This window comes from Aphelocoma coerulescens, chromosome 31 (genome assembly GCF_041296385.1).
Source record: "Aphelocoma coerulescens isolate FSJ_1873_10779 chromosome 31, UR_Acoe_1.0, whole genome shotgun sequence".
Classification (NCBI taxonomy): Eukaryota; Metazoa; Chordata; class Aves; order Passeriformes; family Corvidae; genus Aphelocoma; species Aphelocoma coerulescens.
In genome coordinates this window covers 1339432-1458270 of record NC_091044.1, presented here as the reverse complement: position 1 = coordinate 1458270, position 118839 = coordinate 1339432, and the positions used below count along the sequence as shown (strand labels likewise).

General features: G+C 63.7%; 7 protein-coding genes across 7 annotated transcripts in view; 4 read left to right on the top strand and 3 right to left on the bottom strand.

Moving 5' to 3' along the window:
* Positions 1-8887, bottom strand: part of LOC138100310 (RNA-binding protein 10-like) — a 10539-nt gene extending 1652 nt beyond the window's left edge. Inside the window, exons 1-5 of the mRNA XM_068998122.1 lie at positions 8826-8887; positions 8265-8349; positions 7443-7599; positions 6875-7075; positions 3644-3713 (exon numbers count right to left, since the gene is read on the bottom strand). Coding sequence (XP_068854223.1) covers positions 3644-3713; positions 6875-7075; positions 7443-7599; positions 8265-8281 — 445 coding nt within the window. The 5' untranslated portion in view covers positions 8282-8349; positions 8826-8887. The remainder of the gene's footprint in view (positions 1-3643; positions 3714-6874; positions 7076-7442; positions 7600-8264; positions 8350-8825) is intronic.
* A 281-nt stretch (positions 8888-9168) lies between these two features.
* Positions 9169-13780, top strand: NDUFB11 (NADH:ubiquinone oxidoreductase subunit B11). Its single transcript, XM_068998153.1, has 3 exons — positions 9169-9364; positions 11008-11138; positions 12832-13780. Exons 1-3 carry the CDS (start codon positions 9182-9184, stop codon positions 12953-12955), a joined length of 438 nt encoding a protein of 145 aa, XP_068854254.1. The 5' UTR covers positions 9169-9181; the 3' UTR covers positions 12956-13780.
* Positions 13781-14762: 982 nt separating this feature from the next.
* On the top strand, positions 14763-93524 carry UBA1 (ubiquitin like modifier activating enzyme 1). The gene is made up of 26 exons (XM_068998264.1): positions 14763-14847; positions 17577-17687; positions 24370-24428; positions 29514-29682; positions 36407-36541; positions 39444-39550; positions 41693-41783; positions 45809-45941; positions 51069-51166; positions 55410-55556; positions 57135-57290; positions 58661-58771; positions 60263-60343; positions 62329-62484; positions 64429-64594; positions 68115-68311; positions 72671-72735; positions 76817-77012; positions 79695-79769; positions 80387-80576; positions 82570-82658; positions 84495-84587; positions 88387-88578; positions 89413-89514; positions 89642-89742; positions 93365-93524. The coding sequence occupies exons 2-26, from the start codon at positions 17577-17579 to the stop codon at positions 93498-93500; spliced, it is 3156 nt and encodes a 1051-aa protein (XP_068854365.1). The 5' UTR covers positions 14763-14847; the 3' UTR covers positions 93501-93524.
* A 184-nt stretch (positions 93525-93708) lies between these two features.
* Positions 93709-98944, bottom strand: CCDC115 (coiled-coil domain containing 115). Its single transcript, XM_068998267.1, has 6 exons — positions 98794-98944; positions 97900-98000; positions 95777-95880; positions 94647-94738; positions 94287-94433; positions 93709-94080 (listed from the first exon to the last, which is right to left on the bottom strand). The coding sequence occupies exons 1-6, from the start codon at positions 98942-98944 to the stop codon at positions 93926-93928; spliced, it is 750 nt and encodes a 249-aa protein (XP_068854368.1). The 3' UTR covers positions 93709-93925.
* An 83-nt stretch (positions 98945-99027) lies between these two features.
* IMP4 (IMP U3 small nucleolar ribonucleoprotein 4) lies at positions 99028-105579 on the top strand. The gene is made up of 9 exons (XM_068998266.1): positions 99028-99085; positions 101226-101334; positions 102075-102158; positions 102663-102772; positions 103785-103917; positions 104107-104261; positions 104947-105041; positions 105130-105200; positions 105281-105579. Exons 1-9 carry the CDS (start codon positions 99083-99085, stop codon positions 105391-105393), a joined length of 873 nt encoding a protein of 290 aa, XP_068854367.1. The 5' UTR covers positions 99028-99082; the 3' UTR covers positions 105394-105579.
* On the bottom strand, positions 105532-106755 carry LOC138100425 (tyrosine-protein phosphatase non-receptor type 18-like). The gene is made up of 5 exons (XM_068998268.1): positions 106663-106755; positions 106326-106381; positions 106031-106242; positions 105854-105940; positions 105532-105736 (listed from the first exon to the last, which is right to left on the bottom strand). The coding sequence occupies exons 1-5, from the start codon at positions 106711-106713 to the stop codon at positions 105669-105671; spliced, it is 474 nt and encodes a 157-aa protein (XP_068854369.1). The 5' UTR covers positions 106714-106755; the 3' UTR covers positions 105532-105668.
* An 831-nt stretch (positions 106756-107586) lies between these two features.
* MON1B (MON1 homolog B, secretory trafficking associated) lies at positions 107587-117034 on the top strand. Its single transcript, XM_068998265.1, has 6 exons — positions 107587-107618; positions 108110-109261; positions 109669-110491; positions 110603-110750; positions 113625-113880; positions 116812-117034. The coding sequence occupies exons 2-5, from the start codon at positions 108229-108231 to the stop codon at positions 113805-113807; spliced, it is 2187 nt and encodes a 728-aa protein (XP_068854366.1). The 5' UTR covers positions 107587-107618; positions 108110-108228; the 3' UTR covers positions 113808-113880; positions 116812-117034.
* Positions 117035-118839: the final 1805 nt, after the last annotated feature.

Below are 118839 nucleotides of genomic sequence, written 5' to 3'. Positions count from 1 at the left end.
CCTAGAAATAGGATCAGCACCCCTGGGTGCTCCTGGGGAAGGGTTGGGTACCCCTGGGTGCTCCTGGGGAGAGATCTGGCACCCCTGGGTGCTCCTAGAAATGGGATCAGCACCCCTGGGTGCTCCTGGGGAGAGATCTGGAACCCCTGGGTGCCCCCGAGCCTGGCGCAGCACCCCTGGGTGCCCCTGAGGAAGGATCTGGCACCCCTGGATGCTCCTGCGGTGGGGTCTGGCACCCCTGGGTGCCCCCTAAGTCTGACACAGCACCCCTGGGTGCTCCTGGGGAAGGGATCAGCACCCCTGGGTGCTCCTAAGAAAGGGTCTGGCACCTCTGGATGCCCCTGGGGAGAAGATGAGCACCCCTGGGTGCTCCTAGAAATGGGATCAGCACCCCTGGGTGCTCCTAGGGAGAGGACAGACACCCCTGGGTGCCCCCTGAATCTGGTGCAGCACCTCTGGGTGCTCCTAGGAATGGGATCAGCACCCCTGGGTGCTCCTGGGGAGCGGTCTGGCACCCCTGGGTGCCCCTAGGGAGGGGATCAGCACCCCTGGGTGCTCCTAGAAATGGGATCAGCACCCCTGGGTGTCCCCCGAGTCTGGCACAGCACCCCTGGGTGCTCCTAGGGAGAAGGCAGACACCTCTGGGTGCCCCTGGGGAAGGGTGTGGCACCCCTGGGTGCCCTTGGCTTTGGCTCTGGCATCCCCGGATGCCCCCAGAGAAGACACGGGCACCCCTGGGTGCCCCCCGAGTCTGGTGCAGCACCCCTGGGTGCCCCTAGGGAGGAGATGAGCACCCCTGGGTGCCCCTGGTGAACAGGACCAGCACCCCTGGGTGCCCCTGAGAACGGGACCAGCACCCCTGGGTGCCCCGGGGGATGGGAGCAGCACCCCTGGGTGCTCCTGAGAATAGGACCAGCACCTCTGGGTGCTCCTGAGAACGGGACCAGCACCCCTGGGTGCCCCGGGGGATGGGAGCAGCACCCCTGGGTGCTCCTGAGAACAGGACCAGCACCCCTGGGTGCTCCTGAGAACGGGACCAGCACCTCTGGGTGCTCCTGAGAACAGGACCAGCACCCCTGGGTGCCCCTAGGGAGGAGATGAGCACCCCTGGGTGCCCCGGGGGACGGGATCAGCACCTCTGGGTGCTCCTGAGAACGGGACCAGCACCTCTGGGTGCCCCTGAGAATGGGACCAGCACCTCTGGGTGCTCCTAGAAATGACACCAGCACCTCTGGGTGCCCCTGGCAAACAAGACCAGCACCCCTGGGTGCTCCTGAGAACAGGACCAGCACCCCTGGGTGCTCCTTAAGGACCAGACCGACCCCTGTGAGGAAAGGATCAGCACCCCTGGGTGCCCCCCAATTGCAGCACAGCACCCCTGGGTGCTCTCGAGGAGATGACACACACCCCTGGGTGGTCCTGGAGAAGGGACAGACACCCCTGGGTGCCCCTAAAGATTAGACCAGCACCCCTGGGTGCTCCTGGGGATGGGACCAGCACCTCTGGGTGCCCCTAAGGAGAGAACAAGCACCTCTGGGTGCCCCCTGAGTGTGGCACAGCACCCCTGGGTGCTCCTGACAAGGAGACAGCACCCCTGGGTGCTCCTAGAGATGACCTCAGCACCCCTGGGTGCTCCTAGAGATGGGATCAGCACCTCTGGGTGCCCTTAAGGGAAGGATAAGCACCCCTGGGTGCTCCTAAAGATTGCCACAGCACCCCTGGGTGCTCTTGATGAGAGGACAAGCAACCCTGGGTGCCCCTAGAGATGTGATCAGCACCCCTGGGTGCCCCTAAGGGAAGAACAAACAGCTCTGGGTGCCCCTAAAGATTGCCACAGCACCCCTGGGTGCCCCTAGAGATGGGATCAGCACCCCTGGGTGCCCCTAGGGACAGGATCAGCACCCCTGGGTGCTCCTGACAAGGAGACAGCACCCCTGGGTGCTCCTAGAGATGACCTCAGCACCCCTGGGTGCCCCTAAGGGAAAGACAAACACCTCTGGGTGCCTCCTAAGTGTGGCACAGCACCTCTGGGTGCTCCTAGAGATGAGATCAGCACCTCTGGGTGCCCTTAAGGGAAGGATAAGCACCCCTGGGTGCTCCTAAAGATTGCCACAGCACCCCTGGGTGCTCTTGATGAGAAGACAAGCACCCCTGGGTGCCCCTAGAGATGTGATCAGCACCCCTGGGTGCCCCTAAGGGAAGAACAAACAGCTCTGGGTGCCCCTAAAGATTGCCACAGCACCCCTGGGTGCCCCTAGAGATGGGATCAGCACCCCTGGGTGCCCCTAAGGGAAGAACAAACAGCTCTGCATGCCCCTAAAGATTGCCACAGCACCCCTGGGTGCCCCTAGAGACGGGATCAGCACCCCTGGGTGCCCCTAAGGGAAGAACAAACAGCTCTGGGTGCTCCTAAAGATTGCCACAGCACCCCTGGGTGCCCCTAGAGACAGGATCAGCACCCCTGGGTGTCCCTAGGGACAGGATCAGCACCCCTGGGTGCCCCTAAGGGAAGGACAGACACCTCTGGGTGCCCCTAGGGACAGGCTCAGCACCCCTGGGTGCCCCTAAGGAGAGGACAAGCACCCTGGGGTGCCCCTAGAGATGGGACCAGCACCTCTGGGTGCCCCTAAGGGAAGGACAAGCACCCCTGGGTGCCCCTAAAGATGAGATCAGCACCCCTGGGTGCCCCTAAAGATTGCCACAGCACCCCTGGGTGCCCCCTGAGTGTGGCTCAGCACCCCTGGGTGCCCCGGGGAACGGGCAGGGCAGGGACCCACCCCCTGCAAGTGACCCAGGTGTGCCCGGGTGCCCCCCACCCTAAAGGGAACCCAGGTGAGCACGGAGGGGCCCAGGGGTGCCCAGCGGTGCCCAGGGGTGCCCAGGTGAGCAAAGAGGTGCCCAGGGGTGCCCAGGTGAGCAGGGAGGTGCCCAGCGGTGCCCAGGTGAGCAGAGAGAGGCCCAGCAGTGCCCAGGGGTGCCCAGCGGTGCCCAGGTACCCCGGGAGGTGCCCAGGTGAGCAGGGAGGAGCCCAAGGGTGCCCAGGGATGCCCAGGTGAGCAGGGAGGTGCCCAGGTAAGCAGGGAGATGCCCAGGGGTGCCCAGGGAGGGGCCCAGGTGAGCAGGGAGGTGCCCAGGGGTGCCCAGGGGTGCCCAGGTGAGCAGGGAGGTGCCCAGGGATGCCCAAGGGTGCCCAGGTAAGCAGGGAGGTGCCCAGGGGTGCCCAGGGAGGGGCCCAGGTGAGCAGGGAGGTGCCCAGCGGTGCCCAGGGGTGCCCAGGTGAGCAGGGAGGTGCCCAGGTAAGCAGGGAGGTGCCCAGGGGTGCCCAGGGAGGTGCCCAGGTGAGCAGGGAGGTGCCCAGGGGTGCCCAAGGGTGCCCAGGTGAGCAGGGAGGTGCCCAGGTGAGCAGGGAGGTGCCCAGCGGTGCCCAGGGGTGCCCAGGTGAGCAGGGAGGTGCCCAGGTGAGCAGGGAGGTGCCCAGCGGTGCCCAGGGAGGTGCCCAGGTGAGCAGGGAGGTGCCCAGGTGAGCAGGGAAGGGCCCAGCGGTGCCCAGGGGTGCCCAGGGGTGCCCAGGGAGGTGCCCAGGTGAGCAGGGAGGTACCCAGTGGTGCCCAGGTGCCCGGGAAGGTGCCCAGGTGAGACTCACCTGAGGATTTGTTGCGCATCAGCCGCACCTCGCGGGGCTGCACCCCCTGCGCCTGCAGCTGCGCCCGGATCTGGGGGGGACACGGGCCCAGCGGCCACCTCAGCGCCCGGGGGGCACCCAGGGGGCACCCAGGGGGCACCCAGGGGGCACCGGGGGCTGGGCACCGCCCAAACCCCGCCCGGGCCACACCTGGGAGCCCCCAAAAGATCTCCGGGGGGAAGGGGAGGGCGCAGGTGTGGGGGAGGGGTCTCCAGGGGGGCAGGGGGCGTGGCCTAAGGGGCAGGGTGGGCACGGGGGGCGGGGCAACCACGGAGGGGGCGGGGCCACTGGGGAAAGGGGCGGGGCCACCCCAGATTGGGCACGGCCATCCTAAGTGGGGCGTGGGCAACCTAAGTGGGGCATGGGCAACCTAAGTGGGGCGTGGGCAACCTAAATGAGGCGTGGGCAACCTAAATGGGGTGTGGGCAACCTAAATGGGGCGTGGGCAACCTAAATGGGGCGTGGGCAACCTAAATGGGGTGTTGGCAACCTAAATGAGGCGTAGGCATCCTAAATAAGGTGTGGGCAACCTAAATGGGGCGTGGCCATCCTAAATGGGGCGTGGGCAACCTAAATGGGGCGGGGCCATTCTGAAAAGGGGCGGGGCAACCTAAATGGGGCGTGGGCAACCTAAATGGGGCGTGGGCAACCTAAATGGGGTGGGGCCATTGTGAAAAGGGGCGGGGCAACCTAAATGGGGCGTGGGCAACCTAACTAGCGCAGGGCCAACCTAATTAGGGCGTGGGCAACCTAAATGAGGCGGGGCCATTCTGAAAAGGAGCAGGGCAACCTAAATGGGGTGTGGGCAACCTAAATGGGGCGTGGGCAACCTAAATGGGGCGGGGCCATTCTGAAAAGGAGCAGGGCAACCTAAATGGGGCGTGGGCAACCTAAATGGGGCGTGGGCAACCTAAATGGGGTGGGGCTCATGTCGTTCTCGGTGGCCGCCTCCAGAAAAGAGCGTGGCCATCCCAGATTAGATGTGGCCATCCAAAATGGGGCGTGGCCACCCCAGATTGGGCGTGGCCATCCCAAATGGGGGCGTGGCCATCCCAAATGGGGCGTGGCCACCCCAAATTGGGCCTGGCCATCCAAAATGGGGTGTGGCCACCCCAGATCGAGCCTGGCTATCTGAATTAGGGCGTGGCAAACATAAATGGAGCAGAACCATCTTAAATGGGGCGGGGCCATCCCGGGAGGGGGCGGGGCAGTCCCAAATGGGGCGTGGCCATCCGAAATGGGGGCGTGGCCATCCGAAATGGGGCGTGGCCATCCCAGATTGGGTGTGGCCATCCGAAATGGGGCGGGGCCATCCCAAATGGGACCTGACTATCCTAAATGGGGCATGGCCATCAAAAATGGGGTGGGACCACCCTAAATGGGGCGTGGGCAATCTAAATGGGGGCGTGGCCATCCCAGATTAGGTGTGGCCATCTTAAAAGGGGTGGGGCCATTGTGAAAAGGGGTGTGGTCATCCTAAATGGGGCGTGGCCACTCTAAATGGGGCAGGGCCATCCCAGATTGGGCAGGGCCAACCTAAATGGGGTGTGGCTATCCCAGATTGGGCGTGGCAATCCTAAATGGGGGCGTGATCAACCTAAAAGGGGCGTGGTCATTCTGAATAGGGCGGGGCTAACCTAAACAGGGCGGGGGCAACCTAAACGGGGCGTGGGCAACCTAAATGGGGTGTGGGCCATCCTAACTGGGGCGGGGCCATCAAAAATGGGGCGTGGCCATCCCAGATTAAATGTGGCCACCCTAAATGCAGCATGACCAACATAAAAGGGCGGGACCATTGCAAAAAGGGGCGTGGCCATCCAAAATGGGACGTGGCCAGCCAAGATTGGGCAGGGCCATCCTAAATGGGGCGGGGCCACCCGAAATGGGGCGTGGCCATCCCGGATTAGGTGTGGCCATCCTAAATGAAGCGTGGCCATCGAAAATGGGGGGGGGGCCATCCCAAATGGGGCGTGGCCATCCTAACTAGAGCATGGCCAACATAAATGGGGCAGGGCCATCCCGGGAGGGGGCGGGGCTATCCAAGGAGGGGATGGCCATCCCGGGAGGGGGCGTGGCCATCCCGGGAGAGGGCGTGGCTATCCCAGGAGGGGGCGTGGTCATCCAGGGAGTGTGCGTGGGTATTCCAGGAGGGGGCGTGGCCATCCCGGGAGGGGGCGTGGCCATCCCGGGAGGGGGCGTGGCCATCCCGGGAGGGGGTGTGGCTATCCCAGGAGGAGGTGTGGCCATCCCAGGAGGGGGCGTAGCTATCCCAGGAGGAGGCGTGGCTATCCAAGGAGGGGGGCGTGGCTATCCCAGGAGGAGGCGTGGCCATCCCAGGAGGGGGCGTGGCCATCCCGGGAGGGGGCGTGGCCATCCCAGGAGGGGGCGTGGTCATTCAGGGAGTGGGCGTGGCCATCCCGGGAGTGGGCGTGGCCACCCCGGGAGGGGGCGTGGCCATCCCAGGAGAGGGCGTGGCCACCCCGGGAGGGGGTGTGGCTATCCCGGGAGGAGGCGTGGCCATCCCGGGAGGGGGCGTGGCTATCCCAGGAGGGGGCGTGGTCATCCAGGGAGTGGGCGTGGGTATCCCAGGAGGGGGCGTGGCCATCCCGGGAGGGGGCGTGGCCATGCCGGGAGGGGGCGTGGCCATCCCAGGAGAGGGCGTGGCCACCCTGGGAGGGGGTGTGGCTATCCCAGGAGGAGGCATGGCTATCCCAGGAGGGGGCGTGGCCATCCCAGGAGGAGGCGTGGCCATCCCAGGAGAGGGCGTGGCTATCCCAGGAGGAGGCGTGGCCATCCCAGGAGGGGATGGCCATCCCGGGAGGGGGCGTGGCCATCCCGGGAGTGGGCGTGGCCGTCCCAGGAGGGGGCGTGGCTATCCCAGGAGGAGGTGTAGCCATCCCAGGAGAGGGCGTGGCCACCCCGGGAGTGGGCGTGGCCACCCCGGGAGGGGGCGTGGCCATCCCGGGAGGGGGCGTGGCTATCCCAGGAGGGGGCGTGGCTATCCCAGGAGGAGGCGTGGCCATCCCGGGAGGGGGCGTGGCCATCCCGGGAGGGGGCGTGGCTCTTCCGGGAGGGGGCGTGGTCATCCCGGGAGGGGGCGTGGCTATCCCGGGAGGGGGCGTGGCCATCCCAGGAGGGGGCGTGGCCATCCCGGGAGGGGGCGTGGCTATCCCGGGAGGGGGCGTGGCTCACGTCGTTCTCGGTGGCCGCCTGCGGCAGCATGCGCAGCATGACGATGGTGCTGGCCCGCGGCTCCTCCTCGGTGCCCTCCCGGTAGTCCTGGTCCCGGTAATCGCCGTCGGCACCGAACGGCAGCGCCGGGGCCACCGGGGGGTCCCGAGGGGGGTCCCGGGGGGGCTCCCGCTTCCGGGGGGGCTCCGAATTCTCATAGGTCTGGGAGGGGGGGAGGGGGCTCCGATCGCTCCAAATCTCCCCGAAAAAACCCCAAATTCCCCTCAAAACTCCCCAAAATCCTCCCAAAAGCCCCCCAGAAATCCCCAAAACCCCCCCAAATCTCCCCAAAACCCTCCCAAACCTCCCCAAAACCCCCCAAAACCCCCCCAAAACCCCCCCAAACCTCCCCAAAACCACCCCAAAACCCCCCCAAACCTCCCCAAAACCCCCCCAAAACCCCCCCAAATCTCCCCAAAACCACCCCAAATCTCCCCAAAACCCCCCAACATCTCCCCAAAATCTCCCCGAATCTCCCCAAAACCTCCCCCAAACCCCCCCAAATCTCCCCCAAAGCCCCAGCACCCACCTGGGGGGGGGTCCCAGCAGCGGGGGGGCCCTCGGGAGGCCCCCCGTAGCCACGGTAGTCCATGTCACGATAGTCGTGGTCACGCTGGGGGCGGGAGCCCTCCTCGGGTGGGGGTGGGGCACCCCCGTAACGCCCGGTGCGGTCGCCACGGCCACCCCTGGGGGGGGATGGGGGTCAGGGGTGCCCCCAAAACCTCGAGGGGACCCCAAATCTGCCCCTCAGTGACCCCAAAAGGCTCCAACGTGAGGATGGGGGTCAGGGGTGGCCCCCAAAGCCTTGAGGGACCCCCAAATCTGCCCCTCAGTGACCCCAAAATGCCCCAGAGAGGGGCTGGGGGTCAGGGGTGGCCCCCAAATCCTTTAGGGCCCCCCAAAGCCTTGAGGTGACCCCAAATCTCCCCTCAGTGACCCCAAAAAGGCTCCAAAGAGGGGCTGGGGGTCCGGGGTGCCCCCCAAAGCCTTCAGGGCCCCCCAAATCTCCCGTCAGTGACCCCAAAAGGCCCCAAAGAGGGGCTGGGGGTCAGGGGTGTCCCCCAAAGCCTTGAGGGCCCCCCAAATCTGCCCCTCAGTGACCCCAAAAGGCCCCGACCACCCTCAGGGGTCCCCAAAAACGCCCTCAGTGCCGTCCACTCTTTTGGGATACCCCAAATGCCCCCTGAGGTGCCCCCAAATGTGCCCCTCCCTCCCCAAAGTCCCCCCCACCCTCTTGGGGACCCCCAGAATTTCAAGTTTTCCTCCGTGGGGGTCCCGGAATGTCCCCCAAGAGCTGCCCTCAGTCCTGAATTTGGGGGGTCCCCAGGTGCCCCCCCCCCCCGCCCCGTACCTGCGCTCGTAGTCCATGGTGGCAGCGCCTGTGAGGGCAGCAACTGGTCAGACTGGGAGGCAACTGGGAGGCAACTGGGAGGCAACTGGGAAGGACGGAATTTAAGGGAAAAAACCGTAAATTAACTGGAGTTGTACTGGAACGAACTGGGAGAAATTACTTAAGGTTTTGGGACAAACCGGGTTGCTCAAAGGGATAAATGGAAGGAAATTAAGCTGGAACTGGGATGAACTGGGGCCACTGGGAGCTGTGGAGGAGGAGGAGGAACAGACCCCCCCCACCCTCGTACCACGCCCCTAATTAGCATGCTAACCACGCCCCTAATTAGCATGCAACCCCACGCCTCCTAATTAGCATGTAAATGTTATCTCCGCGTCCCGCTCTCGCAGCACCTCCCTCACAAATCGCACCGGGAGTTCCGCTCAGTCCCGCCCTAGCCCGGTCAGCTCCTCCCATCCCGGTCAGTCCCGCCCTATTGCGGTCACCCTCAGGCCGTCCCCACAGACCCCGCCCCATCCCGGGCAGGCCCGTCCCGCCCAACCCCCCCCCACACGTTCCGACCTTCCCGGGCTCCGCCGCCGCCGCCGCCGAACGCCAAAATGGCGGCACCGCTCCCGCCTCAGCCAGGCCCGGCCCGAGCGCCCGCCCCCGCCGCGCTCCCATTGGTCCGCGCTCCCGCCAATCCGCGCATCCCGCTTTCTTATTGGTTAACACCGCAAAGGAGGCGGTGCAGCGCTACGGCGCGCTATGATTGGCTGCGGTGCAACAGCAGGCGCGGCCATCACGAGGGAGTGGGCGGGGCAAAAGCAGAACCGGGCTGTGATTGGCTGAGCGGAGCGGGGGCGGGACGCGGCGCCGCTGAGGGGTCGCCATTGGTCCGACCGAGCGGAAGAGGCGGGGCCGAGCGGCCGGGCAAGATGGCGGCGCGGGCGCTGAGGGCGATGCGGGCGCTGAGGGCGATGCCGGCGCTGAGGGCGATGCCTGCGATGGCCGGCGGGGCCCGGGGCAGCTCCGCGGGGCCGTCCGGGGCCGTGGCGCTGCAGCGGCCGCTCGGAGCCGACGCGCACGACGAGGAGCCGATGCTGGTGGCGCAGAGAAAGGTGCGCGGGTGGCCAAGGGCGAGCGGGACGGGGCGGGAGGCGATGGCGGGGTGGGCGTGGTCTGGGTCGGGGGGCGTGGTTTCGGCGGGGTGGGCGTGGTTTCGGGGTTGTGGGCGGGGCTTTGGGATTTATGAATGGCTCGGGACGGGTGGGAGGGGCTGGGGGCGGGGCCTGGGCTGGATTGGGGGAGGGGGACACACCTGGGGGTCCCTGGGTGGGGCCAAGAAGGGGCGTGGCCTCGGCTGGATTGGGGGAGGGGTCCCTGGGCGGGGCTCAAGAAGGGGCGTGACCTCTGCTCGATTGGGGGAGGGGGACACACCTGGGGGTCCCTGGGTGGGGCCAAGAAGGGGCGTGGCCTGTGCCCAATTGGGGGAGGGGTCCCTGGGCGTGGCTGGGGGAGGGGCGTGGCTTGTGCCCAATTGGGGGAGGGGGTCCAATCCTAGGGGTCTCTGGGCGTGGCCAAGAAGGGGCGTGGCTTGTGCTCAATTGGGGGAGGGGGACACAGCTGGGGGTCCTTGGGTGTGGCCAAAGAGGGGCGTGGCCTGTGCCCAATTGGGGGAGGGGTCCCTGGGCGGGGCTCAAGAAGGGGCGTGGCCTGTGCTGGAGTGGGGGAGGGGTCCCTGGGTGTGGCCAAGAAGGGGCGTGGCCTGTGCCTAATCGGGGGAGGGGTCCCTGGGTGGGGCTGGGGGAGGGGCTTGGCCTGTGCCCAATTGGGGGAGGGGTCCCTGAGCGTGGCTGGGGGAGGGGCGTGGCTTGTGCCCAATTGGGGGAGGGGTTCCTGGGTGGGGCCAAGAAGGGGCGTGGCCTGTGTCCAATTGGGGGAGGGGGTCCAATCCTGGGGGTCCCTGGGTGTGGCCAAAGAGGGGCGTGGCCTGTGCCCAATTGGGGGAGGGGTCCCTGGGCGTGGCTGGGGGAGGGGCGTGGCCTGTGCCCAATTGGGGGAGGGGTCCCTGGGCGTGGCTGGGGGAGGGGCGTGGCCTGTGCCCAATTGGGGGAGGGGTCCCTGGGTGGGGCTGGGGGAGGGGCGTGGCTTGTGCCCAATTGGGGGAGGGGTCCCTTGGTGTGGCCAAGAAGGGGCGTGGCCTGTGCCCAATTGGGGGAGGGTGGCCACACCTGAGGGTCTCTGGGCGTGGCCAAGGAGGGGCGTGGCCTGTGCCCAATTGGGGGAGGGGGTCCCTGGGCGTGGCCAAGAAGGGGCGGGGCCTGTGCTGGATTGGGGGAGGGGGTCCCTGGGCGGGGCCAAAGAGGGGCGTGGCTTGTGCCCAATTAGGGGAGGGGTCCCTGGGTGGGGCTGGGGGAGGGGCGTGGCTTGTGCTGGATTGGGGGAAGGGGCCACACCTGGGGGTCCCTGGGTGGGGCTCAAGAAGGGGCGTGGCTTGTGCCCAATTAGGGGACGGGTCCCTGGGCGTGGCTGGGGGAGGGGCGTGGCTTGTCCCCAATTGGGGGAGGGGTTCCTGGGTGTGGCCAAGAAGGGGCGTGGCCTGTGCCCAATTGGGGGAGGGGGTCCAATGCTGGGGTCCCTGGGCGTGGCCAAGAAGGGGCGTGGCCTGTGCCGGATTGGGGGAGGGTGGCCACACCTGAGGGTCCCTGGGCGTGGCTGGGGGGGCTCAGCAGGACCCTCCCCCTCCTCCCCCCCCGAGCAGAACCCCGATTTCCACGGCTTCTCCGCCGACCCCGCCGCCGACGCGCTCAACATGCGCGCCGTGTTCCTGGCCGGCGTCTCGGTCGCCGTCGTCCTGGGCTCCGTCTTCCTGCACTACCTGCCCGACTACGGGTCCGTCCCACCCCAAAAAAACCCCCAAAAACCCCCAAAAAAACCCCCAAAACCCCAAAAAAAACCCCAAAAACCTCCCCAGGGTGATGGGGATGGGCGGGAGCCCCGAGGGAGCTGGTGGGGAGTTTATGGGGGAGGGGTTTTCAGTGATGGTTTTGGGGGGTTGGGGGGGGTGGGGGGTTTCTAAGGGGGCTGTGGGGGGTTTCTAAGGGGGCTGTGGGGGCTGAGGGGGTTTCTAAGGGGGCTGTGGGGGACTCTAAGGGGGCTGAGGGGGTTTCTAAGGGGGCGGTGGGGGGTTTCTGAGGGGGCTGGGGGGGTTTCTGAGGGGGCTGTGGGGGTTTCTAGGGGGGCTGTGGGTGCTGGGGGGGTTTCTAAGGGGGCTGTGGGGGACTCTAAGGGGGCTGGGGGGTGTAGGGGGTTTCTAGGGGTGCTGAGGGGATTTCTAAGGGGGCTGAGGGTGCTGTGGGGGGTTTCTAAGGGGGCTGTGGGGGTTTCTAAGGGGGCTGGGGGGTGTGGGGGGTTTCTAAGGGGGCTGGGGGGGTTTCTAAGGGGGCTGTGGGGGACTCTAAGGGGGCTGTGGGTGCTAGGGGGGTTCCTAAGGGGGTTGTGGGGTGTAGGGGGTTTCTAAGGGGGCTGTGGGTGCTGTGGGGGTTTCTGAGGGGGCTGTGGGGGGGTTTCTAAGGGGGCTGTGGGGTGTAGGGGGTTTCTGAGGGGGCTGTGGGGGTTTCTAAGGGGGCTGCGGGTGCTGTGGGGGTTTCTAAGGGGGCTGTGGGTGCTCGGGGGGGTTTCTAAGGGGGCTGTGGGGGTTTCTAAGGGGGCTATGGGTGCTGTGGGGGTTTCTAAGGGGGCTGTGGGTGCTGGGGGGGTTTCTAAGGGGGCTGTGGGGGTTTCTAAGGGGGCTGTGGGTGCTGTGGGGTTTCTAAGGGGGCTGAGGGTGCTGTGGGGGGTTTCTAAGGGGGCTGCGGGGGGTTTCTAAGGGGGCTGTGGGGTGTGGGGGGTTTCTAGGGGGGCTGAGGAGGTTTCTAAGGGGGCTGTGGGTGCTGAGGGGGTTTCTGAGGGGGCTGAGGGTGCTGGGGGGGTTTCTAGAGGGGCTGTGGGTGCTGTGGGGGGTTTCTGAGGGGGTTGTGGGTGCTGGGGGGTTTCTAAGGGGGCTGTGGGAGGTTTCTAAGGGGGCTGTGGGGGGTTTCTGAGGGAGCTGTGGGTGCTGTGGGGAGTTTCTAAGGGGGCTGTGGGTGCCGTGGGGGGTTTTAAGGGGGCTGTGGGTGCCGTGGGGGTTTGCTGAGAGCTTTTTGGGATCATCTGGGGGAATTTGGGGGCCAACAGGAGCCTCTCTGGAGCCTTCGGGGTCTGGAGGCTCCTCAGAAGCTCTGGGGGGGTTCCACAGGAGCCCGTGGGGGGCTGGGGGAGAAGATTTGGGGCACCTATGAGAGGATTTAGGGCGCTCCAGAGCCCCGTAGGGGTTTTGGGGGGGCTGTAGGTGCTGGGGGGGGCTTAGGGTGGGCTCTGGGGGGGGTGCACAGGGACCTATAGGGACCCTTGGGTGCTTGAGGGGGGGGGGGGGAGGAGGGAATTGGATGCCTGGTGGGGAGGTTGGGGTCTCCCCGTGGATCCCCAAGGTTTTGGGGGGGTCTGAGGGGGGGTCGGGGGGGTTCACCTGCCCCTCCTCACCCCCTCCCCGCCCCCCTCCCCCCAGGCTGCAGCAGTGGGCGCGGCGCGAGGCCGAGATCCGGGTGCGGGAACGGGAGCGCCGGGGGCTGCCCCTGCTCACCTCCAACTACTACGACCCCGAGCGCCTCTCCCTGCCCCCCCAGGAGTGACCGGGGACCCCCAAATCCCACCCAGGAGGGACCGGGGACCCCCAAATCCCACGCGGGAGGGACCCCAGAGCCCCAAATCCCACCCAGGAATGACCCCGGAGCCCCAAATCCCCCCCGGGAGTGACCCCAGAACCCCAAGTGCCTCTCGGGAGTGACCCTGGAGCCCCAAATTGTGCCTGGGAGTGACCCTGGAGCCCCAAATCCCCCCCGGGAGCGACCGGGGACCCCCAAATCCCACCCAGGAATGACCCTGGAGCCCCAAATCCGCCCCGGGAGTGACCCCGGAGCCCCAAATTCTGCCCGGGAGTGACCTTGGACCCCCAAATCCCCCCCGGGAGCGACCCTGGAGCCCCAAATCCCCCCCAGGAGCGACCCCGGAACCCCAAATCCCCCCCGGGAGCGACCCCGGAGCCCCAAATCCCCCCTGGGGGTGACCCCAGAGCCCCAAATCCCTTCCGGGAGTGACCCCGGAGCCCCAAATCCCCCCCAGGAGTGACCCTGGACCCCCAAATCCCCCCCCGGAGTGACTGGGGACCCCCAAATCCCCCCCGGGAGTGACCCTGGAGCCCCAAATCCCCCCCGGGAATGACCCCGGAGCCCCAAGTCCCCCCCAGGAGTGACTGGGGACCCCCAAATCCCCCCCAGGATTGAGCCAGGACCCCCAAATCCCCCCCGGGAGTGAGCCCGGACCCCCAAATCCCCCCCGGGAGTGAGCCCGGACCCCCAAATCCCCCCCGGGAGTGAGCCCGGACCCCCAAGTGCCCCCCAGGAGTCTCGCAGGCTGGGGAGGGTCCCTTTGGGATTAAAGTTCTGCGTCCCCTCCGACTCCTGGACCTTTTATTTTGGGGGGGGGGCGGGGGAGGGGGGAGAGAACAGAAGACTACATCTCCCAGCGGCCCTTGCGGCTCCGTGACGTCACCAGGCGGCGACACCGCGCGGAAATGGCGCCCTCGTTCCCACGGCCCCTCCCGCGTGGCCCGGTAGCCCCTCATGGCTTCCTCCAGCCCCCTCTGGGAGCCCTCGCAGCCCCACAGAACCTGCCAGTGGGTCCCTATAGGGCCCTAAAGGCCCTGCTCGGCCCTTGTAGCCCCCGCTCGGCCCCTGTAGCCCCCTCAGCTCCTCCGCACTCCCCTGGTTGTCCGCCCTGGAGCACCCCCACAGCCCCCTGCGGCTCTGCGGGCCCCCTATAGACTTCTGTAAGCTCCCGTATAATTCAGAAAAACCTCATAAGTGCTGTCACAAACTTCCAAAATCTTTTCTATTTTTTTCCCGTGTTTTTGCGGATTTATGTGATCCGGCGTGACGCTACGTAAAATCTCCGGTGGCTTTCCCCGCGCTCTTCAAAAGCTCCTACGAGCCTCTCACGGGCCTCTAGAGCCCCACACAACCCCCCCCTTAAATTCCTACAGCCCCCCACGGGCTCCTACACCTCCCTTACCCTCCCCCCCCCCCCCCCCCCGGACCCACCCATAGCCCGCCGCCCCGTGCTCCGCCCTTCCCAGCCCCGTGTCCCCTCTCGGCCGCCGTCGGGGCGGCGCGCGCCGCGCCGAGTCACGAGGCCGCGCTCGGCTCATTCCGTATGCACGCAGGGGGGGGCGGGGCCTTCCTCATCCGGGCCCTGCGGCGGGAAAGGGGCGTGGCCAGCCGGGGCGCGCCCGCCCAATCGCCGCGTCGGGTGAGGCGGGGAAGGGAGGGGGCGGGCGGTGGCGGGAGGCGGCGGCCAATAGGAGCGGAGCGCCGGGCGGCGCCGACCAATGGGAGAGCGCGGGGGGCGTGGCCGGCCGCGAGCAGGGAGGGGGCGGCGGGTGGCAGCGGCCGCGGCCGCCATCTTGTCGCGGAGGAGCCGAGCGGAGCGGGCGGGACCCGGCGGCGGGGCCTGGACAGCGACATTGGTGCGGGGCCGGGGCGGGTCCCGGGGGGTCCTCGGGGGATGCCCTGGGCTGGGGGGACGCGGGGGAGCGGCCCCGGGGCGGGCGAGTCCGGCCCCGCGCTGAGAGACCCGGCGCCGGGCCTGAGGGGGGCGGGGGGAGCCGTGAGGGGGAACCGGGTTCCTGGCGGGAGCCCTCAGGAGGAGGAACCCGGGCCGGGACTGCGACTCCCCCTCAGGGACTCCCGGGGCTGGGAAAGCGCCTCCCGGGGATGGGGAACCCCCTAGTGGGACCACCGGGACTGGGACCCCCCCCCCCGGTTAATGGGGAGTCCCCGCGAAGGGCGGCCCCGAGAGCGGGCTTGGCCCCGGGGACGGGGGTGGCCCCGCGGGCCCTCGGTGCTGGGAGCCCCTTGCGGTGTGGGGCTGCTGCGGCTGCTGGCGTGGTCCGGTGGCCCCCATTGCTCCTCAGTGCCACCCTCCCCGTGTCCCCAAGTGTCGCCTCGCAGCGCTCGGTGCCATCCTCTGTCGCCCTCCGTGTCCCCCAGTGTCACCCCGGCCCTCCTTGGTAGCCCTCGGGCGGGCCCGAGCGGTGGCACAGAGCGGCTGTGGCACCTGGTGGCCCCGCCCGTGGCCCCGTTCCCCTGGTGTCACCCTCTCTGTCCGCGGTGTCCCTCGGTGTCACCCTGCAGCATCCCCCTGTCCATCCCCGGTGCCACCTCCAGCGGCACCCGCCGCCCTCCGTGCCACCCCGTGCCACCCCCTGGCCCCGTCCCCGCGGCCACCCCGGGCTCCGTTGTCACCCCGTGGGTCACCGTGTCCTCCTCAGTGCCACCCACGCCGGGGGTCACCGGACCTCGTGGCACCACAGGTGGCACCTCCTGCCCCCCCCGTGTCTCTCCCGGTGTCCCCGTGGGACCCTGGCTGTGCTCTGGGCCCAGCTCAGCCCTGCCCGTCCCCTGTGCCCCAATGTCCAGGTCCCCTCTGCCCCCAGGTGTCCCCTGACATCTCCTGACCTGTTCTTGTCCCCAGCTGTCCCCAAACATCCCCTGACCTGTCTTTGTCCCAGGGTGTCCCCAGACATCCCCCTGACCTGTTCTTGTCCCCAGATGTCCCTGAGTGTCCCCTGACCTGTCCCCAGCTGTCCCTGAGTGTCGCCTGACCCTGTCCTTGTCCCCAGGCATCCCCTTGACCCTGTCCTTGCCCGCAGATGTCCCTAAGTGTCCCCTAACCCTGCCCTTGCCCACAGATGTCCCTGAGTGTCCCCTGTCCTTGTCCCTACCTGTCCCTTGACCCTGTCCTTGTCCCCAGATGTTCCTGAGTGTCCCCTGACCTGTCCCCAGCTGTCCCCTGACCTGTCCTTGCCTGTAGATGTCCATGGGTGTCCCTGAGTGTCCCCTAACCCTGTCCTTGCCCGCAGATGTCCCTGAGTGTCCCCTGACCTGTCCTTGTCCCCAGACATCCCCCTGACCCTGTCCTTGTCCCCAGCTGTCCCCTAACCCCGTCCTTGCCCGCAGATGTCCCTAAGTGTCCCCTGACCTGTCGTTACCCCAGATGTCCCCAAACATCATCCCCTGCCCTTGTCTCCAGCTGTCCCTGGGTGTCCCCGACCCATCCTTGTCCCCAGATGTTCATGGGTGTCCCCTGACCCTGTTCTTGTCCCCAGCTGTCCCTGGGTGTCCCCTGACCCTGTTCTTGTCCCCAGATGTCCATGGGTGTTCCTGAGTGTCCCCTGACCCTGTCCTTGCCCGCAGATGTCCCTGAGTGTCCCCTGACCTGTCCCCAGCTGTCCCCTGACCTGTCCTTATCCCCAGCTGTCCCTGAGTGTCCCCTGACCCTGTCCTTGTCTCCAGCTGTCCCCTAACCCCGTCCTTGCCCGCAGATGTCCCTGAGTGTCCCCTGACCCTGTCCTTGCCCACAGGTGTCCCCAGCTGTCCCCTGACCCTGTCCTTGCCCGCAGATGTCCCCTGACCCTGTCCTTGTCCCCAGCTGTCCCCTGACCTGTCCTTGCCTGCAGATGTCCCTGAGTGTCCCCTGTCCTTGCCCCCAGCTGTCCCCTGACCCTGTTCTTGTCCCCAGATGTCCCTGGGTGTCCCCTGACCCATCCTTGTCCCCAGATGTTCATGGGTGTCCCCTGACGTGTCCTTGTCCCCAGCTGTCCCCTGACCCTGTCCTTATCCCCAGATGTCCGTGGGTGTCCCCTGACCTGTCCCCAGCTGTCCCGACCTGTCCTTATCCCCAGCTGTCCCTGAGTGTCCCCTGACCCTGTTCTTGTCCCCAGCTGTCCCCAGATGTCCCCTAACCTGTCTTTGTCCACAGATGTTCCAAGCTGTCCCTGAGTGTCCCCTGACCCTGTCCTTGCCCACAGATGTCACTGAGTGTCCCCTGACCCTGTCCTTGTCCCCAAACATCCCCTGACCCTGTCCTTGCCCACAGCTGTCCCTGAGTGTCCCCTAACCCTGTCCTTGCCCACAGATGTCCCTGAGTGTCCCCTGACCTGTCCCCAAACATCCCCTGACCCTGTCCTTGCCCGCAGATGCCCCCAAACATCCCCTGACCCTGTCCTTGCCCGCAGATGTCCCTGAGTGTCCCCTGACCCTGTCCCCAAACATCCCCTGACCCTGTCCTTGCCCGCAGATGTCCCTCAGTGTCCCCTGACCCTGTCCTTGCCCACAGATGCCCCCAAACATCCCCTGACCCTGTCCTTGCCCGCAGATGCCCCCAAACATCCCCTGACCCTGTCCTTGCCCGCAGATGTCCAGCTCCCCGCTGTCGAAGAAGCGCCGCGTCTCTGGGTCTGAGCCACCGACGGGCTCCAGCCGTGCCCCTGCCCCCGCCGTGTCCCCCAGCGTCACCCCCACCAACGTGAGTGCCACCCCCGCGGGGCCGGGGCACCTCCTGCTGCCGCCTGTCACCCTCTGGGTGTCACCAGGGGGGTTTGGGGGTCACTTGTGTGCCTTGATGTCTCCTCGCCATGGGTGCTGTCACCTTCTGGGTGTCACCGGGGGGTTTTGGGGTGACTTCTGTGCCTTGATGTCTCCTCGCTATGGGTGCTGTCACCCACAGGGTGTCACCAGGGGGGTTTGGGGGTCACTTGTGTGCCTTCATGTCCCCTCACCGTGGGTGCTGTCACCCTCTGGGTGTCACCGGGGGGGTTCTGGAGATGACTTGTGACACCCCTCACTTGTGTGCCTTGATGTCCACTTACTATGGGTGCTGTCACCCACAGGGTGTCACCGGGGCAGTTTGGGGGTCACTTGTGTGCCTTGATGTTCCCTCACCATGGGTGCTGTCACCCACAGGGTGTCACTGGGAGGTTTTGGGGGTCACTCGTGTCCCTTGATGTCCCCTCCCCATGGGTGCTGTCACCCACAGGGTGTCACCGGGGGGTTTTTTGGGGTCACTCGCGTCCCTTGATGTCCCCTCACCATGGGTGCTGTCACCCTCTGGGTGTCACTGGGGGGTTTTGGGGGTCACACGTGTCCCTCAGTGTCCCTTCGCCATGGGCGCTGTCACCCACAGGGTGTCACCGGGGCAGTTTGGGGGTCACTCGTGTCCCTCGATGTCCCCTCACCATGGGTGCTGTCACCCACGGGGTGTCACCTGCAGCTCTTGGGGGTCACTCATGTCCCTCCACATCCCCAATGTCCCCTCACCATGGGTGCTGTCACCCACAGGGTGTCACTGGGGGGCTTTTCGGGGTCACTCGTGTCCCTTGATGTCCCCTCACCATGGGTGCTGTCACCCACAGGGTGTCACCTGCTGCTCTTGGGGGTCACACGTGTCTCCCAGGTCCCCAATGTCCCCTCACCATGGGTGGGCTCACCCACAGGGTGTCTTTGGGGGTGACTCGTGTCCCTCGATGTCCCCTCACCATGGGCAGTGTCACCCGCAGGGTGTCACTGGGAGGTTTTGGGGGTGACTTATGTCCCCCTATGTCCCCTCACCATGGGTGCTGTCACCCACAGGGTGTCACTGGGAGGTTTTGGGGGTCACTCGTGTCCCTCAATGTCCCCTCCCCATGGGTGCTGTCACCCACAGGGTGTCACTGGGAGGTTTTGGGGGTCACTCGTGTCCCTCAGTGTCCCCTCACCATGGGCAGTGTCACCCGCAGGGTGTCACTGGGAGGTTTTGGGGGTGACTTATGTCCCTCTATGTCCCCTCACCATGGGCGCTGTCACCCTCTGGGTGTCACCAGGGGCTTTTGGGGGTCACTTGTGTCCCTCAATGTCCCCTCACTATGGGTGCTGACACCCACAGGGTGTCACTGGGAGGTTTTGGGGGTCACTCGTGTCCCCCCATGTCCCTTCACCACAGGTGCTGTCACCCACAGGGTGTCACCGGGGCAGTTTGGGGGTCACTTGTGTGCCTCGATGTCCCGTCACCGTGGGTGCTGTCACCCACGGGGTGTCACTGGGAGGTTTTGGGGGTGACTTGTGTCCTCCTATGTCCCTTCACCGTGGGTGCTGTCACCCACAGGGTGTCACCGGGGGGTTTTTCGGGGTCACTCGCGTCCCTTGATGTCCCCTCACCATGGATGCTGTCACCCTCTGGGTGTCACCAGGGGCTTTTGGGGGTCACTTGTGTCCCTCAATGTCCCCTCACTATGGGTGCTGACACCCACAGGGTGTCACTGGGAGGTTTTGGGGGTCACTCGTGTCCCCCCATGTCCCTTCACCATGGGCGCTGTCACCCACAGGGTGTCAAGGGGGGTTTTGGGGTGAGACTTATGTCCCTTGATGTTCCTTCACCATGGGTGCTGTCACCCACAGGGTGTCACCGGGGGGTTTTTTGGGGTCACTCGCGTCCCTTGATGTCCCCTCACCATGGGTGCTGTCACCCACAGGGTGTCACTGGGAGGTTTTGGGGGTCACTTGTGTCCCTCAATGTCCCTTCACCATGGGTGCTGTCACCCTCTGGGTGTCACCAGGGGGTTTTGGGGTGACTTGTGTCCTTCCATGTCCCCTCCCCACGGGTGCTGTCACCCTCTGGGTGTCACCAGGGGCTCTTGGGGGGGTCACACGTGTCCCTTGGGTCCCCAGTGTCCCCTCCCCATGGGCAGTGTCACCCTCAGGGTGTCACTGGGAGGTTTTGGGGGTCACTCGTGTCCCTCAATGTCCCCTCCCCATGGGTGCTGTCACCCTCTGGGTGTCACCAGGGACTCTTGGGGGTCACTCATGTCCCTCGATGTCCCCTCCCCATGGGTGCTGTCACCCTCTGGGTGTCACTGGGAGGTTTTGGGGGTCACTCGTGTCCCTCAGTGTCCCCTCCCCATGGGTGCTGTCACCCACAGGGTGTCACTGGGAGGTTTTGGGGGTCACTCGCGTCCCTTGATGTCCCCTCACCATGGATGCTGTCACCCTCTGGGTGTCACCAGGGGCTTTTGGGGGTCACTTGTGTCCCTCAATGTCCCCTCACTATGGGTGCTGACACCCACAGGGTGTCACTGGGAGGTTTTGGGGGTCACTCGTGTCCCCCCATGTCCCTTCACCATGGGCGCTGTCACCCACAGGGTGTCAAGGGGGGTTTTGGGGTGAGACTTATGTCCCTTGATGTTCCTTCACCATGGGTGCTGTCACCCACAGGGTGTCACCGGGGGGTTTTTTGGGGTCACTCGCGTCCCTTGATGTCCCCTCACCATGGGTGCTGTCACCCACAGGGTGTCACTGGGAGGTTTTGGGGGTCACTTGTGTCCCTCAATGTCCCTTCACCATGGGTGCTGTCACCCTCTGGGTGTCACCAGGGGGTTTTGGGGTGACTTGTGTCCTTCCATGTCCCCTCCCCACGGGTGCTGTCACCCTCTGGGTGTCACCAGGGGCTCTTGGGGGGGTCACACGTGTCCCTTGGGTCCCCAGTGTCCCCTCCCCATGGGCAGTGTCACCCTCAGGGTGTCACTGGGAGGTTTTGGGGGTCACTCGTGTCCCTCAATGTCCCCTCCCCATGGGTGCTGTCACCCTCTGGGTGTCACCAGGGACTCTTGGGGGTCACTCATGTCCCTCGATGTCCCCTCCCCATGGGTGCTGTCACCCTCTGGGTGTCACTGGGAGGTTTTGGGGGTCACTCGCGTCCCTTGATGTCCCCTCACCATGGGTGCTGTCACCCACAGGGTGTCACCGGGGCAGTTTGGGGGTCACTTGCGTTCCTCGATGTCCCGTCACCGTGGGTGCTGTCACACTCTGGGTGTCACCGGGGGCTCTTGGGGGGTCACTCATGTCCCTCAATGTCCCCTCCCCATGGGTGCTGTCACCCTCTGGGTGTCACCAGGGACTCTTGGGGGTCACTCATGTCCCTCGATGTCCCCTCCCCATGGGTGCTGTCACCCTCAGGGTGTCACTGGGAGGTTTTGGGGGTCACTCGTGTCCCTCAATGTCCCCTCACTATGGGTGCTGTCACCCACAGGGTGTCACTGGGAGGTTTTGGGGGTCACTCGTGTCCTTCAATGTCCCCTCACTATGGGTGCTGTCACCCTCTGGGTGTCACTGGGAGGTTTTGGGGGTCACTCGTGTCCCTCAGTGTCCCCTCACCATGGGCAGTGTCACCCGCAGGGTGTCACTGGGAGGTTTTGGGGGTGACTTATGTCCCTCTATGTCCCCTCACCATGGGCGCTGTCACCCTCTGGGTGTCACCAGGGGCTTTTGGGGGTCACTTGTGTCCCTCAATGTCCCCTCACTATGGGTGCTGACACCCACAGGGTGTCACTGGGAGGTTTTGGGGGTCACTCGTGTCCCCCCATGTCCCTTCACCACAGGTGCTGTCACCCACAGGGTGTCACCGGGGCAGTTTGGGGGTCACTTGTGTGCCTCGATGTCCCGTCACCGTGGGTGCTGTCACCCACGGGGTGTCACTGGGAGGTTTTGGGGGTGACTTGTGTCCTCCTATGTCCCTTCACCGTGGGTGCTGTCACCCACAGGGTGTCACCGGGGGGTTTTTCGGGGTCACTCGCGTCCCTTGATGTCCCCTCACCATGGATGCTGTCACCCTCTGGGTGTCACCAGGGGCTTTTGGGGGTCACTTGTGTCCCTCAATGTCCCCTCACTATGGGTGCTGACACCCACAGGGTGTCACTGGGAGGTTTTGGGGGTCACTCGTGTCCCCCCATGTCCCTTCACCATGGGCGCTGTCACCCACAGGGTGTCAAGGGGGGTTTTGGGGTGAGACTTATGTCCCTTGATGTTCCTTCACCATGGGTGCTGTCACCCACAGGGTGTCACCGGGGGGTTTTTTGGGGTCACTCGCGTCCCTTGATGTCCCCTCACCATGGGTGCTGTCACCCACAGGGTGTCACTGGGAGGTTTTGGGGGTCACTTGTGTCCCTCAATGTCCCTTCACCATGGGTGCTGTCACCCTCTGGGTGTCACCAGGGGGTTTTGGGGTGACTTGTGTCCTTCCATGTCCCCTCCCCACGGGTGCTGTCACCCTCTGGGTGTCACCAGGGGCTCTTGGGGGGGTCACACGTGTCCCTTGGGTCCCCAGTGTCCCCTCCCCATGGGCAGTGTCACCCTCAGGGTGTCACTGGGAGGTTTTGGGGGTCACTCGTGTCCCTCAATGTCCCCTCCCCATGGGTGCTGTCACCCTCTGGGTGTCACCAGGGACTCTTGGGGGTCACTCATGTCCCTCGATGTCCCCTCCCCATGGGTGCTGTCACCCTCTGGGTGTCACTGGGAGGTTTTGGGGGTCACTCGTGTCCCTCAGTGTCCCCTCCCCATGGGTGCTGTCACCCACAGGGTGTCACTGGGAGGTTTTGGGGGTCACTCGCGTCCCTTGATGTCCCCTCACCATGGATGCTGTCACCCTCTGGGTGTCACCAGGGGCTTTTGGGGGTTACTTGTGTCCCTCAATGTCCCCTCACTATGGGTGCTGACACCCACAGGGTGTCACTGGGAGGTTTTGGGGGTCACTCGTGTCCCCCCATGTCCCTTCACCATGGGCGCTGTCACCCTCTGGGTGTCACCAGGGGGTTTTGGGGTGAGACTTATGTCCCTTGATGTTCCTTCACCATGGGTGCTGTCACCCACAGGGTGTCACCGGGGGGTTTTTTGGGGTCACTCGCGTCCCTTGATGTCCCCTCACCATGGGTGCTGTCACCCACAGGGTGTCACTGGGAGGTTTTGGGGGTCACTTGTGTCCCTCAATGTCCCTTCACCATGGGTGCTGTCACCCTCTGGGTGTCACCAGGGGGTTTTGGGGTGACTTGTGTCCTTCCATGTCCCCTCCCCACGGGTGCTGTCACCCTCTGGGTGTCACCAGGGGCTCTTGGGGGGGTCACACGTGTCCCTTGGGTCCCCAGTGTCCCCTCCCCATGGGCAGTGTCACCCTCAGGGTGTCACTGGGAGGTTTTGGGGGTCACTCGTGTCCCTCAATGTCCCCTCCCCATGGGTGCTGTCACCCTCTGGGTGTCACCAGGGACTCTTGGGGGTCACTCATGTCCCTCGATGTCCCCTCCCCATGGGTGCTGTCACCCTCAGGGTGTCACTGGGAGGTTTTGGGGGTCACTCGTGTCCCTCAATGTCCCCTCACTATGGGTGCTGTCACCCTCTGGGTGTCACTGGGAGGTTTTGGGGGTCACTCGTGTCCCTCAGTGTCCCCTCACTATGGGTGCTGTCACCCACAGGGTGTCACTGGGAGGTTTTGGGGGTCACTCGCGTCCCTTGATGTCCCCTCACCATGGGTGCTGTCACCCACAGGGTGTCACCGGGGCAGTTTGGGGGTCACTTGCGTTCCTCGATGTCCCGTCACCGTGGGTGCTGTCACCCACAGGGTGTCACTGGGAGGTTTTGGGGGTGACTTGTGTCCTCCTATGTCCCCTCACCATGGGTGCTGTCACCCACAGGGTGTCACCGGGGGGTTTTTTGGGGTCACTCGCGTCCCTTGATGTCCCCTCCCCATGGGTGCTGTCACCCTCTGGGTGTCACTGGGAGGTTTTGGGGCTCACTCGTGTCCCTCAGTGTCCCCTCACTATGGGTGCTGTCACCCACAGGGTGTCACTGGGAGGTTTTGGGGGTCACTCGCGTCCCTTGATGTTCCCTCACCATGGGTGCTGTCACCCACAGGGTGTCACTGGGAGGTTTTGGGGGTCACTCGCGTCCCTTGATGTCCCCTCACCATGGGTGCTGTCACCCACAGGGTGTCACCGGGGCAGTTTGGGGGTCACTTGCGTTCCTCGATGTCCCGTCACCGTGGGTGCTGTCACCCACAGGGTGTCACTGGGAGGTTTTGGGGGTGACTTGTGTCCTCCTATGTCCCCTCACCATGGGTGCTGTCACCCACAGGGTGTCACCGGGGGGTTTTTTGGGGTCACTCGCGTCCCTTGATGTCCCCTCCCCATGGGTGCTGTCACCCTCTGGGTGTCACTGGGAGGTTTTGGGGCTCACTCGTGTCCCTCCACATCCCCAGTGTCCCCTCCCTACGGGCAGTGTCACCCACAGGGTGTCACCTGCCCACCTTTCTGGTCACCACAGAGTGACCCCACCCCTCCCCTGCCCCCTGGCACCCCCGGTGCCCCCCGCCCGTGCCCCGGTGCCCCCCGGTGACGCCGCTGTCCCCCCAGGGAATGGCGAAGAACGGGGCCGAGGCCGAGATCGATGAGGGGCTCTACTCCCGCCAGCTGTGAGTGCCGGGGGCCAGGGGGGGTTTTGGGGTGTCCAAGGGGGTTTTTGGGGTCCCTGGGGGGTTTTGGGGTCTCTGAGGGTGGTTTTGGGGTCTCCAGGTAGAGTTTTGGGGTAGCCAAGTGGGAGTTTGGGGTCTCCAGGTGGAGTTTTGGGGTAGCCAAGGGGGGTTTTGGGGTCTCTGAGGGTGGTTTTGGGGTCTCCAGGTGGAGTTTTAGGGTATCCAAGGGGGATTTTGGGGTCCCCAGGGGGGTTTTGGGGTAGCCAAGGGGGATTTTGGGTGTAGCCAAGGGGGGTTTTGGGGTATCCAAGGGGGGTTTTGGGGTCCCTGGGGGGGGTTTGGGGTAGCCAAGGGGGGTTTTGGGGTGCCCTGGGGGGATTTGGGGTCTCCAAGGGGGGTTTTGGGGTCCCCAGGGGTGGTTTTGGGGTCTCCAGGTGGAGTTTTGGGGTCTCTGGGAGGGTTTTGGGATCTCCAAGGGGTGTTTTGGGGTCTCCAGGTGGAGTTTTGGGGTCCCCAGGGGTGTTTTGGGGTAGCCAAGGGGTGGTTTTGGGGTGTGCAGGTGGAGTTTTGGGGTAGCCAAGTGGGAGTTTGGGGTCTCCAGGTGGAGTTTTGGGGTAGCCAAGGGGGGTTTTGGGGTCCCTGGGGGGTTTTGGGGTCTCTGAGGGTGGTTTTGGGGTCTCCAGGTGGAGTTTTGGGGTAGCCAAGTGGGAGTTTGGGGTCTCCAGGTGGAGTTTTGGGGTAGCCAAGGGGGGTTTTGGGGTCTCTGAGGGTGGTTTTGGGGTCTCCAGGTGGAGTTTTAGGGTATCCAAGGGGGATTTTGGGGTCCCCAGGGGGGTTTTGGGGTAGCCAAGGGGGATTTTGGGTGTAGCCAAGGGGTGTCTTGGGGTCCCCAGGGGTGGTTTTGGGGTCCCCAGGGGGGTTTTGGGGTAGCCAAGGGGTGTCTTGGGGTCCCTGGGGGCGTTTTGGGGTCTCCAGGTGGAGTTTTAGGGTATCCAATGGGGGTTTTGGGCTCTCCAAGGGGGGTTCTGGGGTCTCCAGACGGGGTTTTGGGGTCTCCAGGTGGAGTTTTGGGGTAGCCAAGGGGTGTTTTGGGGTCCCAGGGGTGGTTTTGGGGTATCAGAGAGTGGTTTTGGGGTATCCAAGGGGTGTTTTGGGGTCTGTAGAGGGTGGTTTTGGGCTCTCCAGGTGAAGTTTTGGGGTCCCCAGGGTGGTTTTGGGGTCCCAGGGGTGGTTTTGGGATCTCCAGGTGGAGTTTTGGGGTAGCCAAGGGGGGTTTTGGGGTCCTAGGGATGGTTTTGGGATCTCCAGGTGGAGTTTTGGGGTCCCCAGGGGTGGTTTTGGGGTCCCCAGGGGGGATTTTGGGGACTCCAGGTGGAGTTTTGGGGTAGCCAAGGGGTGGTTTTGGGGTTTCCAGAGGGGGTTTTGGGCTTTCCAGGTGGAGTTTTGGGGTATCCAAGGGGTTTTTGGGGTCCCTGGGGGGTTTTGGGGTATCCAAGGGGTGTCTTGGGGTCTCTGAGTGGGGTTTTGGGGTCCCCAGGGGGGTTTTGGGGTAGCCAAGGGGGGTTTTAGGGTCTCCAGGTGGAGTTTTGGGGTAGCCAAGGGGGATTTTGGGGTCCCCAGGGGGGTTTTGGGGTAGCCAAGGGGTGTCTTGGGGTCCCTGGGGGGGTTTTGGGGTCTCCAGGTGGAGTTTTAGGGTATCCAATGGGGGTTTTGGGCTCTCCAAGGGGGGTTTTGAGGTCTCCAGACGGGGTTTTGGGGTCTCCAGGTGGAGTTTTGGGGTAGCCAAGGGGGGGTTTGGGGTAGCCAAGGGGGGTTTTGGGCTCCCCATGGGTGGTTTTGGGGTCTCTGGGGGTGGTTTTGGGGTCCCAGGGGGGATTTTGGGGTCTCTAGGTGGAGTTTTGGGGTAGCCAAGGGGTGGTTTTGGGGTTTCCAGAGGGGGTTTTGGGCTTTCCAGGTGGAGTTTTGGGGTATCCAAGGGGTTTTTGGGGTCCCGGGGGGATTTTGGGGTATCCAAGGGGGGTTTTTGGTGTCCTCCGGGTTGGTTTTGGGGTCCCTGGGGGGATTGTGGGGTTTCCAGTGACCTTTTGGGTTTTCAGTGGATTTTTAGGGCCCCCAATGACCCTTTTGGGGCTCCCAGTGACCTTTTGGGGTCTCAGTGAGTTTTTGGGGATCCCATTGAGTTTCTGAGGATCCCAATGTCCTTTTAGGGTCCCCAATGACCCTTTAAGGACCCCCAATGACCCTTTTAGGGTCCCCCAATGACCCTTTTGGGTTTTTAGGGGATTTTTAGGGTCCCCCAATGACCCTTTGGGGTTTTAGGGGATTTTTAGGGTCCCCAATGACCCTTTTGGGTTCTCAGTGGAATTTTGGGGCCCCCAATGACCCTTTTAGGGCCCCTAATGACCTTTTAGGGTCCCCAATGACCTTTTGGGTTTTTAGGGGATTTTTAGGGTCCCCAATGACCCTTTAAGGACCCCCAATGACCCTTTTAGGGTCCCCAATGACCTTTTGGGTTCTCAGTGGATTTTTAGGGTCCCCCAATGACCCTTTTGGGTTCTCAGTGGATTTTTAGGTTCCCCAATGACCCTTTTAGGTTTTTAGGGGATTTTTAGGGTCCCCAATGACCTTTTGGGTTCTCAGTGGATTTTTAGGACCCCCAATGACCCTTTTGGGTTTTCAGTGGATTTTTAGGTTCCCCAATGACCCCTTTTAGGTTTTTAGGAGATTTTTAGGGCCCCCAATGACCTTTTTAGGTTTTTAGGGGATTTTTAGGTTCCCCAATGACCCTTTTAGGTTTTTAGGGGATTTTTAGGGTCCCCCAATGACCCTTTTGGGTTTTTAGGGGATTTTTGGGGCCCCCAATGACCCTTTAGGACTCCCAATGACCCTTTTGGGTTCTCAGTGGATTTTTAGGGTCCCCCAATGACCCTTTTGGGTTCTCAGTGGATTTTTAGGGCCCTCAATGACCCTTTTTAGGTTTTAGGGGATTTTTAGGGTCCCCAATGACCCTTTTAGGTTTCAGTGGATTTTTAGGGTCCCCAATGACCCTTTTTAGGTTTTAGGGGATTTTTAGGTTCCCCAATGACCTTTAAGGACCCCAATGACCCTTTAGGGTCCCCAATGACCCTTTTAAGGTTTTTAGGGGATTTTTAGGGTCCCCAATGACCCTTTAAGGACCCCCAATGACCCTTTTAGGTTTTAGGAGATTTTTAGGTTCCCCAATGACCCTTTTAGGTTTTTAGGGGATTTTTAGGGCCCCCAATGACCCTTTAAGGACCCCCAATGACCCTTTTAGGTTTCAGTGGATTTTTAGGTTCTCCAATGACCCCTTTTAGGTTTTTAGGGGATTTTTAGGTTCCCCAATGACCCTTTTGGGTTTTCAGTGGATTTTTAGGGTCCCCAATGACCCTTTTAGGACCCCCAATGACCTTTTGGGTTTTAGGGGATTTTTAGGACCCCCAATGACCCTTTTGGGTTCTCAGTGGATTTTTAGGGCCCCCAATGACCCTTTTAGGTTTTTAGGGGATTTTTAGGGCCCCCAATGACCCTTTAAGGACCGCTAACGACCCTTTTGGGTTTTTAGGGGATTTTTAGGGTCCCCAATGACCTTTTGGGTTTTAGGGGATTTTTAGGGCCCCCAATGACCTTTTAGGATTTCCAATGACCCTTTTGGGTTCTCAGTGGATTCTTAGGACCCCCAATGACCCTTTTAGGTTTTAGGGGATTTTTAGGGCCCCCAATGACCCTTTTAGGACCCCCAATGACCCTTTTAGGTTTTAGGAGATTTTTAGGTTCCCCAATGACCCTTTTAGGTTTTTAGGAGATTTTTAGGTTCCCCAATGACCCTTTTAGGTTTTTAGGGGATTTTTAGGGCCCCCAATGACCCTTTAAGGACCCCCAATGACCCTTTTAGGTTTTAGGGGATTTTTAGGTTCCCCAATTACCCCTTTTGGGTTTTCAGTGGATTTTTAGGGCCCCCAATGACCCTTTTAGGACCCCCAATGACCCTTTTAGGTTTTAGGGGATTTTTAGGTTCCCCAATGACCCTTTTAGGTTTTTAGGGGATTTTTAGGGTCCCCAATGACCCTTTAGGACCCCCAATGACCCTTTTTAGGTTTTAGGGGATTTTTAGGGTCCCCAATGACCCTTTTTAGGTTTTAGGGGATTTTTAGGGACCCCAATGACCCTTTAGGGTCCCCAATGACCCTTTTAAGGTTTTTAGGGGATTTTTAGGGTCCCCAATGACCCTTTAGGACCCCCAATGACCCGTTTAGGTTTTAGGGGATTTTTAGGGCCCCCAATGACTCCTTTTAGGTTTTAGGGGATTTTTAGGGTCCCCAATGACCCTTTTAGGTTTTAGGGGATTTTTAGGGCCCTGAATGACCCTTTTAGGTTTTTAGGGGATTTTTAGGTTCCCCAATGACCCTTTTGGGTTTTCAGGGGATTTTTAGGGTCCCCAATGACCCTTTTAGGTTTTTAGGAGATTTTTAGGTTCCCCAATGACCCTTTTAGGTTTTTAGGAGGTTTTTAGGTTCCCCAATGACCCTTTTAAGGTTTTTAGGGTATTTTTAGGGTCCCCAATGACCCTTTTAGGACCCCCAATGACCCTTTTAGGTTTTAGGAGGTTTTTAGGTTCCCCAATGACCCTTTTAAGGTTTTTAGGGTATTTTTAGGGTCCCCAATGACCCTTTTAGGACCCCCAATGACCCTTTTAGGTTTTAGGGGATTTTTAGGGTCCCCAATGACCCTTTTAGGTTTTTAGGGGATTTTTAGGGTCCCCAATGACCCTTTTAGGTTTTTAGGGGATTTTTAGGGTCCCCAATGACCCTTTAGGACCCCCAATGACCCTTTTGGTTTCTCAGTGGATTTTTAGGGTCTCTAATGACCCTTTTGGGTTTTTAGGGGATTTTTAGGGTTCCCCAATGACCTTTTAGGACCCCCAATGACCCTTTTAGGTTTTAGGAGGTTTTTAGGACCCCCAATGACCTTTTGGGTTCTCAGTGGATTTTTAGGTTCCCCAATGACCCCTTTTAGGTTTTTAGGGGATTTTTAGGGTCCCCAATGACCCTTTTGGGGTCCCCCCAGGTACGTGCTGGGCCACGAGGCCATGAAGCGCATGCAGACCTCCAACGTGCTGGTCTCGGGGCTCCGGGGCCTGGGGCTGGAGGTGGCCAAAAACCTCGTCCTGGGCGGGGTCAAATCGGTGACGCTGCACGACCCCGAGCCCGCGGCCTGGGGAGACCTGGCCTCGCAGGTGAGAGGGGCTTTGGGGGGATTTTTGGGGTTTTTTGGGGGTTTTTGGGTGGGATTTGGGGTTTTTTTTGGGGTTTTGGGTGGGATTTGGGGTTTTTGGGGGGTTTTGGGGGAGAGTTTGGGGGGTTTTTTGGCGGTTTTTGGGTGGGATTTGGGGTTTTTTTGGGGGGTTTTGGGTGGGATTTGGGGTGTTTTGGGGGGATTTGGGGGTTTTTGGGGGTTTTGGGGTGGGATTTGGGTGGGATTTGGGGTTTTTGGGTGGGATTTGGGGAGTTTTTGGGGGGTTTTTGGGTGGGATTTGGGGGTTTTTGGGGGGGATTTGGGGTGTTTTGGGGGGGATTTGGGGTTTTTTAGGTGGGATTTGGGGTTTTTTTGGGGGTTTTTGGGTGGGATTTGGGGTTTTTTGGGTGGGATTTGGGGCTTTTGGGGGGTTTTGGGGTTTTTTTGGGGGGTTTTGGGGGGTTTTGGGTGGGATTTGGGGTTTTTTTGGGGTTTTTTTGGGTGGGATTTGGGGTTTTTTAGGGGTTTTTTGGGGGGTTTTGGGTGGGATTTGGGGTTTTTTGGGGGTTTTGGGTGGGATTTGAGTGGGATTTGGGGTTTTTTGGGTGGGATTTGGGGTTTTTTTGGGGTTTTTTTGGGGTTTTTTGGGTGGGATTTGGGGCTTTTTGGGGGGTTTTTTGGGGTTTTTGGGTGGGATTTGGGGGGTTTTGGGGGAGAGTTTGGCGGTTTTTGGGTGGGATTTGGGGTTTTTTGGGGGGTTTTTTGGGTGGGATTTGGGGGTTTTTGGGGGGTTTTGGGGGAGAGTTTGGAGGTTTTTGGGTGGGATTTGGGGGTTTTTTGGGTTTTTTTTGGGGGGTTTTGGGTGGGATTTGGGGTTTTTTGGGGCATTTGGGGGGTTTTGGGGGCTTTTGGGTGGGATTTGGGGGTTTTTGGGGGGGATTTGGGGTTTTTTGGGGTTTTTGGGTGGGATTTGGGGTTTTTGGGGGGTTTTTGGGGGAGAGTTTGGCGGTTTTTAGGTGGGATTTGGGGTTTTTTTGGGTTTTTTTGGGTGGGATTTGGGGGTTTTTGGGGTTTTTTTGGGGGGTTTTGGGTGGGATTTGGGGTTTTTTTGGGGTTTTGGGTGGGATTTGAGTGGGATTTGGGGTTTTTTGGGTGGGATTTGGGGTTTTTTGGGGGGTTTTTTGGGGTTTTTGGGTGGGATTTGGGGGGTTTTGGGGGAGAGTTTGGCAGTTTTGGGGTGGGATTTGGGGTTTTTTGGGGGGTTTTTTGGGGTTTTTGGGTGGGATTTGGGGGGTTTTGGGGGAGAGTTTGGCGGTTTTTGGGTGGGATTTGGGGTTTTTTGGGGGGTTTTTTGGGGTTTTTTTGGGGGGTTTTTGGGGCTTTTGGGGGGGTTTTGGGGTGTTTTTGGGGGGATTTGGGGGTTTTTGGGGGGGATTTGGGGTTTTTTGGGGTTTTTGGGTGGGATTTGGGGTTTTTGGGGGAGAGTTTGGCGGTTTTTAGGTGGGATTTGGGGTTTTTTTGGGTTTTTTTGGGTGGGATTTGGGGTTTTTTGGGGTTTTTTTGGGGGGTTTTGGGTGGGATTTGGGGTTTTTTTGGGGGTTTTTTGGGGGTTTTTGGGTGGGATTTGGGGTTTTTGGGTGGGATTTGGGGTTTTGGGGGAGAGTTTGGGGGTTTTTTGGGTGGGATTTAGGGTTTTTTGGGTGGGATTTGGGGTTTTTTTGGGGTTTTTTTGGGGTTTTTGGGTGGGATTTGGGGGGTTTTGGGGGGTTTTTTGGGGTTTTTTGGGTGGGATTGGGGGTTTTTTGGGGGGTTTTTTGGGGTTTTTTTGGGGGGTTTTGGGTGGGATTTGGGTTTTTTTGGGGGTTTTTTTGGGGGGTTTTTGTTGGGATTTGGGGTTTTTGGGTGGGATTTGGGGTTTTTTTGGGGGGTTTTGGGGGTTTTTGGGTGGGATTTGGGGGTTTTTGTGGGGTTTTGGGTGGGATTTGGGGGTTTTTGGGGGAGAGTTTGGGGGTTTTTGGGGGAGAGTTTGGGGGTTTTTGGGGGTTTTTAGGTGGGATTTGGGGATTTTGGGGTTTTTTTGGGTGGGATTTGGGGGTTTTTGGGTGGGATTTGGGGGTTTTATGGGGGTTTTGGGTGGGATTTGGGGTTTTTTGGGGGGGATTTGGGGGTTTTTTGGGGGGTTTTGGGTGGGATTTGGGGTTTTTTTGGGGGGTTTTGGGGGAGAGTTTGTGGGGTTTTTTGGCGGTTTTTGGGTGGGATTTGGGGTTTTTTGGGGGGTTTTTGGGTGGGATTTGGGGGTTTTTGGAGTTTTGGGTGGAATTTGGGGTGTTTTGGGGGAGAGTTTGGGGGTTTTTTGGCAGTTTTTGGGTGGGATTTGGGGTTTTTTAGGTGGGATTTGGGGTTTTTTTTGGGGTTTTTGGGTGGGATTGGGGGTTTTTTTGGGGTTTTGGGTGGGATTTGGGTTTTTTTTGGGGCTTTTGGGGGCTTTTGGGGGGTTTTGGGTGGGATTTGGGGTTTTTTGGGGGTTTTTTTGGGGGGTTTTTTCGGTGGGATTTGGGGTTTGGGTTTTTTTGGGGGGGTTTTGGGGTTTTTGGGGTTTTTTTTGGGGGTTTTTTGGCCGTTTTTGGGTGGGATTTGGGGGGTTTTGGGGGTTTTTTGGGTGGGATTTGGGGTTTTTTTGGGGTTTTTTTTGGGGGTTTTGGGTGGGATTTGGGGTTTTTTGGGGGTTTTGGGTGGGATTTGAGTGGGATTTGGGGTTTTTTAGGTGGGATTTGGGGTTTTTTGGGGGTTTTTTTGGGGTTTTGGGTGGGATTTGAGTGGGATTTGGGGTTTTTTGGGTGGGATTTGGGGTTTTTTTGGGGGTTTTTTGGGGGTTTTGGGTGGGATTTGGGGGGTTTTGGGGGAGAGTTTGGCGGGTTTTGGGTGGGATTTGGGGTTTTTTTGGGGGGGTTTTGGGTGGGATTTGGGGTTTTTTGGGGGTTTTGGGTGGGATTTGAGTGGGATTTGGGGTTTTTTGGGTGGGATTTGGGGGTTTTTGGGGGTTTTTTTGGGGGGTTTTGGGTGGGATTTGGGGGTTTTTGGGTGGCATTTGGGGTTTTTTTGGGGTTTTTGGGTGGGATTTGGGGTTTTTGGGGTTTTGGGTGAGATTTGGGTGGGATTTGGGGTTTTTTGGGCGGGATTTGAGTGTTTTGGGGAGAGTTTGGGGTTTTTTGGGGTTTTGGGTGGGATTTGGGGTTTTTTGGGTGGGATTTGGGGGTTTTATGGGGGTTTTGGGTGGGATTTGGGGTTTTTTTGGGGGGTTTTGGGAGGGATTTGGGGGTTTTTAGGGGTTTTTGGGTGGGATTTGGGAGGGATTTGGGGTTTTGGGGAGAGTGTGGGGGTTTTTTGGGGGTTTTTGGGTGGGATTTGGGGTTTTTTGGGGGGTTTTGGGGGAGAGTTAGGGGGTTTTTTGGGTGGGATTTGGGTTTTCTTGGGGGATTTTGGGTGGGATTTGGGATTTTTTGGGTGGGATTTGGGAGTTTTTAGGGGGTTTTTGGGTGGGATTTGGGGTTTTTTTGGGGTTTTTGGGGGGTTTTGGGTGGGATTTGGGTTTTTTTGGGGGTTTTTTTGGGGGGTTTTGGGAGGGATTTGGGGGTTTTTAGGGGGTTTTGGGTGGGATTTGGGAGGGATTTGGGGTTTTGGGGAGAGTGTGGGGGCTTTTTGGCGGTTTTTGGGTGGGATTTGGGGTTTTTTGGGTGGGATTTGGGGGTTTTGGGGGTTTTTTGGGTGGGATTTGGGGGTTTTTGGGGGTTTTTGGGGTTTTTTTGGGTTTTTTTGGGGTTTTTGGGTGGGATTTGGGTGGGATTTGGGGTTTTTTGGGTGAGATTTGGGGTTTTTTTGGAGTTTTTTTGGGGGGTTTTGGGTGGGATTTGGGGATTTTTGTGGGGTTTTGGGTGGGATTTTGGGGTTTTTGGGTGGGATTTGGGAGTTTTTTGGGGGAGAGTTTGGGGGTTTTTTGGCGGTTTTTGGGTGGGATTTGGGGTTTTTTTGGGGGGTTTTGGGGGGGATTTGGGGTTTTTTTGGGCGGGTTATGGGGTTTTTTTGGGGGGTTTTGGGGGAGAGTTTGGGGGTTTTTGGGCAGGATTTGGGGTTTTTTGGGCAGGATTTGGGGGGTTTTGGGGGTTTTTGGGGGTTTTTTGGTGGGATTTGGGGGTTTTTGGGGAGAGTTTGGGGGTTTTTGGGCGGGATTTGGGTTTTTTTTGGGCGGGATTTGGGGGGTTTTGGGAGTTTTTTGGGGTTTTTTGGGCGGGATTTGGGGTTTTTGGGGGTTTTTGGGTTTTTGGGGTTTTTTAGGATTGTTTTTGGGGTATTTCGGGATTGTTTTTGGGGCTATTTTGGGGGATTTGGAGGCAGTTTTTGGAGATATTTTTGGGTTGTTTTTGGGGTATTTTGAGGCAATTTTTGGGGGTTATTTTGGGGTGTTTTTGGGTTATTTTGGGGTTCCTGACCCCCCCTGTCCCCCCCAGTTCTACCTGCGGGAGGAGGACGTGGGGTTTGGGGTTATTTGGGGTTATTTGGCGGCAATTTTTGGATTATTTTGAGGCAGTTTTTGGGTTATTTTGAGGCAGTTTTTGGGTTATTTTGAGGCAGTTTTTGGGGTATTTTGAGGCAGTTTTTGGGGTTATTTTGGGGTTATTTTTAGGGTGTTTTGAGGCAGTTTTTTGGGGTTATTTTTGGGGTATTTTGGGTTATTTTGGGGTTCCTGACCCCCCCCCGTCCCCCCCAGTTCTACCTGCGGGAGGAGGACGTGGGGTTTGGGGTTATTTGGGGTTATTTTGAGGCAGTTTTTGGGGTTATTTGGAGGCAGTTTTTGGGGTTAATTTGGGGTTGTTTTTGGGGTATTTGGAGGCAATTTTTGAGGTATTTTTGGGTTATTTTGGGGTCCCTGACCCCCTTGTCCCCCCCCAGTTCTACCTGCGGGAGGGGGACGTGGGGTTTGGGGTTATTTTGGGTTATTTTGAGGCAGTTTTTGGGTTTATTTTGAGGCAGTTTTTTGGGTTATTTTGGGGTTATTTGGAGGCAGTTTTTGGGGTTATTTTGGGGTTATTTGGACGCAATTTTTGGGGTTATTTTGGGGTTATTTGGACGCAGTTTTTGGGTTTATTTTGGGGTATTTTGGGTTATTTTGGGGTTCCTGACCCCCCCTGTCCCCCCCAGTTCTACCTGCGGGAGGAGGACGTGGGGTTTGGGGTTATTTGGGGTTATTTTGAGGCAGTTTTTGGGGTTAATTTGGGGTTATTTGGACGCAATTTTTGGGGGTTATTTTGGGGTGGTTTTGGGTTATTTTGGGGTCCCTGACCCCCTTTTCCCCCCCCAGTTCTACCTGCGGGAGGAGGACATGGGGTTTGGGGTTATTTTGGGTCATTTTGAGGCAGTTTTTGGGGTATTTGGAGCCAGTTTTTTGGGTTATTTTGGGTTTTTTGGAGACAATTTTTTGGGGTTATTTTTGGGTTACTTTTGGGTTATTTTGGGGTTCCTGACCCCCCTTGTCCCCCCCAGTTCTACCTGCGGGAGGAGGACGTGGGGTTTGGGGTTATTTTGGGTTATTTGGAGGCAGTTTTTGGGTTATTTGGAGGCAGTTTTTGGGTTATTTTGGGGTTATTTGGACGCAATTTTTGGGGGTTATTTTGGGGTGGTTTTGGGTTATTTTGGGGTTCCTGACCCCCCCTGTCCCCCTCAGTTCTACCTGCGGGAGGAGGACGTGGGGTTTGGGGCAGTTTTTGGGTTTATTTGGAGGCAGTTTTTTGGGTTATTTTGGGGTTATTTGGACGCAATTTTTGGGGGTTATTTTGGGGTGGTTTTGGGTTATTTTGGGGTTCCTGACCCCCCCTGTCCCCCTCAGTTCTACCTGCGGGAGGAGGACGTGGGGTTTGGGGCAGTTTTTGGGTTTATTTGGAGGCAGTTTTTTGGGTTATTTTGGGGTTATTTGGAGACAATTTTTTGGGGTTATTTTTGGGTTATTTTGGGTTATTTTGGGGTTCCTGACCCCCCCGTCCCCCCCAGTTCTACCTGCGGGAGGAGGACGTGGGGTTTTGGGTTATTTTGAGGCAGTTTTTGGGGTATTTGGAGGCAGTTTTGGGGTTATTTTCAGGCAGTTTTTTGGGTTGTTTTTGGGGTATTTGGAGGTAGTTTTTTGGGTTATTTTGGGGTTATTTGGAGACAGTTTTTGGGGGTTATTTTGGGGGTTATTTAGACGCAGTTTTTGGGTTTATTTTGGGGTGTTTTTGGGTTATTTTGGGGTTCCTGACCCCCCCTGTCCCCCTCACTTCTACCTGCGGGAGGAGGACGTGGGGTTTGGGGTTATTTTGGGTTATTTTCAGGCAGTTTTTTGGGTTGTTTTTGGGGTATTTGGAGGCAGTTTTTTGGGTTATTTTGGGGTTATTTGGAGACAGTTTTTGGGGGTTATTTTGGGGGTTATTTAGACGCAGTTTTTGGGTTTATTTTGGGGTGTTTCTGGGTTATTTTGGGGTTCCTGACCTCCCTGTCCCCTCCAGTTCTACCTGCGGGAGGAGGACGTGGGGTTTGGGGTTAATTTGGGGTTGTTTTTGGGGTATTTGGAGGCAGTTTTTGGGGTTCTTTTGGGGTATTTTTGGGTTATTTTGGGGTTATTTGGACGCAATTTTTGGGGGTTATTTTTGGGTTATTTTGGGTTATTTTGGGGTTCCTGACCCCCTTGTCCCCCCCAGTTCTACCTGCGGGAGGAGGACGTGGGCCGGAGCCGGGCGGAGGCGACGCTGCCGCGCCTGGCAGAGCTCAACTCCTACGTGGCCGTGAGCAGCAGCCGGGAGCCGCTGTCCCAGGAGCTGCTGGGCACCTTCCAGGTACCCGCGGGCACCGCCGGGCACACCTGGGGCTGGGGGTGCCCCCTATGGGGCTGGGGGTGCTCCCCATGGGGCTGGGGGTGCTCCCCATGGGGCTGGGGGTGCCCTTCGTGGGGGTGGGTGTGCCCCCTATGGGGCTGGGTGTGCCCCCCATGGGGCTGGGGGTGCCCCCCGTGGGGCTGGGTGTGCCCCCTGTGGGGCTGGGGGTGCCCCCCATGGGGCTGGGGGTGCCCTTCATGGGGCTGGGGGTGCTCCCTGTGGGGCTGGGGGTGCTCCCTGTGGGGCTGGGGGTGCCCCCTGTGGGGCTGGGGGTGCCCCCCATGGGGCTGGGGGTGCCCTTCATGGGGCTGGGGGTGCTCCCTGTGGGGCTGGGGGTGCCCTCTGTGGGGCTGGGGGTGCCCCCTGTGGGGGTGGGGGTGCTCCCTGTGGGGCTGGGGGTGCCCTTCATGGGGCTGAGGGTGCCCCCCGTGGGGCTGGGGGTGCCCCCCGTGGGGCTGGGTGTGCCCCCTGTGGGGCTGGGGGTGCTCCCCATGGGGCTGGGGGTGCCCTTCATGGGGCTGGGGGTGCTCCCTGTGGGGCTGGGGGTGCTCCCCGTGGGGCTGGGGGTGCCCCCCATGGGGCTGGGGGTGCTCCCTGTGGGGCTGGGAGTGCCCTCCATGGGGCTGGGAGTGCCCTCCGTGGGGGTGGGGGTGCCCTTCATGGGGCTGGGGGTGCCCTCCATGGGGCTGGGGGTGCTCCCTGTGGGGCTGGGGGTGCTCCTTGTGGGGCTGGGAGTGCCCTCCGTGGGGCTGGGGGTGCCCCCCGTGGGGCTGGGGGTGCCCCATGTGGGGCTGGGGGTGCTCCCTGTGGGGGTGGGAGTGCCCCCCATGGGGCTGGGGGTGTCCCCCATGGGGCTGGGGGTGCCCTCCGTGGGGGTGGGTGTGCCCCCTGTGGGGCTGGGGGTGCTCCCTGTGGGGCTGGGGGTGCCCCCTGTGGGGGTGGGGGTGCCCCCCGTGGGGCTGGGGGTGCCCCCCATCGGGCTGGGGGTGCCCTCTGTGGGGCTGGGGGTGCTCCCTGTGGGGCTGGGGGTGCTCCCCGTGGGGCTGGGGGTGCCCTTCATAGGGCTGGGGGTGCCCCCCATTGGGCTGGGGGTGCCCTCTATGGGGCTGGGGGTGCCCCCTGTGGGGCTGGGGGTGCCCTTCATGGGGGTGGGTGTGCCCCCTATGGGGCTGGGGGTGCTCCCCATGGGGCTGGGGGTGCCCCCCGTGGGGCTGGGGGGTGCCCTTCGTGGGGGTGGGTGTGCCCCCTATGGGGCTGGGGGTGCTCCCTGTGGGGCTGGGGATGCTCTCCATGGGGCTGGGGGTGCCCCCTGTGGGGCTGGGGATGCTCTCCATGGGGCTGGGGGTGCCCCCTGTGGGGGTGGGGGTGCCCTTCATGGGGCTGGGGGTGCCCCCTGTGGGGCTGGGGGTGCCCTCTGTGGGGCTGGGGGTGCTCCCTGTGGGGCTGGGGGTGCCCTCTGTGGGGCTGGGGGTGCTCCCCATGGGGCTGGGGGTGCTCCTTGTGGGGCTGGGGGTGCCCTCCATGGGGCTGGGGGTGCCCTCTGTGGGGCTGGGGGTGCCCCCTGTGGGGGTGGGGGTGCTCCCTGTGGGGCTGGGGGTGCTCCCTGTGGGGGTGGGGGTGCCCCCTGTGGGGCTGGGGGTGCTCCCTGTGGGGCTGGGGGTGCCCCCTGTGGGGCTGGGGGTGCCCCCTGTGGGGGTGGGGGTGCCCTCTGTGGGGCTGGGGGTGCTCCCCATGGGGCTGGGGGTGCCCTCCGTGGGGCTGGGGGTGCTCCCTGTGGGGCTGGGGGTGCCCCCTGTGGGGCTGGGGGTGCCCTCTCACCTGGGTGTGCCCCCTATGGGGCTGGGGGTGCCCCCTGTGGGTGGCTGAGGTGGCTCAGGTGACCCGGGTGGGTGACCCAGGTGTGGCTCAGGTGCCCCCATGCGTGCCCTGGTGCCCCCCGGTGCTCCTCGGTGCCCCCAGCTGTGCCCAGGTGCCCCCAGCTGTGCCCAGGCGTGGCCTAGGTCTGCTGCAGCTGTGCCCAGGTGTCCCCAGGTGTATCCCAGCTGCACCCAGGTGCCCCCAGCTGTGCCCCAGCTGTGCCCAGGTGTCCCCAGGTGTATCCCAGCTGTGCCCCAGGTGCCCCCAGCTGTACCCCAGCTGTGCCCAGGTGCCCCCAGCTGTGCCCAGGTGCCCCCAGCTGTGCCCCAGGTGTATCCCAGGTGCCCCCAGCTGTGCTCAGGTTCCCCCAGGTGTTCCCCAGCTGTGCCCCAGGTGCCCCTAGCTGTGCCCAGGTGTCCCCAGGTGTATCCCAGATGCCCGTGGGTGTAGCCCAGCTGTGCCCCCAGCTGTGCCCCAGTTGTGCCCAGGTGCCCTCAGCTGTGCCCAGGTGTCCCCAGGTGTATCCCAGGTGCCCGTGGGTGTAGCCCAGCTGTGCCCCAGGTATAGCCAGGTGAACCAGCTGTGCCCCCAGGTGCCCCTAGCTGTGCCCAGCTGCCCCTAGGTGTGCCCCAGGTGTCCCCAGCTGTGCCCAGGTGCTCCCAGGTGTATCCCAGGTGCCCCCAAGTGTGCCCAGCTGCCCCTAGGTGTGCCACAGGTGCCCCCAGCTGTGCCCAGGTGCCCACAGGTGCCCCCAGCTGTGCCCAGGTGTATCCCAGGTGTACCCCAGGTGCCCCCTGCTGCCCCTAGGTGTGCCCCAGCTGTGCCCAGGTGCCCCTAGCTGTGCCCAGGTGCCCTCAGCTGTGCCCAGGTGTACCCAGGTGTCCCCAGGTGTATCCCAGGTGTGCCCAGGTGTATCCCAGGTGTGCCCAGGTGTGCCCAGGTGTATCCCAGGTGCCCCCAGGTGTGCCCAGGTGCCCGCAGGTGGCACGGTGCCCCTCCCCCGCAGGTGGTGGTCCTCACCAATTCGCCGCTGGAGGAGCAGCTCTGGGTGGGCGACTTCTGCCACAGCCGCGGCATCAAACTGGTGGTGGCCGATACCCGCGGGCTCTTCGGGTACGGGGGGCACTGGGGGCACTGGGGGGCATGGGGATGCAGGGGGGGCACTGGGGGCATGGGGGATATGGGGGGGGGCACAGGGGGTACATGGGGGGCACTGGGGGGGCACGGGGGGCACGGGGGGAGTGTGGAGGGGCACGGGGGGCACAGGGGCGCATTGGGGGGGCATTGGGGGTACATGGGGGGCACTGGGGGGGCACGGGGGGCACGGGGGGAGTGTGGAGGGGCACGGGGGTACGGGGGGGGCACGGGGGGCACTGGGGGGCATGGGGGATATGGGGGGGGCATTGGGGGTACATGGGGGGCACTGGGGGGGCACGGGGGGCACGGGGGGAGTGTGGAGGGGCACGGGGGTACGGGGGGGGCACGGGGGGCACTGGGGGGCATGGGGGATATGGGGGGGGCATTGGGGGTACATGGGGGGCACTGGGGGGCACGGGGGGCACGGGGGGAGTGTGGAGGGGCACGGGGGGCACAGGGGCACATTGGGGGGGCATTGGGGGTACATGGGGGGCACTGGGGGTAATGGGGGGCAAAGGGGGCACAGGGGGAGCATGGGGGGCACAGGGGGAACACTGGGTGGGGATTTTTGGGGTGGGATTTTTAGGGGTTTCCTTTTCAGGGTGGGATTTTTGGGGCGGGGATTTTGGGGTGGGGATTTTTGGGGGTCTTTTTTTCGGGGTGGGATTTTGGGGTGGATCCCGTTTGGGTGGGGATTTTTAGGGTGGGGATTTCAGGATGGGATTTTTAGGGTGAGGATTTTTAGGGTGAGATTTTGGGGCAGGGATTTTTAGGGTGGGGTTTTTGGTGCGGGGATTTTTGGGGTGGGGATTTGGGGATGGGATTTTTAGGGTGGGGTTTTTGGTGCGGGGATTTTTGGGGTGGGGATTTTTAGGGTAGGAATTTTTGTGGAGGAGATTTTTAGGGTGGGATTTCAGAATGGGATTTTTGGGGTGGGGATTTTTAGAGTGGGGATTTTGGGGTGGGGATTTCTCGGAGATTTTGTTTTCAGAGTGGGATTTTGGGGTGGCTCCCATTTGGGTGGGGATTTTTGGGGCGGGGATTTTGGGGTGGGGATTTTTGGGTGTCTTTTTTTTGGGGTGGGGTTTTGGGGTGGATCCTGTTTGGGTGGGGATTTTTAGGGTGGGATTTTGGGGTGGGACTTTTCAGGTGGGGATTTTGGGATGGGATTTTTAGGGTGAGGATTTTTAGGGGGGGGATTTTTCGGGTGGGGAGTTTCAGGGTGGGGATTTTTAGGGTGAGATTTTGGGGTGGGGATTTTTAGGAGTAGGGATTTTGGGATGGGATTTTTAGGGTTGGGGATTTTTTTAGAGTGAGGATTTTGGGAGAGAGATTTTTCGAGGCTCTCCTCTTTGGGATGGGATTTTTCGGGTGGGGATTTTGGGGTGGGATTTTTGGGATGGGATTTTTAGAGTGGGCATTTTTAGGGGTTTCCTTTTCAGGGTGGGATTTTTGGGGCGGGGATTTTGGGGTGGGGATTTTTGGGGGTCTTTTTTTCGGGGTGGGGTTTTGGGGTGGATCCCGTTTAGGATGGGATTTTTAGGGTGGGATTTTGGGGTGGGATTTTTAGGGTGGGGATTTTGAGGTGGGGATTTTTAGGGTGGGCATTTTAGGATGAGATTTTTGGGATGGGATTTTTCGGGTGGGGATTTTTTTGGGGTCTCTTTTTCAGGGTGGGGTTCCAGGGTGGATCCCATTTGGGTGGGGATTTTTAGGGTGGGATTTTGAGGTGGGGATTTTTGGGGGTCTCCTTTTCAGGGTGGGGTTTCAGGGTGGATTCTGTTTGGGATGGGATTTTTAGGGTGGGATTTCGGGGTGGGATTTTTAGGGTGGGGATTTTGGGGTGGGATTTTTAGGGTGGGGATTTTGAGGTGGGCATTTTTAGGGTGAGCATTTCAGGATGGGATTTTTAGGGCAAGGATTTTTAGGGCAGGGATTTCTAGGGTGGGGATTTTTAGGGTGAGTGTTTTTAGGGTGGGCGTTTTTAGGGTGGGGATTTTGAGGCGGGGATTTTTAGGGTGAGCATTTCAGGATGGGATTTTTGGGATGGGATTTTTCGGGTGGGGATTTTTTGGGGGGTCTCCATTTCGGGGTTCCCTGCTGACCCCCCCCTCACAGGCAGCTGTTCTGTGACTTTGGGGACGACATGGTGGTGACCGACCCCAACGGGGAGCAGCCCCTCAGCGCCATGGTGTCCATGGTCACCAAGGTACGGGGCACCCCTGGGTGCCGGGCCGGGTGCCCGTGGCGCGTTTTGGGGTGCCCTGGTCCCTTCAGCACCTCCTGGGTGACCCCCTGAGTGGGTTCCTGGGTGCCCCTCTGCGGTCCTGGTGTCACCCCTGGGGTGCCCTGTGTCCCCTCAGCACCCTCTGTGTCCCCTCTGTGCCACCCCAGGGTGCTCTCAGCACCCTCTGTGTCCCCTCAGCACCCTCTGTGTCCCCTCTGTGTCACCCCAGGGTGCTCTCAGCACCCTCTGTGTCCCCTCAGCACCCTCTGTGTCCCTTCTGTGTCACCCCAGGGTGCTCTCAGCACTCTCTGTGTCCCCTCTGTGTCACCCCAAGGGTGCCCTGTGTCCCTTCAGCACCCTCTGTGTCCCCTTTGTGCCACCCCAGGGTGCTCTCAGCACCCTCTGTGTCCCCTCAGCACCCTCTGTGTCCCCTCTGTGTCACCCCAGGGGTGCCCTGGTCCCTTCAGCACCTCCTGGGTGACCCCCTGAGTGGGTTCCTGGGTGCCCCTCTGCGGTCCTGGTGTCACCCCTGGGGTGCCCTGTGTCCCCCCAGTACCCTCTGTGTCCCCTTTGTGTCACCCCAGGGTGCTCTCAGCACCCTCTGTGTCCCCTCTGTGTCGCCCCAAGGGTGCCCTGTGTCCTCTCAGCACCCCCTGTGTCCCCTTTGTGTCACCCCAGGGTGCTCTCAGCACCCTCTATGTCCTCTCTCTGTCACCCCAAGGGTGCCCTGTGTCCCTTCAGCACCCTCTGTGTCCCCTCTGTGTCACCCCAGGGTGCTCCCAGCACCCTCTGTGTCCCTTCTGTGTCACCCCTGGGGTGCCCTGTGTCCCCTCAGCACCCTCTGTGTCCCCTCAGCACCCTCTGTGTCTCCTTTGTGTCACCCCAGGGTGCTCTCAGCACTCTCTGTGTCCTCTCTGTGTCACCCCAAGGGTGCCCTGTGTCCCCTCAGCACCCTCTGTGTCTCCTCTGTGCCACCCCAGGGTGCTCCCAGCACCCTCTGTGTCCCTTTTGTGTCACCCCAGGGGTGCCCTGGTCCCTTCAGCACCTCCTGGGTGACCCCCTGAGTGGGTTCCTGGGTGCCCCTCTGCGGTCCTGGTGTCACCCCTGGGGTGCCCTGTGTCCCCCCAGCACCCTCTGTGTCCCCTTTGTGTCACCCCAGGGTGCTCTCACCACCCTCTGTGTCCCTTCTGTGTCACCCCAAGGGTGCTCTGTGTCCCTTCAGCACCCTCTGTGTCACCCCAGGGTGCTCTCAGCACCCTCTGTGTCCCCTCTGTGTCGCCCCAAGGGTGCTCTGTGTCCCTTCAGCACCCTCTGTGTCACCCCAGGGTGCTCTCAGCACCCTCTGTGTCCCCTCAGCACCCTCTGTGTCCCCTTTGTGTCACCCCAGGGTGCTCTCACCACCCTCTGTGTCCCCTCTATGTCGCCCCAAGGGTGCCCTGTGTCCCCCCAGCACCCTCTGTGTCCCCTTTGTGTCACCCCAAGGGTGCCCTGTGTCCTTTCAGCACCCCCTGTGTCCTCTCTGTGTCACCCCAGGGTCCCCTCAGCACCCTCTGTGTCCCCCCAGCACCCTCTGTGTCCCCTTTGTGTCACCCCAGGGTGCTCTCAGCACCCTCTGTGTCCTGTCTGTGTCACCCCAAGGGTGCCCTGTGTCCTTTCAGCACCCCCTGTGTCCTCTCTGTGTCACCCCAGGGTCCCCTCAGCACCCTCTGTGTCCCCCCAGCACCCTCTGTGTCCCCTCTGTGTCACCCCAGGGTGCTCTCAGCACCCTCTGTGTCCTGTCTGTGTCACCCCAAGGGTGCCCTGTGTCCCCTCAGCACCCTCTGTGTCCCCCGGGAGGTTTTTTGGGGGGGAGTTCCTGGGTGTTCTGGTCCCCTCACCCCCCCAGGGGTGCCCAAGGGGGTTCCTGGCTCCCCTCACCCCCCGTGTGCCCGCAGGGGTGCCCAGGGGAGATTCCTGGGAGTTCCAGGGGTGCCTGGGGGGTGCCCAGGGGGGTTCCAGGGGTGCCTGGGGGGGTTCTTGTCTCCCCTCACCCCCCGTGTGCCCGCAGGGGTGCCCAGGGCGGGTTCCTGGGAGTTCCAGGGGTGCCTGGGGGGGGTTCCTGGGAGTTCCAGGGGTGCCCTGTGGGTGTTCCTGGCTCCCCTCACCCCCCGTGTGCCCGCAGAGGTGCCCAGGGGGAATTCCTGGGGGTTCCAGGGCTGCCTGGGGGGGTTCCTGGGGGTTCCAGGGGTGCCCAGGGGGGGTTCCTGGGGATTCCAGGGGTGCCCGGGGTGTTCCAGGGGTGCCCAGGGCGTGTTCCTGTCTCCCCTCACCCCCGTGTGCCCGCAGGGGTGCCCAGGGGAGGTTCCTGGGGTGTTCCTGGGGGTTCCAGGGGTGCCCAGGGGGGGTTCCAGGGGTGCCCAGGGGGGGTTCCTGTCTCCCCTCACCCCCCGTGTGCCCACAGAGGTGCCCAGGGGGAATTCCTGGGGGTTCCAGGGGTGCCTGGGGGGGTTCCTGGGGATTCCAGGGGTGCCCAGGGGAGGTTCCTGGGGATTCCAGGGGTGCCCGGGGGGTTCCTGGGGTGCCCAGGGGGGGTTCCTGTCTCCCCTCACCCCCCGTGTGCCCGCAGGGGTGCCCAGGGGAGGTTCCTGGGGGGTTCCAGGGGTGCCCAGGGGAGGTTCCTGGGGGGTTCCAGGGGTGCCCAGGGGAGGTTCCTGGGGTGTTCCTGGGGGTTCCAGGGGTGCCCAGGGGGGTTCCAGGGGTGCCCAGGGGGTGTTCCTGGCTCCCCTCACCCCCCGTGTGCCCGCAGGGGTGCCCAGGGGGATTCCGGGGGGGTTCCAGGGGTGCCCAGGGGAGGTTCCTGGGGGGTTCCAGGGGTGCCCAGGGGAGGTTCCTGGGGGGTTCCAGAGGTGCCCAGGGGGTGTTCCTGTCTCCCCTCACCCCCCGTGTGCCCACAGAGGTGCCCAGGGGGAATTCCTGGGGGTTCCAGGGGTGCCCGGGGGGTTCCAGGGGTGCCCAGGGCGTGTTCCTGTCTCCCCTCACCCCCCATGTGCCCGCAGGGGTGCCCAGGGGAGGTTCCTGGGGTGTTCCTGGGGGTTCCAGGGGTGCCCAGGGGGGGTTCCAGGGGTGCCCAGGGGGGTTCCAGGGGTGCCCAGGGGGGGTTCCTGTCTCCCCTCACCCCCCGTGTGCCCACAGAGGTGCCCAGGGGGAATTCCTGGGGGTTCCAGGGGTGCCTGGGGGGGTTCCTGGGGGTTCATGGGGTGCCCAGGGGGGTTCCAGGGGTGCCCAGGGGGTGTTCCTGGCTCCCCTCACCCCCCGTGTGCCTGCAGGGGTGCCCAGGGGAGGTTCCTGGGGGGTTCCAGGGGTGCCCAGGGGAGGTTCCTGGGGGGTTCCAGGGGTGCCCGGGGGGTTCCAGGGGTGCCCAGGGGGTGTTCCTTGGGATTCCAGGGGTGCCCAGGGGGTGTTCCTGTCTCCCCTCACCCCCGTGTGCCCGCAGGGGTGCCCAGGGGAGGTTCCTGGGTGGGTTCCAGGGGTGCCCAGGGGGGGTTCCAGGGGTGCCCAGGGGGGGTTCCCGTCTCCCCTCACCCCCCGTGTGCCCACAGGAGCACCCAGGGGGGGTTCCTGGGGGTTCCAGGGGTGCCCAGGGGGGTTCCAGGGGGTTCCAGGGGTGCCCAGGGGGGGTTCCAGGGGTGCCCAGGGCGTGTTCCTGTCTCCCCTCACCCCCCGTGTGCCCGCAGGGGTGCCCAGGGGAGGTTCCTGGGGTGTTCCTGGGTGGGTTCCAGGGGTGCCCGGGGGGGTTCCTGGGGGGTTCCAGGGGTGCCCAGGGGAGGTTCCTGGGGGGTTCCAGGGGTGCCCGGGGGGGTTCCAGGGGTGCCCAGGGCGTGTTCCTGGCTCCCCTCACCCCCGTGTGCCCGCAGGGGTGCCCAGGGGAGGTTCCTGGGGATTCCAGGGGTGCCCAGGGGAGGTTCCTGGGGGTTCCAGGGGTGCCCAGGGGGTGTTCCCGGCTCCCCTCACCCCCCGTGTGCCCGCAGGGGTGCCCAGGGGAGGTGACCTGCCTGGACGAGGCGCGTCACGGCTTCGAGAGCGGCGACTTCGTCACCTTCACGGAGGTGGAGGGGATGGAGGAGCTGAACCGCTGCGGGCCCGTGGAGATCCGCGTGCTGGGTGCGCCCGCCGGGGGGCACGGCGGGCACCGGGGGGCACGGGGGGGGGCTGGGGCACTTTTTGGGGGGCCTGGGGCCTTTTTTGGGGGCTCTGGGGCCCTTTTTGGGGGGGCTGGGGCCTTTTTGGGGGGCTCTGGGGCCCTTTTTGAGGGGGTCTGGGGCCCTTTTTGAGGGGGTCTGGGGCCATTTTGGGGTGTCTGGGGCTCTTTTTGGGGTGTCTGGGGCTCTTTTTGAGGGGGTCGGGGGCCTTTTTTGGGGGGGCTGGGGCCTTTTTTGGGGTGTCTGGGGCTCTTTGAGGGGGGGCTGGGGCCCTTTTTGGGGGGACTGGGGCTCTTTTAGAGGGGGTCTGGGGCCATTTTGGGGTGTCTGGGGCTCTTTTTGAGGGGGTCTGGGGCCCTTTTTGGGGTGTCTGGGGCTCTTTTAGAGGGGGTCTGGGGCCATTTTGGGGTGTCTGGGGCTCTTTTTGAGGGGGTCGGGGGCCTTTTTGGGGTGTCTGGGGCTCTTTTAGAGGGGGTCTGGGGCCCTTTTTGGGGTGTCTGGGGCTCTTTTAGAGGGGGTCTGGGGCCCTTTTTGGGGTGTCTGGGGCTCTTTTAGAGGGGGTCTGGGGCCCTTTTTGGGGTGTCTGGGGCTCTTTTTGAGGGGGTCGGGGGCCTTTTTGGGGGCTCTGGGGCCCTTTTTGGGGGGGCTGGGGCCTTTTTTGGGGTGTCTGGGGCTCTTTTTGGGGGGGCTGGGGCCCTTTTTGGGGGGGCTGGGGCCTTTTTTGGGGGGGCTGGGGCCTTTTTTGGGGGCTCTGGGGCCCTTTTTGAGGGGGTCTGGGGCCATTTTGGGGGCTCTGGGGCCCTTTTTGGGGGGGCTGGGGCCTTTTTTGGGGGCTCTGGGGCCCTTTTTGAGGGGGCTGGGGCCTTTTTTGGGGGCTCTGGGGCCCTTTTTGAGGGGGTCTGGGGCCATTTTGGGGGCTCTGGGGCCCTTTTTGGGGGGGCTGGGGCCTTTTTTGGGGGCTCTGGGGCCCTTTTTGAGGGGGCTGGGGCCTTTTTTGGGGGCTCTGGGGCCCTTTTTGAGGGGGCTGGGGCCTTTTTTGGGGGCTCTGGGGCCCTTTTTGAGGGGGTCTGGGGCCTTTTTTGGGGGCTCTGGGGCCCTTTTTGAGGGGGTCTGGGGCCATTTTGGGGTGTCTGGGGCTCTTTTTGAGGGGGTCTGAGGCCATTTTTGGAGTGTCTGGGGCTCTTTGAGGGGGTCTGGGGCCATTTTTGGGGTGTCTGAGGCTCTTTTAGAGGGGGTCTGGGGCCATTTTGGGGCGTCTGGGGCCCTTTTTGAGGGGGTCTGGGGCCATTTTGGGGCGTCTGGGGCCCTTTTTGAGGGGGTCTGGGGCCCTTTTTGGGGGCTCTGGGGCCCTTTTTGAGGGGGTCTGGGGCCTTTTTGGGGGCTCTGGGGCCCTTTTTGAGGGGGTCTGGGGCCATTTTGGGGGCTCTGGGGCCCTTTTTGGGGGGGCTGGGGCCTTTTTTGGGGGCTCTGGGGCCCTTTTTGAGGGGGCTGGGGCCTTTTTTGGGGGCTCTGGGGCCCTTTTTGAGGGGGCTGGGGCCTTTTTTGGGGGCTCTGGGGCCCTTTTTGAGGGGGTCTGGGGCCATTTTGGGGGCTCTGAGGCCCTTTTTGGGGGGGCTGGGGCCTTTTTTGGGGGCTCTGGGGCCCTTTTTGAGGGGGCTGGGGCCTTTTTTGGGGGCTCTGGGGCCCTTTTTGAGGGGGCTGGGGCCTTTTTTGGGGGCTCTGGGGCCCTTTTTGAGGGGGTCTGGGGCCATTTTGGGGGCTCTGGGGCCCTTTTTGGGGGGGCTGGGGCCTTTTTTGGGGGCTCTGGGGCCCTTTTTGAGGGGGCTGGGGCCATTTTGGGGGCTCTGGGGCCCTTTTTGGGGGGGCTGGGGCCTTTTTTGGGGGCTCTGGGGCCCTTTTAGAGGGGGCTGGGGCCTTTTTTGGGGGCTCTGGGGCCCTTTTTGAGGGGGCTGGGGCCTTTTTTGGGGTGTCTGGGGCCCTTTTTGAGGGGGCTGGGGCCATTTTGGGGTGTCTGGGGCTCTTTTAGAGGGGGTCTGAGGCCATTTTTGGGGTGTCTGGGGCTCTTTCAGAGGGGGTCTGGGGCCATTTTGGGGCGTCTGGGGCCCTTTTTGAGGGGGTCTGGGGCCCTTTTTGGGGTGTCTGGGGCCCTTTTTGAGGGGGTCTGGGGCCCTTTTTGGGGTGTCTGGGGCCCTTTTTGGGGTGTCTGGGGCCCTTTTTGAGGGGGTCTGGGGCCCTTTTTGGGGGCTCTGGGGCCCTTTTTGAGGGGGTCTGGGGCCTTTTTGGGGGCTCTGGGGCCCTTTTTGAGGGGGTCTGGGGCCATTTTGGGGTGTCTGGGGCTCTTTTTGGGGGGGCTGGGGCCCTTTTTGGGGGGGCTGGGGCTCTTTTTGAGGGGGTCTGGGGCCATTTTGGGGTGTCTGGGGCTCTTTTTGAGGGGGTCTGGGGCCCTTTTTGGGGTGTCTGGGGCCCTTTTTTGAGGGGGTCTGGGGCCATTTTGGGGTGTCTGGGGCTCTTTTTGAGGGGGTCTGGGGCCCTTTTGGGGTGTCTGGGGCTCTTTTAGAGGGGGTCTGGGGCCCTTTTTGGGGGGGCTGGGGCCTTTTTTGGGGGGACTGGGGCTCTTTTAGAGGGGGTCTGGGGCCATTTTGGGGTGTCTGGGGCTCTTTTTGAGGGGGTCGGGGGCCTTTTTGGGGGCTCTGGGGCCCTTTTTGGGGGGGCTGGGGCCCTTTTTGGGGTGTCTGGGGCTCTTTTTGAGGGGGTCTGGGGCCCTTTTTGGGGTGTCTGGGGCTCTTTTTGAGGGGGTCTGGGGCCAATTTTGGGGTGTCTGGGGCCCTTTCTGAGGGTGTCTGGGGCTCTTTTTGAGGGGGTCTGGGGCCATTTTGGGGTGTCTGGGGCTCTTTTTGAGGGGATCTGGGGCCCTTTTTGGGGTGTCCTAGTCACCGGTGATCCATTTTTGTGGGTATGGGGCCCTTTTTGAGAGGTCTGGGGCCATTTTTGGGGTGTTCAGTCACCGGTGACCCTTTTTGGGGGGCTCTGGGGCCCTTTTTGGGGGCTCTGGGGCCCTTTTTGGGGTGTCCTAGTTACCGATGAGCGTTTCTGGGGGGGTCTGGGACCCTTTTTGGGGGGTCTGGGGCCCTTTTGGGGGGTCTGGGGCGGTTTTTGGGGGCTCTGGGGCCCTTTTGAGGGCTCTGGGGCCCTTTTTGAGGGGATCTGGGGCCCTTTTTGGGGTGTCCTAGTCACCGTTGACCCTTTTTGGAGGGGTCTGGGGCCCTTTTTGGGGTGTCTGGGGAGGGGTCAGGGGCCTTTCTTGGGGGGTCTGGGGCCATTTTGGGGTGTCTGGGGCCCTTTTTGGGGGTCTGGAGCGGTTTTTGGAGGCTCTGGAGCCTTTTTCGAGGGGGTCTGGGGCCCTTTTTGGGGTGTCCTAATCACCGGTGACCCTTTTTGGGGGGTCTGGGGCCTTTTTTGGGGGCTCTGGGGCCTTTTTTGGGGGGTCTGAGGCCCTTTTTGAGGGCTCTGGGGCCCTTTTTGGGGTGTTCTAGTCACCGGTGACCCTTTTTGGGGGGCTCTGGGGCCCTTTTTTGGGGGGTCTGGGGCCCTTTTTGGGGTGTCCTAATCACCGGTGACTCTTTTTGGGGGGTCTGGAGCCCTTTTTGGGGGGTCTGGGAGGGTCTGGAGCCAGTTTTGGGGGCTAAGTGGGGGTCTAGGGCCCTTTTTGGGGGGTCTGGGGAGGGGTCAGGGGCCCTTTTTGGGGGCCACGGGGGGTCTGGGACCCTTTTTGGGGGGCACGAGGGGGTCTGGGGCCCTTTTTGGGGGTCTGGGGCCCTTTGAGGGGGTCTGGGGCCCTTTTTGGGGTGTCCTAGTCACTGCTGACCCTTTTTGGGGGGGTCTGGGGCCCTTTTTGGGGTGTCCTAGTCACTGCTGACCCTTTTTGGAGGGATCTGGGGCCCTTTTTGGGGTGTCTGGGGAGGGGTCAGGTGCCTTTTTTGGGGGTTCTGGGGCCCTTTTTGGGGGGCACACGGGGGTCTGGGGCCCTTTTTGGGGTGTCTGGGGAGGGGTCACGGGCCTTTCTTCGGGGGTCTGGGGCCATTTTGGGGTGTCTGGGGCTCTTTTTGGGGGGCCTGGGGCCTTTTTTGAGGGAGTCTGGGGTCCTTTTTGGGGTGTCCAAATCACCGGTGACCCTTTTTGGGGGGTCTGGGGTCCTTTTGGGGTGCCCCAGACCCCCGGGCCGGTTTTGGGGTGCCCCAGACATCTGGGTGTGTTTTTGGGGTGCCCCAAACCCCCGGGTTCGGTTTTGGGGTGTCCCGGACACCTGGGTGTGTTTTTGGGGCGCCCTGGATCCCCGGGCCGGTTTTTGGGGTGCCCCAGGCCCGTTTTTGGGGTGTCCCAGACACCTGGGTGTGTTTTTGGGGTGCCCCGGACCCCCGGGTCCATTTTTTGGGTGCCCCGGGTCTGTTTTTGGGGTGTCCCAGACCCAGGGCTCGGTTTTTGGGGTGCCCCGGACCCCCGGGCCGGTTTTTGGGGTGCCCCGGACCCCTGGGTCCATTTTTGGGGTGCCCCGGGTCCGTTTTTGGGGTGCCCCAGACACCTGGGTCCATTTTTGGGGTGCCCCGAACCCCCGGGTCCGTTTTTGGGGTGTCCCAGACACCTGGGTCCATTTTTGGGGTGCCCCGGACCCCCGGGCCGGTTTTTGGGGTGCCCCGGGTCCGTTTTTGGGGTGCCCCAGACCCAGGGCTCGGTTTTTGGGGTGCCCCGGACCCCTGGGTCCATTTTTGGGGTGCCCCAGACCCCCGGGCCAGTTTCTGGGGTGCCCTGGACCCCAGGGCTCGGTTTTTGGGGTGCCCCAGACCCCCGGGCCGGTTTTTGGGGTGCCCCGGGTCCGTTTTTGGGGTGCCCCAGACCCAGGGCTCGGTTTTTGGGGTGCCCCGGACCCCCGGGCCGGTTTTGGGGTGCCCCGGGCCCGTTTTTGGGTTGCCCCGGACCCCTGGGTGTGTTTTTGGGGTGTCCCAGACCCCTGGGTGTGTTTTTGGGGTGCCCCGGACCCCCGAGCCGGTTTTGGGGTGCCCCGGGGCGCCCCAGTGACCCCCCCCGTCCGCAGGGCCCTACACGTTCAGCATCGGCGACACGAGCGGCTACGGGGACTACGTGCGGGGGGGCATCGTTAGCCAGGTCAAGATGCCCAAGCACATCCACTTTGTGAGTGGGACTGGGAGCACTGGGAGGGACTGGGAGGGGACTGGGAGGGACTGGGAGGGGATTGGGAGGCACTGGGAGGGACTGGGAAGGGACTGGGGGGCGCTGGGAGGGGACTGGGGGGTGCTGGGAGGGGACTGGGAACACTAGGAGGGGACTGGGAGGGGACTGGGGGCACTGGGAGGGGATTGGGAGGGGACTGGGAGCACTGGGAAGGACTGGGAGGGACTGGGGGCACTGGGAGGGGACTGGTAGGAACTGGGGATTGGGAGGGGACTGGGAGCACTGGGAGGGATTGGTAGGGGACTGGGGGGCACTGGGAGGGACTGGGAGGGGATTGGGAGGGACTGGGAAACAGTGGGGGGGACTGGGAGCACTGGGAGGGACTGGGAGGGGATTGGGAGGGGACTGGGGGGCACTGGGAGGGGACTGGGAGCATTGGGAGGGGACTGGGAGGGGACTGGGAGCACTGGGAGGGGACTGGGAGCGCTGGGAGGGACTGAGAGGGACTGGGAGGGGACTGGGGGGCGCTGGGAGGGGACTGGGAGGGGACTGGGAACACTGGGAGGGGATTGGGAGGGACTGGGGGGCGCTGGGAGGGGACTGGGAACACTGGGAGGGGATTGGGAGCACTGGGAGGGGACTGGATGGGACTGGGAAAGAGTAGGAGAGACTGGGAGGGGACTGGGGAGCACTGGGAGGGGATTGGATGGCACTGGGAGGGGACTGGGAGCACTGGGAGGGGACTGGGAAGCACTGGGAGGGATTGGGAGGGGACTGGGGGGCGCTGGGAGGGGACTGGGAGGGGACTGGGAACACTGGGAGGGGATTGGGAGGGACTGGGGGGCGCTGGGAGGGGACTGGGAACACTGGGAGGGGATTGGGAGCACTGGGAGGGGACTGGATGGGACTGGGAAAGAGTAGGAGAGACTGGGAGGGGACTGGGGAGCACTGGGAGGGGATTGGATGGCACTGGGAGGGGACTGGGAGCACTGGGAGGGGACTGGGAAGCACTGGGAGGGATTGGGAGGGGACTGGGGGGCGCTGGGAGGGGACTGGGAGCATTGGGAGGGGACTGGGGAGCACTGGGAGGGACTGGGAGGTAGCCTGGGGCACTGGGGGGAACTGGGCTGTACTGGGTTGTACTGGGCTGTACTGGGTTGTACTGGGTTATACTGGGCTGTACTGGGCTGTACTGGGTTATACTGGGATGTTGCACTCACGTGGTCTAGTCCCAGTACGGGTTGTGGGACACGCTGAGAGGCTACTGGGTTATACTGGTTTATACTGGGATGTCACCTGGGCCCCTCCCTGTCCCGGAAATGGGTGCGGGATGCACTGGGGGGGTTATACTGGGTTATACTGGTTTATACTGGTGTTCCACCCCAGAAACGGTTGCGGGACGTGCTGGGGGGGTTATACTGGGTTATACTGGGCTGTACTGGTTTATACTGGTTCATACTGGTGTTCCATCCCAGAAACGGTTGCGGGACATGCTGGGGGGATTATACTGGTTTATACTGGTTTATACTGGTTCATACTGGTTATACTGGTTCGTACTGGTTCATACTGGTTTATACTGGCTTATACTGGTGTCCCATCCCAGAAGCGGTTGCGGGACGCGCTGGGGGGGTTATACTGGGTTATACTGGTTTATACTGGTTTACATTGGGTTATATTGGGTTATATTGGGTTATACTGGTTCATACTGGTTCATACTGGCTCATACTGGTTCATACTGGTTCATACTGGCTCATACTGGTTCGTACTGGTGTGTCCCACCCAGAAGCGGTTGCGGGATGCGCTGGGGGGGGTTATACGAGTTTATAGTGGTTTACATTGGGTTGTATTGGGTTATACTGGTTATGCTGGTTTATACTGGTTCATACTGGTGTGTCCCACCCAGAAACAGTTGCGGGAGGCGGTGGGGGGGTTATACTGGTTCATACTGGCTCATACTGGTTCGTACTGGTGTGTCGCACCCAGAAGCAGTTGCGGGACGCGCTGGGGGGTTGTACTGGGTTATACTGGTTCCTACCGGTTCATACTGGTTCATACTGGTGTGTCCCACCCAGAAGCAGTTGCGGGACGCGCTGGGGGGGTTATGCTGGTTCATACTGGTTCATACCGGTTCATACTGGTCTGTACTGGTGTGTCGCACCCAGAAGTGGTTGCGGGACATGCTGGGGGATTATACTGGGTTATACTGGTTCCTACTGGTTCATACTGGTTCATACTGGTGTGTCCCACCCAGAAGCGGTTGCGGGACGCGCTGGGGGGGTTATACTGGGTTATAGTGATTTACACTGGGTTACACTGGGTTATACTGGGTTATACTGGTTTATACTGATTTATACCGGTTTGTACGGGTTCATACCAGTTCATACTGGTTCATATCGGTTCATACTGGTCCGTACTGGTGTGTCCCATCCAGAAGCGGTTGTGGGACGCGCTGGGGGGGTTATACTGGTTTATACTGATTTACACTGGGTTATACTGGTTTATAGCAGTTTACATTGGTTTATACTGGGTTATATTGGGTTATACCAGTTCATACTGGTTCCTACCAGTTCATACTGGTTCATAGTGGTCTGTACTGGTGTGTCGCACCCAGAAGCGGTTGCGGGACGCGCTGGGGGGTTGTACTGGGTTATACTAGTTCATACTGGTTTACATTGGTTTATAGTGGGTTATATTGGGTTATACTGGTTCATACTGGTTCATACTGGTTCATAGTGGTCTGTACTGGTGTGTCGCACCCAGAAGCGGTTGCGGGACGCGCTGGGGGGGGTTATATTGGGTTATAGTGGGTTATACTGTTTTACACTGGGTTATACTGGTTTATACTGGTTTACATTGGTTTATAGTGGGTTATATTGGGTTATACTGGTTCATACTGGTTCCTACTGGTTCATACTGGTCCGTACTGGTGTGTCTCACCCAGAAGCGGTTGCGGGACGCGCTGGGGGGTTGTACTGGGTTATACTGATTTTCAGTGGGTTATACTGGTTTATACTGGTTTACATTGGGTTATAGTGGGTTATATTGGGTTATACTGGTTCATACTGGTTTCTACTGGTTCATACTGGTCCGTACTGGTGTGTCGCACCCAGAAGCGGTTGTGGGACGCGCTGGGGGGTTATACTGGGTTATACTGGTTCATACTGGTTTCTACTGGTTCATACTGGTCCGTACTGGTGTGTCGCACCCAGAAGCGGTTGCGGGATGCGCTGGGGGGTTGTACTGGGTTATACTGGGTTATACTGATTTACACTGAGTTATACTGGGTTATACCAGTTCATACCGGTTCATACCAGTTCATACTGGTTCATGCTGGTCCGTACTGGTGTGTCGCACCCAGAAGCGGTTGCGGGATGCGCTGGGGGGGTTACACTGGGTTATACTGGGTTATACTGGGTTATACTGGTTCACACTGGTTCATACTGGTCCGTACTGGTGTGTCGCACCCAGAAGCGGTTGCGGGACACGCTGGGGGGTTGTACTGGGTTATACTGATTTACACTGGGTTATACTGGTTTATAGCGGTTTACATTAGGTTATACTGGGTTATATTGGGTTATACCAGTTCATACCGGTTCATACCAGTTCCTACTGGTTCATACTGGTCCGTACTGGTGTGTCGCACCCAGAAGCGGTTGCGGGACGCGCTGGGGGGTTATAGTGGGTTATACTGGTTCATACTGGTTCCTACTGGTTCATACTGGTCCGTACTGGTGTGTCGCACCCAGAAGCGGTTGCGGGACGCGCTGGGGGGTTGTACTGGGTTATACTGATTTACACTGGGTTATACTGGTTTATAGCAGTTTACATTGGGTTATACTGGGTTATACTGGGTTATACTGGTTCATACTGGTTCATACTGGTCCGTACTGGTGTGTCGCACCCAGAAGTGGTTGCGGGACGCGCTGGGGGGTTATCCTGGGTTATAGTGATTTACTCTGGGTTATACTGGTTTATAGCGGTTTACATTGGGTTATAGTGGGTTATATTGGGTTATACCAGTTCATACCGGTTCATACCAGTTCCTACTGGTTCATACTGGTCCGTACTGGTGTGTCGCACCCAGAAGCGGTTGCGGGACGCGCTGGGGGGTTGTACTGGGTTATAGTGATTTACACTGGGTTATACTGGTTTATAGCAGTTTACATTGGGTTATACTGGGTTATATTGGGTTATACTGGTTCATACTGGTTCATACTGGTCCGTACTGGTGTGTCGCACCCAGAAGCGGTTGCGGGACGCGCTGGCCGAGCCCGAGCTGATGGTGACGGATTTCGGCAAAGCCGAGAGGCCCTCGGGGCTGCACCGGGCCTGGCAGGGCCTGCACCGCTTCCTGCGGCTGCACGGCCGCGCCCCCCGGCCTCGGCACCAGGTGCGACCGCGGGGGCACTGGGGGCACTGGGGGGACTGGGGGGACTGGGGACACTGGGGGGGGACTGGGGGGACTGGGGACACTGGGGGGGGACTGGGGACACTGGGAGGACTGGGGGAAGTGGGGGTGCTGGGGGGACTGGGGGGATTGGGGGAGTGCTGGGGGGACTGGGGGGGGCACTGGGGGGGGACTGGGGACACTGGGGGTACTGGGGGGACACTGGGCATACTGGGGACACTGGGAGGACTGGGGGGAGTGGGAGTACTGGGGGGGCTGGGGGGGGACTGGGGGGATTGGGGGGGGACAGGGGTGCTGGGGGGACTGGGGGGACTGGGGACACTGGGGGTACTGGGGGGGGACTGGGGGGACTGGGGATACTGGGGGGACAGTGCAGATACTGGGGGGACTGGGCATACTGGGGGGGGGACTGGGGGGACTGGGGACACTGGGGGTGCTGGGGACACTGGGGGTACTGGGGGGACTGGGCATACTGGGGGGGGGACTGGGGGACTGGGGACACTGGGGACACTGGGGGTGCTGGGGACACTGGGGGTACTGGGGGTGCTGGGGGGACTGGGCATACTGGGGGGACTGCGGGGACACTGGGGATAGTGGGGGTGCTGGGGACACTGGGTACACTGGGGATACTGGGGATACTAGGGGGACACTGGGGACACTGGGGGGACAGCAGGGGGACAACGGGGATAGTGGGGTGGGGGGGAGGTTGAGGGTGTTGGAGACACGGAGGGTGTTGGGCACATGGAGGACCCTTCCCAGAATCTGGGCACGCTGGGGATATTGGGCACATTGGGGACATTGGGCACGCTGGGCACATTGGGCCCGTTGGGGACATGGGGGACATTGGGCACGTTGGGCACGTGGGGCACATTGGGCACGTTGGGCACATTGGCCACGTTGGGCACATTGGGGACGTTGGGGACATTGGGCACGTTGGGCACATTGGGGACATGGGGGACATTGGGCACGTTGGGCACATTGGCCACGTTTGGCCCATTGGGGACATGGGGCACGTTGGGGACATTGGGCACGTTGGGCACATTGGGCACATTGGGCACATGGGGACATTGGGCACGTTGGGGACATTGGGCACATGGGGACATTGGGGACATTGGGCACGTTGGGCACATTGGGGACATTGGGTACATTGGGTACATTGGCCACGTTGGGCACGTTGGCCACATTGGGCACATTGGGGACATTGGCTACGTTGGGCACGTTGGCCACGTTGGGCACATTGGGTACGTTGGCTACGTTGGGCACATTGGCCACGTTGGGCACATTGGCCACGTTGGGGCCATCAGGGCCATCAGCACCGCTGGGGGCTTGTGGGGCCATCGGGGACGTGCCCCCACCGGGCCCTGCACCGACAGGACCCCCCCCCCCCCCACGATCCCTCATTTGGGGCCGTCACAAACGCTGGGAGCGGCCTTTGGGGCCACCGTGGGGCCACCACCAAAGCCGTGAAGGCCACCAAGCGCCGCCGCCGCTGCTCGTGGCCCCTGGCCGGCGTCCCCAGCGCTGTCCCCAAGGCCGCGTCCCCCTCGTTGGCCCCCGCAGGGCGACGCCGCCGAGGTGCTGGCCCTGACCAAGGAGGTGGCGGCCGGCGCGGAGCTGGACGAGGAGCTGGTGCGGGAATTGGCCTTCCAGGCCACCGGCGACCTCGCCCCGGTCAACGCCTTCATCGGCGGCCTGGCCGCGCAGGAGGTCATGAAGGTACCGCAGCCGTGGCCACCGTGGCCACCGGGGCCACCTCGGGGTGCCCGGCCCCACCTCGGTGCTGCCTGGCCTCGTCCCTGGGTGCCCTGGGGTCACTGCGCTGGCCCTGGTGGGGTCACCGGGGCTCTCCTGAGGTCCCTGCCTCGTCCATCGTTCTGTCCCTGCCCTGTCCGTGCCCTGTCCTTGCCCTGTCCTTGCCCTGTCCCTGCCACGTCCCTGCCGTGTCCTTGCCTGTCCCTGCCGTGTCCTCGCCTGTCCCTGCCGCGTCCTTGTCCTGTCCCTGCCGTGTCCTGTCCCTGTCCCTGCCGTGTCCTGTCCCTGTCCCTGCCGTGTCCCCGCCTGTCCCTGCCGCGTCCTTGTCCTGTCCCTGCCATGTTCCCCAGTGCCCTGGTCCTGTCCTTGCCGTGTCCCCACCTGTCCCTGCCCTGTCCCTGCCCTGTCCTGTCCCTGTCCCTGCTGTGTCCCCACCTGTCCCTGCCCTCTCCTTGCCTGTCCCTGCCATGTCCTTGTCCTGTCCTTGCTTTGTCTTTGTCCTGTCCCTGCCATGTCCCTGTCCCTGCCATGTCCCCACCTGTCCCTGCCCTGTCCGTGCCATGTCCCTGCCTGTCCTTGCCCTATCCCTGCCCTGTCCTGTCCTTGTCCCTTCCATGTCCCCGCCTGTCCCTGCCATGTCTCCGCCTGTCCCTGCCATGTCCCCACCTGTCCTTGCCCTATCTCTGCCCTGTCCCTGCTATGTCCTGTCCCTGTCCCTGCCGTGTCCCCACCTGTCCCTGCCATGTCCCTGCCCTGTCCCTGACGTGTCCTTGTGCTGTCCCTGACATGTCCTTGTCCTGTCACTGCCATGTCCCTGCCCTGTCCCTGCCATGTCCCTGCCCTGTCCCTGACATGTCCTTGTCTTGTCCCTGCCATGTCCCTGCCCTGTCCCTGCCATGTCCCCGCCTGTCCCTGCCATGTCCCCACTTGTCCCTGCCATGTCTCCGCCTGTCCCTGCCATGTCCTTGCCCTGTCCCTGCCATGTCCCTGCCAATCTTTGCCGTGTCCTGTCTCTGCCATGTCCCCACCTGTCCTTGCCCTATCTCTGCCCTGTCCCTGCCATGTCCTGTCCCTGTCCCTGTCCCTGCCGTGTCTCCACCTGTCCCTGCCATGTCCCTGCCCTGTCCCTGACGTGTCCTTGTGCTGTCCCTGCCATCTCCCTGCCCTGTCCCTGCCATCTCCCTGCCCTGTCCCTGCCATGTCCCTGCCCTGTCCCTGACATGTCCTTGTCCTGTCACTGCCATGTCCCTGCCCTGTCCCTGCTGTGCCCCCACCTGTCCCTGCCCTGTCCCTGCCCTGTCCCTGACGTGTCCCCGCGTGTCCGTGTCCCCCAGGCCGTGTCGGGGAAGTTCACGCCCATCACGCAGTGGCTTTACTTCGACGCGCTCGAGTGCCTGCCCGAGGAGAACCGCGACACGCTGCTCACCGAGGAGCAGTGCCGGCCGGTGAGGGGCTGGGGCACCCTGGGGGCACCCTGGGGGGCTGGGGGCACCCTTGGGGGGCTGGGGGCACCCTGAGGGCACCCTGGGGGCACCCTTGGGGGGCTGGGGGGCTGGGGGCACCCTGGGGGCACCCTGGGGGCACCCTTGGGGGGCTGGGGGCTGGGGGCACCCTGGGGGCACCCTTGGGGGACTGGGGGGCTGGGGGCACCCTGAGGGCACCCTGGGGGCACCCTTGGGGGACTGGGGGGCTGGGGGTACCCTGAGGGCACCCTGGGGGCACCCTTGGGGGACTGGGGGGCTGAGGGCACCCTGAGGGCACCCTGAGGGGCTGGGGGCACCCTTGGGGGACTGGGGGGCTGGGGGCACCCTGAGGGCACCCTGAGGGGCTGGGGGCACCCTTGGGGGACTGGGGGGCTGGGGGCACCCTGGGGACACCCCTGGGGAACTGGGGGACACCCCAGGAGCAGTGCCGGCCGGTGAGGGGCTGGGGCACCCTGGGGGCACCCTGGGGGGCTGGGGGCACCCTTGGGGGGCTGGGGGGCTGGGGGCACCCTGGGGGCACCCTGGGGGCACCCTTGGGGGACTGGGGGGCTGGGGGCACCCTGAGGGCACCCTGGGGGCACCCTGGGGGGCTGGGAACACCCCTGGGGGACTGGGGGACACCCCAGGAGCAGTGCTGGCCGGTGAGGGGCTGGGGGCACCCTGGGGACACCCCTGGGGGACTGGGGGACACCCTGGGGGGCTGGGGGACACCGAGGAGCAGTGCTGGCCGGTGAGGGGCTGGGGGCACCCTGGGGACACCCCTGGGGACACCCTGGGGGGCTGGGGGCACCCTTGGGGGACTGGGGGACACCCAGGAGCAGTGCCGGCCGGTGAGGGGCTGGGGCACCCTGGGGGGCTGGGGGCACCCTGGGTACAGCTCTGGGGGACACCCAGGAGCAGTGCCAGCCGGTGAGGGGCTGGGGGCACCCTGGGAACACCCTGGGGACACCCTGAGGACACCCTGGGGGACTGGGGGACACCCCTGGGGGGCTGGGGACACCCCTTGGGTTAGGGGACACCCCTGGGGGGCTGGGGGACACCTGAGGGGCAGGGGACACCCCTTGGGCTAGGGGACACCCCTGGGTGGCTGGGGGACACCCCTGGGGGGCTGGGGGACACCTGAGGGGCTGGGGGACACCCCTTGGGTTAGGGGACACCCCTGGGTGGCTGGGGGACACCCAAGGAGCGGGGTCACCCAGTGAGGGGTTTGGGACACCCCTGGGAGGTGTCACCATGGGGTGACATCGCTCTGAGAACATTTACTGGGTGACACCCATCGGGGACAGCACGTGCCCCACGGGGTCAGGGTGGCCAGCGAGCACCTGCGGCTGGTCATTCCTTGAGGCCACTGGCCCATGGCCGGTGTCACCCCTTGGGCCACCACCCTGCGGTGGCTCTGCGGCCCCGGGGGTGGCAAACAGGCAGCTGAGCCCGGTGCCACCCTGTCCCCAGCGCAACAGCCGCTACGACGGGCAGATCGCCGTCTTCGGGGCCGAGCTGCAGGCCAAGCTGGGCGCCCAGAAGTACTTCGTGGTCAGTGTGCCCACCCATGTGCCCACCCGTGTGCCCACCAGTGTCCCCACCCATGTCCCCACCCATGTCCCCACCCTAAATTTGGCCAAACCAGAACACCCACCCGTGTCCCAACCCACGTCTCCAACCGTGCCCCCACCCACGTCCCCACCCGTGCCCCCACCCATGTCCCCACCCGTGCCCCCACCCATGCCCCCACCCACCTCCCCACCCATGTCCCTGCCCCCATCCCCACCCCCGTCCCCACCCACATCCCCACCCGTGTCCCCGCCCGTGTCCCCACCCGTGTCCCCACCCATGTCCCCAACCCCCCCTGGGCCACCTCATGCTGTGTCCCCAACCCCCTTGGGCCACCTCGTGTTGTGTCCCCACACGTCCCCAAACCCCCTGGGCCACCTCGTTCTCTGTCCCCACACATTCCCTACCCCCCCCGGGCTACTTCATGCTGTGTTCTCAATCCCCTCTGGGCCACCTCATGCTGTGTCCACAACTCCCCTGGGCCACCTTGTCCCCTGTCCCCACACATCCCCAAACCCCCCTGGGTCACCTCGTGCTGTGTCCCCAACCCCCTTGGGCCACCTCGTGTTGTGTCCCCACACGTCCCCAAACCCCCTGGGCCACCTCGTCCTCTGTCCCCACACATTCCCTACCCCCCCTGGGCCACCTCATGCTGTGTTCCCAACCCCCCCTGGGCCACCTTGTCCCCTGTCCCCACATGTCCCCACCCCCCCTGGGCCATCTCATGCTGTGTCCCCAACCCCCTTGGGCCACCTCGTGCTGTGTCCCCAACCCCCCTGGGCCACCTCATTCTCTGTTCCCACACGTCTCCAACCCTCCAGGCCATCTCATTCTCTGTCCCCAACCCCCCTGGGCCACCTCGTTCTCTGTCCCCACATGTCCCCAACCCCCCTGGGCCATCTCATGCTATGTCCCCAACCCCCTTGGGCCACCTCGTGTTGTGTCCCCACACGTCCCCAAACCCCCTGGGCCACCTCGTTCTCTGTCCCCACACATTCCCTACCCCCCCGGGCTACTTCATGCTGTGTTCCCAACCCCCTCTGGGCCACCTCATGCTGTGTCCACAACTCCCCTGGGCCACCTTGTCCCTTGTCCCCACACATCCCCAAACCCCCCTGGGTCACCTCGTGCTGTGTCCCCAGCCCCCCTGGGCCACCTCATTCTCTGTTCCCACATGTCCCCAACCCCCCTGGGCCACCTCGTGCTGTGTCCCCAACTCCCTTGGGCCACCTCGTGTTGTGTTCCCACACGTCCCCAAACCCCCTGGGCCACCTCGTTCTCTGTCTCCGCACGTCCCCAACCCCCCCAGGCCACCTCATGCTGTGTCTCCAACCCCCCCGCGCCACCTCGTCCTCTGTCCCCACATGTCCCCAACCCCCCTGGGCCACCTCATCCCGTGTCCCTGCGTGTCCCCAACCCCCCCTGGGCCACCTCATGCTGTGTCCCCAACCCCCTGGGCCACCTCATGCTGTGTCCCCAACCCCCTTGGGCCACCTCGTGTTGTGTCCCCACACGTCCCCAAACCCCCTGGGCCACCTCGTCCTCTGTCCCCACACATTCCCTACCCCCTCTGGGCCACCTCATGCTGTGTCCACAACTCCCCCTGGGCCACCTTGTCCCCGGTCCCCACACATCCCCAAACCCCCCTGGGCCACCTCATTCTCTGTCCCCACACATCCCCAATCCCCCTGGGCCACCTCGTGCTGTGTCCCCAACCCCCCTGGGCCACCTCATCCTCTGTCCCCACGTCCCCAATCCCCTGGGCCACCTCGTCCCCTGTCCTCACACGTCCCCAATCCCCTGGGCCACCTCGTCCCCTGTCCCCACACGTCCCCAAACCCCCCTGGGCCACCTCATTCTCTGTCCCCACATGTCCCCAATCCCCATGGGCCACCTCGTGCTGTGTCCCCAACCCCCCTGGGCCACCTCGTCCCCTGTCCCCACACGTCCCCGCGTGTCCCCGGCAGGTGGGGGCGGGGGCCATCGGCTGCGAGCTGCTCAAGAACTTCGCCATGGTGGGGCTGGGCTGCGGCCCCGAGGGCAGCGTCACCGTCACCGACATGGACACCATCGAGAAGTCCAACCTCAACCGCCAGTTCCTCTTCCGGCCCTGGGACGTCACGGTGAGGGGCGGGAACGGCCGCAGCGTCGCTCAGCGGCGGCTTGGCCAGCACCAAGCTGGAGGTGGGCGGGGAGGGGGAGGGGCCTAAGAGGGAGGAGTTGGGGCAGCCATCCTCAAGATGCTGCCGGTGAGTCGGCCAAGGTCAACGGTTGAGTTTCTTGGTTAACATCAACGGTTGAGTTTCATGCTTGACATCAACGGTTGAGTTTCTTGACCAAGGTCAACGGTTGAGTTTCTTGGTCAATGTCAGTGGTTGAGTTTTTTGGCCAAAATCAATGGTTGAGTTTCTTGGTCAACATCAATGGTGGAGTTTTTGGGCCAACATCGACAATTGAGTTTTATGCTTGATATCAATGGTTGAGTTTTTTGATCAACGTCAGCGGTTGAGTTTCTTGGCCAATGTCAACGATTGAGTTTCTTGCTCAACATCAATGGTTGAGTTTCTTGGCCAGTGTCAGCGATCGAGTTTCATGCTTGACATCAACGGTTGAGTTTCTTGGTCAAGGTCAATGGTTGACTTTCGTGCTCAACGCCAACGGTTCAGCTTCCTGGTCGATGCCAACGATTGAATTTCTTGGCCAACGGCAGCAGTTGAGTTTTGTGCTCAGCATCAGCGGTCGAGTTCCATGTTTGACATCAGCGATTGAATTTCTTGGGTCAACGTCACTCATTGAGTTTCGTGCTCAATGTCAACGGTTGAGTTTCTTGGCCAACGTCAATGACTGAGTTTTGTGCTTGACGTCAACGGTTGAGTTTCGTGCTTAACACCAATGGTTGAGTTTCTTGGCCAAGGTCAATGGTTGAGTTTCTTGGTCAACATCAACGGTTGAGTTTCTTGGTCAACATCAACGATTGAGTTTCGTGCTTGATGTCAACGGTTGAGTTTGTTGGCCAACACCAACAACTGAGTTTCATACTCGACATCAGCGGTTGAGTTTCTTAGCCAATGTCAACGGTTGAGTTTCTTGGCCAACACCCAATGGTTAAGTTTCATGCTGAACACCAACGGTTGAGTTTCGTGCTCAGTGTCAACGGTTGAGTTTCTTGGTCAACGTCAATGGTTGAGTTTCTCAGCCAACACCAACAGTTGAGTTTCGTGCTTGACATCAACGGTTGAGTTTCTTGGCCAACACCGACGGTTGAATTCCGTGTTCAGTGTCAACGGTTGACTTTCTTGGCCAACATCAACGATTGACTTTCATGCTTGACACCAGTGGCTGAGTTTCTTGGCCATCACCAATGGTTGAGTTTTGTGCTCAATGTCAACGCTTGAGTTTCTTGGTCAATGTCAATGGTTGAGTTTCTCAGCCAACATCAACGACTGAGCTTCACGCTTGACACCAATGGTTGAGTTTCTCGGCCAACGCCAACGGTTGAGTTTCATGCTTGACATCAACGGTTGAGTTTCGTGTTCAGTGTTAATGGTTGAGTTTCTTGGTCAACGTCAGTGGTTGAGTTTCTTGGTCGACACCAATGGTTGAGTTTTGTGTTTAGTGTCAACAGTTGAGTTTCTTGGTCAGCATCAGTGGTTGAGTTTCTTGGCCAACACCAATGGTTGAGTTTCGTGCTTGACATCAATGGTTGAGTTTCTTGGTCAACGTCAGTGGTTGAGTTTCTTGGTCAACACCAACGGTTGAGTTTCGTGTTCAGTGTCAACGGTTGAATTTCTTGATCAACGTCAATGGTTGAGTTTCTTGGCCAACATCAATGATTGAGTTTCGTGCTTGACACCAACGGTTGAGTTTCTTGGACAACGTCAATGGTTGAGTTTCGTGCTTGACACCAACGCTTGCGTTTCTCAGCCAACACCAACGATTGATTTTCATGCTTGACATCATCGCTTGAGTTCCTTGGACACGTGATTGGATTGGGAAAAGGGGCGTGGCTTAAGAGGGCGTGTCCCGAGGGGGGGCGGGGCTCACAGCCCAGCTGTTTCCCTCTCCAGAAGCTGAAGTCGGAGCGGGCGGCGGCGGCGGCGCGGGAGATGAACCCGGCGCTGCGCGTCTGCAGCCGCACCGACCGCGTGGGCCCCGACACCGAGCGCGTCTACGACGACGACTTCTTCGAGGGGCTGGACGGCGTCGCCAACGCCCTGGACAACGTGGACGCCCGTGAGCTCGGGGGGCCGCGGGCTCTGGGGGGGGCTCTGGGGGGCCGCAGAGACCTCCGGGGGTGCTGGAGGGAGCCGTGGGGGGCTACAAGGACCTTTGGGGGGCTACAAGGAGCCTTGGTTGTGCCCCATAGGTCCTGGGGTGCCCCAAAGCTGAGGGTGCCCCATAGGTTCTGGAGGTGCCCTATAGCTCCTGGGGTGCCCCAAAGCTGAGGGTGCCCCATAGCTCCAGGGGTGCCCCAAAGCTGAGGGTGCCCCAAAGCCCCTCAGGGTGCCCCATAGCCCCTCGGGGTGCCCCATAGCTCCTGGGGTGCCCCAAAGCTGAGGGTGCCCCATAGGTTGTGGAGGTGCCCTATAGCTCCTGGGGTGCCCCAAAGCTGAGGGTGCCCCAATGTTGAGGGTGCCCCATAGCCCCTGGGGTGCCCCAAAGCTGAGGGCACCCCATAGCCTCTCAGGGTGCCCCATAGCTCCTGGGGTGCCCCATAGCCCCTGGGGTGCCCCACATCTGAGAGTGCCCCATAGCCCCTCAGGGTGCTCCATAGGCTCTGGGGTGCCCCACAGCCCCTGGGGTTGGCCTGTATCGGAGATTGCCCCATAGCCCTTGGGGTGCCCCATAGCCCTTGGAGTGCCCCATAGCCCTTGGGGTGCCCCATAGCCCTTGGGGTGCCCCATAGCCCCCGGGGTGCCCCATAACTGACCCAGAGGCCCCAGGCAGGGCTGTACTTGGACTGGCACTGCGTTTACTATTGGGGTGCCCCATAGCTGGGGGTGCCCCATATCTGAGAGGGCCCCATAGCTGGGGGTGCCCCACAGCCGATTTGGGGTCCCGGGCAGGGCTCTGTATAGACTGGCATCGTGTTTACTATGGGGTGCCCCATAGGCGCTGCTCCTGGCCTTTAACCTTTGCTTGTGCCCCATAATCCCTGCTTGTGCCCTATAGGTGATTTGGGGTGCCCCATAGCTGATCTGGGGTGCCCCACAGCTGCTCTGGGCTCCCGGCAGGGCTCTACATGGACCCGTGCTGCGTTTACTGTGGGGTGCCCCATAACCCCTGGTCATGCCCCATATCTGAGGGTGCCCCACAGCCCCAGGGCTGCCCCACGGGTGCCCCATGGGTGATTCGGGGTCCTGGCAGGGCTCTACGTGGATCGGTGCTGCATTTACTGTGGGGTGCCCCATAACCCCTGGTCGTGCCCCATACCTGGGGGTGCCCCATAACCCCTGGTTATGCCCCATACCTGAGGCTGCCCCACAGCCCCAGGGCTGCCCCATGGCCAATTTGGGGTCCTGGCAGGGCTCTACATGCACCAGCACTGCATTTACGTGTGGTGCCCCATAACCCCTGGTCATGCCCCATATCTGAGGGTGCCCCACAGCCCCAGGGCTGCCCCACAGGTGCCCCAGGGCTGCCCCACAGGTGCCCCAGGGCTGCCCCACAGGTGCCCCATGGGTGATTTGGGGTCTTGGCAGGGCTGGACCTGGACCAGCACTGTATTTACTGTGGGATGCCCCATAACCCCTGGTTATGCCCCATATCTGAGCGTGCCCCACAGCCGATTTGGGCTGCCCCACGGGTGCCCCATGGGTGATTCGGGGTCCTGGCAGGGCTCTACATGGACCAGCACTGTATTTACTGTGGGATGCCCCATAACCCCTGGTCATGCCCCATATCTGGGGGTGCCCCATAACCCCTGATTGTGCCCCATATCTGAGGGTGCCCCACAGCTCCAGGGCTACCCCACGGATGATTTGGGCTGCCCCACAGCTGATTTGGGCTGCCCCACAGGTGCCCCATGGGTGATTCGAGGTCCTGGCAGGGCTCTACACGGATCGGTGCTGCGTTTATTGTGGGGTGCCCCATAACCCCTGGCATGCCCCATACCTGAGGCTGCCCCATAACCCCTGGTCGTGCCTCATATCTGGGGGTGCCCCACAGCCCCAGGGGTACCCCACGGGTGCCCCATGGGTGATTGGGGATCCTGGCAGGGCTCTACATGGACTGGCACTGTGTTTATTGTGGGATGCCCCATAACCCCTGGTTATGCCCCATACCTGAGGCTGCCCCACAGCCCCAGGGCTGCCCCATGGCCAATTTGGGGTCCTGGCAGGGCTCTACATGCACCAGCACTGCATTTACGTGTGGTGCCCCATAACCCCTGGTCATGCCCCATATCTGAGGGTGCCCCACAGCCCCAGGGCTGCCCCACAGGTGCCCCAGGGGTGCCCCACAGGTGCCCCATGGGTGATTTGGGGTCTTGGCAGGGCTGGACCTGGACCAGCACTGTATTTACTGTGGGATGCCCCATAACCCCTGGTTATGCCCCATATCTGAGCGTGCCCCACAGCCGATTTGGGCTGCCCCACGGGTGCCCCATGGGTGATTCGGGGTCCTGGCAGGGCTCTACATGGACCAGCACTGTATTTACTGTGGGATGCCCCATAACCCCTGGTCATGCCCCATATCTGGGGGTGCCCCATAACCCCTGATTGTGCCCCATATCTGAGGGTGCCCCACAGCTCCAGGGCTACCCCACGGATGATTTGGGCTGCCCCACAGCTGATTTGGGCTGCCCCACGGGTGCCCCATGGGTGATTCGGGGTCCTGGCAGGGCTCTACATGGATCGGCGCTGCGTTTATTGTGGGGTGCCCCATAACCCCTGGTCATGCCCCAGACCTGAGGATGCCCCATAACCCCTGGTCACACCCCATATCTGAGGATGCTCCATAATCCCTGGTTATGCCCCATATCTGAGGGTGCCCCAGGGGTGCCCCACGGGTGCCCCATGGGTGATTGGGGGTCCTGGCAGGGCTCTACGTGGACCAGCGCTGCATTTACTGTGGGGTGCCCCATAACCCTTGGTTGTGCCCCATACCTGAGGGTGCCCCACAGCCAATTCAGGCTGCCCCACGGGTGCCCCATGGGTGATTTGGGGTCCTGGCAGGGCTCTACACGGACCGGCGCTGCGTTTACTGTGGGGTGCCCCATAACCCCTGGTCATGCCCCATATCTGGGGGTGCCCCACAGCCGATTTGGGCTGCCCCACAAGTGCCCCACGGGTGATTGGGGGTCCTGGCAGGGCTCTACATGAACCGGCACTGCGTTTATTGTGGGGTGCCCCATAACCCCTGGTCACGCCCTATATCTGGGGGTGCCCCACAGCCGATTTGGGCTGCCCCACAGCCGATTTGGGGTGCCCCACAAGTGCCCCATGGGTGATTTGGGGTCCTGGCAGGGCTCTACATGGACCGGCGCTGCATTTATTGTGGGGTGCCCCATAACCCCTGGTCATGCCCCATATCTGAGGGTGCCCCACAGCCCCAGGGCTGCCCCAGAGCCCCAGGGCTGCCCCACGGGTGCCCCATGGGTGATTGGGGGTCTTGGCAGGGCTGGACCTGGACCAGCGCTGCAGTTACTGTGGGGTGCCCCATAACCCCTGGTCACGCCCCATACCTGAGCGTGCCCCACAGCCGATTTGGGCTGCCCCACGGGTGCCCCATGGGTGACTGGGGGTCCTGGCAGGGCTCTACATGGACCGGCGCTGCGTTTATTACCGGAAGCCGCTGCTGGAGTCGGGCACGCTGGGCACGAAGGGCAACGTGCAGGTGGTGATCCCGTTCCTGAGCGAGTCGTACAGCTCGAGCCAGGACCCCCCCGAGAAGGCCATTCCCATCTGCACCCTCAAGAACTTCCCCAACGCCATTGAGCACACGCTGCAGGTGCGTCCGGCCGTGCCCGGGGGTGCCCGGCGGCTGTGGGGCACCGGGCGGGTGTGGGGCACCGGGTGGGTGTGGGGCACTGGGTGGGTGTGGGGGTACCTGGTGGGTGCGTCCGGTTGTGCCCGGGGGTACCCAGTGGCTGTGGGGCACCGGGCGGGTGTGGGGCACTGGGTGGGTGTGGGGGTACCTGGTGGGTGCGTCCGGCCGTGCCCGGGGGTGCCCGGTGGGTGTGGGGCACCGGGTGGGTGTGGGGCACTGGGTGGGTGTGGGGGTACCTGGTGGGTGTGGGGGTACCTGGTGGGTGCGTCCGGCTGTGCCCAGGGGTGCTCAGCGGGTGTGGGGCACTGGGTGGGTGTGGGAGGCACCTGGTGGGTGCGTCCAGCTGTGCCCGGGGGTGCCCGGCAGCTGTGGGGCACTGGGTGGGTGTGGGGGTACCTGGCGGGTGTGGGGCACTGGGTGGGTGTGGGGGAACCTGGCGGGTGTGGGGCACTGGGTGGGTGTGGGGGTACCTGGTGGGTGCATCTGGCTGTGCCCGGGGGTGCCCGGCGGCTGTGGGGCACTGGGCAGGTGTGGGGCACTGGGTGGGTGTGGGGGGCACCAGGTGGGTGCGTCCAGGGGTGCCCAGCAGGTGTGGGGCACCGGGTGGGTGTGGGGCACTGGGTGGGTGTGGGGGCACCGGGTGGGTGCGTCCGGCCGTGCCCAGGGTTGCCCGGTGGCTGTGGGGCACTGGGCGGGTGTGGGGCACCGGGTGGGTGTGGGGCACTGGGTGGGTGTGGGGGTACCTGGTGGGTGCGTCTGGCTGTGCCTGGGGGTGCCCGGCGGCTGTGGGGCACTGGGCGGGTGTGGGGCACCGGGTGGGTGTGGGGGTACCTGGTGGGTGCGTCCGGCCGTGCCCGGGGGTGCCCGGTGGCTGTGGGGCACCGGGTGGGTGTGGGGCACTGGGTGGGTGTGGGGGTACCTGGTGGGTGCGTCCGGCCGTGCCCGGGGGTGCCCGGTGGGTGTGGGGCACTGGGTGGGTGTGGGGGAACCGGGTGGGTGTGGGGGGCACTGGGTGGGTGTGGGGGTACCTGGTGGGTGCGTCCAGTTGTGCCCAGGGGTGCTCAGCGGGTGTGGGGCACCGGGTGGGTGTGGGGCACTGGGTGGGTGCGTCTGGCTGTGCCTGGGGGTGCCCGGTGGCTGTGGGGCACTGGGTGGGTGTGGGGGGCACCAGGTGGGTGCGTCCAGGGGTGCCCAGCAGGTGTGGGGCACCGGGTGGGTGTGGGGCACTGGGTGGGTGTGGGGGTACCTGGTGGGTGCGTCTGGCTGTGCCTGGGGGTGCCCGGTGGGTGTGGGGCACTGGGTGGGTGTGGGGGACACCAGGTGGGTGCGTCTGGCTGTGCCTGGGGGTGCCCGGCGGCTGTGGGGCACTGGGTGGGTGTGGGGCACTGGGCAGGTGTGGGGCACTGGGTGGGTGTGGGGGTACCTGGTGGGTGCGTCCGGTTGTGCCCGGGGGTGCTCAGCGGGTGTGGGGCACTGGGTGGGTGTGGGGGTACCTGGTGGGTGCGTCCGGCCGTGCCCCGGGGTGCCCGGTGGGTGTGGGGCACCGGGTGGGTGTGGGGCACTGGGTGGGTGTGGGGGTACCTGGTGGGTGTGGGGGTACCTGGTGGGTGCGTCCGGCTGTGCCCAGGGGTGCTCAGCGGGTGTGGGGCACTGGGTGGGTGTGGGAGGCACCTGGTGGGTGCGTCCAGCCGTGCCCGGGGGTGCCCGGCAGCTGTGGGGCACTGGGTGGGTGTGGGGGTACCTGGCGGGTGTGGGGCACTGGGTGGGTGTGGGGGAACCTGGTGGGTGCATCTGGCTGTGCCCGGGGGTGCCCGGCAGCTCTGGGGCACTGGGCAGGTGTGGGGCACTGGGTGGGTGTGGGGCACTGGGTGGGTGTGGGGGTACCTGGTGGGTGCGTCCGGCCGTGCCCGGGGGTGCCCGGCAGCTCTGGGGCACCGGGTGGGTGTGGGGCACTGGGTGGGTGTGAGGGGCACCAGGTGGGTGCGTCCAGCCGTGCCCGGGGGTGCCCGGCAGGTGTGGGGCACTGGGTGGGTGTGGGGCACTGGGTGGGTGTGGGGGTACCTGGCAGGTGTGGGGCACTGGGTGGGTGTGGGGCACTGGGTGGGTGTGGGGGTACCTGGCGGGTGTGGGGCACTGGGTGGGTGTGGGGGTACCTGGTGGGTGCGTCCGGCCGTGCCCGGGGGTGCCCGGTGGGTGTGGGGCACTGGGTGGGTGTGGGGCACTGGGTGGGTGCGTCTGGCTGTGCCTGGGGGTGCCCAGTGGCTGTGGGGCACTGGGTGGGTGTGGGGGGCACCAGGTGGGTGCGTCCAGGGGTGCCCAGCAGGTGTGGGGCACCGGGTGGGTGTGGGGCACTGGGTGGGTGTGGGGGTACCTGGTGGGTGCGTCTGGCTGTGCCTGGGGGTGCCCGGTGGGTGTGGGGCACTGGGTGGGTGTGGGAGGCACCTGGTGGGTGCGTCCAGCCGTGCCCAGGGGTGCCCGGCGGCTGTGGGGCACCGGGCGGGTGTGGGGCACTGGGTGGGTGTGGGGGTACCTGGTGGGTGCGTCCGGCCGTGCCCGGGGGTGCCCGGCGGCTGTGGGGCACTGGGTGGGTGTGGGGGAACCGGGTGGGTGTGGGGCACTGGGTGGGTGTGGGGGGCACCAGGTGGGTGCGTCCGGCTGTGCCCGGGGGTGCCCGGTGGCTGTGGGGCACTGGGTGGGTGTGGGGTACTGGGTGGGTGTGGGGGGCACCAGGTGGGTGCGTCTGGCTGTGCCCGGGGGTGCCCGGTGGCTGTGGGGCACTGGGTGGGTGTGGGGGAACCGGGTGGGTGTGGGGGGCACCAGGTGGGTGTGGGGGTACCTGGTGGGTGCGTCCGGTTGTGCCCAGGGGTGCTCAGCGGGTGTGGGGCACCGGGTGGGTGTGGGGCACTGGGTGGGTGTGTCCGGATGTGCCCAGGGGTGCCCGGTGGCTGTGGGGCACTGGGTGGGTGTGGGGGGCACCAGGTGGGTGCGTCCAGGGGTGCCCAGCAGGTGTGGGGCACCGGGTGGGTGTGGGGCACTGGGTAGGTGTGGGGGTACCTGGTGGGTGCGTCTGGCTGTGCCTGGGGGTGCCCGGTGGGTGTGGGGCACTGGGTGGGTGTGGGGGACACCAGGTGGGTGCGTCTGGCTGTGCCTGGGGGTGCCCGGCGGCTGTGGGGCACTGGGCAGGTGTGGGGCACTGGGTGGGTGTGGGGGTACCTGGTGGGTGCGTCCGGTTGTGCCCAGGGGTGCTCAGCGGGTGTGGGGCACTGGGCGGATGTGGGAGGCACCTGGTGGGTGCGTCCAGCCGTGCCCGGGGGTGCCCGGCAGCTGTGGGGCACTGGGTGGGTGTGGGGCACTGGGTGGGTGTGGGGGACACCAGGTGGGTGCGTCCGGCTGTGCCCGGGAGTGCTCAGCGGGTGTGGGGCACTGGGTGGGTGCGTCCGGCCATGCCCAGGGGTGCCCGGCGGCTGTGGGGCACCGGGTGGGTGTGGGGGGCACCTGGTGGGTGTGAGGGGCACCAGGTGGGTGTGGGGTATTGGGTGGGTGTGGGGGGTACCTGGTGGGTGTGGGGGGCACCAGGTGGGTGCGTCCGGCCGTGCCCGGGGGTACCTGGCGGCTGTGGGGCACTGGGTGGGTGTGGGGGGTACCTGGTGGGTGCGTCCAGCCGTGCCCGGGGGTGCCCGGCGGCTGTGGGGCACCGGGTGTGTGTGGGGGTACCTGACGGGTGTGGGGCACCGGGCGGGTGTGGGGGGTACCTGGTGGGTGTGAGGGGCACCAGGTGGGTGCGTCCAGCCGTGCCCGGGGGTGCCCGGCAGGTGTGGGGCACTGGGTGGGTGTGAGGGGCACCGGGTGGGTGCGTCCGGTTGTGCCCAGGGGTGCCCAGCGGGTGTGGGGCACTGGGCGGGTGTGGGGGGCACCGGGCGGGTGCGTCCGGCCGTGCCCAAGGGTTCTGGGTTTTGGGGATTCTGGTTTGGGGGGGTTCTGGTTTTGGGGATTCTGGTTTTAGGGGGGTTCTGGTTTTGGGGGGTTCTGGTTTTGGGGGGTTCTGGTTTTGGGGGGTTCTGGTTTTTGGGGGGTTCTGCTTTTGGGGGGTTCTGGTTTTTGGGGGGTTCTGGTTTTTGGGGGGTTCTGGTTTTTGGGGGATTCTGGTTTTAGGGGGGTTCTGGTTTTGGGGGGTTCTGGTTTTAGGGGGTTCTGCTTTTGGGGGGTTCTGGTTTTTGGGGGGTTCTGGTTTTTGGGGGGTTCTGGTTTTGGGGTGCCCGTTCTGAGGGGTCCCGGCTGCCAGGACCCCCCCGGTGACGGCCCCTCCCCCCCCCCCCGCAGTGGGCCCGTGACGAGTTCGAGGGGCTCTTCAAGCAGCCGGCCGAGAACGTGAACCAGTACCTGATGTGAGCGGGGGAGGGGCCCCCAAAGCCCACGGGAACCCCCCCAAATCCCAATGGATCCCCCCAAATTCCGCAGGAACCCCCAAAATCCCACAGGAATCCCCCAAATCCTGCAGGAACCCCCAAATCCCACAGGAATCCCCCAAATCCCCCGGGAATGCCCCCTAATCCCACTGAATCCCCCAAATCCCACGGGAATGCCCCCTAATCCCACAGGAATCCCCCAAATCCCACAGGAACCCCCCCAAATCCCATGGGAATGCCCCCTAATCCCACTGAATCCCCCAAATCCCACGGGAATGCCCCCTAATCCCACAGGAATCCCCCAAATCCCACAGGAACCCCCCCAAATCCCATGGGAATGCCCCCTAATCCCACTGAATCCCCCAAATCCCAATGAACCCCCCCAAATCCCACAGGAATCCCCCAAAATCCCACAGGAATGCCCCTAAATCCCATGGGAATCCCCCCAAATCCCAATGGATCCCCCCCTAATCCCATGGGAATGCCCCCTAATCCCATTGAATCCCCCAAATCCCACAGGAACCCCCCCAAATCCCAATGGATCCTCCCCAAATCCCACGGGAATGCCCCCTAATCCCATTGAATGCCCCTAAATCCCACGGGAACCCCGCCAAATCCCAATGGATCCCTCCAAATCCCAAAGGAATTCCCCCAAATCCCGCAGGAACCCCCAAAAATCCCCCGAATCCCAATGGACACCCCCCAAATCCCGTTGAATCCCCCAAATCCCACAGGAACTCCCCAAATCCCACAGGAATGCCCCCAACTCCCATGGGAACCCCCCAAATCCCACAGGAATCCCCCAATTCCCAATGAACCCCCCCAAATCCCACAGGACTCCCCCAAATCCCACAGGACTCCCCCCGTGTCAGCCCTATCTGGGGGTACCCGTTCAGCTCCCTGCTCATCCCCCACACCCCCATCACCCCCATCCCCAGGAACCCCAAATTCCTGGAGGGGACCCTTCACCAAGATGAGACCCTTGTGACACCCCATAACCCCTGTGACACCCCATAACCCCTGTGACACCCCATAACCTCCTGTGACACCCTGTGACACCCCATAACCCCTGTGACAGCCCATAACCCTCTGTGACACCCCATAACCCCTGTGACACCCAGTGACACCCCATAACCCCTGTGACACCCCATAACCCCTGTGACACCCTGTGACACCCCATAACCCCTGTGACACCCCATAACCCCTGTGACACCCTGTGACACCCCATAACCCCTGTGACACCCCATAACCCCTGTGACACCCAGTGACACCCCATAACCCCTGTGACACCCTGTGACACCCCATAACCCCTGTGACACCCCATAACCTCCTGTGACACCCTGTGACACCCCATAACCCCTGTGACACCCCATAACCTCCTGTGACACCCTATGACACCCCATTTCCCACCCCACAGGGACCCCAAGTTCCTGGAGCGCACCCTGCGCCTGGCAGGGATCCCATAACCCCTGTGACACCCTGTGACACCCCATAACCCCAGTGACACCCCATAACCCCTTTGACACCCCATAACCCCTGTGACACCCCATAACCCCTGTGACACCCAGTGACACCCCATAACCTCCTGTGACACCCTGTGACACCCTATAACCCCTGTGACACCCTGTGACACCCCATAACCCCTATGACACCCCATTTTTCCCCTACAGGGACCCCAAGTTCCTGGAGCGCACCCTGCGCCTGGTGGGGATCCCATAACCCCTGTGACACCCAGTGACACCCAGTGACACCCCATAACCCCTGTGACACCCAGTGACACCCCATAACCCCTGTGACACCCTGTGACACCCTATAACCCCTGTGACACCCTGTGACACCCCATAACCCTCTGTGACACCCTGTGACACCCAGTGACACCCTGTGACACCCCATAACCCCTGTGACACCCAGTGACACCCCATAACCCCTGTGACACCCCATAACCCCTGTGACACCCTGTGACACCCCATAACCCCTGTGACACCCCATAACCCTCTGTGACACCCCATTTTTCCCCTACAGGGACCCCAAGTTCCTGGAGAGCACCCTGTGCCTGGCAGGGATCCCATAACCCCTGTGACACCCAGTGACACCCCATAACCCCTGTGACACCCCATAACCCCTGTGACACCCAGTGACACCCCATAACCCCTGTGACACCCCATAACCCCTGTGACACCCTGTGACACCCCATAACCCCTGTGACACCCCATAACCCCTGTGACACCCTGTGACACCCTGTGACACCCCATAACCCCTGTGACACCCCATAACCCCTATGACACCCCATTTTTCCCCCCCAGGGACCCCAAGTTCCTGGAGCGCACCCTGCGCCTGGCGGGGATCCCATAACCCCTGTGACACCCAGTGACACCCCATAACCCCTGTGACACCCTGTGACACCCCATAACCCCTGTGACACCCCATAACCCCTGTGACACCCCATAACCTCCTGTGACACCCCATAACCCCAGTGACACCCAGTGACACCCCATAACCCGTGTGACACCCTGTGACACCCCATAACCCCTGTGACACCCTGTGACACCCCATAACCCCTGTGACACCCCATAACCCTCTGTGACACCCCATTTTTCCCCTACAGGGACCCCAAGTTCCTGGAGAGCACCCTGTGCCTGGCAGGGATCCCATAACCCCTGTGACACCCTGTGACACCCCATAACCCCTGTGACACCCTATGACACCCCATTTCCCCTATAGGGACCCCAAGTTCCTGGAGCGCACCCTGCGCCTGGCGGGGATCCCATAACCCCAGTGACACCCAGTGACACCCCATAACCCCTGTGACACCCTGTGACACCCAGTGACACCCCATAACCCCTGTGACACCCCATAACCTCCTGTGACACCCTGTGACACCCCATAACCCTCTGTGACACCCCATTTCCCCTATAGGGACCCCAAGTTCCTGGAGCGCACCCTGCGCCTGGCGGGGATCCCATAACCCCTGTGACACCCAGTGACACCCAGTGACACCCCATAACCTCCTGTGACACCCCATAACCCCTGTGACACCCTGTGACACCCTGTGACACCCCATAATCCCTGTGACACCCCATAACCCCTGTGACACCCAGTGACACCCCATAACCTCCTGTGACACCCCAGAACCCCTGTGACACCCTGTGACACCCTGTGACACCCCATAACCCCTGTGACACCCAGTGACACCCCATAACCCCTGTGACACCCTATGACACCCCATAACCCCTGTGACACCCAGTGACACCCCATAACCTCCTGTGACACCCAGTGACACCCTATGACACCCCATTTTTCCCCCCCAGGGACCCCAAGTTCCTGGAGCGCACCCTGCGCCTGGCGGGGATCCCATAACCCCTGTGACACCCCATAACCCCTGTGACACCCCATAACCCCTGTGACACCCAGTGACACCCCATAACCCCTGTGACACCCCATTTCCCCTATAGGGACCCCAAGTTCCTGGAGCGCACCCTGCGCCTGGCGGGGATCCCATAACCCCTGTGACACCCTGTGACACCCCATAACCCCTGTGACACCCCATAACCCTCTGTCACACCCCATAACCCCTGTGACACCCCATAACCCCTGTGACACCCAGTGACACCCTGTGACACCCCATAACCCCTCTGACACCCCATAACCCTCTGTCACACCCCATAACCCCTGTGACACCCCATAACCCCTGTGACACCCAGTGACACCCCATAACCCCTGTGACACCCCATAACCCCTGTGACACCCTGTGACACCCCATAACCCCTGTGACACCCCATAACCCCTGTGACACCCTGTGACACCCCATAACCCCTGTGACACCCCATAACCCCTGTGACACCCTGTGACACCCCATAACCCCTGTGACACCCCATAACCCCTGTGACACCCTATGACACCCCATTTTTCCCCTACAGGGACCCCAAGTTCCTGGAGCGCACCCTGCGCCTGGCAGGGATCCCATAACCCCTGTGACACCCTGTGACACCCCATAACCCCTGTGACACCCAGTGACACCCCATAACCCCTGTGACACCCCATAACCCCATTTCCCCTACAGGGACCCCAAGTTCCTGGAGCGCACCCTGCGCCTGGCGGGCACCCAGCCCCTCGAGGTGCTCGAGGCCGTCCAGCGCAGCCTGGTCAGCGACCGGCCCCGGGCGTGGCCCGACTGCGTGGCCTGGGCGTGCCGGCACTGGCACCGCCAGTACAGCAACAACATCCGCCAGCTGCTGCACAACTTCCCTCCGGGACAGGTGGGCACCCGTTAATTAGCTCATTAATTACCTCGTTAGCTTAATTAATGACCTCGCTAATCTCCATTACATCATTAACCACCATTATATCCTCATCCCCCATTGCCTCGTTAACCCCAACACCTGCCAGCTGCTGCACAACTTCCCACCGGGACAGGTGGGCGCCCGTTAATTATCGCATTAATTACCTCATTAGCTTAATTAATGACCTCGCTAATCCCCATTACCTCTTTCAACCCTCATTATCTCATTAACCCCCGTTACATCATCACCACCCCGTTACCTCGTTAACCCCAACACCCGCCGGCTGCTGCACAACTTCCCCCCGGGACAGGTGGGCACCCGTTAATTATCTCATTAACCCAGTTAATTACCTCGTTAGCCTGGTTAATGACCTCCTCAACCTCTATTACCTCCTTTAATCCCCATTATCTCATCAACCCCCGTTACCTCGTTAACCCCAACACCCGCCGGCTGCTGCACAACTTCCCTCCGGGACAGGTGGGATCACCTTGTTAATTATCTCATTAATTACCTCGTTAGCTTCATTAATGACCTCGCTAATCCCCATTACCTCTTTCAACCGTCATTATCTCATTAACCACCGTTACATCCTCAACCCCCGTTACCTCGTTAACCCCAACACCCGCCGGCTGCTGCACAACTTCCCCCCCGGGACAGGTGGGATCACCTCGTTAATTATCTCATTAACCCAATTAATTACCTCGTTAGCCTGGTTAATGACCTCCTCAACCTGCATTACCTCCTTTAATCCCCATTATCTCATTAACCCCCGTTACCTTGTTAACCCCAACACCCGCCGGCTGCTGCACAACTTCCCCTCGGGACACATGGGATCACCTCGTTAATTGTCTCATTAACCCACTTAATTACCTCGTTAGCCCGGTTAATGATCTCCTCAACCTGCATTACCTCCTTTAATCCCCATTATCTCATTAACCCCCGTTACCTCGTTAACCCCAACACCCGCCGGCTGCTGCACAACTTCCCGCCGGGACAGGTGCCACCTGTTAATTATCTCATTAACCCAATTAATTACCTCATTAGCCCAATTAATGATCGTGTTAATCTCCATTACGTCATTAACCACCGTTACATCCTCAACCCCCGTTACCTCGTTAACCCCAACATCCGCCGGCTGCTGCACAACTTCCCCTCGGGACACATGGGATCACCTCGTTAATTATCTCATTAACCCAGTTAATTACCTCGTTAGCCCGGTTAATGACCTCCTCAACCTCTATTACCTCCTTTAATCCCCATTATCTCATCAACCCCCGTTACCTCGTTAACCCCAACACCCGCCGGCTGCTGCACAACTTCCCTCCGGGACAGGTGGGATCACCTTGTTAATTATCTCATTAATTACCTCGTTAGCTTCATTAATGACCTCGCTAATCCCCATTACCTCTTTCAACCGTCATTATCTCATTAACCACCGTTACATCATCACCACCCCGTTACCTCGTTAACCCCAACACCCGCCGGCTGCTGCACAACTGCCCCCTGGGACAGGTGGGATCACCTCGTTAATTATCTCATTAACCCACTTAATTACCTCGTTGCCCGGTTAATGATCTCCTCAACCTGCATTACCTCCTTTAATCCCCATTATCTCATTAACCCCCGTTACCTCGTTAACCCCAACACCCGCCGGCTGCTGCACAACTTCCCCCCTGGGAGAGGTGGGCACCTGTTAATTGCCTTGTTAATTACCTCAGTAGCCTGGTTAATGACCTCGTTAGCCCGATTAATGACCTCGCTAACCTTCATTGCCTCCTTAAATCCCTATTACCTCATTAACCCCAATTACCTCGTTAACCCCAACACCCACCGGCTGCTGCACAACTTCCCCCTGGGAGAGGTGGGCACCTCGTTAATTATCTCATTAATTACTTCATTAGCTGGGTTAATGACCTCGTTAGCCCAATTACCTCCTTAAATCCCCATTACCTCATTAACCCCCGTTACCTCGTTAACCCCTAATCTGCCGGCTGCTGCACAACTTCCCCCCGGGACAGGTGGGGACCTCATTAACGCCATTAACCACAATTAAGAGCCTCATTAACCCCAATTAAGAGACTTATTAATCCTAACTATCTCATTAACCCCAATTAAGAGCCTCGTTACTCCCAATTAAGTACCTCGTTAACCCCAATTGAGAGCCTCCCAAACCCAATTAAGAGCCTTGTTAACCCCAATTAAGTGCTCATTAACACCAATGAATAACCTCGTTAGCCCCAATTAAGAGCCACATTGAGCCCAATTAAGAGCCTCATTAACCCTAATTAAGAGCTTCGTTAACCCCAATTAAGAGCCTCATTAACCCCAATTAAGAGCATCATTAATCACAATTAAGAGCCTCATTAACCCCCATTAAGAGCTTTATTTACCCCAATTAAGAGCTTCATTAACCCGAGTTAAGAGCCTTGTTAACCCTAATTACAAGACTTGTTGAGCCCAATTAAGAGCCTCATTAACCCCAATTAAGAGCCTCGTTAACCCCAATTTAGAGCCTCATTAACTCCCGTTAAGAGCCTCATTAACCCCCGTTAAGAGCTTCGTTTACCCCAATTCAGAGCCTCATTAACCCCAATTCAGAGCCTCATTAAGCCCAATTAAGAGCCTCGTTAAGCTGCTGCCTTTGTCCCGCCCCCACAGAAGACGAACTCGGGGACCCTGTTCTGGTCGGGGCCCAAGCGCTGCCCCCACCCGCTCGTGTTCGACCCCGACAACGTGAGTGGGGTCACCCACGGGTGGGGGTGGCACCCACGGGTGGGGCTGTGTCACCTTTGGGTGGGGATGGCACCCACGGGGGGATGGCACCCACGGGTGGGGGTGGCACCCCCGGGGGGGATGGCACCCACGGGTGGGGCTGTGTCACCCACGGGTGGGGCTGTGGCACCCACGGGTGGGGCTGTGTCACCCACGGGTGGGGCTGTGTCACCCTCGGGTGGGGCTGTGTCACCCACGGGTGGGGATGGCACCCACGGGTGGGGGTGTGTCACCTTTGGGTGGGGCTGGCACCCACGGGTGGGGGTGGCACCCACAGGTGGGGTTTTTGTCACCCTTGGGTGGGGATGGCACCCGTGGGAGGAGCTGGCACCCACGGGTGGGGCTGTGTCACCTGCCCTCTCTGGGTGCCACCTGTGCCCCCTTTAGTGCCCCCCCATCCCCTTTAGCTGTCACCTGCCTGCTTTGGGTGCCACCCCATCCCTCTTCAGTGCCACCCCATCACCTTTAGCTGTCACTTGCCCACTCTGGGTGCCCCCCACACCCCGTGGGTGCCCTGTGGGTGCCCTGTGGGTGCCCCGTGGGTGCCCCCGTGACGCCGCTGTCCCGCTGCCCCCCAGCCCCTGCACCTGGACTACGTGGTGGCGGCCGCGAACCTCTTTGCCCAGAGCTATGGCATCGCGGGCTCGCGGGACCGGGCGGCCGTGGCTGAGCTGCTGCGCCACGTCCGGGTGCCCCCCTTCGCCCCCAAGGCCGGCGTGCGCATCCACGTGTCCGACCAGGAGCTGCAGAGCGCCAGCGCCGCGCTGGGTACGGCCGGGGGGCACTGGGGGGAATGGGGGAACTGGGGGGCACTGGGGGAAATGGGGGGCAATGGGGGAACTGGGGGGAATGGGAGCAATGGGGGGAATGGGGGCACTGGGGGGAATGGGGGCTCTGGGAGCACTGGGGGTACTGGGGGCAATGGACCAGGAGCTGCAGAGCGCCAGCGCCGTGCTGGGTACGGCCGGGGGGCACTGGGGGGAATGGGGGCACTGGTAGGCAGGGGGGGAATGGGGGCACTGGGGGGCACTGGGGGCAATGGGGGGCACTGGGGGCACTGGGGGGAATGGGGGCACTGGGGGGAATGGGGGGCAATGGGGGGCACTGGGGGAAATGGGGGAACTGGGGGGAATGGGGGCACTGGGGGGCACTGGGGGAAATGGGGGAACTGGGGGAAATGGGGGCACTGGACCAGGAGCTGCAGAGCGCCAGCGCCGCGCTGGGTACGGCCGGGGGGCACTGGGGGGCAATGGGGGCACTGGGGGGAATGGGAGCAATGGGGGGAATGGGGGCACTGGGGGAAATGGGGGCACTGAGGGAGAATGGGGGCAATGGGGGCACTGGGAGCACTGGGGGGAACGGGGGCACTGGGGGGAATGGAGACACTGGAGGGAATGGGGCACTGGGGGGCATTGGGTGAGGGGCTGAGGGACTGGGAGCACTGGGGGTACTGGGGGCACTGGGGGCACTGGACCAGGAGGTGCAGAGCGCCAGTGCCATGCTGGGTATGGCCAGGGGGCACTGGGGGGAACTGGGGGCACTGGGGGCACTGGGAGGCACTGGGAGCAGTGGGGGCACTGGGAGCACTGCGGGCACTGGGGTCTAGGGTGCCAGGGGTCCCGTGGGTGTCCCATGGGGATCCCGTGGGGGTCCCATGGGTGCCGCGGGGGTCCCGTGGGTGCCGGGGTCCCGTGGGGGTCCCGTGGGTGCTGGGGTGCCGTGGGGGTCCCGTGGGGGTCCCGTGGGTGCCGGGGTGCCGCAGGGGTCCCATGGGGGTCCCGTGGGTGCCAGGGGTGCCGTGGGGGTCCTGTGGGTGCCGGGGTGCCATGGGGGTCCCGTGGGGGTGCCAGGGGTGCCATGGGGGTCCCGTGGGGGTCCTGTGGGTGCCGGGGTGCCATGGGGGTCCCGTGGGGGTGCCAGGGGTGCCATGGGGGTCCCGTGGGGGTCCCGTGGGTGCCGGGGTGCCACAGGGGTCCCGTGGGGGTCCCGTGGGTGCCAGGGGTGCCGTGGGGGTCCTGTGGGTGCCGGGGTGCCATGGGGGTCCCGTGGGGGTGCCAGGGGTGCCGTGGGGGTCCCGTGGGGGTCCCGTGGGTGCCGGGGTGCCACAGGGGTCCCGTGGGGGTCCCGTGGGTGCCGGGGTGCCGTGGGGGTCCCGTGGGGGTCCCGTGGGTGCCGGGGTCCCGTGGGGGTCCCGTGGGTGCCAGGGGTGCCGTGGGGGTCCCGTGGGGGTCCCGTGGGGGTCCCGTGGGTGCCGGGGTCCCGTGGGGGTCCCGTGGGTGCCAGGGGTGCCGTGGGGGTCCCGTGGGGGTCCCGTGGGTGCCGCGGGGGTCCCATGGGGATCCCGTGGGAGTCCCGTGGGTGCCGGGGTGCCGCAGGGGTCCCATGGGGGTCCCGTGGGTGCCAGGGGTGCCGTGGGGGTCCCGTGGGTGCCGGGGTGCCACAGGGGTCCCGTGGGGGTCCCGTGGGGGTGCCGTGGGGGTCCTGTGGGTGCCGGGGTCCCGTGGGGGTCCCGTGGGGGTCCCGTGGGTGCCGGGGTGCCGTGGGGGTCCCGTGGGGGTCCTGTGGGTGCCGCGGGGGTCCCGTGGGGGTCCCGTGGGTGCCGGGGTGCCGTGGGGGTCCCGTGGGGGTCCCGTGGGTGCCGCAGGGGTCCCGTGGGGGTCCTGTGGGTGCCGGGGTGCCACGGGGGTCCCGTGGGGGTGCCGTGGGGGTCCCGGGGGGGTCCCGTGGGTGCCGGGGTGCCACGTGTGCCCCCTGCCCGCAGACGACGGGCGCCTGGAGGAGCTGAAGGCGTCGCTGCCCAGCCCCGAGGAGCTCCCGGGCTTCCGAATGTTCCCCATCGACTTCGAGAAGGTGGGTGCTGCCTGCCCCGCCCCCACACCACCCCTGGGTGCCCCCCACCCACCCCTGGGGGCTCCCCAGCCCCTCATCCAGTGGCCCCCAGTGCCCCCCAGTGCTCCCAGTCCCTCACTCAGGGTGGCATTCGCAGCTGGCCTCAGTGCACCCCCCCCACCCCTGGGTGCCCCCCTGACCCCCCTGGGTGCCCCCCTGACTGCTAGGTGCCCCCTGACCCCCCCTGACTGCCCCCATAACCCCTGAGTGCCCTCCTGACCCCCCGGGTGCCCCCTGACCCCCCTGGGTGCCCTCCTGGGTACCCCCTGACCCCCCCTGAGTGCCCTCCTGACCCCCCTGGGTGCCCCCCTGACTGCTAGGTGCCCCCTGACCCCCCCTGGGTGCCCCTCCCCACCCATGGGTGCCCTCCTGGCCCCCCTGGGTGCCCCTCTGACCCCCCTGGGTGCCCCCTGACCCCCCCTGAGTGCCCCCCGACCCCCCTGGGTGCCCCCCTGAGCCCCCTGGGTGCCCCCTGACTTCCGTGGGTGCCCCTCTGACCCCCCTGGGTGCTTCTTGACCCCCCTGGGTGCACCCCCCCACCCCTGGGTACCCCCCGACCCCCCCCGACTGCTCTCCTGACCCCTGAGTGCCCTCCTGACCCCCCTGGGTACCCCGACCCCCCTGGGTACCCCCCGACCCCCCCTGACTGCCATCCTGACCCCCCTGGCTACCCCCTGACCCCCCCCCGGGTGCCCCCCTGACCCCCCCCGGGTGCCCCCCTGGGTACCCCCCGACCCCCCCTGACTGCCCCCATAACCCCTGAGTGGCCCCTGACCCCCCCTGAGTGCCCTCCTGACCCCCCTGGCTACCCCCTGACCCCCCTGGGTGCCCCCTGACCACCCCCGGGTACTCTGACCCCCCCCCCCCCCGGGTGCCCCCTGGCCCCCCCTGAGAGCCCCCCTGAACCTCCCGGGTGCCCCCCTGGGTACCCCCCGACCCCCCCTGAGTGCCCTCCTGACCCCTGAGTGCCCCCTGACCCCCCCTGAGTGCCCCCCCGGGTACCCCCTGACCCCCCTGGCTACCCCCTGGCCCCCCCCGGGTGCCCCCCTGAGTGCCCCCTGACCCCCCCTGAGTGCCCGCCTGACCCCTGAGTGCCCCCTGACCCCCCCTGAGTGCCCCCTGACCCCCCCTGAGTGCCCTCCTGACCCCCCTGGCTACCCCCTGGCCCCCCCCGGGTGCCCCCTGGCCCCCCCCTGAGAGCCCCCTGAACCTCCCAGGTGCCCCCCTGGGTACCCCCCGACCCCCCCTGACTACCCCCATAACCCCTGAGTAGCCCCCGACCCCCCCTGAATGCCCCCCCGGGTACCCCCTGACCCCCCTGGCTACCCCCTGACCCCCCCCGGGTGCCCCCCTGGGTACCCCCCGACCCCCCCTGAGTGCCCGCCTGACCCCTGAGTGCCCCCTGACCCCCCCTGAGTGCCCTCCTGACCCCCCTGGCTACCCCCTGACCCCCCTGGGTACCCCCTGACCCCCCCTGAGTGCCCCCATAACCCCTGAGTGGCCCCTGACCCCCCCTGAGTGCCCTCCTGACCCCCCTGGCTACCCCCTGACCCCCCTGGGTGCCCCCTGACCACCCCCGGGTGCCCCCTGGCCCCCCCTGAGAGCCCCCCTGAACCTCCCGGGTGCCCCCCTGGGTACCCCCCGACCCTCCCTGAGTGCCCTCCTGACCCCTGAGTGCCCCCTGACCCCCCCTGAGTGCCCTCCTGACCCCCCTGGCTACCCCCTGGCCCCCCCCGGGTGCCCCCCTGGGTGCCCCCTGACCCCCCTGACCCCCCCGGGTGCCCCCGGTGCCCGCAGGACGATGACACCAATTTCCACATGGATTTCATCGTGGCCGCCTCCAACCTGCGGGCGGAGAACTACGACATCCCCCCGGCCGACCGGCACAAGGTGGCACTGGGGGCACTGGGACAGGGGCTGGGGGCACTGGGAGAGGGGCTGGGGGCACTGGGACAGGGGCTGGGGGCACTGGGACAGGGGCTGGGGGCACTGAGAGGGGCTGGGGGCACTGGGACAGGGGCTGGGGGCACTGAGAGGGGCTGGGGGCACTGGGACAGGGGCTGGGGGCACTGAGAGGGGCTGGGGGCACTGGGACAGGGGTTGGGGGCACTGGGAAAGGGGCTGGGGGCACTGGGAGAGGGACTGGGGGCACTGGGAGAGGGACTGGGGGCACTGGGGGATACTGGGAGAGGGGCTGGGGGCGCTGGGAGGGGCTGGGGGCACTGGGAGAGGGGTTGGGGGCACTGGGAGAGGGGCTGGGGGCACTGGGAGAGGGGCTGGGGGCACTGGGAGAGGGGCTGGGGGCGCTGGGAGGGGCTGGGGGCACTGGGAGAGGGGTTGGGGGCACTGGGAAAGGGGCTGGGGGCACTGGGAGAGGGACTGGGGGCACTGGGAGGGGCTGGGGGCACTGGGAAAGGGGTTGGGGGCACTGAGAGGGGCTGGGGGCACTGGGAAAGGGGTTGGGGGCACTGGGGGATACTGGGAGAGGGGCTGGGGGCACTGGGAGGTACTGGGAGAGGGACTGAGGGCAATGGGAGGCATTGAGGGAGGGGCTGGGGGATACTGGGGGACACTGGGAGGCACTGGGAGAGGGGCTGGGAGGCACTGGGGAAGAGGTTGGGGGGCACTGGGAGGCACTGGGTGAGGGGCTGGGGGCACTGGGGAATACTGGGGGGCACTGGGAGATACTGGGGGGCACTGGGAGCACTGGAGGCACTGGGAGAGGGGATGGGGGGCACTGAGGGAGGGACTGGGGGCACTGGAGAATACTGGGGGGCACTGGGAGAGGGACTGGGGGCACTGGGAGGGGCTGGGGGCACTGGGAAAGGGGTTGGGGGCACTGAGAGGGGCTGGGGGCACTGGGAAAGGGGTTGGGGGCACTGGGGGATACTGGGAGAGGGGCTGGGGGCACTGGGAGGTACTGGGAGAGGGACTGAGGGCAATGGGAGGCATTGAGGGAGGGGCTGGGGGATACTGGGGGACACTGGGAGGCACTGGGAGAGGGGCTGGGAGGCACTGGGGAAGAGGTTGGGGGGCACTGGGAGGCACTGGGTGAGGGGCTGGGGGCACTGGGGAATACTGGGGGGCACTGGGAGATACTGGGGGGCACTGGGAGCACTGGAGGCACTGGGAGAGGGGATGGGGGGCACTGAGGGAGGGACTGGGGGCACTGGAGAATACTGGGGGGCACTGGGAGAGGGGCTGGGGAGCACTGGGGAATACTGGGGGGCACTGGGAGGCTGCCAGTGTTACCTTGGGTGAGGGACTGGGGCACTGGGGGATACTGGGGGGCACTGGGAGAGGGGCTGGGGGGCACGGGGGTTGTTTTGGGGTGTTCCAGGGGTTGTTACGGGGTGTTACCGGGGTCTCTATGGGGTGCTGTGGGTGCTGGGGGTCCCCAGGGGTGTTCCAGGGTTGTTATGGGGTGTTCCAGGGGTCTCTATTGGGGTGTCACCAGGGTCTCTATGGGGCATTACGGGGGTCCCCAGGGGTGTTCCAGGGGTTGTTTTGGGGTGTCACCAGGGTCTCTATGGGGCATTACGGGTGCTGGGGGTCTCTATGGGGTGTTCCAGGGGTCTCTATGGGGTGCTGTGGGTGCTGGGGGTCCCCAGGGGTGTTCCAGGGTTGTTATGGGGTGTCACCGGGGTCTTTATGGGGTGTTCCAGGGGTGCTGGGGGTCCTGTGGGGTGTTCTAGGGGTTGTTATGGGGTGTTACCAAGGTCTCTACGGGGTGCTATGGGTGCTGGGGGTCCTGTGGGGTGTTCCAGGGGTTGTTATGGGGTGTTACCGGGGTGCTGGGGGTCCTGTGGGGTGTTCCAGGGGTCTCTATGGGGTGTTCCAGGGGTGCTGGGGGTCCCCAGGGGTTTTCCAGGGGTTGTTTTGGGGTGCTACCAGGGGTCTCTATGGGGTGTTCCAGGGCTCTCTATGGGGTGTTCCAAGGGTTGTTATGGGGTGTCGTAGGATTTGTTATGGAGTGTTCCAGGGGTTGTCTTGGGGTGCTACCAGGGCTTTTATGGGGTGTTACCGGGCTCTCTATGGGGCATTACAGGTGCTAGGGCTCCTGTGGGGTGTTCCAGGGCTCTCTATGGGGTGTTCAGGGGTTGTTTTGGGGTGCTACCAGGGCTTTTATGGGGTGTTACCGGGCTCTCTATGGGGTGTTCCAGGGGTTGTTATGGGGTGTTACCGGGCTCTCTATGGGGCATCACGGCTGCTGGGGCTGCTGTGGGGTGTTCCAGGGGTCTCTATGGGGTGTTCCAGGGGTTGTTATGGGGTGTTACCGGGCTCTCTATGGGGTGTTCCAGGGGTTGTTATGGGGTGTTACCGGGCTCTCTATGGGGCATCACAGCTACTGGGGCTCCTGTGGGGTGTTCCAGGGGTCTCTATGGGGCGTTCCAGGGGTCTCTATGGGGCGTTCCAGGGGTTGTTATGGGGTGTTCCAGGCTCTCTATGGGGCATCACAGCTACTGGGGCTGCTGTGGGGTGTTCCAGGGGTCTCTATGGGGCGTTCCAGGGGTCTCTATGGGGTGTTCCAGGGGTTGTTATGGGGTGTTACCAGGCTCTCTATGGGGCATCACAGCTACTGGGGCTCCTGTGGGGTGTTCCAGGGGTCTCTATGGGGCGTTCCAGGGGTCTCTATGGGGCGTTCCAGGGGTTGTTATGGGGTGTTCCAGGCTCTCTATGGGGCATCACAGCTACTGGGGCTGCTGTGGGGTGTTCCAGGGGTCTCTATGGGGCGTTCCAGGGGTCTCTATGGGGTGTTCCAGGGGTTGTTATGGGGTGTTACCAGGCTCTCTATGGGGCATCACGGCTACTGGGGCTCCTGTGGGGTGTTCCAGGGGTCTCTATGGGGCGTTCCAGGGGTTGTTTTGGGGTGCTACCAGGGCTTTTATGGGGTGTTACCGGGCTCTCTATGGGGTGTTCCAGGGGTCTCTATGGGGTGTTACCGGGCTCTCTATGGGGCATCACAGCTACTGGGGCTCCTGTGGGGTGTTCCAGGGGTCTCTATGGGGCGTTCCAGGGGTCTCTATGGGGTGTTCCAGGGGTTGTTATGGGGTGTTACCGGGCTCTCTATGGGGCATCACAGCTACTGGGGCTCCTGTGGGGTGTTCCAGGGGTCTCTATGGGGTGTTCCAGGGGTCTCTATGGGGCGTTCCAGGGGTTGTTATGGGGTGTTACCGGGCTCTCTATGGGGTGTTCCAGGGGTTGTTTTGGGGTGTTACCGGGCTCTCTATGGGGTGTTCCAGGGGTTGTTATGGGGTGTTACCAGGCTCTCTATGGGGCATCACGGCTACTGGGGCTCCTGTGGGGTGTTCCAGGGGTCTCTATGGGGTGTTCCAGGGGTCTCTATGGGGCGTTCCAGGGGTTGTTATGGGGTGTTACCAGGCTCCCTATGGGGCATCACGGCTGCTGGGGCTCCTGTGGGGTGTTCCAGGGGTCTCTATGGGGTGTTCCAGGGGTTGTTATGGGGCGTTCCAGGGGTTGTTATGGGGTGTTACCGGGCTCCCTATGGGGCATCACAGCTACTGGGGCTCCCGTGCCGTGTCCAACATCGACTGTGGGGTGCGTGGGGCACGCGCAGAGCCCCTGTGAATCCCACGAGGACTCCGGTGCCTCTGTGAGGACCCTCGGGCTGCTTTTTTGGGGCCGTCTCCCGCTCACCCCAAAACGCCTCCATCCCTTGGTGTCCCAGAGCAAACTGATCGCGGGGAAGATCATCCCGGCCATCGCCACCACCACGGCGGCCGTGGTGGGCCTGGCGTGCCTGGAGCTCTACAAGCTGGTGCAGGGCCACCGGCGCCTGAGTTCCTACAAAAACGCCTTCCTCAACCTGGCCCTGCCCTTCGTGGGCTTCTCCGAGCCCCTCGCCTGCCCCCGCAACAAGGTGGGCACGCTGTGGGGTGGGGGGCACGGCCTGGAGGGGGGTTTGGGGTCAGTGAGGGGGGGTTTGGGGTCACTGAGGGGGTGGGGGGTGAGGCTGGAGGGAGGTTTGGGGTCACTGAGGAGGTGGGGGGTGAGGCTGGAGGGGGGTTTGGGGTCACTGAGGGGAGGTTTGGGGTCAGTGAGGGGTGGGGGGTGAGGCTGGAGGGGGTTTGGGGTCACTGAGGGGGGTTTGGGGTCAGTGAGGGGTGGGGGGTGAGGCTGGAGGGGGTTTGGGGTCACTGAGGGGGTGGGGGGTGAGGCCGGAGGAGGTTTGGGGTCAGTGAGGGGGGTTTGGGGTCAGTGAGGGGTGGGGGGTGAGGCCGGAGGGGTTTGGGGCCGCAGTGGGGCTGGGGGTCAGTTCCAAAGGGGGTTTGGGGTCGCAGTGGGGCTGGGGGTCAGTTCCAGAGGGGGTTTGGGGCCGCAGTGGGGCTGGGGGTCGCTTCCAGAGGGGGTTTGGGGCCGCAGTGGGGCTGGGGGTCAGTTCCAGAGGCGGTTTGGGGTCGCAGTGGGGCTGGGGGTCGGTTCCAGAGGGGGTTTGGGGCCGCAGTGGGGCTGGGGGTCAGTTCCAGAGGGGGTTTGGGGCCGCAGTGGGGCTGGGGGTCGCTTCCAGAGGGGGTTTGGGGCCGCAGTGGGGCTGGGGGTCGCTTCCAGAGGGCGTCTGGGGCCGCAGTGGGGCTGGGGGTCAGTTCCAAAGGGGGTTTGGGGCCGCAGTGGGGCTGGGGGTCAGTTCTAGAGGGGGTTTGGTCCCCCCCCGGCCCTGCCCCCCTCGGCTCTGACCGTGCCCCACTGTCCCCAGTACTACGAGGTGGAGTGGACGCTGTGGGACCGGTTCGAGGTGCAGGGCCTGCAGCCCGACGGGCGGGAGATGACCCTGCGCCAATTCCTCGCCTACTTCAAGGTACTGGGAGGGACTGGGACGGACTGGGAGGAGCTGGGGAGCAGCCCAGGGAGATGGGGGGGGAAGGGGAAGCCCCCGTGGTGGGCGATGTCGCCACGGCCCCGCTGTCCCCCCCGTGTCCCCGCAGAAGGAGCACCGGCTGGAGATCACCATGCTGTCCCAGGGCGTGTCCATGCTCTACTCCTTCTTCATGCCGGCGGCGAAGCTGCGCGAGCGCCACGACCAACCGTAGGGCACTGGGGATACTGGGGATATTGGGGACAGGGGGGATAGTGGGGACAGCGGGGACAGTGGGGATATTGGGGACAGTGGGGATAGTGGGGACAGTGGGGATATTGGGGACAGTGGGGACAGTGGGGATAGTGGGGATACTGGGGACAGTGGGGATAGTAGGGACACTGGGGACAGTGGGGATACTGGGGACACCGGGGACACTGGGGATACTGGGGACAGTGGGGATACTGGGGACACCGGGGACACTGGGGATACTGGGGACAGCGGGGACACTGGGGATACTGGGGACAGCAGGGACACTGGGGACAGCGGGGACAGTGGGGATAGTGGGGACACTGGGGACAGCGGGGACACTGGGGACCACCGGGGGTACTGGGGACAGCGGGGACACTGGGGACAGCAGGGACACTGGGGATACTGGGAACAGCAGGGACACCGGGGATACTGGGGACATCGGGGACACTGGGGACAGTGGGGACAGCCGGGATACTGGGGACAGTGGGAACAGCAGGGACACTGGGGATACTGGGGACAGTGGGGACTCTGGGGATACAGGGGACACCAGGGACAGTGAGGACATTGGGGACACTGGGGACAGCAGGGACACCGGGGACACTGGGGCCACACTGGGACACCAGGGACACTGGGGACAGCAGGGAGGGGACACGGCCGGGAGCTCAGGGGGACAGGAGGTCTGGGGGAAGGACACAGCCCACGGCGGGGCCGCGTCCTGGGGAGGGGGTGGGGGGACAGGGCCAGGCCGCGTCCCCTCCCCGCAGGGTGCCCATCCCCTCTGGGTGCTGGGGTGGCCTGGCGGTCACTGGGTCCCCTCCTTGTGTCACCCTGGGATGGACAGAGATCATGGGCCAAGTGCCTGTCCCGTCCCGGCCTCGTGTCCCTGCCCCATCCCGGCCTCGTGTCCTTATCCCATCCCGGCCTCGTGTCCCTGTCCCGTCCCGGCCTCGTGTCCCTGTCCCATCCCAGCCTCGTGTCCCTGTCCCATCCCGGCCTCATGTCCCTGTCCCGTCCCGGCCTCGTGTCCCTGTCCCATCCCAGCCTTGTGTCCCTGTCCCATCCCGGCCTCGTGTCCCTGTCCCATCCCAGCCTCGTGTCCCTGTCCCAGCCTCGTATCCCTGCCACGTCCCAGCCTTGTGTCCCTGCCCCATCCCGGCCTCGTGTCCCTGCCCCATCCCAGCCTTGTGTCCCTGTCCCATCCCGGCCTCGTGTCCCTGCCCCATCCCAGCCTCGTGTCCCTGTCCCATCCCAGCCTTGTGTCCCTGTCCCATCCCGGCCTCGTGTCCCTGTCCCATCCCAGCCTCGTGTCCCTGTCCCATCCCGGCCTCGTGTCCTTATCCCATCCCGGCCTCGTGTCCCTGTCCCATCCCGGCCTCGTGTCCCTGTCACATCCTGGCCTTGTGTCCCTGCCACGTCCCAGCTTCGTGTCCCTGCCACGTCCCAGCTTCGTGTCCCTGTCACATCCCACCTTGTTCCCCTGCCCAGGATGACAGAGACTGTCCTACGTCCCTCCACGTCCCCTCACGATGACAGAGACTGTCCCATGTCCCTCCATGTCCCCGACTGTCCCCTCAGGATGACAGACACTGTCCCACGTCCCTCCACGTCCCTCACCGGCCCCCACACAATGACACAGTCTCATGTCCCTCCATGTCCCTGCCATGTCCCTCCATGTCCCCCACCATCCCCTCACGATAACGGAGTATCCCACGTCCCTGCCGTGTCCCCCACTGTCCCCACACGATGACAGAGACTGTCCCACGTCCCTCCACGTCCCCCACTGTCCCCACACGATGACAGAGACTGTCCCACGTCCCTCCATGTCCCCCACTGTCCCCTCACAGAGTGTCACGAGCAGAGCGTCCCATGTCCCTGCCATGTCCCTCCACGTCCCCTCAGGATGTCAGAGACTGTCCCATGTCCCTCCACATCCCTCCATGTCCCTGCCATGTCCCTCCATGTCCCCCACTGTCCCCGACTGTCCCCTCACGATGACAGAGACTGTCCCATGTCCCTCCATGTCCCTGCCATGTCCTTCCACGTCCCCCACTGTCCCCTCAGGATGTCAGAGACTGTCCCATGTCCCTCCACATCCCTCCATGTCCCTGCCATGTCCCTCCACGTCCCTCCACATCCCCCACCATCCCCTCGGGATGACAGAGACTGTCCCATGTCCCTCCATGTCCCTGCCATGTCCTTCCACGTCCCCCACTGTCCCCTCAGGATGTCAGAGACTGTCCCATGTCCCTCCATGTCCCTCCACGTCCCCTACACGATGACAGAGACTGTCCCATGTCCTGCCATGTCCCTCCACATCCCCGACTGTCCCCTCAGGATGTCAGAGACTGTCCCACGTCCCTCCATGTCCCCCACCGGTCCCGCACGATGACGGAGATCCTACCCCCCATCCCACCCCCATCGTGTCCCCTATCCCTGTGTCCCCTATCCCCGTGGCCCCCACCCGTGCCCCACGTCCCGGCGCGTGCCCCCCATGTCCCCCATCCCCACACGATGACGGAGATCCTACCCCCCATCCCCACCCCCGCCATGCCCCCTATCCCCGTGCCCCCTATCCCCGTGCCCCGCACCCGTGCCACATGTCCCAGCGCGTGCCCCCCCCCGTGCCCCGTGTCCCAATGCGTGTCCCCCCTATCCCCGCGCCCCCTATCCCCGTGCCCCCCACCCGTGCCACGTGTCCCAATGCGTGTCCCCCCTATCCCCGTGCCCCCTATCCCCGTGCCCCCCACCCGTGCCACGTGTCCCAGCCATGTCCCCCATGTCCCTCATCCCCACACGATGACGGAGATCCTACCCCCCACCCCCGCCATGCCCCCCTATCCCCGTGCCCCCCACCCATACCACATGTCCCAGCGCGTGCCCCCCACCCGTGCCTCCGTGTCCCAACGTGTGCCCCCCTATCCCCGTGCCCCCCACCCGTGCCCCCGTGTCCCACCGCGTGCCCCCCCCGTGCCCCGTGTCCCAGTGCGTGCCCCCCCCGTGCCCCATGTCCCAGCGCGTGCCCCCCTATCCCCGTGCCCCCCCCGTGCCCCATGTCCCAGCGCGTGCCCCCCTATCCCCGTGCCCCCCCCGTGCCCCATGTCCCAGCGCGTGCCCCCCTATCCCCGTGCCCCCCCCGTGCCCCGTGTCCCAGTGCGTGCCCCCCCCCGTGCCCCATGTCCCAGCGCGTGCCCCCCTATCCCCGTGCCCCCCTATCCCCCGTGCCCCGTGTCCCAACGCGTGCCCCCCTATCCCTGTGCCCCCCACCCATGCCCCGTGTCCCAGCGCGTGCCCCCCTATCCCCGTGCCCCCCTATCCCCGTGCCCCCCTATCGCTGTGCCCCCCACCCGTGCCCCCCACCCGTGCCCCTGTGTCCCAACACGTGTCCCCCCTATCCCCGTGCTCCCTATCCCCGTGCCCCCCACCCGTGCCCCCGTGCCCCACCGCGTGCCCCCCACCCATACCGCATGTCCCAGCGCGTGCCCCCCACCCATGCCCCATGTCCCAACGCGTGCCCCCCCTATCCCCGTGCCCCCCCTATCCCCGTGCCCCCCACCCGTGCCCCCGTATCCCAACGCGTGTCCCCCCTCCCACGCGCCCTCAGGATGACGGAGATCGTCACGCGGGTGTCCAAGAAGAAGCTGGGCCGCCACGTCAAGGCGCTCGTGTTCGAGCTGTGCTGCAACGACGACACCGACGCCGACATCGAGGTGCCCTACGTGCGCTACACCATCCGCTAGGGGGCGCCCGCCGGCCCCGCCACGCCCCCCTCTCTCGTCACGCCCCGCCCCCTTTCCACCCCCAACCAATAGTCGTTGTCGTGTCGGCCCCGCCCCCCGGGTGAGGGCGGGGTTTGGGGGCGGGGCCAGGGTCCCGCCCAATAAACATAGACCTTGGCAAAAAAAAGGGGGGCGTGGCTTGAGTCACGTGGCACGGCCGGCACGTGACGGCGGTGAGGAAGGAGCGCCGCGATGGCGGCGTGGTTTTATTGGGGATTTCGGGGAGGGGACGTGCGGGGCTCGGGGTGACCCGCAGGCCGTGCTGGGGCTCCTCCGTGTCGCTCACGGTGTCACCTGGGGAGGGCCAGCACAGCCCCGTGTCGCTCCTGTCCCGGTGGCGTCACCCGCGGACGCGTCCTCGGCGCTCGTGTCAGGCGGTCGCCGCCTCACCCTCGGTGTCCCCAGCGGTTCTCGGGGGGCTCTCGCTGTCCCCGCTGTCCCCGGCTCGGTGACGTTTCTGCCGCAGGAGTTGCCGGTACCCGCGTGGCCGCGGCTTCCACGGTGGCCTGGAGCTCGGCCACCTCCACGGCCAGCGTCACCCCTGGCGACAACGGGGACACCAAGGAGGTCGCAGGGGTCACGACCTCCAGGCCCTCCCCACTTTTGGGGGACCCCCCTCGTTCTTTGGGGACACCCCAGCTTTGGGGCATTGCCCCCCCGTTCTTGGGACCCTCCCTGGGTTGTTTTGGGGAACCCCACCCTCGCTTCGGACCTCCCCAGTTGCTCCCAGTTTCCCCCAGTTCTCACCCCTCTGGAAGCTGCCCTGCGCCTGACGCAGACTGGGGGGCACCAGGACCCCAAACCAGCCCAGGGGGTCCGGGGGGGGCCGGGTGGGGGCTCCCCCTTTGTCCGGAGCCCCCCCTTTGTCCGGGGGTCCCCGGCGCTGCCGCAGCCCTGGGGGACAGAGAAAGGTCAGTGACCCCCCCCCAAAAACCACTGAGGAACCCCCCCAGCACCCCAACATCTCCCCAGCACCCCATAGACCCCCCCTGCACCCCAAATTCCCCCCCAGCACCCAGGGGTGACATCCCCAGCACCCCCAATCTGCCCCCAGCACCCACTGGGGACCCCCCAAGGGACCCGGGGACCACCCAGCCCCCCCCTCACCGTCACCCCCCCGCTGCTGGGGGTCGGGGTCCTCGGGGTCCCCCCCTGTTCCAGGCACCTCCTCAAAGCGGGGGCGTCCCTCGGGGTCCTGCCTGGGGGTGACACGGTGGGGACGGCGTCACCAGCGTGCCCTGGGGTCCCTGTGCCACCACAGGGACATCCCAGCACCCCCCCGTCACCCCCCTGAACCCCTAAACCCCCCCACCCCCCCCCATTGGGGGCACCAGTGTCACCCCTGGGTCACCTCCCAATACTGGGGACACCGCTCGGTGTCCCCCCCGCTGAGTGTCCCCAATGTCCTCACGTCCCTCCCTGTGTCCCTGTCCCCCCCCAGCAGTGTCCCCATCCCCCAATGTCCCCCCCCAGCAGTGTCCCCATCCCCCAATGTCCCCCCAGCAGTGTCCCTGTCCCCCTCTGTCCCCCCAGCAGTGTCCCTGTCCCCCCCAGCAGTGTCCCCATCCCCAATGTCCCCCCCCAGCAGTGTCCCCGTCCCCCAATGTCCCCCCCAGCAGTGTCCCTGTCCCCCTCTGTCCCCCCCAGTAGTGTCCCCAACCCCCAATGTCCCCCCAGCAGTGTCCCCATCCCCCTCTGTCCCCCCCAGCAGTGTCCCCGTCCCCCTCTGTCCCCCCCAGTAGTGTCCCCAACCCCCAATGTCCCCCCCAGCAGTGTCCCCATCCCCCTCTGTCCCCTCCCAGCAGTGTCCCCGTCCCCCAATGTCCCCCCCAGCAGTGTCCCCATCCCCCTCTGTCCCCCCCAGCAGTGTCCCTGTCCCCCCCAGCAGTGTCCCCATCCCCCAATGTCCCCCCCAGCAGTGCCTCTGTCCCCCCCAGCAGTGTCCCCATCCCCCAATGTCCCCCCCAGCAGTGTCCCTCTCCCCCAATGTCCCCCCCAGCAGTGTCCCCATCCCCCTCTGTCCCCCCCAGCAGTGTCCCCATCCCCCATGTCCCCCCCAGCAGTGTCCCTGTCCCCCCAGCAGTGTCCCCATCCCCCTCTGTCCCCTCCCAGCAGTGTCCCCGTCCCCCTCTGTCCCCCCCCAGCAGTGTCCCCGTGCCCCTCTGTCCCCCCCCAGCAGTGTCCCCGTGCCCCTCTGTCCCCCCCCAGCAGTGTCCCCGTGCCCCTCTGTCCCCCACCTGTGGCACACACGGACTCGGGGCACCATGGTGGCCCCGTACTGCAGGGACGAGACGCGGTGACAGCCCAGGGAGTAACGGGCCTGAGCCAGGGACAGCCAGCCCTGGAGGGACAGTGGGGACATTGGGGACATTGGGGACACAGCACGGGGACAGCCACCCCAGGGGGGCTCAGGGGGGCAGGGACAGCCCTGGAGGGACATTGGGGACACTGGGGACACAGCACGGGGACAGCCACCCCAGGGGGATTCAGAGGGTCAGGGACAGCCCTGGAGGGACATTGGGGACAGTGGGGACACAGCACAGGGACAGCCACCCCAGGGGGGTTCAGAGGGTTGGGGACAGCCCTGGAGGGACATTGGGGACATTGGGGACACAGCACGGGGACAGCCACCCCAGGGGGGTTCAGGGGGGCAGGGACAGCCAGCCCTGGAGGGACAGTGGGGACACAGCACGGGGACAGCCACCCCAGGGGGGTTCAGAGGGTCAGGGACAGCCCTGGAGGGACAGTGGGGACATTGAGGGGGACAGAGGGACAGCCCTGGAGGGACACTGGGGACACAGCATGGGGACAGCCACCCCACGGGGGTTCAGGGACAGCCCTGGAGGGACACTGGGGACATTGGGGACACAGCACGGGGACAGCCACCCCAGGGGGATTCAGGGGGTCAGGGACAGCCCTGGAGGAACACTGGGGACACAGCACGGGGACAGCCACCCCAGGGGGGTTCAGGGGGTTGGGGACAGCCCTGGAGGGACACAGGGTCATTGAGGGGACGGAGGGACACAGGGTCATTGAAGGGACAGAGGGACACAGGCTCAGGGACAGCCACCTGGGGGGACACCGAGGGCCATGGGGGGCACGTGCACGGAGAGCGTGACCCCGTGGTGGCACGTCCCTTTGTGTCCCCACAGAGCGTCCTGGGGGTGGGTGATGGGTGCCCCCCACCCCCGTGTGTCCCCAGCTGTGTGTCCCCGTGGGGTTGGCACCTCCCTGGGGTGGGTGACACCCTCCAGGTGTGTCCCTGTGGCAGGTGGCACGTCCTCACACGTGTCCCCACGAGGGGTGGCGTGTCCCTGTTGTGTCCCCACTGTGTCCCCATTGTGTCCCCACTGCTGTGTCCCCATTGTGTCCCCATTGTGTCCCCACTGTGTCCCCGTTGTGTTCCCATTGTTTCCCCGCCGTGTCCCTGCCATGTCCCCATTGTGTCCCCACTGCTGTGTCCCCATTGTGTCCCCATTGCTGTGTCCCCATTGTGTCCCCACTGTGTCCCCATTGTGTCCCCATTGCTGTGTCCCCATTGTGTCCCCACTGTGTCCCCATTGTGTCCCCACTGCTGTGTCCCCACTGTGTCCCCATTGCTGTGTCCCCATTCTGTCCCCCCTGTGTCCCCGTTGTGTTCCCATTGTTTCTCCACCGTGTCCCCGCCATGTCCCTGTTGTGTCCCTGCTGTGTCCCCACTGTGTCCCCGCTGTGGTGTCCCCGTTGTGTCCCTATTCTGTCCCCGTTGTGTCCCCATTCTGTCCCCATTGTGTCCCCGTTGTGTCCCCATTCTGTTCCCATTGTTTCCCTGCCATGTCCCCACCGTGTCCCCACTGTGTCCCCGCTGTGTCCCCTCTGTGTCCCCTCTGTGTCCCCCTTGTGTCCCTTCTGTGTCCCCACTCTGTCCCCGCTGTTTCCCCACTCTGTCCTCGTTGTGTCCCCGCTGTGTCCCCGGCTCTGTCCCCGTTGTGTCCCCAGTGTGTCCCCACTGTGTCCCCAGTGTGTCCTCGCCGTGTCCCCGCTGTCTCCCCATTGTGTCCCTGCTGTCTCCCCGCTGTGTCCCCACTGTGGTGTCCCCATTGTGTCCCTGCTGTGTCCCTGCTGTGTCCCCACTGTGGTGTCCCCATTGTGTCCCTGCTGTGTCCCCATTGTGTCCCTGCTGTGTCCCCATTGTGTCCCCACTGTGTCCCCTCTGCGTCCCCATTGTGTCCCCTCTGCATCCCCGTTGTGTCCCCGCTCTGTCCCCATTGTGTCCCCGCTCTGTCCCCTCTGTGTCCCCGCTGTGTCCCCCCTGTTTCCCCGTTGTCTCCCCGCTCTGTCCCCGCTGTCTCCCCGCCGTGTCCCCGCTCTGTCCCCTCACCTGCCGCAGGTGCTCCTCCAGCTGCTCCCGCCGCTGCTGCAGCAGCTCCAGCGCCTCCATCACCTCCAGCGCGGCCGCGTCCAGGGACAGCGACAGCGACCCTGGGGGGGACACGGCTCAGGACCCCCGGGGGGACCCCACGGGCGCCCCCAGACCCCCCAAAACCGCCCAGGGACCGGCCCGGCGTCCTCCAAACACCCCCGGGCCCCGGAGATCCCCAAAAGCACCCCCAGGCCTCCCAAAACTCCCCCGGAGACCCCCAAAAACACCCCCGGGCCCCGGACACCCCCAAAAGCACCCTCGGGGGCCTCCCAAAAGACCCCCGGAGACCCCCAAAAGCACCCCCGGGCCTCTCAAAATACCTCCGGAGACCCCCAAAAACATCCCCGGGCCTCCCAAAACACCCCCGGAGATCCCCAAAACACCCTCGGGCCTCCCAAAACACCCCCGGACAACCCCCAAAACATCCCCGGGCCTCCCAAAACACCCCCGGAGACCTCCCAAAATACCCTCAGGCCTCCCAAAACACCTCCGGAGACGCCCCAAAACACCCTCGGGCCTTCCAAAACGCCCCCGGAGACCCCCAAAACACCCTCGGGCCTTCCAAAACGCCCCCGGAGACCCCCAAAACACCCCCGGGCCTCCCAAAACACCTCCGGAGACCCCCCAAAACACCCTCGGGCCCTCGGAGACTCCCCAGACACCCTCGCCCCCCCCCCCCCCCCAAAAAGACCCCATCAAAACACCCGCGGGCCTTCGGAAACTCCCACAAGCACCCTTGGGGCCCCCTGAGACCACCCCAAACTCCCTCGGGCCCCGGGAGACCCCTCCCAAACACCCCGGAGCCGCCGGAGACCCCCCCAAGCAGCCCCGGAGCCGCCGGGCCGCCCTCACCGGCCATCGCCGCCCGCGCCGCGCCCTCAGGCCCGGCCCCGCCTCGTCCAATCACAGCCGGCCCCGGCGCCTCTCGGCCAATCAGAGACCGGTGGGCGGGGCCTGCGTGAGGGCCGGCGGCGAGGCGGGGTGACGCCGACCAGGCCGCCATCTTGGGTGAGGGCGCAGCGTTTCCCGCCCCTTCCGGCAGCATCGCGCGCTCCCATTGGTCCGTCGGCGCTCGGCCAATGGGCGGCGGCGGTGCTGGGAGGTGCCGGCGTGCGAGGAGCGGAGCGGAGCGGCCGCGACCATGGTGAGGGGGCAGGGGGGATTTGGGGCGGGGGTCGCGGGGGTCTCGTGTCCCTCATTCTCTCATCTCTCCGTGTCCCCCACAAAGGGCCCTTTCCTCCTTCCCCAGTGTCCCCACATCGCCCTCATGCGCCCCCTCCTTATCCCCTGTCCCCCCCCATGTCACCGCTGTCCCCCGCGTCCCCCATCCCTCGCTCCCGCCGTGTCCCCCCTCAGCGCTCCCGCCGTGTCCCCGCCGTGTCCCCCATCTCTCATCTCCCCGTGTCCCCCACAAAGGGCGCTTTGCCCCCTCCCCAGTGTCCCCACATCCCCCTCATGCGCCTCCCCTTACCTGCTGCCCCCCCCATGGCCCCCCCATCCCTCGATGCCTCCTCCAGTCCCCCCTCAGCGCTCCCGCCGTGTCCCCATCCTCTCATCTCTCCGTGTCCCCCACAAAGGGCCCTTTCCTCCTTCCCCAGTGTCCCCACATCGCCCTCATGCCCCCCCCCTTATCTCCTGTCCCCCCCATGTCACCGCTGTCCCCCGCGTCCCCCATCCCTCGATGCCGCCTCCAGTCCCCCCTCAGCGCTCCCGCCGTGTCCCCATCCTCTCATCTCTCCGTGTCCCCCACAATGGGCCCTTTCCCCCCTTCCCAGTGTCCCCACATCGCCCTCATGCGCCCCCTCCTTATCCCCTGTCCCCTCCATCCCTCGATGCCTCCTCCAGTCCCCCCTCAGCGCTCCCGCCGTGTCCCCGCCGTGTCCCCCATCCTCTCATCTCCCCATGTCCCCCACAACGGGCGCTTTGCCCCTTCCCCACATCCCCCACATCCCCCTCATGCGCCCCCTCCTTACCTGCTGCTCCCCCCCATGTCACCGCTGTCCCCCGCATCCCCCTCAGCGCTCCCTCCATGTCCCCCATCCTCTCATCTCCCCGTGTCCCCCACAAAGGGCGCTTTGCCCCCTCCCCAGTGTCCCCACGTCCCCCTCATGCGCCCCCCCTTACCTGCTGCCCCCCCATCCCTCGATGCCTCCCTCAGTCCCCCCTCAGCGCTCCCGCCGTGTCCCCGCCGTGTCCCCCATCCTCTCATCTCCCCATGTCCCCCACAAAGGGCGCTTTCCCCCCTCCCCAGTGTCCCCACATCCCCCTCATGCACTCCCCCCTTATCTCCTGTCCCCCCCATGTCCCCTCCATCCCTCGTTTCCTCCTCCAGTCCCCCCTCAGCGCTCCCGCCGTGTCCCCACTGTGTCCCCCATCTCTCATCTCCCAGGTCCTTCCCCGCACCCCTCCCGTGTGTCCCTGCCGGTGTCACCTCTGTCCTGGTGTCACCTCTATCCTGGTGTCACCTCTGCCCCGGTGTCACCCCTGCCCCGGTGTCACCTCTGTCCCGGTGTCACTCCTGTCCCGGTGTCGCCTCTGCCCTGGTACCATCTCTGTCCCGGTGTCACCTCTGTCCCGGTGTCACCCCTGCCCCGGTGCCACCTCTGCCCCGGTGTCACTCCTGTCCCGGTGTCACCTCTATCCCGGTGTCACCTCTGCCCTGGTGTCACCTTTATCCCGGTGCCACCTTTATCCCGGTGTCACCTCTGCCCCGGTGCCACCTCTGTCCCGGTGCCGCCTTTATCCTGGTGTCACCTCCTGCCCCAGTGTCACCTCTATCCCGGTGTCACCTCTACCCCGGTGTCACCCCTGCCCCGGTGCCACCCCCGCCCCGGTGTCGCCTCTGTCCCGGTGTCGCCTCTGTCCCGGTGTCGCCTCTGCCCTGGTACCATCTCTGTCCCGGTGTCACCTCTGTCCCGGTGTCACCCCTGCCCCGGTGCCACCTCTGCCCCGGTGTCACTCCTGTCCCGGTGTCACCTCTATCCCGGTGTCACCTCTGCCCTGGTGTCACCTTTATCCCGGTGCCACCTTTATCCCGGTGTCACCTCTGCCCCGGTGCCACCTCTGTCCCGGTGCCGCCTTTATCCTGGTGTCACCTCTGTCCCGGTGCCACCCCTGCCCCGGTGCCACCCCTGCCCCGGTGTCACCCCTGCCCCAGTGCCACCTCTGTCCCGGTGCCGCCTCTATCCCGGTGTCGCCCCTGTCCCGGTGTCACCTCTGCCCCGGTGTCACCTCTGCCCTGGTGCCACCTCTGCCCCAGTGTCACCTCTATCCCGGTGTCGCAGCTGCGGCGCCAGGCCCGGGAGCGCCGGGAGTACCTGCAGCGCCGGGCGCGGGAGCAGCAGCAGCAGCGGCAGCGGGAGCGCAGGGAGAGCCTGCGGCGGGCGCTGGACGGTACCGGGGCACGGCGGAAAGGCCGGGCAGGGGATGAGAGAGGGGTGGGAGGGGGGGAAAAAGGGGTCAAGAGGGGCCAGGAGCAGTTTGGGGGGGGTCAAAGAGGATTTGGGAGGAGTTAAGGGGGTGTTAGAGGGGTTCCAGATAAAAGAGGATTTGGGGGCAGCAAAGGAGATTTGGGAGGAGTTAAGGGGGTGTTAGGGGGGTTCCAGGAGTGTAAAAGAGGATTTGGGGGCAGCAAAGGAGATTTGGGAGGAGTTAAGGGGGTGTTAGGGGGGTTCCAGGAGTGTAAAAGAGGATTTGGGGGCAGCAAAGGAGATTTGGGAGGAGTTAAGGGGGTGTTAGAGGGGTTCCAGATAAAAGAGGATTTGGGGGCAGCAAAGGAGATTTGGGAGGAGTTAAGGGGGTGTTAGAGGGGTTCCAGATAAAAGAGGATTTGGGGGCAGCAAAGGAGATTTGGGAGGAGTTAAGGGGGTGTTAGGGGGATTCCAGGAGTATAAAAGAGGATTTGGGGGCAGCAAAGGGGGTTTGGAGGAGTTAAGGGGAGCTTGGAAGGATGAAAGGGATTTAAAGGGGATTTGGGGGGTGTTTGGGGGTGTTAAAGAGGAGTCGAGGGGGAGACTGGAGGTGCTGTGGGGGCAGGGGTTTATTTGGGGTGGGGGGCCGTGTTTAGGGGCTGGGGTCTTTGAAATCGGGAGGGTCGGGGGTCCTGTCTGAGCCCCCTGTTCCTCTCCCCCCAGAGAACCGGCTGCTGCCCACCGAGCTGCGGCACGAGGCGCTGGCACTGCAGAAGGAGCTCGAGTTCGACTTCGATGCCCCGGGGGGTGAGCGGGACCCCCAAATTGGGGGGGGTGGGGAGGGTTGGGAGAGGGACCCCCAAATGGGGAGGGAGGGGGAGCAAAAACTCCTAAACCCAGGGGTGGGGGGCGGGTGAGACCTTTGAAGGGTGAGCTGGGCCCCAAAATGGGAAGAGGGGAATCGTGGAGCAGGATGGAGGCAGCCCAAAAAGGACCTCAAAAAACCAGAGGGGCCCCAGCTTCGGGGCTGAATTTGCCATGTTTGCCCCAAATTCTGTGTGGGTTTTCAATTTCACCAAATAAGGTTAAACCCACCCCAAACTGAGTTGTGCCAACACCCCGAATCTGGGCTGCAAATGTGCCCCGTTTCCCCTCGAACCGAGTCACGAATTGCCCAAAATCCCCCCAAAACGGAGTCACTGAAATCACCCCAACATCCCCAGAGGGGCTCAGCTGCCCCTGGGCTGGGCGTGGCCGGGTGGGCGTGGCCATGGCAGGAGGGGGCGTGGCCTGACAAAGCCCCGCCCCCAGAGACGGGAGGTGGCCAGGATGACGAGTACCGGTGGGCGGGGCTGGAGCCCCCCAAGGTGATGGTGACAACCTCGCGGGACCCCAGCGCCCGCCTGCGCCTCTTCGCCAAGGTGGGTGTGGCCGGGCATGGGCGTGGCCACAGCTGGGCGGGGCTCTGGGGTGGGTGTGGCCGGGAATGGGTGTGGCCACAGCTGGGCGGGGCTCTGGGGTGGGTGTGGCCGGGCATGGGCGTGGTCACAGCTGGGCGGGGCTCTGGGGTGGGTGTGGCTGGCCATGGGCGTGGCTACAGCTGGGCGGGGCTCTGGGGTGGGTGTGACCCAATCTGGGTGGGGCTCTGGGGTGGGTGTGGCAATGTTTGGGTGCGGCCGCAGCTGGGTGGGGGCTCTGGGTGGGTGTGGCCACAGCTGGGTGGGGCTCTGGGGTGGGTGTGGCCAGTTTGGGGTGTGGCCACAGCTGGGCGGGGCTCTGGGGTGGGTGTGGCCAGATCTGGGTGTGGTCCAAGCTGGGTGGGACTCTGGGGTGGGTGTGGCCAGTTTTGGGTGTGGCCACAGCTGGGCGGGGCTCTGGGGTGGGTGTGGCCACAGCTGGGCGGGGCTCTGGGGTGGGTGTGGCCACAGCTGGGTGGGGTTCTGGGGTGGGTGTGGCCGGTTTGGGTGTGGCCACAGCTGGGTGGGGTTCTGGGGTGGGTGTGGCCGGGTTTGGGCGTGGCCGCATCTGGGTGGGGCTCTGGGTGGGTGTGGCCGGTTTGGGGTGTGGCCACAGCTGGGCAGGGCTCTGGGTGGGTGTGGCCGGGTTTGGGTGTGGTCCTAGCTGGGCAGGGCTCTGGGGTGGGTGTGGCCAGGTTTGGTTGTGGCCACAGCGAGGTGGGGCACAGGTGGGGGTCACCAGCGGGGCATGGCATGGATGGGGGGACACCAGCGGGGTGGGGCACAGGTGGGGGACACCTGCAGGGCGGGGCACAGGTTGGGGGGTCACCAACGGGTGTGGCACAGGTGGGGGACACCTGCGGGCGTGGCACGGGTGGGGACACCTGCGGGGCGGGGCACAGGTGGGGGACACCTGCGGGGCGTGGCGTGGCGATCACGTCCCCGCTGAGCCCGCCCGGTGCCCCGCCGCCCGCAGGAGCTGTGCCTGCTGCTGCCGGGGGCGCGGAGGATGAACCGGGGCCGGGCCGAGCTGGGCGCCCTGGTCGGGGCCTGCCGGGCCGCGGGGGTCACCGACCTGCTGGTGCTGCACGAGACCCGCGGGCGGCCCGGTCAGTGCGGGGGAGGGGCTGCCGGGGCCCTGAGGGGGCCCTGAGGGGGTGGGAAGCTGCGGGTTGTGGTTTTGGGGTGGGGGTCTCTCTCCTTGTAGAGGGTGGGGTTTAGGGGGGTGAGTGGGTGGGGTTAATGGGAGGGGCGTGGCCTGCTCGAGGGTGTGTCCTGAGCAGGCCCCACCCCCCCAGACGGGCTGACCGTGTCCCACCTGCCCCACGGCCCCACGGCCCATTTCACCCTGAGCGGGGCCGTGCTGCGCCAGGAGGTCGGGGGGCTCGGGGGGGCCCCGCTGGCCGCCCCCCATCTGCTGCTGCTGCGCCTGGACTCCACTCTGGGAAAAAGAGTACGGCCAGGGGGGAACTGGGGGGGGGGGACACACACCTGGGGGGATGTGAGGGGTCTGGGGGCGACTGGGGGGACACGGGGAAGCAAATGGGGACACTGGGGGGACACAGGAGGTGCCCAGGGTGGGGTGGCCCTGTTCCTGCCCTCTTTGCCCCCCTTAGATTGGGGACACTGGAGGGAACGCCCAGGGTGGGGTGACCCCATTCCTGTCCCATTGCCCCCCTTAGGTTGGGGACACTGGGGGGAAAGCCCAGGGTGGGGTGACCCCATTCTTGTCCCATTGCCCCCCTTAGGCTGGGGACACTGGGGGGACACAGGAGGTGCCCAGGGTGGGGTGACTCTGTTCCTGTCCCATTGCCCCCCTTAGGTGGGGTGACCCCGTTCCTGTTTCTCCTGTCCCCATGAGGTTGGGGACACTGGGGGAACACAGGAGGTGCCCAGGGTGGGGTGACCCCGTTCCTGCCCCCCTTGCCCCCCTTAGGTTGGGGACACTGGGGGGAAAGCCCAGGGTGGGGTGACCCTATTCCTGTCCCATTGCCCCCCTTAGGTTGGGGACACTGGGGGGACACAGGAGGTGCCCAGGGTGGGGTGACCCCGTTCCTGTCCCATTGTCCCCGTTAAGTTGGGGACGCTGGGGGGACACAGGAGGTGACCCCATTCCTCCCCCCTTTTGCCCCCCTTAGGTTGGGACCATCCTGAAGCACCTGTTCCCCGTCCCCCGTCCCGACAGCCGCCGCGTGGTGACGTTCGCCAACGAGGACGACGTCATTTTAGTGCGGTGGGTGTCGCGTGGGGACGGGGGGGGGACACGGACAGACCCCCCCCTCCCTCTCCCGGGCCCCTCTGACCCCCCCACCTCCCCACAGGAACCACGTGTACAAGCGCCGGGGCCGGACGGTGGAGCTGGAGGAGGTGGGACCCCGCTTCCAGCTGCGGCGTGAGTGTCCCCTACTGTCCCCTGAGAGGGTCCCTCTGTGTCCCCAAGTGTCCCCAACCCCCCTCCCGTGTCCCCCCCAGCCTACCTGATCCGCCTGGGGACCCTGGAGCAGGGGGACGCGGCCGACGTGGAGTGGCGCTGGCACCCGTACACGGCCACGGCCCCCAAGCGCCGCCTGCTCAGCGCCACCTGAGCCCCCCGGGACCCTCCCGAGCACCTGGAGAACCCCCGCGGGACCCCCCCGGGCAGGTGGGATCCACCTGGAGAGCTGAGAGCACCTCGGCAGCTGAGCCCCCTCGGAACACCCAGGGCTGCCCCGGGCACGGCTGGGTCTCTGGGAATGGGTTTTTATTGGTCACAATAAATGGTTTTTCTCGAAGTCGGGCTCTGTAAGGACCGGCCGGGCTCTGCTGTGGCCCCTCCTCTGCGGAGGTGAGGGGGGGGGGACCCCGGGATCCGGCCCCCCCCTCACACCCGGGACCACTCGGCCGGGGGGTCCCGCGGGCCCTTGGGCTTCCCGATGCGGAAGTTAAACCCTGGCGGGGGAGGGGAGAGGAGGGCAGGGGGTCAGTGAGGCAGGGCCGGACACTGCTGTCCATCCTCTGACCCCTCCCTCCCCCCCCGGGACACCGGGGACCCCCCCCCATGCTCACCGAGGCAGGGGCCGCTGCCGGGGTCTGCGGGGGGGTCTGCGGGGGGCGTCACGACCTCGTAGGCGCCGTCAGTGGGTCTGGGGGAGCCTGGGGGGGGCGGGGGGAGGGGGGGGGCAATCAGGGTCAGACCCCTCTGTCCTGGGGACCCCCCCCCCCACCCCCCAGACCCCCACTCACCTGCCGGGCTGGGGGAGGGGCGGCGCACGGGGCTGCCCGGGAGCGAGCACGTGCCCGAGGGGGCGGGGTCTCGTGCGAAGGGGGGGTGGTCTCGGTCCAAGGGGGAGGGGCCTCGTCCCGCGGCCCCGCCCCCCCGGCGGGGCTTGTTGACCACGGCGTAGGTGGCCTCCATGGCGGGGGGCGCGGGGGGCTCGGCCGGCACCGAGACGCTCCTGGGCACAGGGCGGGCACCGCCAGGGAAGGGACCCCGCCCCTCCCACCCGTCCCCAGGAGCGCCGCGGCCCCCAGCACTCACCTGAGCAAGGTGGGCCGCAAGGCCCGGCGGGCCACGGCGTCCTGGTACAGGTGCGGCTGGGGAGGCAGGGGGAGGTCACCTGCGGGCCCCCCCCCCCCCTCCAAATGGGGGCTGCCGGAGCTGCCGCGTCCCCCGGACCTCTCAGGAACCCCCTCCGATCTCTTGGGGTGTCCGTCCCCCCCCCACCCCCAAGGCCAGCCGGGTCCCTGCTCTCACTTCCCCTTTCCGGGGCCAGGAAGTGTCGCGGCCGCCCTCGTGCCCCCACCCCGCCCCGGATGCCCGCGGCCCCCTGAGCTCCCGGCCGCACCCCCCGGGCCCCCCCCGGGCTCCCTCTCACCTGCACCCCGCGGGCCAGGCTCAGGTGGCCGGGGGGCGGTGGAGGAGCCATCGGGGATGGGGGGGGGGGTCTCTCAGGTGTGCGGGGCACGGAGGGGACCTGGGGGCTTTTCAGTCCCCCCCAGGCCCCGCCCCCGGCTGGAGCCGTGCCCCTGGGCTGCACCCGAGGTGGGGGGGGAGGGCCTGAAGCTCCCCCAGGGGAGTCCTTGTGGCACTTTTGGGAGGGGGTCCTGTGGGAGCCTGGGGGGCCCTATGGACACTACAGCATCTGCAGAGACGGTTTAGGGGCTCTGCGGGGCTTCTTGGGGTCCCTAATGCCCCCCTGGGGGGGCTTTACAGACCCTATAGAGCCTCGGGGAAGCCCCCCCCGGGGCCGCTGTGGAGATTGTGCGGCTCCTTATGGACCCTGCAGCCTCTGCGGTGCTGCGTGGGGCCCCTAAAGCTGTTTGGGGGTGCCTATAGAACCTCTGGAGTCCCCTAAAGCTGTTTGGGGGTGCCTATAGAACCTCTGGGGCCCCCTAAACCTCTTTGGGGGTGCCTATAGAACCTCTGGGGTCCCCTAAAGCTGTGCTGGGGGTGCCTATAGAACCTCTGGGGGCCCCTAAAGCCCTTTGGGGGTGCCTATAGAACCTCTGGGGTCCCCTAAAGCTCTTTGGGGTCCCCTCTGGCCCCGCCCCTTGTCACGAGGCCCCTTGTGCAGGCCCCGCCCCGTGTGACGTCATAGGGGTTAAGGCGGAAAGGGGGCGGAGCGGGAGTTCCCGCCAAAAGAGGCGTCACTCCCTAGGCCCCGCCCCTCGGCCCCGCCCCGCGCTCGCTGATTGGTCGGCGTGCGTCGGCCGCGCCCCCTTCCCCCGCGCCGCGCGCTGATTGGTGGGGGTGGTGGCGCGGTGACGTCACGGGGCGCGCGGCGCGGCGGCCCCGGAAGCGGCGGTGGCGGCGGGAGCGGGAGCGGGGCCGGTGAGCGCGCGCGGGGCGGGGACAGCGCGGGGCGGGGCCGGAGGGGGCGGGGCCGGAGGGGGCGGGCACGGCGGGGGCGGGGCCAGCGCGGGGGCGTGGCCAGCGCTGCCGGGGGGCGATCGCGCCGGGGGGCGGGGCTTTTGTGAGGGGGCGGGGCGGCCCCGAGGGTCCCGGGGCGTGGCTACTGCTGGGGGCGTGGCTTAGCAGACCCCCCCCTCCCCCCCCCGGGGGCGAGGTTACCGGGCCGTGCTGCGTGCAGGGGGCGGGGCTTGTTGCTGTGTGGGCGTGGCCAGAGAGACACGTGTGGCTGTGGGGTGTTCCGGGGTGAGGCTCGGTGGGGGCGTGGCTTGGTGCCCGTGGGCGTGGCCTAGTGGGAAGACCACCAGGGCTACCGGGTGGGGCAGGGGGTGTGGCCACAGCGGGTGGTTTGGGGGGCGGGGCGGGGCCTGTGGAGCCCCGCCCCCTCTGACCCCACCCCACGCCCCCCACAGGTGCCTTGGCGGGGGCAGCGCCCGGGACCCCGGACCCTCCCTGGGTGGGGGCAGGGTGGGGCCGCTCAGGTGCGCGGGCACCGCCCCGGCGCCCCCTGCTGGTCACAGGTGTGGCAGAGATGGACCCGGTGAGGACAGAGGACACGGCGGCCCCGAGTGGTCACCGCCACAGCGGGCAGGACGAGGAGGAAGAGGTGGCAGCAGTGGCAGCCATGCCGTCACCCACGTGTCACCCTGCCGCGGGTGAGGAGGACAAGGAGATGGCAGCAGTGGTGGCAGCCACAGTGTCCCTGGGGTGCCACCCCGGTGAGAAGGAGGAGGAGGAGGTGGCAGTGGCCATGACATCCCCAGGTGGGCCGTGCGGCAGGGACGAGGATGTGGTGGCAGCAGTGACAGCAGAAGCAGCCATAATGATGTCCCAGGGGTGTCATCCCGGTGAGGACGAGGAGGTGACCACAGCGGTGACATCCCTGGAGTGTCTCCCCATTGGGGATGAGGAGGAGGAGGAGGAGGAGGAGGTGATGGCAGCAGTGACAGCAACAGTGACATCCCCGGGCGCTCAACCTGGTGAGGAGGAGGAGATGGCCGTGGCAGTAACGTCCCCAGCGTGTCCTCCCGTAGGGGATGAAGAGGAGGTGACGACGGCAGTGACATCCCCAGCGTGTCACCCTGGGGAGGAAGAGGAGGAGGTGACAGCAGCGGTGACATCCCCAGCGTGTCACCCTGGGGAGGAAGAGGAGGAGGTGACGGCAGCGGTGACATCCCCAGCGTGTCACCCCGGGGAGGAAGAGGAGGAGGTGACGGCGGCGGTGACATCCCCAGCGTGTCACCCCGGGGAGGAAGAGGAGGAGGTGACGGCGGCAGTGACATCCCCAGCGTGTCACCCCGGGGAGGAAGAGGAGGAGGTGACGGCGGCGGTGACGGCGGTGGCGGCCACGTCGGCCCCGGGCGGGCGGCGCGGCGCGGACGAGGACGTGGCGGCCGCGGGCTGGCGGGCGCGGCGCAAACACGTGTTCGTGCTCAGCGAGGCCGGGAAGCCGATCTACTCCCGGCACGGCAACGAAGAGGCGCTGGCGGCCACCATGGGTGTCATGATGGCCCTCGTGTCCTTCATCCAGAGCGGCGGCAACGCCATCCGTGCCATCTGCTCCGGTACGGGGGCAGCGGGGGGGTGGATATGGAAGCCTCAAACCTGCACAACCCCACCCCCGGGTACCCCTGAAGCCAGCCCCCACAGGAACAGCCATCCCTGCTCAAAACAGCCCCTCCAAACACAACATCCCACCCCCCAAAACCACCTCTCCCATCTACAGCCGAATCTACCAAAACAGCCCCGCCAGGTACAACCAGCCCCCCAAATCTCTCTTCCCCCCCCCCCCAACCCCCTTCCAGCGTACTGCCACCCCCCCAAAAAACAACCTCCCTTGGTACAACCACCCAAAACCAACCCCATTCCCCCTAACAACACCCACGCAGCTACATCTGCCTCCCCCCCCCAAAAAACACCCATTCCCCCGCGCCCCTCGTGTGACCGCCGCGTCCCCTCTCTCGCCCCGCAGAGGACCGCACGCTGGTGTTCGAGCAGCGGGGCCCGCTGCTGCTGGTGTCGGTGTCCCGCACGCGGCAGTCGGCGGCGCAGCTGCGGCGGGAGCTGGCGTTCGTGCACGAGCAGATCCTGTCGCTGCTGACCCGCGGGGGCATCGCCCGCGTCTTCGCGCGGCGCCGCGGCTTCGACCTGCGCCGGCTGCTGGCGGGCGCCGAGGCCGTGCTGGACCGGCTGCTGTGCGGGGCGGCGGCGGACGGGCGGCTGCTGCTGGGGGCCGCGCGGTGCCTGCCCCTGCCCGGGGGGCTGCGCCGCGCCGTGTCCGGGGCCCTGCGCCGCTCCGCCGCCGCCGCTCGCCCCGCGCCCGCCCTGGCCGTGCTGGCGGCCCGGGGCCGCCTGGTGACGGCGGCGCGGCAGCGGGCGCTGGCCGAGGGCGGGCGGCTGTGCGCCAGCGACCTGCACCTGCTGCTCAACCTGCTGGGCGGCGGGGCGGGCGCGGGAGAGGTGTGGACCCCCGTGTGCTTGCCCCGCTTCAACCCCGACGGCTATTTCTACGCCTACGCGGCGCGGCTGGGCGAGGAGGAGGAGGAGGAGGAGGAGGGCGGCGTGACGCTGATCCTGCTGTCCACGGAACGCGAAGGCTTCTACGCGGCGGCCGCGTGCCGGCGGCAGCTGGAGGACACGCTGCGGGCGCAGGGCTGGCTGGCCGAGCTGGCCGCGGCCGTGCGCGGGGGAGCGGGGTACGGCCCGTCCCGCCCCGGCGCCCCCGAGCTCCGGCACTTCCTCTACAAGCCCTTGGAGGGGCCGGAGGAGATGCAGCAGCTGCCGCAGTTCACCAGGTGCGGGGATTTGGGGGCGGGAGGAATACACCCCAGAATTGGGGGGGGCGGGGGTGTCGCCGGTGCTCACCTGACGCCCGTGTCCCCCTCCTCTTCCCTCGCTGGCTGCAGCCCCGAGCTGGAGGAGCCCTACACCAGCGAGGAGGAGCAGCACCGGCTCTTCGACCTGTACCACTACCTGCACAGCCGCGTGCACAGCCCGCACCGGCCCCTGCGCCTGCTCTACCACGTGGCTGAGAAGGAGACGCTGCTGGCCTGGGTGAGCTGCGGGGAAGGAGGCGGCAGCAGAGGTAGCAGAAAGCAGCTCCGGCAGGAGGTCCCGGAGTCGGCAGCGCGTGTTTGTGCTGTCGTGGGAAGGTGGCAGAGTTAACGGGTGTCACTGGCCCGTGGTGCTGTCGGGAGGTCCCACCGTTAACGGGATGTGGTGGCATAACCACAGTCAGCGGGATGCTCGCTGGAAGTGTCACCAGTAGGTCCCACAGTTAATGGGATGCTCACTGGAAGGGTCACCAGTAGGGTAGGTCCCATAGTTAATGGGATGCTCACTGGAAGTGTCACCAGTAAGTCCCACAGTTAATGGGATGCTCGCTGGAAGTGTCACCAGTAGGTCCCACAGTTAATGGGATGTTCACTGGTGCTGTCACCAGTAGGTCCCATAGTTAATGGGATGCTCACTGGAAGTGTCACCAGTAGGTCCCACAGTTAATGGGATGCTCGCTGGAAGTGTCACCAGTAGGTCCCACAGTTAATGGGATGCTCACTGGTGGTGTCACCAGTAGGTCCCACAGTTAATGGGATGCTCGCTGGAAGTGTCACCAGTAGGTCCCACAGTTAATGGGATGCTCACTGGAAGTGTCACCAGTAGGTCCCACAGTTAATGGGATGCTCGCTGGAAGTGTCACCAGTAGGTCCCACAGTTAATGGGATGTTCCCTGGTGCTGTCACCAGTAGGTCCCACAGTTAATGGGATGCTCACTGGCGGTGGCACCAGTAGGTCCCACAGTTAATGGGATGCTCACTGGCGGTGGCACCAGTAGGTCCCACAGTTAATGGGATGCTCACTGGCGGTGGCACCAGTAGATCCCACAGTTAATGGGATGCTCACTGGTGGTTTCACCAGCAGGTCCCACAGTTAATGGGATGTTCCCTGGTGCTGTCACTAGTAGATCCCACAGTTAATGGGATGCTCACTGGAAGTGTCACCAGTGGGTCCCACAGTTAATGGGATGCTCACTGGCGGTGTCACCAGTAGATCCCACAGTTAATGGGATGCTCACTGGCGGTGGCACCAGTAGGTCCCACAGTTAATGGGATCCTCACTGGAAGTGTCATCAGTGGGTCCCACAGTTAATGGGATGCTCACTGGCGGTGTCACCAGTAGGTCCCACAGTTAATGGGATGCTCACTGGAAGTGTCACCAGTAGGTCCCACAGTTAATGGGATGTTCCCTGGTGCTGTCACCAGTAGATCCCACAGTTAATGGGATGCTCACTGGCGGTGTCACCAGTAGGTCCCACAGTTAATGGGATGTTCCCTGGTGCTGTCACTAGTAGATCCCACAGTTAATGGGATGCTCACCGGCGGTGTCACCAGTAGGTCCCACAGTTAATGGGATGCTCACTGGCGGTGTCACCAGTAGGTCCCACAGTTAATGGGATGCTCACTGGCGGTGTCACCAGTAGGTCCCACAGTTAATGGGATGTTCACTGGTGGTTTCACCAGTAGGTCCCACAGTTAATGGGATGCTCGCTGGAAGTGTCACCAGTAGGTCCCACAGTTAATGGGATGTTCCCTGGTGCTGTCACCAGTAGGTCCCACAGTTAATGGGATGCTCACTGGCGGTGGCACCAGTAGGTCCCACAGTTAATGGGATGCTCACTGGAAGTGTCACCAGTGGGTCCCACAGTTAATGGGATGCTCACTGGTGGTTTCACCAGTAGATCCCACAGTTAATGGGATGTTCACTGGTGGTTTCACCAGTAGGTCCCACAGTTAATGGGATGCTCACTGGTGGTGTCACCAGTAGGTCCCACAGTTAATGGGATGTTCCCTGGTGCTGTCACCAGTAGATCCCACAGTTAATGGGATGCTCACTGGCGGTGTCACCAGTAGGTCCCACAGTTAGCGGGATGCTCGCTGGAAGGGTCACCAGTAGGTCCCACAGTTAATGGGATGCTCGCTGGAAGTGTCACCAGTAGGTCCCACAGTTAATGGGATGCTCGCTGGAAGTGTCACCAGCAGGTCCCACAGTTAATGGGATGTTCCCTGGTGCTGTCACCAGTAGGTCCCACAGTTAATGGGATGCTCACTGGCGGTGGCACCAGTAGGTCCCACAGTTAATGGGATGCTCACTGGAAGTGTCACCAGTAGGTCCCACAGTTAATGGGATGCTCACTGGTGGTTTCACCAGTAGATCCCACAGTTAATGGGATGTTCACTGGTGGTTTCACCAGTAGGTCCCACAGTTAATGGGATGCTCACTGGTGGTGTCACCAGTAGGTCCCACAGTTAATGGGATGCTCACTGGTGGTGTCACCAGTAGGTCCCACAGTTAATGGGATGTTCCCTGGTGCTGTCACCAGTAGATCCCACAGTTAATGGGATGCTCACTGGCGGTGTCACCAGTAGGTCCCACAGTTAATGGGATGCTCACTGGCGGTGTCACCAGTAGGTCCCACAGTTAATGGGATGTTCACTGGTGGTGGCACCAGTAGGTCCCACAGTCAGCGGGATGCTCGCTGGAAGGGTCACCAGTAGGTCCCACAGTTAATGGGATGCTCACTGGGGGTGTCACCAGTAGGTCCCACAGTTAATGGGATGCTCACTGGCGGTGTCACCAGTAGGTCCCACAGTTAATGGGATGCTCACTGGTGGTTTCACCAGCAGGTCCCACAGTTAATGGGATGTTCCCTGGTGCTGTCACTAGTAGATCCCACAGTTAATGGGATGCTCACTGGCGGTGTCACCAGTAGGTCCCACAGTTAATGGGATGCTCACTGGGGGTGTCACCAGTAGGTCCCACAGTTAATGGGATGTTCCCTGGTGCTGTCACCAGTAGATCCCACAGTTAATGGGATGCTCACTGGCGGTGTCACCAGTAGGTCCCAGCATTAACGGGCGTGGGTTCCCACAGGTGACCAGCAAGTTCGAGCTGTACAGCTGCTTCAGCCCGCTGGTGACGAAGGCGGGCGCCATCGCGGTGCTGACCAAGCTGCTGCGCTGGCTCAAGAAGGAGGAGGACTGGCTGTTCATCCGCTACCCGGCACCGTTCACCGCTGCACCCACGCGCCCCGAGGGGCCCGAGCCCGAGGGCTGACAATAAACGCTGAGACCCCGGGGAGAGTCCTGAGTCCGGGGGCACTGGGGGATGAGGGGACACGTCCTGAAGGGTGAGGGGACGGGGGGACGGGGACACGGGGGTGGGGGGATGGCAGGGACACAGCCTGAGGGCTGAGGAGGTGAAGGAAGGGGAGAGAGGAGATGAGAACGGGGGGAGATGGGACGGAGAAGGGGGGAAAAGGGAACTGAAAATGAGGGGAATGCGGGAGAGAAAATGGGGAGAAAACCTGACAGAAAAAGGTGGGTAAGAGGGGGCAGAAAAGAGGGAAAATAGGACAGAAAAGAGAGGGATGAGGGGATAGAATTCAGTGGGAAAACACGTGAGAAAATGGTGGGAAAATGTGACAGGAAAGGCTGGAAGAGGTGACTAGAAATGGAGGGTAAAAATAGACGGGGAAGGGAGCAGAAAAGAGGGAAGAGAAAACGCCGGAAGAAGTGACAGACTGGGGGTGGAAAGGAAACAGAAAACGGCATCAAGAAAGGACAGAAACAGCTGGAAAAGGAGACAGAAATGAGGGCGAAGAGTGGACAGAAAATGGTGGGAAAATGTGAGGGGAGAAGGGTGGGAAAACATGAGGGAAAAGGGTGGGGAAATGTGAGGCAAAAAAGGGGGAAAATATGAAGGGGAAAAGTGTGAAAACGTGAGGGGGGAAAGGCAGGAAAACATGAGGGGGAAGAGTAGGAAAACGGGGAAAAATGAGGGGGAAAGGGCGGGAAAACGTGAGGGGAAAAGCTGAGGGGGAAAGGGCGGGAAAACGTGAGGGGGAAACCCGAGGGGGAAAGGGCAGGGAAATGTGAGAGGAAAAAGGTAGGAAAATATGAAGGGAAAAGGCATGGAAATGTGAGGGGGGAAAAGGTAGGAAAACATGAGGGGGAAGGGTAGGAAAACGGGGAAAAATGAGGGGGGAAAGCAGGAAAATGTGAGGAGGAAAGGGCGGGAAAACGTGAGGGGAAAAGCTGAGGGGAAAAGGGCGGGAAAACGTGAGGGGGAAACCTGAGGGGGAAAGGGCAGGGAAATGTGAGAGGAAAAAGGTAGGAAAATATGAAGGGAAAAGGCATGGAAATGTGAGGGGGGAAAAGGCAGGAAAACATGAGGGGGAAGGGTAGGAAAACGGGGAAAAATGAGGGGGAAAAGCAGGAAAATGTGAGGGGGAAAGGGCGGGAAAACGTGAGGGGGAAAGGGCAGGGAAATGTGAGGGGAAAAAGGCAGGAAAATATGAAGGGAAAAGGCATGGAAATGTGAGAGGGGAAACGCAGGAAAACATGAGGGGGAAGGGTAGGAAAACAGGAAAAATGAGGGTAAAAAGCAGGAAAATGTGAGGGGAAAAGAGCAGGAAAACATGAGGGGAAAAGCTGAGGGGAAAAGGGCGGGAAAACGTGAGGGGAAAAGCTGAGGGGGAAAGGGCAGGGAAATGTGAGAGGAAAAAGGTAGGAAAAGCTGAGGGGGAAAAGCAGGAAAATGTGAGGGGGAAAAGGCAGGAAAACATGAGGGGGAAGGGTAGGAAAACGGGGAAAAGCTGAGGGGGAAAAGCAGGAAAATGTGAGGGGGAAAAGCAGGAAAATGTGAGGGGAAAAAATGGGAAAACATGAGGGGAAAAGGATGGGAAAACCTGAGGGGGAAAGGGCGGGAAAGCATGAGGGGGAAAGGGCAGGGAAATGTGAGAGGAAAAAGGTAGGAAAATATGAAGGGAAAAGGCATGGAAATGTGAGGGGGGACAAGGTAGGAAAACATGAGGGGGAAGGGTAGGAAAACGGGGAAAAATGAGGGGGAAAAGCAGGAAAATGTGAGGGGGAAAGGGCGGGAAAACGTGAGGGGAAAAGCTGAGGGGGAAAGGGCGGGAAAACGTGAGGGGGAAACCTGAGGGGGAAAGGGCAGGGAAATGTGAGAGGAAAACGGTAGGAAAATATGAAGGGGAAAAGCATAAAAATGTGAGGGGGAAAAGGCAGGAAAACATGAGGGGGAAGGGTAGGAAAACAGGGAAAAATGAGAGGGAAAAGCAGGAAAATGTGAGGGGGAAAGGGCGGGAAAACCTGAGGGGGAAAGGGCAGGGAAATATGAAGGGAAAAGCTGAGGGGGAAAGGGTGGGAAGTCATGAAGGGAAAAGAACAGGGAAATGTGAGAGGAAAAAAGTAGGAAAATATGAAGGGAAAAGGCAGGAAAACGTGAAGGGGAAGGGTAGGAAAACGGAAAAATGAGAGGGAAAAGCAGGAAAATGTGAGGAGGAAAGGGCGGGAAAACGTGAGGGGAAAAGCTGAGGGGGAAAGGGCAGGAAAACCTGAGGGGGAAACCTGAGGGGGAAAGGGCAGGGAAATGTGAGAGGAAAAAGGTAGGAAAATATGAAGGGAAAAGGCAAGAAAACGTGAGGGGGAAAGGTAGGAAAACGGAAAAATGAGAGGGAAAAGCAGGAAAATGTGAGGGTAAAAGGTCAGGAAAACATGAGGGGGAAAGGGCAGGGAAATGTGAGAGGAAAAAGGTAGGAAAACCCGAGGGGAAAAGCTGAGGGGAAAAGGGCAGGAAAATGTGAGGGGAAAAGAGCAGGAAAATGTGAGGGAAAGGGAAGGGGAGGAGCTGACAAAGCTGCAGAAGGTGAGGGGAAACGGGTGATGAAAGGAAACAAAGTGGAAGGACACGAGAGAGAAAAAGTGTGAAAAGGGGACTGGAAAGGGGATGGGTGACAGAAAATGGAGCAAGAGGGGAAAGGACTGGAGAGGGAAAGGAAGGACAGAGATGGAAGGGACAGAGGTGGCAGGAACTGGAGGAAGGAGGCAACAGAACTGGGGGGAACTGGGGAGAAGAGAGAGAAAAGAGGAGGGAGGAAATGGTGAAACGTGACAGAAAACGTGGGGCTGAGGGTGGGAAAAGGGGAACGAAGAAGATGACAAGGCGACAGGAGGGGACAAAGCAGCGCCCACCATCATCATCCCCCGTGTGGCCCATGTTCCCTCCCATGTACCCCTATGTCCCCACCGTGTCCCTCCAGGCTGCAGTGATGGACATGGACCCACGCAGTGAGGGGCTCCACGGGCGAGACCCCCTGAGACCACCGTGTGTCCCCGTGTCCCCCCGTCCCAGGGACAAGGTGCTCCCAGGTGTCCTTAAGGGACACAGTGTCCCTGTGTCCTGCCCAGTTCCCCCCTCAGGTCCCCCTGGGGGGAACCCACGGCTGGAGATGGTGCTGAGGCAGATCCGCAGCCTGAAGAAAGGTGAGCCTGAGGAGCCCTGTGTTCCCGCCATGTTCCCGTGTCCCACATGTCCCTCATGTCCTCCTATGCTCCCTCATGTGCCCGCCATGTCTCCCCATCTCCCCATGTCCCACACGTCCCTCTGTCCATCCCACCGGCTCCCACAGTCCGTCAGGCCATGGCGCAGGAGCTGCTGAAGGCACAAGACCGCAGTGAGGGGTTGCGCCAGAACCTGGAGCAGCGTGAGTCACCTGGGGGGGGGACACTGAGAGGTTTGGAGGGGGACACTGAGGGCTGGGGGGATCCCTGAGGGATCTGGAGGGGGACACTGAGAGGGCTGGGGGATCCCTGAGGGGTCTGGAGGGGGACACTGAGGGCTGGGGGATCCCTGAGGGGTCTGGAGGGGGACACTGAGAGCTGGGGGATCCCTGAGGGGTCTGGAGGGGGACACTGAGAGCTGGGGAGATCCCTGAGGGGTCTGGAGGGGGACACTGAGAGCTGGGGAGATCCCTGAGGGGTCTGGAGGGGGACACTGAGAGGGCTGGGGGATCCCTGAGCGGTCTGGAGGGGGACACTGAGAGGGCTGGGGGATCCCTGAGCGGTCTGGAGGGGGACACTGAGGGCTGGGGACACACAGAGGGGTCTGGAGGGGGACACTGAGAGGGCTGGGGACACACAGAGGGGTCTGTGGGGTTGGGTGCTACGTAGGGACCCTGAGGGGCTTGTGGGCACAGAGGGCTCAGGAGTCCCCGGTCCCAGCTGACTCCCCCCTCCCCACAGTGGAGCAGCACGAAGAGGCGCTGGAGGGGCTCTGGAAGCAGGCCCAGGGTGAGCCCAGGGGGCCCTGGGGTCTTTGTGCCCCCTCCCAAACCTTCCCCTGGTGCCCCCTGAACCTCTGACCCCCTTGACCCCTCCAGACCCTTCCTGACCCCCACAATTCCCTGACCCTTGTGGAGCCCCCAACTCCCCCAGAGGGGGTGACCCCTGCTGTGTGTCCTCCCCCTCAGAGGGACCCCCCTGACCCCTGTGAACCCCCATAATCCTCCCTGAGCCCTCCAGCCCCTCTGATCCCCTCCAACCTCCCTGACCTCAACCCTTGTGATCCCCGGCACCCTCCTGACCCCCCAACCCCCCCAGAGTCACTGTGGAGAGCGCGGCTGCAGGGGAAGGATGTGGAGAGCAAAGGTCAGAGGTGAGTGGGGACACCTGTGACCCTCCTCAACCTCACCTGTGCCCACCTCTGCCCGCCCCCCAAACACACCTGGTGACCCCTGAGCCCCGCAGGCACAGGAGGCTCTGCCTGGAGCAGCAGCAGGACCTGGAAGGGACAGAGCAGCAGTGGGAGCAGCTCCGACACCTGCGCCGGGGACAGAGGTGGGGCTGGGGAGATACAGGTGGGGCTGGGGACACGGGTGGGGCTGGGGGATACAGGTGGGGCTGGGGACACAGGTGGGGCTGGGGGGATACAGGTGGGGCTGGGGGGATACAGGTGGGACTGGATACAGGTGGGGCTGGGGGATACAGGTGGGGCTGGGGGGATACAGGTGGGGCTGGGGACACGGGTGGGGCTGTAGGATACAGGTGGGGCTGGGGGACAGGGGTGGGGCGGGATACAGGTGGGGCTGGGGGGATACAGGTGGGGCTGGGGAGATACAGGTGGGGCTGGGGACACGGGTGGGGCTGTAGGATACAGGTGGGGCTGGGGGACAGGGGTGGGGCTGGATACAGGTGGGGCTGGGGGACACGGGTGGGGCTGGGGGACACAGGTGGGGCTGGGGAGATACAGGTGGGGCTGGGGGATACAGATGGGGCTGGGGACACAGGTG

Excerpts from the sequence above, each read along its gene's own strand:
- NDUFB11 (XM_068998153.1), top strand. The coding sequence starts at position 9,182 with ATGGCGGCGCGGGCGCTGAGGGCGATGCGGGCGCTGAGGGCGATGCCG. Across the intron at positions 9,365-11,007 it reads TGCTGGTGGCGCAGAGAAAG|AACCCCGATTTCCACGGCTT; the intron begins GTGCGCGGGTGG and ends CCCCCCGAGCAG. Across the intron at positions 11,139-12,831 it reads CACTACCTGCCCGACTACGG|GCTGCAGCAGTGGGCGCGGC; the intron begins GTCCGTCCCACC and ends CCCTCCCCCCAG.
- UBA1 (XM_068998264.1), top strand. The coding sequence starts at position 17,577 with ATGTCCAGCTCCCCGCTGTCGAAGAAGCGCCGCGTCTCTGGGTCTGAG. Across the intron at positions 36,542-39,443 it reads AGCTGCTGGGCACCTTCCAG|GTGGTGGTCCTCACCAATTC; the intron begins GTACCCGCGGGC and ends CCTCCCCCGCAG. Across the intron at positions 41,784-45,808 it reads TGGTGTCCATGGTCACCAAG|GGGTGCCCAGGGGAGGTGAC; the intron begins GTACGGGGCACC and ends GTGTGCCCGCAG.
- CCDC115 (XM_068998267.1), bottom strand. The coding sequence starts at position 98,944 with ATGGCGGCCTGGTCGGCGTCACCCCGCCTCGCCGCCGGCCCTCACGCA. Across the intron at positions 94,739-95,776 it reads CGAGTCCGTGTGTGCCACAG|GCAGGACCCCGAGGGACGCC; the intron begins GTGGGGGACAGA and ends TGTCACCCCCAG. Across the intron at positions 94,081-94,286 it reads GCAGGGCAGCTTCCAGAGGG|GGGTGACGCTGGCCGTGGAG; the intron begins GTGAGAACTGGG and ends CGTTGTCGCCAG.
- IMP4 (XM_068998266.1), top strand. Across the intron at positions 101,335-102,074 it reads CCTGCGGCGGGCGCTGGACG|AGAACCGGCTGCTGCCCACC; the intron begins GTACCGGGGCAC and ends CTCTCCCCCCAG. Across the intron at positions 105,201-105,280 it reads ACCCCGCTTCCAGCTGCGGC|CCTACCTGATCCGCCTGGGG; the intron begins GTGAGTGTCCCC and ends TGTCCCCCCCAG.
- LOC138100425 (XM_068998268.1), bottom strand. The coding sequence starts at position 106,713 with ATGGCTCCTCCACCGCCCCCCGGCCACCTGAGCCTGGCCCGCGGGGTG. Across the intron at positions 105,941-106,030 it reads CCCCTCCCCCAGCCCGGCAG|GCTCCCCCAGACCCACTGAC; the intron begins GTGAGTGGGGGT and ends CGCCCCCCCCAG. Across the intron at positions 105,737-105,853 it reads CGGCAGCGGCCCCTGCCTCG|GGTTTAACTTCCGCATCGGG; the intron begins GTGAGCATGGGG and ends CTCCCCCGCCAG.
- MON1B (XM_068998265.1), top strand. The coding sequence starts at position 108,229 with ATGGACCCGGTGAGGACAGAGGACACGGCGGCCCCGAGTGGTCACCGC. Across the intron at positions 109,262-109,668 it reads CATCCGTGCCATCTGCTCCG|AGGACCGCACGCTGGTGTTC; the intron begins GTACGGGGGCAG and ends CTCGCCCCGCAG. Across the intron at positions 110,751-113,624 it reads AGGAGACGCTGCTGGCCTGG|GTGACCAGCAAGTTCGAGCT; the intron begins GTGAGCTGCGGG and ends GGGTTCCCACAG.